Genomic DNA, 127706 nt, shown 5'->3' with positions numbered 1-127706 from the left:
GCTGGACATACACTTATAACTGTGCAAAGCTGCGTAAGCCGTTAGCTGTGTCTCTTAGCTTGTCCAGAAATGCCAGTGTACAGTGTTGTCTTTTAGGAGTCGTTTAAAGTGTGAATTTATTCCTGACCTCCTGACTGTTGAGGGAGCCAGAAATACAAATTCTTCCAGAATGCTTCTTGAAGTGAAAGTGTACTTTGACCTTTAACTGAGAAAGTGTTTCTTTTGTAACATTTTTGAAACCTAAGGAAGTCCTTAAAGATTCCTTTAGAAAACAAATTTGGATAGATTTCACTTCAGTATATAAAAGTAAACTGTAAATGTTTTAACTGATAAATACTGGCTGTTATGCAGTACAGTTTAGTGATTTTCCAGCACAAACACACCTGCTAAAAATGGTACCTGACGAGTTGAATCAGGTGTGCCTGAGCAAAGATGTTATCATGCCTGACCCAGTTTCTTATGCAACTAACTATATAGGTAATCATATATAATATGTGCAATTAATTTGTATTGCTAAACATAACAACTCCAGGTTTCTTGGATCTCAAGTCTCTCAGATGAGAGTCAAAATGAGTCTCAAAATTCTGGGGTCTGAATGCGAATGTTGGGTCTATGAAGTATGAGTCAAATCTCAAGTCTCAGCGATGTAAGTCTGAGTCGACTCTCTGGGGTGCGAGTGGGAGTGTATTGCACAAAAGTAAATAGCTTCTAAAACCTGTCAGGTTTAGTAAAGATTCACATAAACAACAAGTCCTACAGCTTGCAAACAACTTGCAATATTTGGTTAGTTATGGAGTTTGTATATAAATGACACTATAGGTAATATATGTAATAACAAACTTAACAGAATGTTGTCTGAATGTAAAAACTTGTGCTAGATAGCATTTTGCAGCACTTAATTTTTGTCCATGGTGCACTGCAGAATTAATGCTCGTGAGGTTGAAATTAAATTTTGTTTACTTTCTTATTGCTTTGAGTGACAGGGTTTTGCTAAAAATTAACTGCTGCACTTCAATTTAAAGATCATTGTGGATCAAACGTGCTGCTAAAAATCTTCCAAAACCAATATATTCACTCTTTTGTGTCTAATACGTGTAAAACCATACCTAAAAGTCGGAGTAGTGTGTCTTGTGCAATATTTGTAAAAGTAATTCATTTTTTCAAATATTTAAAACTTGGAATTTGTTTAACTTGACCCAGGTATCATGTGAAGCACTTGAAAATGCAAAGGAAACATAAGGCCTGCTTACTGCTGTGCAGGCTCTTTACCCACTGAGGTCTGCCAGAGTGCAGGGGCACTCTGCAGCTTGTGGTTAGCTGTGGGGAGCTGTGTAAGACTTTCCAGAGTTGTGAGTGCACTCTTTGGTCTAATGCCCTCATTTAAAGCTGAATACAAACTATGCTCTTTTTTCAAATGCAATGTTGAGCTTTTAGGGTTCAAAAGGTAACACAGGGACGATAAAATTAAATCAAATTTAAACTTCTGAATAAAAACAAACATTCACACGTACATAGGAAAAGATCTAATCTATTTGGCCAAAGTTATGTTATTTTATCGATAAGAGCTAATGGACTTATATATTCAGTTTTTACAGTATTTTGTACTGTGTCTTCATTAAAGTATATCCATTGCTGACATAGGCTTTTAATTGACACACCACGCTTGTCTAATCTTCATAAAAAAAACACATTCCCTATACAATTGGATGCTTAAAGCAGCTGCATGTTTGGAGACATGGTACTGCGTTCTCTGATTGATGGAGCCTCATCTAATACCTCTGGAATGAGCTGGAGTGGTGTTTGTGATGCACACTGAATCATCCTACATCAGCAGTGGACCTCAATAATGCTCTTGTGGCTAAATGCAATTGAATTCTCACAGGAATGTTCCATCCAATGTAAAGCCTTTACAAAAGCTCTTATTGCAGCAAAGGTGAGGACAAATTCCATTTAAATACAGTTGATTTTAAATGAAAAGATCTACAAACTTTTAGACATGTGCCACTAATTTTAATATATGGTTTATCAAGCCCTCATCAGTATGACCAAGCTGGATGAACAGCATGACCAGCATCCCCAGGTGGGTAAATCAGCATGATCAGCGAGATCACACTGGTTGACCTGCATAACAAGTATCACCGCACTGGTCGACCACAATGATCAAGCTTGTCGATCAGCATGACCAGCAACCACCTTCACCATCCGAAACCAGCTATCAGCGAAAGCTGGTCTTGAGCTGGATTTTTCAGCAGGGTTTACTCTAATAGCTTGCTAGTTAGCAGGCCTACAGCTAAACACTTTACAACCACAAAAAAAAAACAGGTGATTTACCTGAATTATAAAGCAAGGTTTACAGCAGGAAGCAGTTGTTAAAAAAATGTATGGATGTTTTATTTAAAGATTGAAAAATGTTTCAAATGTTTTGCATTAGGAGTTAGATGCGTGGTTAGATTTAGGGTTAACCTAGCGACAATGAGGGCATTGTGTTCCACACTGTCCCCTCTACCCCTTGTCTGTGGTGTTATGATTGCATGATAAACTAAAATAGTTTCTGAATTATTCATTCTACACTGTAGGATGTAGCAGGATCTTACCCTTATTTCATGTATGAGAATTATTTAAACATTAAACCGGTAACTGTTTAGGTACAGTGTTCAAGATATTTTAAAATCCATATGTTATCCACATTACAGTTCACTTTTATACTCACATCTGATGTGCAGATATACATTTAACGTAAGCTCCCTAATTGTTTTGCTCCAGTAGTTTCCATTCGAAATGTCTATCTTACATCTGCATGGAAGGACACTGGGCTAGCTGGCATGTGCTGAACAGTGTGGGAAAGGCCAAGCTAATCCTTTGGCCTCACTGGCATCCTCACACAGAGTTGCGTCCAAATCCCTCCCCTACAGTTGAGTTAATGTGCCCTCACAAGCCACAGCATGCAAGTCCCGCATGCTGGCATGTCACCGCCACAGTCTGCCTAAAAATAGCCGCAATGAGCCTCTTCAAGGCGCCCGTTTGTTTGTGGGGCCATCCAGTGGGTGCTGGGGTTTAGGTCTGTTTGGGAAAACATCAGAGTCTGGCCAATCAGTCTGATGAAGAGGGAATGATCTTGCACATCTGGCCGCTTGCTCACCCAGTGCTTACCTTTGTCACAATGTCCCCTCACCAAACGCTCCCTGCTCCAATCCAGATGGATAATGAGGAAATATTTATTCATTCATGGCAATTGCCTCCAGATTTCGCCTGGGTTACGTAACCGGTCCACAGTGAAGTAAAACTCAGTGGCGAGGCATACAACATTGGTCTAGCTGAAGATGTTTTATGCCATTTCTGATATTGTTTATGGGACTTTATTGAGTGTTGCATGTGTTGCATGTTTATCTGCTTATGTTGAGACCAAACATGAAGGTCAACTCATCTTTTTGGGCAGAAGATGGCTGGACAAACAAAAATAGCCCTTTCCTTTAGTGTTCCTGTCCAAAGCCTTTGCCCCCACTCCTAATGTTCTTAATGTTGGTCTTAATGTTGACTTACACTGTCATTACATTAGCAGACATGAACACAGCTAATTAGCTAGACAACATTAGCTAATATGGAAGCTAATGAACAGACATTGACACAGCTAATTACCTAGATAACATTGGCTAATACAGAAGCTACTGAGCGGACAACTTCAGCAAATATAAGCCATTGAAAAGACATTGTCACAGTCAACTAGGTAGCTAACGTTAGCAAAAAATGCAGGTCATTTAGCAGACATTGTCACAGTTAATTAGCTAGCTACATGAGCTCAAGATATTTTTAACTAGTACGACTGTTTTTGACTACAGATAACGCTAACATTGCCATTAGAAAGATCAGTTTGATTATTTGGAGAAAAAGTGACAGCCCCTAGCAAAGCTAAAGACCGTGAACTGCGGCACTGCTCAGATGTCCTGGTGTCATCTCATCAAAACAGAATAGACGAAACAGTCTTTCCTTTTCTTTCATAATGAGCTGTATATAGACTGCTATATCATTCTGAAAAAAAGCTGAAAGATCACTTCTGTGCTGCATCAGGCATGCTGTGTGTGAACGTCAATTCCACACTTTTGACAGTGTCCTTACTGGGGCGTCATACGCTCCAAACCACTCAGGACAGGAAGGTCATACAGAATATGATCAGAACTGCATGAAGAATTATAGCAATGGAGCTACAATCCATCAGCCAGCAACTCCACAGCTACTGCAATAAAACTGGCAATAATGCTAGCCTTAAGCCACACTGCTCACAAACCATTTGGCGCCCTTGAGCATGGGTATAGTTCATCAAAATACAATTCGATTCAGCTTAAAGATGACTTGGACCCATTACATGTATCATTCAATGCGCAACAGAGATTCTATGTTGTAACATGGCTTTCACATATATTCACAAAATGAAATATTACCACATTATAACATAATATGTATATTATTAGGAAACAACCTTTGTGTTGCATGCATGCCAGTCTGGTAATGGGCTCCTTGCACTTACAAAGTGCAAGTTATGTGTTAGTATGTAATAGCAGCTCAAGCTTAACTACAAACAGTCGAAGCTAATAAAAATAGATATTAACTAGACATTAACATTAACTCTATATGTATTCTGAATTTTACAGTGACTGCTTTAGTTTCCAAATATTATTGCAGATGTTTGTTAGTTATCTGCTGAGCCTTTTAACCTGTTAGCTACTGCATCTCCTGATACAGAGTGTACAGAATGCAGATTATGATTTTAACATATGAACTGCTGTGCACTGTAAACTGAAGCTGTGCTGAAATGTACATTGCGGTCAACATAGTGTTGTGGCGAACAAGTCCTTCTCTGTGGCAGGCTACATGCAGTTAAATGTATAATATGATTCAAATGTATGTTGTGTAGATAAGAGAGTCAGCCAATGTTCAAGTAAACACATCATAAGACTGATGCAAGTCACCTGTTGATTGCTTGGTTTAGTTGGTGTGTTTCAACATAGAAATCAGCAAGAAACACTGGATTTTGGCCCTCGGTTCCCCACCACTGATAATTGTTAATTCCACCCATGATAATGAATAAAAATAGTTAAAACCAGGTTAAGTCCATTTACATTTACATTTACATTTACGGCATTTAGCAGACGCTCTTATCCAGAGCGACTTACAAAGTGCTTTGCTATTTACCCAAGAAAACCTCAGCTAGTTAGAATAGACTAATAATACAAAAGATACCTCCAAGCTTAGACATTGCTAAACACAATACAATAAGGCGACCATAGAACTATTCGTCCAAGTACTCTCTGAAGAGGTGGGTCTTCAGTCTGCGTTTGAAGACAGCGAGCGACTCGGCCGTTCGGACACCCAGGGGAAGCTCGTTCCACCACTTTGGTGCCAGGACAGAAAAAAGCCTGGACGCTTGTCTTCCGCGGATTTTGAGGGATGGTGGGTCGAGCCGAGCCGTACTTGAAGCTCGAAGGGCTCTTGGTGCGGATCGGCTTTTGACCATTGCCATTAGATACGGAGGGGCTGGTCCGTTCTTGGCTTTGTAGGCCAGCGTCAGGGTTTTAAATCTGATGCGGGCAGCTACAGGAAGCCAGTGGAGAGAACGCAGCAGTGGAGTGACATGGCTAAATTTTGGGACATTGAAGACGACCCGTGCCGCTGCATTCTGGATGAGTTGCAAGGGCCTGATGGTGCGCAGAGGGAGACCAGCCAGAAGAGAGTTGCAGTAGTCAAGTCTGGAAGTGACGAGAGACTGAACAAGCACCTGGGTGGCCTCTCTAGAGAGGAAGGGTCGAATTCTCCGGATGTTGTACAGAAGAAATCTGCAGGACCGAGTTACGTTTGCAACATGACTTGAGAACGATAACTGATCATCCATCACTACACCAAGGCTGCGGGCTTCAGTAGAGGGAGTGACCAGTGAGTTCTCGAAGGTGATGGCAAGATCGTTTCTTGGTCCAGCAGTTCCCGGGATGTACAGCAGCTCCGTCTTGCTGGGGTTGAGTTTAAGGTGGTGAGCCGCCATCCAAGACGAGACGTCGGCGAGGCATGCTGAGATACGGGCAGAAACCTGTGTGTCAGATGGTGGGAAAGAGAGCATGAGTTGAGTGTCGTCGGCGTAACAGTGGTAAGAGAATCCATGGGAGGATATCACTTTACCAAGAGAGTGAGTGTACAGTGAGAAAAGAAGAGGACCAAGAACTGAGCCTTGTGGAACGCCAGTGGAGAGACTACAAGGAGCGGACGTGTCGCCCTGCCACGTTACCTGGTATGAGCGTCCCTGCAGGTATGATGCGAACCATTGCCATGCAGAGCCGGTAATTCCAAGACCGGCAAGGATAGACAGGAGGATCTTGTGGTCCACTGTGTCAAAAGCTGCGGAGAGGTCAAGAAGGATCAGAACCGAGGACAGTCTGGCAGCTTTAGCTGCATGGAGCTTCTCTGTAACTGCAATGAGAGCAGTTTCAGTAGAGTGTGCAGCTTTGAAGCCAGACTGGTGGGGGTCCTGAAGATTGTTCAGAGTGAGAAAGAGAGACAGTTGGTTGTAGACGGAAGTCCAGGTCAAGTCCAGGTCAAGACCAGTTTGGTAGCTGGTTTCGGATGGTCTAATCTGGTCTTTGAAAGTCAAGGTGGTTGAAAAGCTGGCCATCCAGGCAAAAACATATCATATAACTAGCTGGCTAATCAGCTCTTGGCCAGCGTAGTGTATGTTTTATGCTGCACACCCAGTGTGGTCTTGTGGGTCATGTTGATCGACCAGCTTGGTGATACTGCTCATGCTGATCAACCAGCTTGGTGATGCTGCTCATGCTGGTCGACCAGTGTGGTCTTGCTGGTCATTGTCAAGCTTGCTCATACTGGTGGTCTAGCTTGGTTGAATTGGTCATGCTTATAGACCAGCTAAGCCATCAAACTCAAACCAAAACATAACCTATGCTTATGAAGTGGCTATGCTGGGGTTTCTTTCAGCAGGGTGCTATTGTTAGTTATTTACTCTGTGACCTAGCTAGGCTAAAGTAAATGATGCTATATTAAGTCCATTTACTTGAATAATATGGGAATGAATCATCAAAAACACTTATGATGAAAACGTTAATTGGTAACCAAGGTACATTTTCATCTTGGTTCCAGGATTCATTCATAGGGAATCTTTTAATTCTTAAAATGCCTTTTTTATTCTCTTGCTTTCTTCGGGCCTTACTGTATAGCAGTTTCATAAATATTTGCTGCTGCATGTTTGTAAAAACCCTGATTATGCTTATTTGCATACAGTTACAGTTGTCCAGGTAACCACATCTGTATCTGTCATTTCAAGGATGCACATTTCCTGTTCTTATTCTTACAGGTTCATTTGTTGGTAATGTGGGAGGTGGAACGGTAATTATGCTGCAGACTTGAGGACCATGCATGGAATGTGGATCATTGCATTGCTTTATCTTAGTCTCATCAAGAGATGAGAAATTATCTTTCTCAGAAATCTGAAACTAGTATACCCTACATTAGGTCTACTATAACATTTTTTGGGGGAAATGCTAATTTTTACTGCTCCAAACTGGCCCATGACAATATCAATGCCTTGGGGGACATCTATGTGACAAGGGCTTAGGAACTTTTCAACACACTATAAATCAATACAGTTTACTTGGCACTTCTTTTTTTCATGTACTTGCAGATTAGCCACTCTGTGCTTATAAAGTCCCTCAGAACATAAATGTACCCATTCCCCACTGCGTAGGTTAATCCTCCCAAATCAGAAATCCAGTTCTGCCTCAGACACCTCCTCAGGTGTATTGCAGTCCACATTTTATAGCAAGGGACTAAATGGACTAATGGACTAAAGATGTTCATTTGGACATCCCAAAACATTCTCCTGAACAGATATGGAAAATGATAGCTTCCAAAATTCCCAATTATCCAATTATTTATTGAAAACGTTCACAGCAGACAACATTTTATTAGTAAAACACTGGAACCCTACGTATGCCATAAGCAGATACGTATGGGCCTAACCTTTACTGAATATTCTATTAATTGAGCTGTGTATAGCTTGCATACATGAGGCTATAGCTAGTGGAAAGATGGAAGTTGACCTTTGACAAAATAAAATCTTTGCTTAATGAATAGCTATATGCTGTTGAATGGCTTGCCCGCTATGTACCTCCAAGGTTTATTGTATATGTTTTCAATTAAATGTAGGCCTAATGTAATGTAGGCCCAGTGATGCTCCTACATCTTATTGCATATTGTATGTGGTCTTTAGTATTGCTGCTCACCAGAGAAAACAAAAGAATGCATTAGCCTTGGGCTTGTAATTTATATTATTAAAAAGCACAATAATTGTTTAAGTGCTGATATGCAAAAACTCTTTCTTTTGTTCCCTTTTTAGCGCTAAGTAAATGCAATTGCTTGTTTATCCAATTCCAATAATCATTTTACTGTGGTTTATTCAAAAATGTATACAATAGAAACGGGTACGCGTAATTATAGACTAACAGAAAACCACCGGCTAATTAACTCACGTACTTTACACACATACTTTTTTTTACCATTTTGAGGCATGCAGATAACTCATGGTGAGAGTGACTCCAGCTAAAGTACAGTATCCAGCAAGGTTAGTTGTAAAAGCAGTTTTATAGTTAAGTCCTTATCCTTCAGATGCATTCAGAAAAGTTAAGAGTTGGGAGTTTTTAATTTACAGACTCATTACAAATGTCCTATATAAAGAAAATATATAACAAATTGTAATAGTATTGTGCTGAATTGCTGTTCTACTTTGTGGTGAAAAATAAAAGTGCCATGGTTGACACAACCTATTTCTCCTAATCAGATTTATTTGAAAGCAGATTTTATAAATGCAGGCTATTGAGTGGCTCTGTAGCGTTCCTTGCTGTACTCCAAACCTGCTTTGTATGCATGCATACTCACATGCACACACACTCACACGTGCACCTGCAGCCTTCAAAGAGAGAACACTGACTGAGGTGTGTATCCATAGCTTGTCCATTCCACACTGATAGAAAGGTGTGAAAAGGCAGGACACGCTAAGGCAAAGTGTATAAACATAGCTCTTTTACTGATGGAGAGATGGTGACAAGCTGGTCTTACATCATTTAAATAAAAATTACAAACATCTACCATGTCAGCACCAAAGCTGGGCAAACAATCATGAGCAATATGAGCCTTCATGTTTGGGGTCTAAGGCTTGCACTGGAGCTCCCAGGCTAAAGTAAATAGCAGGTACTAGAAGCTTATTACCAATTAGCATTGTGCAAAGTGATAAATGCGGACAATAGTTTCCTTTTAAAATGCTGTGTAGTCCAGGATTAGGCCCACGCTGTCAGAACCTGCATCAGCAAGGCTATTTAAAACTACTTAACAACTTACATATGCATGCAGTTTGCACAGTGCCCTTTATTGGCTTCTCTGTTTCATACCTCATTCAAAAATCTGTCTGGGCTGATCCATCTTTGCCTGTACAGCAGAGAGATATATTGGTGGCAGCCTTCACAACAACCAAATTGGGTTGATAAAACACTGGAACCCTACATATGCCATGAGTTGAAGGCATGGTCCCTGTATTTACTGAATATTCTAGCGATGGAGCTCTTTACAGCTCACATACTTGAGGCTATAGTTAGAACAGTGGAAAAGCTCAGTTGTAGGTTAATTAGGCAGATATATGTCAATATGTTGGGTCACTAAAACACATCACACATTACTAAAACTAGGACTAGAAAATAGGTTTAATTTGTAGCATTTTCAAATGTCTACATGAGGGAATTCGGTTTTCCATTGGTATGAGCCTTTAAAACTGCAGTCTTATTATTCAGTTATTATTGCTTTTTTTAAACAATGATTTACTGTATTGTATTATAACACTAAGTGTTTAAATGGTACTATGAAACTAGTAAGTTATGTAGTGGGGAACTGCAGCTCATGCACATGCCCTTGCACTTTCTGAGATTAATGAGCAACATTTATATTGTTCAAGACATGCAAAGTTAATAAAAAGCCTGTTGATTTTAAAATGCAGAAGAAGCTGAAATCTGTTGTTTTGTGCCAGGGCTGTGGCCTCGGCCCGCACAGCTTGTTTTTCTGCAGGGAATGAGGAACACTTTGGGTCGTAAGCAGGTCATGTCAGTTACTTGGAAGGGAAAAGTTATAAAGAGCAGTTTATTTTGGCCAGATCTCAGTAGATTAGGTAGATATTTGGATGTCAGTAAGTCTATAAATCTAAGACCCCAAGTGTGAATACTTTTTTATTCTGTTATCGAGCAGAAGACGATGTAACCCCAGCTTGACATGTGTCTGGAGCTGTGGGTGCTGCTCTTTTAAAATGTAACATCAGTCAAGGCAGCAGTTTAAAAGCTCACTTTATCCAACCTTTGCTTAATACAAAGAATCTTGTCTATGAAAGACTACACATGAATATGTAAATCTAAACACAGCATGCGTTGGAGATATACTTCAGATCCTTGTCAAGATGGTGAACACGTTAAAAATAGAACATGTCTGAGTAAACATAAACGTTTGCATGTGAAATTCACGACTGCTGGAATTGACCAGGTGCTGGTAGTCCCCAGAAATGTGTTGCGGGAGACGACAATACCTAGAAACAGGTCTGTGTCCTTTTTTTGACTAGTCGCAGCATAAAGTAATAAAACAAATACAAGCCGTGTTAATTAGGAGGATGTGATGTGAAGCCCATAAGGCTTTAGAGATGGAAAAAAGAGAAAGGAAACATGGAGAGGCTCAGGGCATATGGACCAAGTTCAGAGTGGAAAAAACTCTACCAGGCGTTGTTGTTTTACAGCTCTCTGTCAGTCTTTGACTTTAAACGGTTCTCTACAGTCCCACAGGACATTGCGAGCTGGCAACCGGAGGCCTTTAATCTCATGGAAATTTGGAAAACTCTCCCTGGGCAATGGTGGCCCTTGTGTGCAAAGTTTGTGGAAAGTACGATAGGTGTCCTATCGAGGGTCGACGGGGGCAAAAAGTGCTTGCCAAGGCATAGCACTAGGATAAGGCTAAGAGCTAAACTTGTTAATATTCTGTGATTAATTAGGAGGGAATCACCGCTTCAGTATCACTAAAAAAAAATTATGCATCAAACTCACTTGAGTTAAATGTGTGGATTTTACCTCAGCACAGTTATAGGCAAAAGCAAACAAACTGAAACACAACTTTACTTACAAAAAATAAATTACTTTATGTAATTAAATACATAAATAAATTATGTATACGCCTAAAACAAGTCAAACCTGCATGACATAGGATAAATTAGGGTTTATTTTTGCTCTTTTTATCTGCAATTCTTAACTAAATAATCATAAAAGTATATGATTATACACACAGAGGCATTTTTGACTATAAATGATCTACATCCAAGCCATTATAATATGTCATAGTACGTTGTCCATTATTTCAGACATTTACCTGTGACATTACCTAAGGGTAATGACGCAGTATCACTGTCCAGCCACCAGGGGTCATTGCCTTAGAATTTGCTCTGCACTTTGCACTTTCAAACCAAGGTAAACCAGTGCAGTTCACCTAAACTATTAAAAGTTTAAGATTCTTGAAGGGACTTTTGGAGGCTCTTCAGTTTGAAACCGTGGAGGAACCTTCAAGAAACCTTTCCAAAAATTTTTTTCTGAGGGTTCCTCCATGTATTCAAACTGAAGAGACCTCAAAAAAGATTCTCAATGATCTTATACTTATAAAAGTGGTAATTAACAGTCCCTTTACATTTCTAAGAAATCAGTATTTAAATTGTGGTGTTTGAAGGATTGCAGGTCTAAGTGCAGGTTCTGGATTTTTTTTTTTTTTTGCATTGTGTGTAAAGTGTGTACAGTGTGCATTTAGGGCAGTGAAATTAGTGGTCAAATAAATGTCATGCCAAACCCGTATGACACTACATTCTCTAAAACCTGGAAAGGAAGCCACCTGGGGCAGAATGTGTGTCCTCCAAAAAGAAAGAAAAAAACTCCCAGGTGCATGGTAGATGACTGCATATGGTGCCTTAATCTGAAGAGAAATGCTGAGGCCTGTTCCATTAGATAACACTCACAGTTCATACGGTGTCAGTCAGAGGGTAAATATCGGCCTTACCAAAGTGGCGGCACCTTAAAGGCTAAGTGTACTCTGAGACTTGAGGCGTGTTTTCTCATTGTCCCTTTGTGAGCCTTTCTTTACAGAGCTGTAAAACAGTGTGTTTTACTGCTGGGCTGCAGCTGATGAAAGGAGAATGTTCAGCGAGGATTCACCGACCCGCCTTATCGCCAAGACAGAACTGACCTTTGTCAGGTGTAACACGCTGTTATGTAACTTCCTGGCAGTGAAGCGAGAAGAGAGGAGAAAGGCTGGGATTCCTGGGAATGACGCAGTGCTGAGTGTGAGGTTAATCAGAGGGATCTGTGGGCCTCACAATAGCGGCGGATTACCGCGAGTGAACAAAATAAAAAAAAAGAAAATAAAACGGGGTGTGGAGAAAAGGAGCGGCTTCCAGTGAGTAAGCGCTGTGCTGGCAAGCTGTCTGCTGTCAAGGCTGTATTGTGTTGTTTCTACTGGGAACACTGATACAGCCTAGGGCCATGCGTGTGTGCGTGCATGTTTGTTTTTGTACAGTTTCAGGACAGACGCATTCAATATGTTGTTAGAGCAGCAAAGCCAGCCCACAATGTCAAGAGTTAGTCTTAGAAACATATGTATGTCCTAACATGATCGTGTGATATGTGGGTAACTGCATAATGGTGTAATTATGTTTGAAAAGGGGTAAACCTTAAGTATAAGCTAGGCTGTCAGTTCAGGCCATATATGTCAAAACTTAAAAATTAAGATACTGCTCATTTGTGCAGACACTTTGTGGATTACATGAATATGTTCCTAAGCTAATGGCAATAATTTTGGTCCCAGTCATTGTAAATCAAACTCTCTAAGCATTAGTGGTGATTAAGGCCTTCTGGAAGTCTTAGACTAATGAACACCGATCCCATGCCTGTTTACTGAAAGAATCACCAGAAATCTGCAACATACAAGAAAATGTACATCAATATTTTTTATACAGTTTAGAATCTGTACTTTCGACATCTACTTGATTGACATTGTGTAAAATCAAGCTTTGGTATAAGTGCATATTCTAGTAATGTGACACATTTCTTTGGTAGTGTAGAAAGTATTGGGATATCCATTGTTTTTTTGTTTGTTTCTTTTTTTTAAGTCTGGGCTTGCCTTTGACAACTTACTGTGGAAAATCTTAAATTCCAGATAAACCTGCAACCTTCTGATGAATCCAGTCTGTAAGCAGAAAAAGGTGGCTTGTTACTACATGAACAGGTAGTACAGCTTATGCATTTGTCATATGATACAATTTTTGATCTAACTAGGTGCTTATCCTTTAAAAAAAGACAGATGCCATGTAAGCATTTTTCATTACAGGGTTCATGGTGTAATATGATATAAATTATTTCTTAGTCATAACACATTCATACTGGTAGAGAGATGTCGAAAGAACAGATCCAATAATGTACGTTATCTCAAATGTTGCAGGTTTATAGTGATTCTTTTTGTAAACAGGCATGGTATCGGTGTTCATTAGTCAGTAACATGTCTAAGACTTCCAGAAGGCCTAGAGTGCCAATATACCAGGACTGCCAAATCTCACACATTGGGCAGGAGACTAGGTTTAACCCCTTGAGCCCTTGGTTTCTTATTTTGTTATTAATGAATAAACTACTATGAAGTATTTGTTAATTATTTTGCATGTTTTTGGGTGTATTTTGAGTCCCACCGGGTTATATTTTAGGGTCTATATAACTGGTGTCAATTATGACAGAATTGTAGTTAATAAGGGTGAAAACCTAAAGTGTGGGACAATATGCAAGGTTTAAGAGTTAACTAGTTATAGTCAGTCACTGCCTGTCTGTGTGCATTAGATTAGTGTCCTTAGACAGCACCAATGGCTATATATGTATATACAAGCACCAAATGGCTGAGAACTAAAGGAGGAATAGAGTGAAAAGATTCTTATTCTAAATGAAGGTTGTTTTATTCAACTTCCGTTACTTACAAGCTGAACCGTAAGCAATGTGAGCTACACAGTGAGCTCAATGTGAAATCCATGCCTATCAAACTCAATCAAGTGAAGAATGTGAGTGCAATGTTGGCACAGTTGATGTTAACACAGTCCCTTTAACTTTATTTGATTCACTGTAACTGGACTAACTGTCTGTAACTGGCTTTCAGTCTGAGCTCCTTTAAACTTTAATGATGTTGCTTATGCTTCACCATGCCATTTAATGTGACAGTACATTATTTTTAATTAGTATGTTAATCAAACAGGGTTTCCAGATGTCCTGGAAAGCCTGGAAATTGTAAAGTTCGGCAACTACGCCACTGTGAATTGCATGCATTAATCATAGATTTAAGTACTGAAGTTGCTGACTCTAGAGCTGCAGTGTCATCTGGATTAGATGAATTAGATGAATGCTATATTGGAGCACTTTGTAGAATTATGGTACGTAAACACATGGCCACATGTACATTCAATTATGTGTATCATGTATTGTGCTAAAACATGGCTTAGCCAGTTTACGCGTTTTTGGGAGGTGGGAGGAATCTGGAACACAGAAACAAAGAGAACACACCAAATTCCTCACAGGCAGTGACTACTACCCAGAACCCCAGGCCCCTGGAGCTGTGTAGCGCTACCTGCAATGCTGCTGTGCCACTTTTTATATGAAAGACTTTTGAAAATGATCAGATAATCTACATTTCAATTTTTATTCCAAAAGTAGGCAAAGTAAATAAACTCTAAAACCCCACTGACACCTTCATGTGACTAGTATTTGGATTCTGTATCCTGATAAGATTTAAGCCACATGCATTTACACTTGGTAGTCAAATGCGTCCGACTTGTGCTACTGGGAGGGGTTTTGATTGTAGCATGTGTCTTGGGCTATATTCACATTACCAGGCTGAAGTGACTCAAATCTAATTTTGTGCCTTAATGTGGACATATCACATCAGGTGTTTTCAAAACAGATTTAAGTCACTTCTCAGATTGAATTTTATGCATCCTTTTGGTCACATTAAGGTTTAAATAAAGTCCTCAAGTCTTTTTAAGGCTGTTCAATTTTACCCATATGTGACCCATATCTGACATTCATCTGAACAGTTTACACTTCTAGACTGATGTGCATGTGCAAAATAGCAGTGCTTCACCAGCATCACAGGAGGTATCTTTGCATTTTAAGCTTTTTATGTTCCTTTGATGCTGCAGCCATGTCCTCCTGTGGCCACATTCAGCCATTTCTTTAGAAATGTCTTCAAACACAGAGCGGTTGTGATCTGTGCCGTCTAATTTAGTTTGAAAAGAGACATCATCCCAAATATTTATGAGGTCTGTTACTATCCCACCACAAAAAATGTCAGTTTTAATGTATTTTTGCACACACACATTTGTATCACATGACGAAAAAGACTGAATTTAGGCCACTTTTACTGCTGTGTGAACGTAGCCTAACATTGGCCTTAACGTGAATGTGACATCTATTCTGAATAGCCAAATCTGATCAGAATTGGAAAAAGAATTGGATTGGAAATGAAGGGATCGGATTTGTATCTGGTTTTTATGTGTCTTGGTTGCGTTTACACTTGCATTTCTACTTGGGGTGGCCTCATCCAGATATAATCTTGACACTCAAGGTGCATTTAGTGACCAGGCGTAAACAAGGGTTCAGATATTCATTTGTTTATTTTAAAGGAGTTAACATTATTTTCTTGACATTTTCTGAATAAAATATATGGAACATAAAACAAATTAGCAACGACACGACCCGTTACTTCACCCATATCTCCATCTTTTTCACTAACGCACATGGAGAAAGCTAGTCAGTGCCCATCATTGCTGTGCAGCCTAAAAGCAAGCGAAGGAGATGAAGTTGGGTGCAGAATGGGTGATTGTATAGGTATGTAAACGCTGCTAATGTATAATGCACTGAACTGTTTGAGTGACAGCCTTTAGAAAACATAATGAATCGAGTAGATCAATCTTTGTCACTTAGAGAGCCAAGTAAAGCTTTGGTTAATCCTCCTTCAGAGAGAGTTGTGTAGCTAATACTGTTCAGCTGCAGCTACTGATGCTAGCTAGCTAACTAATCTTGTGTTTAGTAATGTCTAACGCTTAAAGGTATCTTTGAACTATTAGTCTATTCTAACTAGCTAAGATATTCTTGGGTAAATAGCAAAGCACTTTGTAAGTCGCTCTGGATAAGAGCATCTGCTAAATGCCATAAATGTGAATGTAAATGTAACTAACTCGCTAGCTGACTCCAGGTAGTAATTAATACACCAATGGGAGCTCATTACAAAAAAACTATTGGACAGCGAATACATTTGATGATTTTCACAGCAGCTAATCATAATATGAATAGGTAGTAAATCTTCATGCAAGCTTTGATATACAATAAAAGTATAATATCAGTTCTTTTTTGCATGTGTGCGCAGGTCAATTTGTTGACAGTGTTGTGACTGATAACTGTATTTTGGATATGATCATGGTAATGCTATACTGAGACTATGTGGTAAGGTGGTTAAGTCAGGCTATGGTAGTAATCTACTGAGGCAGCATTAATGGATTAATAGCGAGGTCAAGTTTGAGTTGGCTTTCTTGTCTGTTTGTCTGTGACTGGACTAACTGAAAGCCAGAGAGTGATTTTGAAGAAACTATTAAAAATTAAAAATCCAATTGAAATAATTTGCACAATACTTAATTCAATTCTTAGTCTTGAGTAATACTAGCTGCAGTTGCAGTTGAAACCAGGTATGGTTTCACACCTCAGAAAACTTCCAATGGCAATCACTCATCAAATTGTAAACCATCAAAGCCACACAATGGGCAGTGTGATAGCAGCAATCGTCAGTGTCAGTGTTTTTCTCTGTTTCGCTGATGATTAATTGAGAACGTAGCTTGGCTCACAGGGAATTCCCTGAGGTGTCCTTGAGAAAATGCATGCCGCCACTTGTACCAGAACACCTCATCCAGCTCTCTGTGCCAGGGAAAGAAGATAACCGATGAGATGGATGCTGTTGAAACATGCCCTCTGGGTCAAGAGCAGAAATTTCCATGTTGTTCCGCTCTCAAGGGATGGCGCAGTGAGCTGTGAAATTGTCCCTGCACCCAACTCTTACACTAGTGTCGATTTATGTGGGTCCACTCTCTCACTGATTGTTCTAGCAAATGCATGCCTCTATTTCTTTGGGGATGCCCTTGCCAAAGTTTAGTGCAACATAGTGAGAGAGAGAGTGAAAGAGCGAGCAAGTGCAAGGGGGACTCCCAGGTCAGAGCTGAGTGTGTAAGCACGGTCACCTTATTGGGAACATTTGCAGACAGCTCAAGGCACACGCAAGCTTAAAAACCACACACACAGGCTTTCATTGAGAAGTTTGACTGGTAACTCTCTCCCATTCACTGCGTAAGCGCTCCCTAAAGCTGCTTTTTGAATAAGAACTTATTTAAAAGTTTATTCGAGTAAATCCCGCACAAGCAGCGGCACTCAGCGAGCAGTTACTAAAAACAGCACTTAATCCACTTTCATTTGTGCTGACGTTTTTTTGTAAGCAGCCTGTTGCAGTGTCCAGCGGACTGTGAAAAACAATAAAAAAAACTTGAGTAACCGCTTAAACTCCAAGGAACCATGAGCAGTTCTAAAAAGAGCCCTCTAGAAAAAGATGTGTTCAAAATTACAGCATTGCAACATATTTAGTGAGTGACCATACACAGTACACAGATTAGACACTGTTCATGCAAAGAAATGAAATGTTATAGGCTAATGGACTCTCAGAAATGAGTTAGGTAGGTTATGGATTGTGGTGTTGGATGTCTATAATTAAATGACTTTAATTATGCCAGTGATTCAGAGTGGATTGGTGTGAAATGCACCATTCTACAAAATTATAATTACTGGGTCAGGATTGTTCAAAGTTCTGGCTTTTGGATGCTATCAAACCATTGGTGAACTTCTGTGGCTGCCTTTGGCTCGTGCCCTGTTACAGAGTTTATCCTAGTTCATCTCTATTGGAGCTGTTTAGGCCTGTTAAATTGATGTCATGACTCAAAAAAAGCATATATTAGTGTGTACATACAAGGGAATTCAACACTTTCTCCATGATTTAGTCATCAGGATAAGTATGCAAAGTCATTCAGAGTGTTTTGATGTAAATGTACTGATAGTGTAATGGTCGCTGTAAGACAACAAGTATTTCTTTGACTGTTGAGCCTTATGATACCATGTACCACTCCAACCATCGTTTTATAAAACCTTCTTAATACTCAATACTCTACTGTCAAGCTGAGGAGGACAAAGCAGCATCACCTAAGGTGGACCTATGAATGGCTTCAGATCATGGTTGCTTCCCGTCTACACTGGAACACACAGCACAGACTACAGCCGACAGCTGACATGCTTGTACTCTCTGCTTCTGTGTAAAAGGACTCTCTGTAACAGTAGCTGCAGCGGTCTGTAAATCTGCAAAACTCCAACATGGTGTTGAAATACTAAGTTTCAGATGTCTGTGCTTAGAGGTGCTTACAATGTATTTATTGAGTATCTTAAGTTGTTCTTTGACGTATGAATAGTACGTAGCCATGCAACCCTGTGAAACGTGCTGATTTTCCTTTTTGCCTTTTGTAGCATCGCTGCCATATTCTCCTGGAGTAGCCATGCATAACCTCAAAAGGTTACCATCAACACTTTCCAATAGCTTGATGGCTTTTCTCGGTAAGTTTCATAACGATGCATTTTACACCAAACCCCTCTGAATGACTTTGTTTACATCTTAATTGATTTAAATTTTTTTTTATTGCTGGCATTCCCCATGAAGCGAAATTTCAGCAAACTCAAATATTTATAAGCATCAAATATACAACATTTGCAGAAAACTACATCAGTACAGTGTGTTACTGCCGTAACCGTTGCATTATCCCTCATCTAGTCTTGTCCAGTTATGATACTGCACTCCTGCTCATTATCTTCCTTCATACATAATGTAAGTTCCATCCTAATGTCAGTAATTTTTAAGGACTGTGCATTTCCACATCAGTAAATATTCCCTTGCCTTTTATCTTCACTGAAATGAGCCATAAAAATATGTGGGTAAATACTGTCACATCCTGCAGGAAAAAAAGTTTTTGCATAAATTCTTGAGGAGGCATTTAGTTTCGTTGTGCAAACCTCAGTCAAATCCAGAAGTCAACATTATAGCCTACAGCCTACATAAGTGCTATGAACATGTAGGTGCTAATGTTCAAACTAAACAATCTTTGGAACTGTGTGTAAATCTAATAGCCACTCCCCTCTTAGTCATTTATGCCGAGATTTCTTATAAAATTAACTTGTAAAATAAATATGTAAACGAATCCCATCCGAATAGAGCTTTCACTGCTAGCTGCCATTCATCAGTGCTAAACTGCATCATTATGGTGACATAGGATTCTGTGGAGTGACTCAGGCTCTCGTTTTGTCTCTCTCTGTTCTCATCTTTCCCCAAAATTCTTGATTTTTTGGCTTTAACATCTTTTTTCATCTCATGATGAAATCGTGGTAGATTGTACAAGGCCGATGTATTGGCATTTTTGGTTGTGTGTGGAAACACATTGTACATGTTAACATCCACGCTTTACTGCTTAATTAACACACAATTGCAGGCTGTATTAACTACCTCAGGAGGACTATACTGTGGTATAAACTGAACAGTGACTTTTGTGTACCCTAACACCCGTACTATATACATTTAACCATCATGTTGAGCATTACTGTTCATATTTCAACCAGTGAGCTGGTTCATTTGGTGCATCATTACGACCCTCTCCCACAGCCTGGACTGAATCCAAGATCCTGCACAGTAACAGACAGAACACTCAGTGCAGATATGAGACAGAAGTGAAAATACCAAACATTTAAAACGAGCAGGATTGTTAGGATTAGTGTTGGTGACAGAGGTGGTCTACACTGTGCGTTTGAGGACAGCGAGCTATGACTGCGACAGAGTTCATCATGGAGCTAAAGCGCGCTAGCGCACGTTAGAGAGCGCCATGCAATGACGCACAATCGCGGTCCCGCCCCACGTGACTTGGCTTGGCGTGAACTCGGGCCAGGGAGTTCCCTTCCACCGGGCCTCTGCTGTAGGTGACCGAAGGCCGAGTCGCCCCCCACACACACACCTCTCAAGCCTACCCTCCTCCTCCTTCTCCGCTCGATCACCCAGCGGGTTCAGCCTCACTCTGGCACGCGCTGGGGGATCCGATGACGTCACGGGCCAAACACACACTCTCATCCACTCGCCTTACGCCCCCCCCCTCTCCACTTTTCTATTCTGGGAAGCTGTGCTAGGAATAACCCCGTCTGTCCTCCCTCCCTCACATACACACACACACACACACACACGCGCACGCACACGCACGCACGCGCGCGCGCACACCTCCCTCCCCACCCACCCGCGCTCCTCTCGCGCTGCTCTATCGCGAGCTCCTTCTCTCTTGCTTCTGTGTCCTCCAGCAGGAACGAGCAGCAAACGATAACTGGACTATTTACTCTCAACAACTCTCTTACTCCCCGCATCCACCTCCACCACCCCACCCTGTCAGTGTTCCAGGAGAGAGGCGCAGAAGCTAACAGCGAGAGCTTTTTTTTTCGCTGGGTTGACTTTCGCCAACGCCTGCGTGAGATTTCACATCCTGTCACACGGGCTCGTCTCGACCAGAGTCGGGGGGGAAGCGTCAGCTGCGAGCGGAAGAGTGCTGACGCTTCTTCTCAGGATGTTATGGACCTGCTTGGATGTATAAAACGCGCCACGGTAAGACACGCACTCCTCGCGCACTCCTGACACGCTGCTGTTGTAGCAGCGGGGTTGCATGAAGGGGAGGGTGAGGGCGGGAGTGGGGGGTGTGGGGGTGTGTGTGGGGGGGGGCGCCCGGGCTTATTGGGATATGTGGGGAATACCCGGTCGCTTGCATGCAGATAGGGAATGTTGCGTAATATCCTGAGGAATTTGCACAAGCGACGCGGAGAGGGAGAGAGAGAGAGGGGGGGAGAGAGACGTTAAGACTTCGCTGAACTGTCTCTACGGCCGGTCGTGTTTTTAACGTTATAGGTTTGACTGTATGGTGTCGTGGTCTGTGGACGTCCATGTACACCGCGTCTGTCTGCTGTAGGTGTGTGTGTGTGTGTGTGTGTGTCTGTGGATGTGTGTGTGTGCGCGCCAGGGAGAAGGTGGGTGGGACATTGGCTCGTTCCGGGAATGTTCCATGACGTGTTAGCCGTCAGTGAGGGGGACCCACTGTAGGGAGGCTCTCGACTCGTGCGCGTCGTTGCGAGTGGACTTCTTGCGGATGTCATCTGAACCAGCAGAACTGGTTGTGTTTTGAAAATGAGAACATTGTTTTTTCCCTTTTCTGCTGCGAGGTAGAGAGTTTAAGCATGGGTGGTGTTTAAGCCCTTCACGCTTGGACTGTCGCTGTCTAATTATACTACTAATCGAGTAATCTGCCTATTATTTTCTAACAATACATGTGACCCTTTAAACCCTTAAGGTCTGAATGTGGGCCTATTCTTAAAATCCTTGCCCTTACACGGCATAAGTTATATTTTAGGTTAAGAGCAGTTGCTGAATACTTTATAGTAGGTATGAATAATTAATAGTAGTTTATGCATAATATGTAGTAATGACTGTATGTGATTGTTACTGAATTATTCATAGTATTTACTGAACATTTTGTAGTAGTTCCTGAATAATTCGTAATCAAGTCAAGTCAAGTCAAGTCAAATTTATTTGTATAGCGCTTTTTACAACTGTTGTCGTCACAAAGCAGCTTTACATAATTAGTACTTAATAAAGAACAGAGACAGAGAAGAAAGAAGGAATAACATGAAGCGTCAAAGACCCCCGTGAGCAAGCCAACGGCGACAGTGGCAAGGAAAAACTCCCTCAGAGCTGGAGGAAGAAACCTTGGGAGGAACCAAGGCTCACAAGGGGGACCTATCCTCCTCTGGCCAGACTGTTTTAAACATTAATGATAAAAATTACCAAAGCAGATACAACAGAAAGTTAAAAGTGGCAATATTAATAGTGTCAGACAGGCATGAGTCCATCTAGGTTTCAGCACGGCCACCAAACAGGCAGCAGCAGCTGGCGGGTGAGCCATGGGTGGTGGCGGGTTGAGGGGGGACCCGCTGGCCGGACTGGTAGGTGGCAACTGGTTAGATGCAGGTAGAGGGGACCTCAGCGGGCAATCTTCCTGCAGATCGGGCTGGGTGGCCATTTACTCGGGGAAGGTAAAGAGAGAGAAGTTAGTTCTAAGAGGAATTTTATGGAGTGCAGAGAATGTTGAGAATCAGCATCTGGGTATGTCTGACGACTACGGCAGGTCTGATTATCACAGCATAATTAAAAGGAGAGAGCCAGAAGGTAACACGGACACGGGCGTACCCTGAGAACACCAGCATCTATCTGCTCCACCGTCAACAAACCTGAGTGATCGCGTGTAAGCAGCGAGACGACAGCTCCAGCATCTCAGTGTACTACAATTCCCTGGGTCCGCGAACCCCTGGACCTGCAGCCCTTATCTAAGAAACATTAATTACCAAAAGCTAAACTAAACATATAAGTTTTCAGCTTAGATTTAAAGATTAAGACTGTGTCTGAGTCCCGAACATTATCTGGAAGGTTATTCCAGAGCTGGGGGGCTTTATAAGAGAAGGCTCTTCCCCCTGCTGAGGTTTTCTGAATTTTGGGAACGCGTAAGAGGCCAGCACCCTGAGATCTAAGTAGTCTTGATGGTTCGTTTTCAGTAATCACTGAAAAAAGATGCTGCTGGTCTTGAAATGAAAACTCAATAATAAGCAGAAGTTTCAGGAATTTAACTGCATAGTAATATTCATTATTGAAAAATGTTGAGGTCAGAACTTTGAAAAGGACATTTCAATGTTAGCCTGCTTTATCCATTCCACAGCTATATTTAAGCTGTTTTTGAGGACATTGTCCTGTTGAATAAAAAATGTAAAAGGATCCAACCATCTAGCTAATGCTTTAAGGTTATGTAGAAGAATTATTATTCATTATTCCATCCGCTTTTTGGAGCGTACCAGTTCCACTGGCAGCACAACAGCCCCAGAGCATGATGCTACCACCACTATGCTTAACAGTGTTCTTGTGTTCAATGTTTAGTGCCTTGCCTGTATCGCTGGATTTGTCTCATTTGGTTGGTGAGGGCTACAATATTAATGCCTGAGTTTGCTCTGACACTGACACATGCACATCATTTCATCATTTAGTTTTCATTCACCAAGAAACTACAAGAATGACATAAGGGCTTGGTTGATGCTTTTAAACTCTCTCATCAATCAAAGTCTCAAAGAGGCAACAAAGAAGTCAAAAACGTAACAATTGTAACAATGCGTCTAATCTGTGTGATATCACAGTGCAGAAACATCGGGATACTTCATGGAGAATAGTCCTTAATTGGGACTTCTAGTGCAGTTGCATTGCTTGAGCACCGGTGTTTGCAAACAACCAGCACCAACCAGCATCCCACTCCAGCACTCATGCGGCACATTCCTTCCCACTTCTAGCTGTAGTCTCATTAGCAGCCCTGGAGACAGTCTGGGTTGTTCAAACTGTGTTCAGAATAGCGTGAGCCCATTAATTGTAAGCACAGTATTGAGGATTGCATTGAATTGTGGTGCAAGTATGTCACCACAACCTTATACAGAAGGTAATGTGATTCCGGCATGGGTAGAATTCCATGCAGTTCACTCAAACAGAGCTAATCAGACATTAGTGAGAGATCTTGTTGCCTGAGCAAAACAAGACATTAAAATCACAACACATTTCATTCTTTGATTTTCTACAGAAGACGAAAGTTCCTGCGCTTGAAGCTGGTGAACTTTCATTAGCTGCACAGCGGGCCTGGCTCTGAGTCGTTCAGTAGCATGTTATCCCCTGGGGGGCTCGATGCACTGTTCTCTAGATTGTGGGGGATCCTCTCGATTCTTCTTTAGTAGAAAAGTGATAGGGCACGGCACAATGACAGGGCCTCCAGAGATCTTGTGAATTATTCAACCTCAATCAAGAGTGCACAGCCACTGCTGGGTAAAGTAAGTTTTAGTCTAGTAAAGCCCAATATGTTTGCGTTGCAGTGTGCATTTGCTTTGGCTGCACAGGTTTAGCTGTGTGCTGCACAAGGCTTTTCTCATGACTTTACCGGGTAATTTCTGCAACGCATCCTCTCCACAACAACCGTGTGGCAAAACACAACCAAGAGATGCACAGTGCTGCACCAGTTGTGGTTAACTTTGCTAAGTTGTGCAGCAAGGCTTGCCTTGACAAAGGGATATGGAGCACGGACGGTTTGTTAAGCAAGGCTGCTCAGTATGGGAGTCCCACCAAACAGATGCTTTTAGGTTTGGGCTTGGCTGTGTCTTCCCTCATGTTTTAGCTTAATTGCTTTTTGCTGTTTGGAAAGAAAAGTCAGGCATATATGAATTAAGGGCGGTGTGTTAGTTTAGAATCGAGAAGTACCACTTAGTTGGAGGAGGTGGAAGTCAAACAGAAGAGGCTCTTAAGGCTGAAACTGAAAGGTAATGCAGACTTTACCTTGTTGTTGATCATAAAACATATTTATTTATTTTGCGGCATGTCTTCAAAAACAGTGTATCTCATTAACCAGTATCTTCCTAAGAGTTTTCTTACGTTTGTTCTTATCTGTAATGCTCTTATAATGATAGAACCCACTGTCCTCGTAGATTGAACAAATCCCGAATAGGAAAACACCAGTGAATTTCAGAATCTTTGTAAAAGCTGTGTAAGTGGGTTTTAAGAATACATTTCTTCTTAAGAACATATGGATAACACCTAGTATCTAACGTATGTACACTATTAAAAGGGAGTTTTAATGGTTCTGTGGTAAAGTAAAGGGCTTGATTTCAGGACAGGTCATAGCACTAAGTTGTTTGAAGTGAGTTTTACATGCACGAGAGTGCTATGCGATGGTTAATTTACTGTTATAGATGCAAAAGTGCGTTCTGTTGCATTAAATGGGGTTCATAATCATAATTTAGTTGTAACACCATATTATGTTTTGGAAAAATAAAGCTTGTTTAAATGAGTAGGGCCCATAACCTTCCCTTTCTTGGGTTGTATTCTTCACTTTTTGATATTTGCTTGGTTTTGTGTAGCATGTTCTTTTATGTATATTCTGTTACTGTGTTTGTTCCTTATAACTTCACTGTGTATGGCTGGGGCTGAAGTGATGTAGGCTGAATAGTTGGAAGATTTGTGAAATTGTTGCTGTTTGTGAGATCAGAGAAAAGAATAATGTTTCCATATATGGTTGTGGAACGATGTTTACACACTACGTCAAACTCAGATCTGTTGTCTATGGTTTTATAAATGGCACCAAAAGTAGCACCAAAACTTCATATAACCTTATATAAGGTATGGTACTAAGAGTGTAGAGTCAGGATAAGCAGATGAGTAAAACCTCTGTGTGTGTGTGTGTGTGTGTGCGTATGTGCCGTTTTCCCTAGGCGGTCTCGAAAGCATGTCAAGTCGATCCGCTGTCTCTGCTGACACCTTGCCAGATTGTGAACGCTGCATGTGACGTCCTCACTCGCCTCAGCTGCACAACAGGAAACACTCGTGGCCTCCCCTCCTTCCTGCTTTGAAGAAGGAGGTAGACTCTCGCTCTCCATCTCCTCCCTCCCTCTCTCCCTCTCCTGTCTTTTCTTTCTTTCGCTTTCTGCTCTCTGCGGTGCTTGGGCCAGCTGAGACCTACTTTTGCGCCTGCTTTTTGCCGGCAGTCGCTGCCTGACTGCCTTTTTTTCCCCCCGCGATCAACATCTCTTTAGCGCCGCCCTCCTCCCTCGCCTGCTGGCCAATGAGTGTGACTGCTTATGCTGAGCTTTTTTCCGCCTCTATTCTCGCTCAGCTCCTTCCCCTGAGCAAGTGAGGTTAGCAGGTTAGCCGGGGAGAGAGGGAAAGAGAGGGAGAGGGAAGGGAGGGCTGCTGGCAGAGATCCTCTTGCACGGAGCGTGAGTGGATTGGGCTCGTACTACAGACTTTTTCGTGTGACTGACACAGCAAAGCAGAGATTAAGAAGCACCCCAAAGAGAACCCCCCTCCTCCGTAGACCCCCCTCGCCACTGGAGGGAGGTGGAGGATGCTATGTCAGGTGGGCAGCTGGTCTGGGGGAAGAGCTTGGCACAGAGAGAAAAGGAGGAGGCTGAATGACACTATAGTGAGTAGTCGGGCCGAGCCATTCTCTGCATGGATTTCTATGGAGCTTTGGGGGTTTGATGAAGTGATGGGGCAGGAGGAGAGACAAGACTGGACTGGACCAGGCTGTACCTTGAGTGAATCTTGACTGGACACTCTGTCCGGAGGTTGGAGGGTGCTGGTGGTTATGTTTAGCAACTTTGTGCTGTGTCTCTGCACCCCCATGTTGACAAAATGAAGAACCTAAACAGGAGCATTTTGCCCTTGGGTGCCACTTGCCTCTGAGATCATGTGGTGTCTATGCATTTGTGTGTGTGCGTGTGTGTGTGTGTGTGTGTGTGTGTGTGTGATCATTTGTTTAACATCCCCTTTCTCTTCTCTCTCACTCTCTCTCCCCCTCTCTGTCTCTCAAACAGGCTGTGTGAGAAGGGTGTGTTCGTGGATTTGCTTGCCTCCAGGACGTGCAGCAGAAGAAGCCACAGGTAATATCCGCTCTATAAGTCATATACTAAAAAAATGTTTTATTTCTTGCATTTCATCCTTCATTGTGATCCGTTTCTCTTGTGCTGTGTGTGCTCACCGTCCTATAGAGTTACCTCTGCTTCTAGAACTTATTCTTATGTATAGTGTTACAACTTTGGCACACCAGTGAAGTTGTAGGAACGATGGCATTGTTGCTGCTTTCCTAAGCACAAAAAGTATCACAGGCAATGACGGGGTCTTACATGGAAGGGGTGTAGATTTGCAGTGTTTTTTGCGGCTTACAGACAGTCACAAGATAACATCGGATGCGAGCAGCCGCCTGGGATGGTTTCGCAGTGAAATCCAATGTAAGCAAGTTGTCGTATAGTGCCTGAGATGCTGTTATTGAATTGTGGTTTCTAAGTGTTATTAAGGGATGTGAATAATTCATGACCAGGCTGAAGTAATTACTGGTAATGAGAATGATGAATACCATGGTAACAAGGGAGTCAAGGGAAGTACTTCCTGCTTTTAAACATGCAGCCATTTGAATGGACACGCTGGTAAACATCGCTGGTAATGATCTCTAAAGGAACGAGAGCAGGAACGAGAAAGAATGAATAGGAGAACCGAAATAAATACATTTCCACCCACAACTGTGCAGAGGGATGCTGCTGCCTTCATGGAGACTTTGTCAATCAGGTGCTGCACTGTTGCTTTTTAAAGGCTGAGGTAGTGTGGTGTAGGTGTATGTCCCTGGGCTACATGCTACTTTTATATGGCTTTGTGGTGTAGACCCCTCGCCCTCTCTTTCTTGTAGCGTCAGCACATGCGCTTGACTGACGGTTTCGGAACAGCACAGGAACAGGCGCTCTCGGCCTGCGTCACGGCTCTTTGAATAAGCCACGTACAGAAATAGACATGCAAAAAACACTGATAGCTATCAGGCCCTGAGGCTAAGAGTGGCCCTGTGCACACAGCCGCAAGCGAGTCGTCACTGCTTGGAGACTGGCTACAGAGGAAGTGTGTTTTACCATTCTGTGTGTGAGTGGGTGTGCGTAAGTGTGTTTGTTTTTGTACATTTTTAGGGCCAAATTGTTGTTACCAGGGAAAAGTGGGGAACTGTGCTGGAACTAACAAAATGTGTCTGTAAACTTTTGTTTGATTTTCTTAACAGTTTCTAATTTATTACTGCAGTTATGGTTAGGGTTATATTTAGGTTTATTTCTAATTCCATTGCATGTTACATAGCTGTTACATTGGTGATTTCACAATGGCCTTTTGTGTCCCAGTGAGGTAAAAGATTTTGTAAACATTAAAAGCAACCTACAGTGGCATGCAATGTTTTGGCACCCCTAGTTAAAATTTCTGCTACTGTCAATAGCTTATCAAGTATAAGAAGGCCTGATAGAAAAAAAAATTAATGGCGGAACATTTTCACTAGAATGACTTTCTTTTTTATTTCCATCTTTTACAGCTGCTTAACAGTTTGAAGGACGTTTTATAAAATCCTGCATCTTTTTTATTTCAAACATACAGGAAAAGTTATTTTTTTTCTGATGACTCTTCCTTGAAGCTCTTATTTGTAGAAGCATTGCTGCACAGTAAAACAGTGCACCACCACTCCAGTGTGTTAAATCTTCCCAAAGATTTAACACACAGATTTGCAGTTAAACGGATCTTGATTTGTCTTCCTAGCAATCCAATGAGCTGTTCTCTCAAAGTTTTCTTGGTTTTCCAGACCTCAGCCTAACCATTTATGGCAACTGCCATTTCTATATTACATTACAAACTGAGGAAATTACTTAAAGCCTTTCCTGAGGGCATCAATTATTTTAATATACAGTGTGCTGGGAGTGCTAGGAAACTGTTTAGAGGAGCCCATGGCAGTATATTTTTTTAGAGTCATAATAGTTGGTAATGTGGATCATCTGGCCTTTTCTAACGTTGTCTGTGAACAAGACATAGCCCAAACACAACAAAACTGAGTATGAATATGAATATGACTGTGTGTGTGTGTGTGTGTGTGTGTGTGTATGTGTGTGTGTGTGCGCGTGTGTGTATTATTGGTTATAGCTGCTATGTGACAGTGTCAGAGGAGCGTGGGTGGTTGGCATTGGCCCTGACCAGGAGAAACGGTGATATTATCCCTGGCTGCATAAAGGTGGAGGAACAAACAAACCATTTGAGCTTTTCCATTTTGCTCTTGGGTTTACTCAGTAAAGCTCCTTGCCATACCTTTCAATGTTGACAGTCGGTAAACATTTGCCTATCTATTGGAAGTGTAATTGAGAGAACAAGAATCTAAACATTGCTTTACAAATGATACAGAAAAGCTCACATTAAGGGGCCATTGCATGGCACATTTTTCACAGGTGCAAAAGTTCAACTCTTATTGGATTATGCTTGGATTATTTCACAGACTCAGGGTTTCTCAGATTCACTTCTAGACATCTGCTCAAGTATTCCCTCCCCCAACTCATCTGATCCAACTAACGAGGCTGAAGGCAGGTGAAGACACAAGGTGGATGCAATCAGTTACAAACAGTTATTTCAGTTCAGTGAACAAGCAGTGATTAAAAAAGCAATCCAGGACCAGGTGTTGAATTAAAGAACTGAATCTTGCCCTCCTGTGGGGAGATCACCAGTCAAAATCCTGACAATTCCACAGTCTTTAATTGGTCCTGCTGCTCTCTGAGTAGAAAGGGTAGCCTTGTTTCTCTCTTTGTCTATTGTTCAGTGCAATACTGGTCAGTTGCAGGTGTGTAGGCATGTGCAAGCTCAAACACACTAAATGGTTCCTAAGTGGTTTGTGGCTTGGATGCACGGGAAGAGAAGAGGACAATCTTTTGCGTATGACTGTATTTCTCTGTAAAGCTAATCTACCCAGATTTAGTCCCAGTTTGCCCATTTTATACATTTTTATGTATCGGCTTTGGCACTGGCAGATGTAATTTAACGGTTCTTCACTCTCCCACATCCCGTTTACAGAAATGGTTCTTTAAAGAGCAGTGTGTTGAAAGGTTCTTTAGAGATTCAGATGTGGGTCTGTGGGTTTTTGTCTGGAGAGGACAAAGTATAGTGTTTGTAGTGGTCCGAGTGCCAATAAGAATACAAATAAAGAAGGTAGGTACAGTGCTGTAAAAAAGTGTTTCTTTTCCCTTCCAAAATTTCTTCTATTTTTGGGTATTTGTCACCTCGCACATTTCAGACCATTCAACAAAATTTAATATAAAATAAAGACAACATAAACGCACCTTTTAAATGATCGTTCCATTTATAAAGATTTACTCAAATCCTATATCACCTATGTGAAAAAGCAGTTGCCTCTTAACTACACAACAACTCGTTCACCTAATTCAGTTGCCAATTGAGTTCAAATTCACTAGTCAGACCCAGGCAGAATTACTGCCAGACCTGTTGAATCTGAAAATCTCTTAAATAGAACCTGTCCGGCAGTGTGAAGCAGGCTAGTCTAGAAAGGGTTACAAAGCCACTATTAAAGCTCTGGAACTCAGTGAAAGCCATTATCCACAAATGGAGAAAACAACAGTGATAAACCTTTCCAGGAATAGCCGGCCTACCAAAGCTTCACCAGGAGCGCAGACAAACCCAGACAATCTTCTAAAGAAACATTAAAAAGTGAGTGTAACAGAAATAGTTACTTAGACCTCTGCTCCAAGCACTTTCAGCTGTCCAGTGACATAACGGAAAAAGCAGCCTTTGCGTATCTCATACATGCCTTTGCGAATACATACATGCTAGCCCACCTTCTCTCAGCTTGACAACATTGTGTGATAGTAGAAGGTGAGAATTAGCAGTGACTAGCCTTTCTCTGTGTCTCATACAGAGCTTTCTATGTTTAAGTGGCATATGTGTGTTCTTTATTGCATTGTTTGGAGGTGCAGTTGTTATCTGGGGTGATCGAAGATGACAGGACTGTAGTAAAGGGGCCCTGTGGATGTTGTGCTCTCTGCTAATTGGAGCGATGCACGCTGTCCGCTCTGTTACCAGAAAGGGCAGCCGTACAGCAGTCAACTGAGGTTGCCAGCAGACTCCTCTATCTGCGTGCTTGTGTGTGCGTCCTTGTCTGCGTCTGCCCCAGGGAACACCGAGTGTCAGACGTTGACACTCGGTCGGAGTGAAGCGGAGGTCGGAGGTCATACAGCAGATTTTTGGAGAGCAAAGTGTACACGGTCAAGTTGCCTCCCTCACAGGCATCTTTGCTGTGTAGGTCTAGCTATGGAAAATCACTTCTACAATGTGACTGGAAGGACAGGGGGTTATCCAGACAGATTTACGCAGAACACTGTGCCCTGCTGAACCAGATACCCTTCAGCACTCTGGGATGAATTGTGTGACAGTTATGAAATTGAGGAATTGGTTCACTGTGCCAGAGCATGTTTGAATATGTGTGTGTGTGTGTGTGTGTGTGTGTGTGTGTGTGTGTGTGTGTGTAACACAAAGGCAACGTCATTGTTTTAGCAGAGAAACCACTGGGAAAGGATACTTGCACTTTCAACGATTTGTTTATTGCCATAACTAATGGCAGGCTTGTCAGTTTAACAAATCCCGGACTGTAGAATCACATCTGTCCGTCTATCCATCCCTTTATCCATCCAGCTATGTCAGCATTTTGAGTGTATATTCAGCAGTGAAATGAATCTTACCTTTTCTGAGGCACCTCCACATAAAAGCTGAATCATGTTTTTAGCAATTGGTGGTCACAGTGGGATGTACAGCATCACCTGCATGTGTAGAAGAGTTGATTCTCTCATTGTTCATGCTGTTAGATCTGCTGCATAGCTGACTGGGAGTTACAAAGATTTGTTTTAAGGTTCACTTCTGGTTCCAAAAACAGGAAGAAAGATAAAGCGGTGTAAATGTTTGAAATGTGGAACATCTGCAGTGCCAATGATTTGACTCTTTTTTCCCCCAGTACCTTTTATTCTAGACATGTACCTTAAGTGATATGTCCTCTATGTAGAAAACACAGTCCCATGCAAGTATCACTCACTAGTAGTGTATTCTGTATAACTGGTCTACATGTGGTGTGTTCTATATAATATTCAGTATTCTGTCATATTTGTTGGCATGTATGACGGTGGTACCATCAATAGTCTTCTCAGAGCTTGTCTAGATTTATTGCTCTGCTGTTGCTGTGTTAAGTGTGAGCTGTACAGGATGTTTATGTGCACAGTGCAGGCATTGTGCTGCTGGTTGTCTTGTGGTGAATGAAACACTGCCTGGTGCTGTCGCCCACCCTTGGCAGCAGGGCAGGGTGGTGCTCTGGAGTTAAAGGACTGCGTTGATCAAAACGTCTAACAGTTTAAACAATACAGTACAGTGGAAGCCACCAGTTAGCATTTTGCTAATTGTACTACTAATTGTAAAATTAGAACCCAGCATGAGAGCACTCGGAAATACCGGTAATCGGGTTTTTGGAGCATGATGTTAATGTGGTATTATGTAAGTATGTATGTGTTCATGAGTGGACCCATTCTGCAAATTGTGTCATGGTGTATTGTATTGGACAAATGTATCGTGACTAGGGTTATCGTTAACTAGGGGCTAACAAAATTCTTGCCTGTTGATGATTGATCAAGTTACCATGAAAGTACTCCCCTAGTGATGGTAAAAACTCATTTTGTGGTGGTTTAAAAAAATTATTTGAGTTAATCATTAATTTGCTGATTTATGTAATTCCAGACAATAACACTCCCATACCTAGAACTTTTTAAAATTGAGATCCTACAGTATTAGCCCATGATGATTATTCTAGAAACACACCTGTTGAGCTGGTTGAGGTGCTGCGGACAGGCAGATATCATGCCTGTACATTTACATTTACATTTAAGTTTAGTCACTACTAAACACAAGTCAATAAGGTGACCACTCTGCTATTCGCCCAAGTATTCTCGGAAGACAGCGAGTGACTCTGCCGTTCGGACACCCAGGGGAAGTTTGTTCCACCACTTTGGTGCTAGGACAAAAGGCGATTATTATGGAATATGTTTTAGTGCATCTTTAGACTGCAGTGTCAGGTTTCAGGCAAATTCAGGCAGGAATTCTAGTTATGCTGGAGAGGATGTTCAGAGCATGGTCATGGTCATTGTGATGTCCTTCTTTGTGTGTGTGTGCACATGTGTGTGTTTTTGCGTGTGTGTGTGGGAGGTGTCATATTGTATTCTGGCTAATGCTTCTCACGCCAGCAGGACCCTGTCAGTCCCTACATCTTCCAGTCAGGGCTGAAAGGTCAGAACTGCCAGCAAGACAGCTGTAGCCCTTTTGAGGACGATGTGCTGACTCTGAGTTGCACCTGGAATACTGTAATGTGTGCGCATGGATTTTTGTGTGTGTGTGTGCCTTAGGGCTGCACGATATTAAAAAAGCTGACGTTGCAATATTTTTTTTCTTATCCAAGACTGGAGTAAAATAAAAGATATTGGATGGATATAATCTGCCTCTGGTAGATCTGTCACGGAAAATGAGAACAGTGCAAATGTTTCTTTTGTATCAGTCGGCCAAAATGTTGTAGAATTGAATCAAATTTGCATTATTTGACATTGCATCTGTGCATATTGTGGTGGTGGTGCTAAAACAATGTTTTGTTCAACCCTAGTGTTCCTTTCTTGTAATAGGAAACCAGCCTCAAATGTTGTTCCACTGGCTGTGGAAAATGTAAGTGTCTGTCAGGCCGTATAACGGTGATAAAAAAAAAACAGCAAGTATGAGGTGATAGCTTTGTTGGTGTGGTCGCGGTAAAGGATTTGGTGTGCCAACAGTACGTGCAAACCATGTAGAAACCACCTTCTGGTAGTGGCCAGATCTGGGTTAAGCCTTTCAGGCCTAGACTCATTGTGAGAGTTGCTACCAGTCTGATGCCAGTTGTTGGTATCATATCAAAGTCGATAAGATTTTCTGCTGAGAAAAAAAAATTATTCCTGCAGCATATCTATCCTGAAATAACACACTCAGACTATGTACTTCCTGTAGGATAGTACAGTGTCTAATTAGTGTAAGCATAATTGATGTGCTTCAGTTAAATAATAGCTCATTTTTAAGCTTAATAGTCAAAGAAGAAATATTCAAAAAGAAGAAGTAGTGCCTTGCCTAGTGTCTAATTAAACGATTACAGGATTAAAATATAGTTTGTAGAGATAGTGTATCGTTATGAATGGGTATTAGTATTGGGCCAGTATGAGCAGAAAGTGCTGGATTTAATGTTGTAGGGAGAAAAAGAAAGCAATCCGATTCTGTAACTAATGTAGCCTAAATTAGCTCACGATTTGCTTCGATCTACCCCTCAAGAAGGACAGGTTTACATGCATATCTGACAAGCTGAAAGATATAAAAGTCATCTGAGGTGAAAGAAGCATGTAGACAGTGGAGTAGTTTTACAGGATTTTGTGGGGACAGCCTTTCTGTATTATTGGTCAGCCCTTTTCTGCAGCTCCGCGGCGCAGACAATGCATGAAACCTGCCTAAAGTAGCAACACATATTCTGTTACTATGGGAACCCTCCCGGAACTGTGCTTTGTCCTTGACAGAATCAGATGGAGAGAGGAGCTGTGCTAGCGAAGCTGAGAGAGAGAGAGAGAGAGAGAGAGAGAGAGAGAGAAGTAAAGAAAGCCTGAGAGAAATAACTGTGTGGCTATGGGTGTATAAAAAACAGCATTACGGAAAATGGCAGGGAGTCGCGGTGTGACAGCATTTTCACTCTCATTTTCTCCTTATCTCATTTAGCGATTTATCCTTAGAGCATATTTCGAATTGTGTGAAATGCCCTTATTGCTTTACAGATAACTTCACATCTCTTTCTATCTGAACAGTAGCAGCATAGAAATGTCTGAACAGAAATGGACTGCACAGGAAAACCATGCTGTTCTAATCACTCAACATGTGTGTCATATATACTGCTAGTTAAATGTCTGTGGGTTAGACTTAAGAGGCACTGTCAAAATCAGTGAGCTGCTCGAGTTGGTAGAGGCATTAACAGGACCACCCATCCCCCTCATTATGCTCTCTTTTTAACCCTCTGTAGTCAAATGCCTTGTTTTTTAATGTTTCTGGTAATATTTTAGCAATAACATTACCACTACCACTACCACTACCAATAACAATTTCCTGAATCTGTAGAGCTCGCACTTTGGATTATATTGTAATACCAGATTTTACATGACTCACATCCAAAGTGAGTGCTTACATACATCCTCTCGCCGTGTCTAGCTTGTGGATTTGTGTGTCCGTCCTCGGCCTCTCATTGGTGGCTTTGTGTGTCCATCTATGTTTTGTGTAAAACTGGCCAATGGAAACGTGTCTTCTGCCTCTCGCTGTTTATATACAAATTTATTTATGTAATCCAGTACATTTGAAAAACCAAGACTCCAAAACAATTCATCCACATGAGAAAAGGTATGCTTTTATAGGTTATCTAAAGAAGTTCTATAATTTGACTTCTAGTTTCCATCTTTAGGGTCAGAGTATCTTTTCACACAGTGCTCCAGGTCACATGGATTCTCGTTATAAAGAGAGCTGAGATTGTTGTTAACATTTTGATATAAAATAGGTATTATCTTATATGCAAGTGCTTTTTTAAGGCAAATTTGAGAAGATATGTAAAAATCCAGAAAATGTCTTTGTAGACTCCAGGGGGTTAATAAAACTTGTAATCGGTCAGTGTTGTAGAAGTAGTTATGGACACAGACTTCTCCAGCATTTGTTACATGGCTTCAGAAACTGTGAAAAGTTTTGTCTGACAAACATTTTGGCGCATTGTTTACTAAGAAAGAAAATATCTTGTGTAGTAGACGACACAGGCCAGGGTATCAGCTCTGTTAGCTCATTACCTCATCCGAGGCAGCCACTGTTACTCATCCCACACATAAAAGATGCTAAGATTACATCTTATCATTATTGTCACCAGAAATCCTCATGTTAAATTTATGCGAAGTTTGTTTTAGTGGCTGATTCTTTTCTTCCTGTTTGTTAACCAATTCAAAAAGAAAAAGCAGTGATGTTGGCATACTGTTAAAAAGTGATGATATGCAAGTTACAAGATCACATTCACAGTCTATACGTAACTATAACTATTTGTACATATGTTAGGTGTTATACATATGAATAAATATGATAATAAATAATAAATGCTGTGTGTGTGCGTATGTGTGCTTTAGTCTTTGGTATGTGTGTGTGTGTGTGTGTGTGTGTGTGTGAAGTCCACTGTCCTTGAGGTCAGTTCTTTGGTTGGGCTAGGAGGGGTTTGATGGAGGCCACAGCCTTGGGAAAGGAGCTGTTCCTCAGTCCATTGGTGCAGGATTTTATTGTCATTAGCCGTTTGCCTGAGCAGTGATTGAAATAAGGATTGACTGGTGTGTGTGGTATCTTCAATGATGCTGCTAGGCTAAGCCCCGTTCCAACAATGTGAATGCCCTGTGCAGCCTTCCCCACACGCCGCAGATCCTTTCGCTCAGCCGCCTTGCAGGTGGTTGCGGTAGCACACTGTGGCTCAGTCGTTTAGAGTGCTTTCAATGATGCCTCTTCCCTTTCCTGATTCTGGAGACCCCCTGCCCCACATGTCTCTTACTCTTACACACCTAGTCCAACCTTTTAGCTAATTTACAAGCCCTTTCCCAATGGGTATGTTGGAGCAGGGAGTTCTCCAGGCCTTGGTCATGGGGCTAAGCTACAGACAGAAGTGGGTGCAGAATGCCTGAGGGGTTTAAATAGTCTAAGTGAAGGCAGGCATCTAAATGTGTGCGTACCACCATTATCAGTACAGTCACTAGAAAACGAAAGTGAACATTTTGGATTTAACCCTGTTGAGAAGTTGGGGTGCAACCTGAAGCAGGCTGTGCACGCAAGGCATTCTGGAAATGTTGATGAACTGAAACAAATTTGCAGGACGAAATGCCAAAATTTCCTCAACACTTAACATCGCAGCTACAGGAAGTGTTTGGTGGAGCTGATTGCTGCTAAAGTGGGATCTACAGGTTACTAAGTAATCAAATTTTCACTTATTTTTTCTAGCCTGCAAAAAAAAAAAGCATGGATAGTCCTGAACTTTTTGTGTGTTATTAGTTTAGTTTAATTAGATTGTGTTTGTCTATAATTGTCAACTCAGATAACAATCAGACCACAAGTAGTAATCGATGCGGAAATCCAGGTCATTCTAAAGGGTTCACTTACTTTTTCCTGCAACTTTAACCATCAAAACCTTGCTCTCTGTCTGTCTCTATCTCTGTCCACCTCTCTGAGTGTGCTGGCTTCCTGATAACAGCTGCATTTGAATTTGAATAGCGCCAGGTCAGGGAGCAGGCCCTGCGAGCTGGAGCTTCCTGTAGCACAGGGGCTGCGGCGAGCGGCGTGTGTTCGTAGTCAAAGCACATGGAAAGCAGTGAGGCGAAGCCGAGGCGGGCCAGGCCGACCAGGAACTGCCCTGCCTTTTTCTCCCACGGGTTGCAGCGCCTTTCATTTCCTCCTCTCTGAACCATGCAAATGACACTCCGGCAAAGGGCTGCCGACGCGCCCAGCTGTAGCCTAGTATGCTTCCTGTTGGGGGTTGTTTGAGGTGTGTGCGTGGGTGTGTGTGTTTTGTTTTGTTGTTGTTTTTTTTTTTGCATTGTGTGCAGAAGAGTTGATGCTTATTGAGGAAAGCATGGTGCATGGGGTAGGATGGATGTTTGCCTGCCCCATTTTACATGCGTACCCTCTCACATATATAAAACCTTCTACTATATAAATAAATAATTATTAGTGGTGTATTTTTTTTGAGTAAAAGGATTCTTCTCCAACCTGCAAGTGTATGGCTGCAGCTGCCTGCAGCACCAATTTCAGCGATGTGTAGTCCACTCCCTGCAGGCCTTTCTTCTCTTGTGCCTAAGCCACTCTGAGTACAATACAGGTTTAGTAGTGGACAAAGAGGCATTCATCTTGCCTCGCTTGAACCCATTGCCTTAATTAGTGTCAGAGATATTTAACCCCTTAAACTCTAGGTTAATGATTCATGTATTAATCCTAAAGAACAAACTATTGTGTATGGCTATTTAGCTTACTAGATTTATATGGAGTCCCACAAAGTTCTATATAAGGTCCTATACATTGTCCTGATGTAAGTTATGACAGCAATGAAGTGAGTGCTTACATACTAAGTTTAAAGAGTTTAAGGGGTAAATTTACTGCATCTAGCAATGCAGCCAGATGTGGTGCACTTCATAAGAAATCTTAATAGCTTTCATTGTTATTATTTCAAAATAATGCATTGCATTAAAAGGTTTGCAGGATCCGTGTATTAGAATTTTAAACTCACCTTGTTGTGAAATATATGTTGCACTGTACAGTGTTGCACGTTGACATTATTGTGATGTTTACTCTTATCCACCTGGTAGCACTTGGTTCAGCTCAAAAGCTGCTAAAGATGATGCATTGAGAAAGCAGAGGGGAAGAAATTGTCACTCTTCTCTCACTTTCTTCTCATTCAGCTCTCATTCTCTGCCTTTCGGTGGTAGGACAGGTGGTGAATTGAGGCTGGTGGCAGGTTGGTGGGGTCGTAGTGGAGTGGTGGCATGCTGTTGGTGGGAGAGCAGCTGCAGCAGGCGGGTGAAATGAAGCAGCCGTTCGTCCTCCTCCGCTCTGCCCACGCGCCACTTCTGGTTCTGTGAAGCTGCTCTCAGCCCTTAATTTCACCCCACTGAGTGTAAGCGAGGAGACAGGGGGAAAGGCATGACTAGAAAACAGCAGTTAGCATGTCTCTTTAAATAAGACATGACGTGACTATTTAAATGACACTTGAAAGTGGTCACTGTCAAAGCTAGAATATCTGAAATAGTATTATTACATGTATGGTAATGTTCAAAGAAGTAAATTTGGAAAGAATGAAAAATGCAGCAAAACTAATTAAATTCTACCAGACAGCAGTGCACGTGTAAGTATAGACCAAAAGTGATATCATGAGAAATTATGAATTAAAATAATTGTTCATGGAACATACCTGAAAAGTGATGCCAGCATCCAAGTACAGACACCTGCAATATTTGTCATTTGCCATATTTGCCATCTGCTAGCTCTTGTACACAGAATGGGGTCATCAGTGCACCCCACCAATTGTGGTCAGCTGCCCTATGGCAATGGCTGTCATTACTGCTCCTGGAGTACCACTGACTTGACTGCTTTTCTTGACTTGACTGTGTTTTTCCTTTGCTAACACATCCGGTTCACTTTAGGAAGGGCTTGCTAAATAGTTGATTAGTTGCTTTAGGTGTGTCAAGAGCAGAGGATAGCTCTAAAATGTGCAGGGTAGTGGTACTCCAAGAACAGGATTGTGAACTACTGCTCTGTGACACTGAATGAGGTGCATCTCTAAGGACACATAAGCTCCTCAAAGAGAACATTAGTCACATGCACAATTTCTTTTCTGATGATTGGTTTCTCGTCCCATTGCTTTAGTAACAGTGCCAATCCTGTAAAGTAAAGATTATACCCATCTCTTCCACTAACTCAGTTCTTTGTGTCCTATTAGAACACAACATTGATACTCCAATGTTACAGGACCACAGATGCAGGGTGTATAGATCTGAATCTGAATGACTGGTTCAACAGAGCTAATAGAATGCTGGACTTTTAACAGAATTTCTGATTGGTAGTATGTAGACCATTACATTATATATAGTAGCAGACTTTGATATGGCATGGCAGTGACATGGGCAGCTACCAAGGGCAGCACAGGACATCCACATTGCTATAGTCCTGTTATAATCATAGGATAAATTGTCATAAAGCAGTGATGTCAAACATACAGGGTTTTGAGGTAGAGGTTCTAATTCTGCCTACCAAATGGATTTAGAATCCATGTTCTCAAAGTAATTCCCTGCCAGTTTTTAATTGAATTCAGGCCATTTATTAAAGCAATCCACCGTTCCTACCCGTGCAGACACTGAAAGAACTGTGGCAAAATCAGCATTTCACTTAGGGGCAGGAGATTTCACAATACAGTATGTTTTGTGTGAATTTTGTTGCAGAGAGACTGCCGCAAGTCACTAATCTGGTAAATAATTTGCACTTTGTCACTGTTTGTATTCCACAGTGGCTGGAACGTATTAAATGTCAGTTACAGTATCTTTTACTGCTGTTTTGCTGTCTTCAAAAGAACCAAGTAAACCTTACAGGGACAAATAAAGATAAATAATGTTCATTAAAAAAACCAATAATGTATTGGTACTATGTAGTACTATGTAGTACTGAAGCTTAGTTTTAGTCAGTCAGTCAGTGGCCCAGTTGTCTTTTATCAAAGAAAGATGCTATTTCTCAGGCATTCAGAGAAAGAATCATACAAGTATAGATGGGGTGAAAGTAGAGACAGAATGGGGCCTTCTGAAGGTTCTGAAAATGACTTGGCAAACAAAGCAATGTATCTAATATAAACAAGAGGGCTTTTCATTGTGATCCTTTAATTCTGTGCGCATCCATTTGTAAACTAGCAGTCTAGAAATGCCCCAGCAGGAACAATGTCAGTAGGATAGAGTAGTCCTTACCTGACATGATTGACAAACATATATAGCTTTTTTATATTTGCTTTTATGTCCTATTTTAGTTGTTCAGTAATTATCTTTATTATCTATTATCTTGTGCCTTAAAATCACTTTACTTTGTAGATAAACCAGATACACTTATACCCCAACCCCCTGCCCAGCATGTGGGTAACAGTATGTATATGTAATAGTCCACCTATTCACCTACATATTTGCCACTGTCTTGCCATTAATAAAGTCTTCCACAGTCAGATTCAGGTTTAGCCAGTAGAGAAGCATACACAGGAGGTAAGCTACCCCATCGCCTTCCCACTGAGAGGCATGCTGTGAGCAGTGACTCCATGCTTCTAGCTAGCCCTTCTAGGCCATTAATCAGAACTCTCCATCATTAGCAGCTCCTGGGCCGTTTCTTGGGAGCTGTCCTTCACGCTGGTTAGCGGCGAATTAAGCTGTGAGCCCAACAACATAGGAGCTGAACGGCACGCCTCTGTTGACACAAATTATCAGCCGATGACACTCCAGCCTCCCTGCAATCAAGACGGGCCCTTACGGTTAATTAGAGCCTGGCCTCTGTGCCTGAAGAGCTGGCCATGAGGGGCCCTCAGATGTTTGCTGTCATTAGGTCAGTGTAGACCAAGTGAATGAGAGGACATATGGGATTTGTCTCTGACCAAAAAGACAACTATAAGTTTACTGGTTTGGCTTTGTGGATTACTCCAAAGATGAGAAAGTCATTGAGTGTAATGAAGAAACCTCAGTGGCTAAAGAAAGAGTTTGTTGTAGTTTATATCTACTTCCTGTGGAGTCCTTTTCCAAACTGGAAACCTTGAGCAGATGGATTCCTACAAAGCCACAATTGCCATTTAACATTTAGCAGTGTTTTCCAAGATAGTAGTGTTTTAGTTATCCTTGCCCATTGGTATTGGAGTTTGATCCTTATGAGAATTTTAAGAAGTAGCTAATTAACAGAAAGGAACACAAAGGCCATTATAACCTGGTGTTCCTCTCTGCTATGGAAGAACAGGAACATCGGCTTTGGAATACTCAATAGACTACTTGGGAATGTTTTTATTAAAAGTGCCATCCCCGCACAGAGTGTGGTGAAAAATGGCCTGCCTAATCTTTGCCCTGCTACAATTTACAGCTAGGATTAATGGTAGGTGAGGTTTAATTATGGCACACATATTAAAGCTCATTGTTCTCACTGAACATGAAGCGATGGAGGAAGGTGACTACAGGTGCTTGGAGGCCTCATGCATCAAAGCCTTGATATGAATCTTTTTTTTAAGGCGCCTAGACTTTACTTGAGCTTGGTCTGTGCTGTTTAATGCATACCTTTTAGTAGTGCGTGTTTCAGAAGGATGGACAAGCCATTATTATATGATCTCTTGATTACAATTATTTATGAGTTGTTAGCCTTAATGGTCAAATGTTTATGTTGCAACAGAAAGAATGTGAACTGGGTGATGTAGGTTCAGTTAGGTTAAAGCGATGAGTAATGTTTACTCGAGTACTCTGCCAACCGTACAAGGTGCAGGATTTGAGTGAGTATTTAAATACATATACGGGAAAAATGGAAAAAAATGACAGGAAAAATTACATATTTTATCATTTACTGTAACCTTTATTTACAGTGTAAAACACTGTATGATTGTCTACAAACTGAGAACCCTTAGAACATCCTCTAGAAGTCACCAAAGGTTCTGGCAGAACATATAAGGCACTGCAGGTCTCTAGCCTCAGATCAGCTTAGTGTTCATTCTTTTTTACCGTTAAACAAATTGTGTTGATCAGCAGGGGTACTAGCTCAAATGAAAAGGCAGAGCCCTCTCATGCGACACGAAAACCAACTGATACCAATATTCATTTGATAATGCTTGCAGATACTCTAACAACATTATTTGGGACGCACATGCCTATGCAATCTGAACAAAAACACACAACGCAGTTCTAGCCTGGTAAATAATTACCATTGTGAAAATCGTAGGACCAGTCTCATCTTTTATAGGCAACCTTGAATGACGCTACTCCTGGCAGCATCACGAAAGAACTAATACAGTGCGTATTACTTTTTTAAGCAAACTACCAGCTAATGTTTGCATTCATGCATTTGATGGGCACTGAAACATTGCTTAAGGGGTAGGGCAGACTCTCTTCCATCTTTGAGTTGGCATCCCTTGATCACCATGCTCACAGGCTTTTTCAGTCCCCCTGTTCCGCCGGTGCTCCGTGTCAGAGGCTCTGACAAGTGCAGCCGTTCGCGCTGTCTGTGCCTCTTGCCACTTCAAAGCTTGAGCTGTCTGCTTCTGCGCATTGATCCCCGCTCCTCCCCGGTTAGGCGGGAAAAAAGAGAGAGGCAATATTAGTAAAAGAGCCCGCTATCTTGACGCATGTCAAACTAAGATAGCGATTTTAAGGGCCCACCAGCTGGGGAAGGGTTCTTGAAAGAAGTACGAAGGCAAAGTAATGGCGCTTCACAATGTATTTGTTTGAACAGTGTCGGTTGTGATCGGCTGTTTTGTCGCTGCAGCGGCAGAAGAACAGGCCTGTCAAGGCCTCTGCGCGTCAGGAAGCTGCGTGAAAACTGAGATGTTAGTTTGGTGACAGGAAAAAAAAAAACACAACAACAATACCAGGGCTGATGCTAGTGCCTCTCAGCAGGGTGATGAAAGTGATCCGTGCTATCAGAGCATTTTTTGCCATTGTTTGAGTGTGTTTACTTGTCGTAATCCGCCTGGTCTACTGCACAATTTGACTCTATTAGTGCTCCTTTTTTGTTGCTACAGGGGGAGCTTCAGCACTGTTTTACACCAGAGTGCGTTCCTGCAGCCATCTTTGTTCTTTTAAAGCTTGAGTGTCCTTTAGATGTAACTCTCGTAATCATTTTTGTAATCATGGGTGTCTTGCACATCGATTTCAATGTAACTATATACAGCATTAATAGTAATTGTCAGCAATTGTCATTAATAGTAAAAGTCTGGATCCAAACACTCCTTTCATTTAAGCACGAACGAGCAGTTTGTGTGAGTAGATGATACACTGAATACAAATGAGCTGGTTTAATGACATCAGAGAACTGGTGAGAAAACCCTTACATTTTGAAACTTTAACAAAGTTTATGTTTCAACAGTGAGAAAAGAATTTTTCCATGATGTAGGTCTAATAGTAATAAATGTGGGGCAGAATCCTTGAACACACCTCAAGTGCTTATATGTCAGTGAGGTAGGAGTAAGAAATAATGGGTAGTCAATTACACTACACTTTTGTTAGCAGTGGCAAATTTCAGAGCTGTTTCAGAGACTAAAGGGCGTCGAGCCAACAGACTCATTTCAGACCTATTAAAGCAGCATTATGTGACAATTGTTATTTCTCTTTCTCTTTATAACAAATCATGAAGTGGAATTCATGCTTTAGGCCACCTCTAAAGAGCACACTTTTCAGAAGCAAGTTGAGGAATACAGAAGTGAATAAAGTATGTAGACTCATGTAGGAGAATAGAATCAGATTTGACTCAGGTTACGCAGCGTTATGCAGTTGTTGGCAGCTTCACCAAAGTTACATGGTGCAGTTAACAACCCAGAGTAGCCCAGAGAAGCAGCGACAGAGACAGTGTTCTCCCTGTTATAGTAAGTTAAGCATCACAATGATTGGGGGTTGTTATTTTAAGGTAAAAATGCTACATAATGCTGCTTTAACCAAGAGACCCTTTTGGAGGAGCATCTTCATTTTGGTGCAGTTTTTCTTCCCCTGATCTTGGTTTCCTTTTGCGGGAGGGTTGCCACCTGCCGTGGTGTGATGTCAGCGATGTCTCTTTTCCTTCGCTCAACATGTGGTGTGAAGTAGGGCGGCTGAGTGAGAGGAGGTGTTGCTGGTGCTTTTGCTTGCACAGCCGCATACGAAGGCTCACATACACACACACACACACACACTGTACTAGGAGTGCTGAGGAAGTTGTCAGCTGCCAGTGTCAGGTCTCTAGTGCTCCCAGCGGCCCACGCTGCATATACTCAGCTTCCTGCCCGAGACTGCAATCTGCTCTCCTCTGCTTATTCCTCTGTGTACAAGCGCGCAACTGCGCGTGAAACAGTCGTCCTCGAGAACGGCAGGTGCGGAAACCACAAGAGTGAGCTAGCAGCAAGCCTTTCAGCCTCCCAAAAGAAGTGTGCATTTACTCACTATGAAACGACTGGAGCAACAACAAGAGAAAGGATCTCAGAAATGGGACCAACTTCCCTACCTAGGCTTTTTTTTTCTTGCAGACCTTTCCCTTTTTTCAAGTCTTTCTGCACCAAAATATCTCCACCCCCTGCTCGCTTGCTCTCTTGTTTCACCCTCTAGCCAAAACAGATTGCACGGCAATGTGGAATTGTTTTAAGTGCGAAAGAAGCACTGATCCTGAAGGACTGGATCTTGGCAAGGCTGCGCCGGTAGCAAGGCAGGAGGGAGAGGAGGTGTTTCACTTCATCTCAATTCTGTCGCTTTCTTCAGCCCATCTGCGTGCTTGGCAACGGCCATTAAAACGACACTGCTAGTCCCCCAGCTCACCTTCTAATTTAGGCCCCTCTAACCAGCCCAAGGATCGCAGGCACATCCGCTCTTCTGGTTTCCATGGCGCTCAGGGCTAGGTTTGTTGCAGCTTGCTAGCATGCCCACATGCAATCTTCCAGCACTGCTCTTTCTTGAAGCAAATTACTTTACTGCCTTACAGCAGCTGTGTGCTCCAACTTGCAGCAGAAGCAGAAGGCCAGATGATTGATCAGGTGTAGCTAATGTTGGAAATCACACAGGTCAAAAATAATAGCTCAGATGTTGTTGTTTTAAATACATACTCATACAAAACAACAAAAACAAGTGAGTGTCCAATGGACTAATGCGCTGGGTCAAATCCTGGGTCAAATCCAGCTAATGCTGCCTGTGAGGGTAAATCAAGTGGGTAAATTTCTCTCAATAGACTCGCTCTCTTCCCAGATCACTTAATTGAGATGCTGGCTGGCAATGGTATCTGCTAGCCAATGCGTACCCAATGCTTTTCCTCAGAGTGCATTGGATGCCCGGTGATGTTTCATCGGCAGCAGTTTGAAAAGGGGCAGGGGCCGGATGCGCATGGGTCGGAGGAGGCATGTGTCGGAAGCATTACATGTGATGGGGAAGAGTACTAACGAGTAGGTTGGGTAATTGGGTTTATAAAATAAAGGAGGAAAACTGGGTAAAAAATATATATAAATATTTTAGTAAGAGTAATAAATGGTGCAAACTTCACTTAAATGAAGATTTTAATTGGTTCTGTCGCAGCACGTCTTTCTAGTATCACCATTGAAATCGTGGAATCTGAATTCATTTGAATTAGGACTTGTATGGAGCCTGTCCTAGCCTGCGGGCAATCTTTTTTTAAACCTCTGATCTTAATTAACTTAGTACATGTGCTTCACTGATGTCCGCTGTTGGACTTTTCTTCTCCACACATTTCCCCATGCTGTTTACAGCTGGTTGTTGTGCTGTTCATGTCATCACCTGAACTTCATGACTCCTCAGCCTACTACATTAATACTTGATGCGCAGTGTGGCATCGTACATTGTGTCCTTGGCATATACATTTTTCGGGGTCTAGTCTACAAAAAAAAGGAACTGAAATCCCTTCAAATACACCCAGTACAGCTGACAAGCATCAGCCTATGCCAGTGTATTATTTTCATTACCTCTGTTGTGTCTGTATTATGTATGGTATCCTAGAAAAGAAGTAGTGATGTTATTAAAGTAAGTATGAAATTAAGTGATCATAACTCATAATAAGGTCATTTGCAGTGGGATTCTTGATTGCTGTAATGTAACAAAAGAAATAATGTATAAATAAAGGACTGAATGATTTCTATTTAACTTTCAAATGGACAAACATCATGATGAGGTCTAAATAATCTCACCTTGGTCATAGCATTTTAGATAGCCATGTATGTTAATACCTTTAGGATTCTTTAGCTGTATTGATGAGTTATTATGATATGATCTAATAAGTAATGATATTTTCATTCTATGTTCATTGACTTTTAACATCTCAAGGTTCAAAGAATGTTTTGTGTTAGCGAGAAACAAAGCACTAATAGCACTGGGATTGAATAGTCTTTTATAGTAAGCAGACTGCACCAACATTTAGTGTGTCAAGGGATCTCCTCTGGGGCTGAGTTCAAGGGTGTAATTTTGACCTTTTTTCCATTCCAACTGCTTTGGCGAGTTTGTGGGATGTGTAAATATTGAAGCAGTGAATTCCTGTCAAATATTGCTGAAAATTTTTTTTTTTTCCAAATGTTTATTTAGGGACTGTCTGAAAGGTTGTGGTCAGTGGTTAAGCAATGCTGTGGGAGGATCAGTCTGCATTGGTGCAGAGATGGGCAAGGCAGCATGCAAAGGGGGACTGAAACTGGCATGTAACCAATGACACTTAATGACCTATGTATGCTCAAGCCACAGATGCATTCTTTCATAGCAACTATTACTAGGTAAGGCGGGCTTCACATAACATCGCCAAAAGATTTTGGGTTTAACCTAACTTCCTTTCCCGTGTTCTTCAATAGTCAGGACCCCAAAGGACTACCACAGAGAAGGTAGTATTTGGGTGGTGGGTCATTCATGCAGTGACATTGACATGGTGGAGGAATATCAATGTGTATTGTGATGGTACGAGTGGATCAGACACAGCAGTGTTGCTGAAGTGTTTAAACCATGTGTCACTGCAGTGCTGAGAATGACCCACCCCCTAAATACTACCCGCTCTATTATGCAGAGAAACAGATAGACTACTTTGGATTTGCAACAGTGACATAGTCTAGTTTAGTAGCATAGCCTTTTAAACTGGAAGGTTATGTAGTGATCTCAAACAAATTCTTTAGCCATCCAATCTGAATAATTAATGCTTTTTTGACAAAAGCTGAATTGAATGGTACAATTTCCCATTAGGTTTAATGAGATTTTTGCTCTTCTGAAAAAAAAAAAATCCAACCTCTCAAGCTTTTTTTTTTTTTTGGTACATCACGATGGGTCAATTGCAACCAGTTCAGTTGTATGCCTCAACTACCTTGACTTTTTAGAAGCAATTTGTATCCCTATTAGTAGCACCGGCTTCTCTGTGTCTGTTTATGTGTGAGATGAGATTTGTTTGGCTGAATTCTACTGTGCTCAAGAGAAAGATTAGGGAGTCATCGTACTGAGTTGAGTCTCCTGCTGCTTGTGGGAGAGCTATATCAGCTCAGGCCATCTACATAGTGAAAATGCAGGACCCTAAATGGCCCAAAGATCTGGGGTGAATTGATTCCCCCAGCCTGGACTGGCCCTTGCTCTTGTAGGCGAGAGCAGTCGGGGAGTCGAGCCTATAAGTGATTCTTTTCCTGCCGCTGAGCTGTATGAAAGCCACTTCACACCCCCTTCCTTTACTATTTATTACTCTTTCTCCTCCTCTTACTCCTCCACTCTGGCTCTATTGGTTGTTTATTTTTTTATTGTTTCCTCTAGACACTCAGACACTCGAGCTGTGTTTTTTTTTCTTTCTCTGACTGAATCTCATTACATACACTGTCATTTACAACATTTAAAGATTCTTCTTTTTATTCTTCTTTATGTTGTTCTTCTTCTTTGTCTCATTCATCTTCTTCTTCTTCTCATTCTTTTCCTGCTCATCCTTCTTCTTCTACTCATTCTTTTTCTTCTTCTTTCTTTTTTCTTCTTCTCCTTCTTCTTTTTCTTCTTCCTCATCTTCTTCTTTCTTTCTTTCGTCATTTTCGTCTTCTGTCTTTCTTCTTCTTTTTTATCTTCTTCTTCTTCTTTCTTTCTTTCTTCATTTTCGTCTTCTATCTTTCTTCTTTTTTATCTTCTTCTTCATCTTCTTTCTTTCTTTCTTTCTTCATTTTCATCTTCTATCTTTCTTCTTCTTTTTTATCTTCTTCTTTTTCGTCTTCTTCTTCTTCTTCTTCTTCTTCTTCTTCTATTGTTGTCTCCCAAGGGTCTTTCTCTCGAGGTCACACATGGATCTAGGTGGGAAAATGGAAGCTCGTTTCGGCAGGGTCCTGCTGTTCCCCCAGCGCCCCCGCTCTGTGGATGGGCTCGGGGAAAGGACCTAAATTTAGCAGCCCTCCTTTCTCTGTTGTTGCACGCTGTGCAATGCTTAATTAGCTGTTGCACGCATCAGGCAATGGGTGCATTATATAATGTGTTATATAATCTGATGCATATTTCATTTTGAATGCCACAGTAAGGAGTCCTTAAGTGTGGATGGGGAATGGGTGACAGAGTCAAATGGAAGGCACAAGGTTACACGCAGTCACTTAAATGTCTGTGTCGGTGCCTAGGGTGACACTAAATACAATGGCCCGTGGGGTAATTACAGCTTGTTTCAATGAGACTACAGCAGCAGTGAGCTACAGAGCAAAACACACAAAACAAAATGCTGTTTTGTGATGCAATATGTCAGAGGTGAGATTACTTTAACCTGCTCTTCAGTATTCAGTTATTTCTCTCAATTGTACAGTAATTGGTAGCGGCAATGTAATAATCAGTAACTGGTAGTGTACACTAATATATAAGAATTGACTGGCCTAAAGGTATAAAACGTTAAACCTAAGCATGTAAACTTTAAATCAATACTATGTTTGTGATTGTCATTGCAAGAGAATTATAATATTGAAGACTATTTTATTGTAGTTTGCACTCCTTCCCCTTTCACACAGAAGTTATATGACATGTCAGTCAGGACTGGATACTGGGTAAAACATCAGTGTGATCACCCTAAATTACCCCAGGTAGTCTGGATTGAAAAGTCATAACCTAGTGTTGAGACTGAAATTAACCAGGTTCAACAACATTTTTTAGCAAAATATATACAAGTAAAAACTCTTAAGTTCAATGGGTTAAGTGAGTTGTGAGGCTATAATTAATTGAGCTCTGCCGGAAAGAGAAAGCTCTTTGCCTAATGCTCACTGTGAGTCAGCCATGCTGGTTTCCCTGTGACATTTGTGGCATTGACTGAGCTTCTACTGGATCTTCTCTAATGGTGCCAGATTGACTTGCTAGGCCTACAGGAAGCCTAAGGTTGTGGAGCTGCAGGACTTGTTGTGGAATCTGGCAGGGCGCTCTGGGGGAGAACTTGTGACCAGGCCACTGCTGCGCGAGAGGATCACATTTCCACTGAGATCTACTGTAGCACAGCTCGCTGACAGTGCCTCGTTTATTCCCCCTGGCAAACTGTCTATGTTCATCAGCCTGTAGGCTTACAGAGCCATTAGACCTGGAATAAATCATCTGGTTCTGTACAATATTTCTTGTTATCATTTGTTTATTGCAAATGCCATTTTTTTGTTTGCATCTTCAGGAATTCTTTATGGTATGATGGTGGATTGTTGTCTCTGCGGATGCTGATGTCAGAATGACTAAAATCAGCAAAACACTTTGATTTACATTGGACTGCTTTTTCATGCCAGTGTTTGGTGACATTTGTTGACCTTCAGAAGATCATGTGTAGTTGATGCTGGGATACTGTGCAAAAATATCTGCATCCATTTTATTGAATTTAGAATCCTACCGAGCGAAGTGTTATATTTTTCTGTAATACCAGTCTGGATTTCTGCATTTTATATTTATGTATCTATATATATCGGTATCAGTGACTCCGACTCCTATATTAGTGCTTCCCTCAATCGCACAATAATGTGGTGCAGATTTATAGACTGCTGACAAGCTAAGCTGTTTATTCGGGGAACTTTCCGAAGCTGTGTGAGATGGTGGGGAAGTCCATGGGGCAGTCCACCATATTTTTAGAAGGGGTCAGACAGTGTCCTTCAGTACATGTCCAAGATCAAGGGCTCAAGGTTCAACCTCCCTCGCCAAATGCAAATTCATGGCTGCAAAGCCTTGCATATGTTCCCCTCTCCAAGGACACAGGCCATATTTGTTCTCCAAGGAGCAATTTGTAAGCGTGTTCACAGCAGTCCGTCTTTTCTAGAACATGCAAATCTTGCATCAACATTAAGCAACTGTTTGTTTCTTTTAGCATTAATTTTCTCCCAATGGTTTCTAATGCACACACACCCTACAAATAACTCTTAATGGGCAGACGTCAAAAGCTGAACAGAGTCTCAAGTTATGCTAATCTGCTGTTAAAATGTTGTAGCTGAACGTTTCCATTCTGAGCGTGTCGTAGTTGAGCTAATTATTTCCGCCCGTGTTCCATTTGCTGTAATTTTTCGGAAGTGGAAAAATATAATTTGTCAAATTACCCTCATCTAAGGTCATTTTATTTTTCCCGGGCCTCTGGCTGCTCTGTCGGTGCTTTGTGTCCGTCGCAGGGACTGAGAGGCAGCATTCCAGCTTGAGTGTGGTCAGTGTTGCACTCTAGCAGAGCGGCACTTGTTGTGCCTCCGAGCCACGACAGTGTAAGAGTCACCTGCGCAGCCACGTGCTTCAAGGCTAGAAGGCTTGCTAAGGCATTAACTCTAACAGGGGGTCTTCTGTTTGGGAAGCCCCTGGTGGAGCGCGTTCCCAGCATGGGCTAGTCAATCTGACTCAGAGCCAGGGCTAAAATTGGTCCTGCTTGTCTGGCCCATTGCTGTAAGACAACACTGTGTTGGAAGGGTGTGGGGCGCCGGAGGAGTGTGGACCACAGAATTTTTTGATAGGTGGGGCCAGGTATCAGGTACTAACCCCCCAGAACAGAATGCTTGTTTGAACTTTGACTTGCTTTGAATATCAAGATGTTACATTTGAAATGAATTGTTCCTAGAAACCTGTAATTGTGTGTCAGTTATGGATTACATATTTAAATGCAATTTCATTTTAGTGAATGCAAATTGAGTGACAGTCAGATTTGCATTGTAGACATCAAGTAAGAAATTATATATAAAATATATATAAATTCCTTTGTAATTCAGTTGTTGAGGGTTAAAAAAGTCATTCAGTTTTGATGTAAAATGGTGCATTTTAAAGTGCTAGATTATTTATTTACTTTATTTACTATCGAACACCACCATTGCACCTACATATGTCGTCTCTATAGTTTCTATAATGTTGATAAAAATAAAATAGTGGACAATTTGAATAAATACATTTTCCTTGAGGCCTATTTTGCCTGACAGTGCCCTGAATGTACCTTTTCGCTCTGAATACATAAGCCAGAAGCTTATTCAAAACCTAGAACAGTGCCTGAGACATCAATGTATTTAAAACCTTTCCATGTAACAACCTTGTGTGAGGTGGATTTTAGAGGTCTAAAAGTACCAACACAGTAAACTGTTGCTCTAGGACAGTGCATTTTACACCAGACCACTCTGACTTTGCATACATTTTAACCCATTCATGCAGAAAGGCTTATTACACACTAAGGTAATTTACTCAGTAACTACAGGGACTTCTGTACAAACGAACGGGACTACTCTTTGGTAATACTGCCGGCGGTTCATAGGCTTTTTATGGGATTAACAAAGGTGCTTTAGATTTGTTTGTTTGTTGATGCCATGAAAGAAAAAAAAATCCATAATAAACATTTTTTGTTAAATAGATAGCCTGTTATAGCCTGTAAAGATTTAAAGATGTTTTGAAGGTACTTTCTTATTATTCACACTCTCTTGTACAAAAAAGATTCTTTATAGAAAATAGAACTGATGTACAAGAGTATGCCCTTGCATGGTAGAATCTTGTTTTTTTGGAATTTATGTTATTGAAAATGTTCATTCTAAACTTTTGAATGGGGATTTCTGACTCTTGAATGGCTGTATGCCAGAATTCTATACAGTTATTGGTGATTTAAAGCCCACAAAAAAGCTCTAAAACTGTCCCCCCAAAACACACACACACACAGCTTCTGCTGCCTCTGAGGTAACAGGTGCAACAGGGCAACATGAGAGCCAATGGAATGATGAGAATTGGAGTAGGGGTGGGGGAGTGCTCTGCAAAGGGCGGGAGGGGTTACCCGAGAATGTATTCTTTTTTTTCCCTCCCCTTTTTTCCGCTCCTATGGATGAAATGAGAGACAGCTGCTGGGGAGGGGAGTGGTGCGGAGAGGAAAACACGGCTCCGGTGGTTGTGTAACAGGCAAAAGTGGGTCCCCTGATGGCACGGAGAGTGCGAGTCGCTGCCTTGCACTCCGATGAGCAATTGTGCACTGCTCGCATGAGAGCCTGTTTGTTTTGGAGTGGCTGCAGAGCGACTGTTTTCTCCAGCGCTTGCTTACGGCCGTCCGATGTCAACACCCCCCCGCAGCTTCCTCCGGGGCCTGCTGGGAGAATCGCCTATGGCGTTAGACTCGCTTAGGTCAAGAGGTCAATTCCATGACATGAAAACGCTGCTCGTCTGACAGGGGGCACAAACGAGTTGTCGCAAACACGTGACACCCTCTCTAGGGCACTTGCCGCTAATGTCCATAACACAACAAGTCTTGTTGTGTTTGAGCCATGTGTTTTTTTGTTTGTTGTTGTTTTGCTTGGAAGAAATTCTTAAAGAAGAAATTATATTTAATCCATAAATGAATGAATGAATGAATATTATTTATTAATTATATCCTATAATTCATATATGAGTTGTATGGATTAGATGATATAACATTATTTGATATTTTTATCTTTTAAGACAAATAATATACATCAGTGTCTATGAAATACTTTACACTTACAGCCTAACACTTCTGTGCATATAACAACACCAGCTACATCTACTGCTGCTGAAGCAGCTTTACAACCACATCTGACAGAGCGTGCTGGTTTGTTTAGGGTATGTTGTTGAGGTTGGCAGTCTTATGAGATCAGTTTAGTGTGCAAAAGTTTGGCTCACAAGTAGCAAAATCTGTTTTTCAACTTGCCAAGCCTCGTAAATAAGAGGATCCGATGACACTGGGAGGTAAAATGTATAGGTTTGGAGTAGTGGGAGAAAGCCCCTTTCTTTTCTGTATAACAAATATTGGGTATAGATTGAGGAGGCATTATGTGGGAGTGGTATATTATTAGAGATCTTTAAAAACAACATCTGTATCAAATTGTATCACATTGTATGTTATTCTATCATTGTATCGCAGTGATTATGTTAGCTTGGGACTAACATATTAGCTTGAATCTAGAGTGATAGATTGGACCTTTTCAGATCAAATTCTTTGTGAGTTTGTTACACTCTTACAGTAAATCAAATGGATATGTATTTGACTATTTATGTATTTGACTCTCTTCTCATGATTTATTTTATTTCCACAATTGATTTTGTGTGAGAAGACTGTAGTAGTGTGGCGCATCTGTTTGCGAGTGTTTTACATTTGCTACTGAATGATCAGTTCTGTGAGGATGAAGAGAACATGTATGTGGTAGGTTTAATTGTTTGTAGGAAGATATTTTGAGTTAATTGGATTCTGTTGTACATGCACCTGTGCACCTTTTTTTGGCTTACAGATGAATCTTTTGCGGGTTCCCCAACTCTAACCTGCGCACACTCTTGCCAAGTTTCCACATTCTCTCTGTGTATGCTTGTGTTACCTTGTGCATGTGTGGCAAGGTGTCATTTGCATGCCTTTATGGCCCCATTCTGCTCTCTCTCTCTCTCTCTCTCTCTCTCTCTCTCTCTGTCTGTGCGCTTAAGAGGAATATAGTGAAAGCCATTGTACAGCATTAAAAAGACATGGTAAAGGCACGGGCTGCCTTCCAATTTGATCTGCTCCACTTGTTTGCCTGTGCATATGTCCCTCATGGTGATCCCTCAACCACTGGGAGAAAGGGTCGAGTCTGGACTCCATGCTTCAGATTTTGCTGACTCTCAGTTTTCTCCATTCCCTTCACAATCACGACACTAGAGAATTGATGGCTCTCTTAGCCACTGCCTGGTTCTGACACCAGTGCATGGAATTGCTTTTAACTTTTAAGACTGTCAGTTAAAAAAGCAAAAAAAAAAAAAAAAAAAAAACATAGTTTTTGTAACTGCTCCACAAATAGGTTCAAAAGAATACATTTCCAGCAGTGGCATGATGCAAGTGCTTTGCTACCCAGAAATGTTTAATTATTCAGTATTAATATGAAACCACTTTGTTAAAGATATCAGAAGTTTTTTCCTCCTTCTTTCCTCATGCACCTCAGAGGGAATATAATACTTCCAGCAATGCTTAAGATTAAATATTGATGCAGTAAAGATGTACTGGAGGGGGATTAAAAGGCCCCAATTAACATCAAGTCTGTTTGCTACAAGAGCTGATAGGTCTATTACAGGGGTCCAACAACAAGCGACTGCGCCGAAGAACGCAGTATCACACTCGGATTAGCATTTGACCTTGCCTAAGTCACAGATGCACACTTTGTGCGCTTATTTCATGTGTAACCTCCACAAATGAAACACTGACCTGAGGTGAGAAAACGCCAGGGCCGAAAACACCCTGGAGAACACGAAGATTAAACTGCTCTGTTTTCAGCTTTAATCCTTTTTAAATAGGCCGTCCACTGAAAGGATCTATTTCATCCTTGACTTTATACATTAGAAGCAGAGGCTGCGAGCCCGAGACATTAATTGCCCAACTGCAGGTAGCAGTCATTGTCATGATAATGACATTACTTCTAATCATTGGTACCATGTAAAACAAGGACAACAGTTGGACTTAAATAGTAAAAGCGTTTGTGATCGGAATAATAACATGGCAGCAGTAATTGGAGGACTGATAAGAAGTCGTTGTAAAGGTGGCGGTGGCAGTGTTGATTTATCATGGGGGGGTGTATAGCGGCTGGAGGTTTGGTGAGGTAAGCAGAAGAGACACTAGAGACTGGGGGAAGGTGACGGAGGGTGGAATGAAGGATCCTTCATTTCCCCAGTGTTATTTGCACCGCTCCCTGCTGGCGAGAGGAGCACTCTGAGCTTGGCGTGAGCCCAAACTTGCACCTTGGTCATTAAAGCGATCAGTCAGTGCAGATGCCAGACCAAAAGCTTCTTCACGGCCCTTTTGTCACAAATGTCCAATGGCCACGTTTAGACTGGGTGCTGACGATGATACAAAGACGTGGATGTGTTCCCAACCACTAAATGCCTCTCTCTGCATAACAGCTCGCCGGGTGGCAGACACCAAGTTCAACTAAGTTCCGTCTGGTTGCTGAGACATTTGAGTTTGGAACTGAATATGGTGGGATCTGATGAATTCACAATGCACCCATCTTTTGTGTTTTTAGCACAAACTCCTGTCCGTGTAACAGGTGGTTTTAACTGGTTAGTTAGGTGTTTAGCAATCAGAATAACCTCTTCTATACAATAAATTGTGGGGTTTCTGTTACTGTGTCTTTAAAACACGTATATGTAATTGAGCTCTGTCCTGATTGGCTGCCCTATGTTGTGGCTGATTTAAAAAGCAGTCTGGGCTGAACTGCTCCTTATAACCTTAACACAAGTGGGCTAAAATGAAATGATGTTGTAGGCTGAATAGGTGTATAGGTGTTGATTACCCACAAAACTAAATGCCAGTTCTGCAAAGAACACATTCAGCACATTTGCCAGCCCATTTCCAAACTAGGCTTACTGCATTTTGTGTATAGAAAAAAACTTGATCTGGTTGTCATGAACACTAATGGTTCACAATAGAGGCAGGCTTGCTATATGAATTCCTTTGAATTCCTGCCTCATTTTTCCCCTACTGTGTGTGGCTGCGATTTTCTAGGAAACAAAGTAAAGGAATATTTCTTTAGAAAAGAACTTGCTGTATCCTGGCTATATTTGAGCCTAGACCCATACTATATACAATATTATGCCTCATGGTATTGACAGTTGACGTGTCAGTGGTTCACCTCTGTAGCTTTCCTGTTGCTTTCAGCTCTGTTGGCATATCTTGGTCTGAGTTGGGTCACTAATAGTGAACGACACAATTACGCCCACATGCAGGAGAAACACTTCGAAACCATAGAAACCATTTTTAGTCTGAGGGCAATCACATATCTGCATAGTAATGAAATATTAATCACGTGACCCCTGCTAAGCTTCAAAGTACTCTAAATTTGCTATTATGCATTGCTTCCTGGCTTTATCGGGGTGAGTTTGCATGTGTTTCCATGGGGCCATGGTCAGAAAATGAATAATTGATTCATGGAGTATGTTGAGGAGACAAAAGAGCAGGACACCACAGCAGAGAGCAGCTCTCAGAGCTACTACTCTCCATTTAAGGCAGATGGTCCTCTTACATTGTGCTCAATGAAGATATTTATACACTGAATGCAGTCTTTATGTAATGTTATATGTAGAAGATCTAGATGTATGAAGTGTTTCCTTTTTCCTAAGAATCACTGAAGTACAGAAGTAGTCAATTATGCAAAAAAAACCCCAAACAATTATGGCCATTGTTTAACAGTGACGATAAGGTCTTTAAACGTTTTCCACCATGCCATTCCGCTTAGTACCAGACACAAAATGCAGCTGTGCTGTCAGAGTTCACTCGCACGAAAAAGGGTCTTAATACTTTGCACAATGCCATAGGACAAGGTTTTTCAATTCTGATCCTGAAAAAAGCCTGAGTTCTGTTTGCTTATTTCCCTGCTTGGACACACCTGATTCAAATCGTCTGATAACTGCTTGGGGTTTTGTGGGTGTGTTTGAGCAGAGTAATCACCCAACTATGCTAGAAAGCGATCCTCCAAGATGGGAATTAAAGGAGAACCTCTGCCAGGGAACAACCACTTTTATGATGATGCGTTATTGCATTGTTGAAGCTTAAAGAAAAGTGATATTAGGTTTTATATAACATGACAAGATTCTTTAATCTTTAAAAAGTGTTTTTCACACTCCACAATATTACATGATTCATAACAGAACCAAAGGTTTTGCTCAGAAAAAAAAACATTTTAAGAGTGAACTTCTCTATGAGTATCTTTTTTGTTCCTGTGACAGAACCTACCTTAGAAAGCAGTAATGCTTTGTTAAATGGTTTCCTTTTTTCCAAGGGATCTTGTTTCTAAAGTATCTTTTCAGCAGCATATGCCATAATAGCATAAAGTTGCTCTGCAGGGATCAGGGATCACATGCTTATTTGTAGCACCCCCATCCCTAAGGGTGTTGTTTCCAGTAAGGCTCACCTAAACAGTGAATGTGAGCCCTATAGTGTCAGATCTCAGTCCTTTGTTTTTTTGTGTGTTTTTTTTTTTTATAAACCTTTGTGGGAGATTCCACTCAGGATGACTGCACCCCATGCTGGTTACAAAGACCCTCAACAAAGGTCAAGTATATTAGGTTAATGCAAATGAGATGGACAGCATACTGACAGCTCCAGGACAGATACGTACAAGGTTAATGGGGACACAGTATTGTCTGATTCCCCTTGGCTTGTCCCAGTAGTGTTGAAGGTGCCAAACTTGAGGCATCTTACTTATTTTACGATGTCTTTGAAGGGTGAAACTGTCTCCTACCTTTCCACCTTTTTCACATGATCCTCTTATGACTTTTAAGAGCTGCAGTGCTACACCATCTCTGTGTCACTAACCTCATTTATTTATTTACTTTTTTTTGGTGGGAGTAATCCCCTTACACAAACCTGCATACCTGTAATCTGCAAGTCAATCGTATCAGTGTCCAGTCAGCCAGGAATAGAAAGGAGAAGGCGCATCTGTGGAGGGATTTCGCAAGAATTAGCCTGGTGAGCTATATTTAGCTCTGCAGGAGGGTGGGTGGTGTGGGGGGATGCAGCGAGGGGAGGTGTTGCTGTGTTGTTATGCCCTGCTTGGCACTCCGTGGACAATCCCCGGGTCAAAGACGTTGAGGCCACACCGCCGTTAAAGCGTGGCCTGATAAGGCACCGCGTTGTTAAACACATGTATACTCGTGCACACAAAAGGCGGCCTCCGTCTGTGTTTCATTCCCTAAACACTACTTCTTTCGTGACCCTTCTATTTGCGGTCGTGTCTTGCTTTGGAAAATGTAAACTTTGTTTGTGAGAAAGCCCTGTGTGCAGCCAGCGAGAGAGGAGAGCCGAGCAGACAGCGGGCCGCTGAAAGTGCCTCTGAATGTAGTCTGTTGTATAATCCCTCTGGGGGCCCCCAGTGCTATTTTTGTTCCTGGATATGCGTCACGACTGGGTATTTTCTCTGGTGACTAGCTTACATCAGTAGGTCTCCTAGCATACGCTCTATCAGCGAGTGGCTTCTGATTGATGGCCGTTTGGGCGCTTGTGTTCCCGACCTCCTAGAAAATGGACGAGGGGAGTTTCAGCCTAAAGGAATGCAGCGGATGACCAAGGAGCTGGTAAAGCCAGGTCGGTACACAAATCTGCTTTATTTCCCCCCTTTCCCCCTCCTTATTCTGCTTCCCTCTCGGAGCGTCTGTGAGGCATTGCTCAGAGAGGTGCTGTCTCTGTCCATGTATTTGAAAAACTGACAGGAAGGGCAGACAGGAAAGCAGTGGCAACAGAGGACAGTCTTGCTATCAGGCACGGAGCCGTAGCAGGCAGTTTGCGGGCTAGGCTAGGCTGCAGTGGGCTGTCACAGACAGCAGTGTCTCAGCTCTCCTGTCTCCTGTGTCCCAAGCTCACGTCTGGCATTTGTTTCATTACGCTTCTGAGTGCAGTTTTGCCTCCTTCTCTCTGCCTCTTTTGCTCTTTTTTTTCCATTCCTGGGATCCTGCATCTCTTTGACTGAGTGGTTTGCTGGTGTTGATGGGGTTGTGGTGGAGCCCATAGACCCTCAGTTCAGTAGTAGCTTTGGCTGTTGTGTGTATCAGACAGGTAGTGCTGATTTACAGTAGGGTTTCTCAGCGTCAGTCCTGGGTATCCCATGAAAAAACTTGACACCTGCAATTTAATATTTTTCTCACCGCAACACAGCTAATCTTGCTCATAAAGGGTTTGATAATAACCAGATGAGTTTGATCAGGTGCAAGCCAGGGTGTTCCCAGTTCCCACGACAGTTGAGAACAGTTGGTTCTTGACCTTCTTAACCTTTTTCCTTGATCAAAACATCCCACAACTGCCACAACTGTCAGTCCAGAATAATGTGTCATATGAGGGGACAGTTCTGTAGTGGACAACACAGGGAAACACTATGTACCCTCCGATAATGCCTGTCAACAAAGGCTCCCTGTTTGGTCATCAGTGTGCATTATTTCTTCTTATCTTTTTATGTGCTTAGTGTACAATAAACCGCTCATACACGTAGACATCTCTCTCAGCCAGACTCAGTCTATCATGAGCATGGGGCAACCCTGGCATTGAGATTACAGTGACCTTGAGACAGGTCCACAGCAGATCAGTTGTTTCCTCGCTCTCTGCCTCCTCCTCCTCCTCCTATCTGCCAGCACTGAGGAGTCAGTACTCCCTATCTGATAACTGTGGAATGAAGCTTGCCTCCTCCGCTAGGCGCACTAAAGCCTTTTCCATTCACAAATTCTCAGACGTTTCATAATCTCTGTGTGTCGCTGCCGTCTGCTGCTGTAGCTTTGGCTTCCCTAAAAGCATCTCTGGGATCAAAGGTAAGGGAAGTGCAGATTAAACTTGCATCTATTGACACAAGAGTGTATGTCATACAGGCTAGGCAGGAAGTTCTTACGTGTGCCGTTTGCATCTAGCCCCCATCTTTTGGTGCTCTGTTTTGTCCTGATCGCAATACGTTCTTGATATGTATCAATTAGTGTGGAAATAAGGGAGAGAAGTGCCTGGCCAGGCGAGTGTGGAGCGCAGATCTCTTACAGCAGGGTGATGTGCGGACTTGCCAGCTGAGGAGTACACAATTACCCACCCAAGTAGGAGCTCACTGTGCCACTGAAGAGGAGATGTAATGAAAAGCAGAGAGGGAGCCCCAATAGCACAGCCACCACTATACTAGCAAGGTTACAGTGGACCCACTTCTACTTCAAGTCAATGCGTTTATGCTCCCTTTGTCAGTTGTTCTATGCTGGCAGTAAGACAAAAAGTAATTGTGAGCAGGTTTAGGGGTGCTGCTGCTTGTTGTTCTGGTTGCTATTATTTGATTAGGCCAAAGGCTCTTGCAGTGTGCATGCATTTGTATGTGTGTGTGTGTGTGTGTGTTTGTGCTAGCATTTCTTAGGCTAACTCCCAGGAACCCCTCTAATGGGTCTCTGACTTTGTTGCTCTACATTTCACTGGTGGGAAATTTGTGAGGGGAAAACAGAGGATGTGTTCCACTACTCTCCGTTTCTGATCACCAAAGCGCACTTCACTTAACATTTGGTTCCTTTGCAAGGTCATGGTTTCCAGCCAAGAACCCATTCTAGGTATTAGTCGACATCTGTCTCTTTCCAAGTGAATGTGGTTGTGATGACTCCTTCTCCTCCTCCTTGACACACACACACACACACACACACACACACACACACATATTCACGCACTTGCATTTGGCAGCTTGACCCAGTTTTTGTGCCATTTGTGTGCTGTTTTGTTGACTCAGTGTAGTCCTCTTGTGAGATTTGAAACCTTATCTTTTAACCATACAGTGAGGGAAGCACTGTGAATATAGGTGGTGCATGTGTCAAAATGTGCATAGTTATGTAATACTAGAGAGTGTTTTTTGGGTTGTCTGAGCTGAGCCTGCTTTATTGTTGAGGGCAACTTTGTTGTGGGTCAGTAGAGCACAGATGGCAGAAGAAAATGTGAGAATGAATGAACCTGCTTGACCTTAGGTAGGCACATTCATCTGATGGCTGTTTGAGAAATAATCAACACATTTATGCCCCCTGTGGGATGCTTAGAGGCTTTTTATGAAAAAACGCCCAGGTTGGTGAATAGTCTAGTAGTAGCAGGTCAAGGTGACTAGATAGTGACTGAAGGCATTTCACCTCCATTTGAACTGATTAATGCCCCCAGACTATACCCAGTTAAATCCTTTGACTTACCACTATCCAATAAATGAAAAAATGCGCAAATGGCCATGCACTCTCCAGGTGGGTAGATGGCACTCTCTCCCCTCATCACTATAAATTTTGCCCGACACAGGTGTCTACTGCCCGGCGATGTTAAAAACACACAGTGGCAATACTAGAATGAGTGTGTCAGTACCAAATTGAGAGAAACAAAAAAATTAAAACATGTTATATTACAGATTTCCTTGCCCGATTATATTTACTCAGACTTCAATTATAGGTGTTGTTATTGAGTCCAGTGACCCTGGGTTATGTGAACTGTATGTTATCTTGAGTTTGTTACAAGTAAAACACTTTGTATACAACCACTTTCATATTACACAATAGGAAATGTGATGTGCAATCTTCTCTGTTCTCTACAGTCCCACATTGACCATTTATCTTATGGAATAGTCCTGTGGTTTCAACTCCTATGCTCCGGCAACAATGTATCGGGCACATTCTGCTGTGTTCTGGGAAGCATGACAAGTACATGAATCACTTTGAGCCATTTAGTTTGCACTAGCTTTAGGCAGATGGTGCACAGAAAGTGCCTGTGTTATTTTGTGTTATTTTGGTCACAACTGACCAGCACATTTGTTGTTCTGAAGACACAAAAACACGTCTCTCTCTGTTTTAGCAAGGCTGTCATTGTGATACACAGATGACACTGAGCATAGTACTTTTGTTTTGCTATACTGATCAAGTGTTAAATGTCAGTTACATTTGCAGTTTGTGTTGCATGCGACAACATGTTTATACAGCAAAACTAAAAGCTTAAATAACAACAAATTCTAAACAATCTAGGCAAAAAGAACATTACAGGAAGCTCTGTGTTATGGGCACACAGGCGTTCATTGAGAATTATGCTTGTCGATGGCTGTGACGCAAATGCCACTGAGTGTAGTGCCAGAGGACTGTGGAGGTGTGTGGCTGCTTGGACAGACCCTGACAGTCCCCCTTCCCTCTCTCCCAGTCAGACAGTGTGTCCGATGCCCAGGCCCTTGCTGGGCTAAGCCCTCCATGCCTTCTGTCGAGTACCTGCCCATGCCAGCTCTGTAGCAGGAAGGAGGGCTAAAACAGCCGGCTGTGGTCCAATGGGCAAGGTCTGCATGCCTTATCCTCCTTCCCGGCAGGTAGCCGGGAGAGAAGGAGAGAGAAAGGATGGAGAGGGAGGAGAGATCATGCATGTTTCCTATGGAAGCGATGGCTGTTTATTGTTCAGAACTTTTTGTGAGATGTGGGTAAGTGTATGCAGATCCTGTTTGGGTGTAGTGCAATACTCAGGGAGTGGCAAGGGTTCCTGTGTAAACAGGAGGCAAACTGGACTGTGCAGGGCAATGGAGTTTTTGCCCGCTAATGCACTGTACAGTATGCACAGTGTGCTGGTGTGATTTTGTTTTCAGACATTTTCAAGACAAAGATGAAACCAGAGGAACACTGTGGCAGCATACAATGAACCAGCAAAACCTTTTTTTTTTTTTTTAGAACTACATTTAGTGTAATGCTTGGAAAACGCTCTGCACATGTACCGCCCCCTACCCAGTATTCACAATTTTTGTGTATTTGTCAGGTGTCATGTTTGTCAAGTCTCAGACCATCTCACTTTAATATCACATGGCAATGTGTATACTCACAATGCAGGTCCTAAATAATCATTCCATTTATTGACGTTAAAAATGTATTTATTAACTAAGATAATTAATAGTTATAATCTTAGTTAAGATATCTTGGAACAAACTTTGAACACCACATTCCACCATTATACATGGTGGTAGTGTAATAGTCTGGGCAGGTTTTTGTTTAGGCAGTGTCTGGCCAACTTCTCATGATTAATGAAACCATAGCTTTTGATCAGGAAATCCTGAAGGAGGATGCCAGCCAGTAAGTGTCTAAAGCTCAAGCGCAGTTGGGTTCTGCAGCAGGACAATGATCCCAAGCACACAAGCAAGTCTACATCTTAAAGGAGAAGGAGGCTAAGGAGAAACCAAAAGGTTTTGGAGTGGTCAAAGTACTGACTTGAATTCCACTGGGGTGCTGTGGCAAGAATTTGTGCTCAAAACCCTCCAATGTAGCCGAATTAAAACAATTCTGGAAAGAAGAGTGGCCCACAATTCTTCCACAGCGATGTAAAAGACTCTTCGATTAAAAAAACATTTGATTGCAGCTGTTGTAGCCAAGGTTATCACAACATTTTACCAGGTTATCAGGTTTTGATGGATAACTTATGTTGCCTGTATCTAGAGCTGGGCAATATGACAATATTTTATCGTATTGTGATGTTATGGTGCTACAAAATAAGCTTTTCTAAGCATATCGAAGTTGTTGTTAGTGCTTAATAAACACTGATCAACAGCAGGTTTCATCATCAACTGTGCAATTAGACTGGTTAAATTAGACAAAGTTGGATGTTCTGAAACATCTGAGGAGGCAAATGCCTTCTCATAGCACTGTAGATAGCTACATATGGCTTAAAAAATGGAACATAAGGAAGACACAAGTGTCCTGACACTGTACAAAAACAAATGTGTAAATGTGTGTGTGTGTGTGTACATATATGCACGTGTGCGTGCGTGCATGTGTGTTTATGGAGCAAGTACAGTGGCCAGACCCAGTGTGTGGGCTGAGCTCAGGAAGTGGGCAGGCAGGCATGTGGCCCTCTGCCACCGGAGCTCCAGGGCCCCTATCACAGATGGCCCACTGACACCAGCCCAAGCCTCGGGTCAGCTAAGACTTCAGCAAAAGAGAGATGGGCTGTTATCTTTCGGATGAAAAGAAAGAATGAAAAACAGCCTTTTGTCTGGATGAGGCCGAGTCATGGGGTGAGGCATCTTGGCTTTTGCTCAGGTGAGAGGCCAAGTGCTGGCAAATAAAAGAGATTTTTAGTTGAGGAGAGAGGGATTTGGAGGATATGGAGAGAGGCAAACTGGGTATGGGCTCCATGCAGAGGCGAGAGAGATAGAGCTGCCAGGAAAGTGGTGGATTTTTTGTTCCATGGCGTAACGGTTGAACTGCAGGTGAGACCACCTGTCTCCACTGGCTTGGACTACTTACGTTCCTGGCAGCCTCCAGAGAAAAAACATGAAAAACCTGTTCGCCACGGTGGAGAGTCGCAGTAAAACAATCACAGTCAAATCTATCTCATGTGCAGATAATCCTAGGGGTGAGTGATAAGGCAGGAATAGAATAGCACGATACTTCTAGCACGATACTTCAGGTCATCTTTTTACAATACATATTATGCTATACTTTTTCTGAGGTTTAGTTAAAAGCTGACACAGGCAAAATGCACCAGTAAAGCTACTGAAAACATCCAGTTAAATAGCACTAATTATACTCTTTTAATGAACCGTGGAATTGGTCTGAAATAAATCAACCTTATACTCAGGGAAGCATACTGTAATGTAATTTAGCACAGCAATTATCACACCTAGGGACCTGTTGACCTGGTGACACTCACCATGATACAGAATTGACCAAATTGAGTATTCTGTGGAAATGCTAAATCCAAAACAACCCCTCCCAGGCAGCTTAAATAAGTATTTGAACCTCAATAAAAAGTAAGGTTCTAACTCTGTATTTGAACACTGACACATTTAAAGTTCTTAATAAAGTGAAACATGCAGTTTGTCAGTGTTTTTTGAGTATCCATGATGTGCTCAAAAAAACAGCTTTATCAGAATTGCAAACTAACCCTTACTGTCTGTGTACAGGAAAAGCTGATATGAATTTGATTTCATACCCTTCCAGTGCTCTTTATGCCACAAACTGAGCTTTGATTTATTTATTTATTTTTAAATCAAGGTCAGTCACACCTTCCTGCTCTCTGGCATGGCAGAGTTTCCATCTGCTTCGCACCCATCTTTTGCTTAGTTCCAGGAAAGTCTGCTGCCCTGATCATTAAAGGCTGGAAAAACCGGCACCGGGCTTACTCACCCAGGCAGGTGGCCCGTGCCGTTAAATTATAAAGCTTGCTCCTGTGACTCACTCTCATCATATTTCTTTTTAACTAGCTGAACCTCAGGCTTATTAACCCTTAAGAGACACTGTCATTTTGCTATACTGTTCAAATACAATTACACAGGTACATGTTGATTATGTAATGAATTGTATTGTAATGGATAGTTATGTAATGAAATAGACTGGATTTACAATGGATTCTGTGTCACACCTTAAATCACACCTTTATCAGCTGTGAAAAGTACTGGACTTGTGGAATTGAACCGATTGTCAACATTTCACAGCAAACTACCTCTGAATGTCTTTATTTACATCTTAATCATTTGAAGTGAAATTCTCAATTTGGAATTTGTTTTCTGCTTTAAGACCGGTTGTACCGTAGCTGTCTAAGGACAGTAAATTGGCACGCCTTCCCCTTCATGGCCCTTTTATGATTGCTCACTATCCAGAAGGAGTCAGGGAAAAGGTTTGCACTAGATCTTTGTCGGCAGGGCTAACAGCATAGAGTGAAAAGCAGCAGATTGAAAAAAGAGGCCTAAACTCCGTTTGCCCAGTTGTGCCCCTCTGTGCTGCTGTAAACGCACAGACGAGAATGACTTTACTTCCTTTCAGCTGCTGAAGCAGGGTGAAGGCTGCGGCGGTATTTTTAGCTGCTGAATGGAAAGGAGCCGTCGGCTGAGTCAGGTGGAGGATGGAGTGAGAGAAGAAATAAAGGGAAGGAGGGAGTGAGCAGAAAAAAAACAAAAGGCAGGGCAGGAGCAGAGGTAGGAGCGATGGGTCGCCCAGGATGAGGCCGTGCTGCTCTATTTAAAATCCGCAGGGAACTGTGGGCGCTGCCATGGGGTATACTTGTGCGTGTATGTGTGTGTGTGTAGAGAGAGAGAGAGAGAGAGAGAGAGAGAGAGAGAGAGAGAGAGAGAGGTGAAGTGTGTAAGTGAACAGAGAGAAGGAAATAAGAAACCGCCGCTAGCATCGTACTTCTCATTACACTGCCATCCGGTCTGACCACATACTGCATCAAGCATGACAGCGAGGACAGCCGTCCGCCCTGACACTTCATCCTGAAGCTTTCTCTGTGTGACGAAGCTAACACACACACACACCTTGCAAAAGACTATCGTCTTATTCCCAAAGCTGCATATTTTAAAATAAAGATGCCAGAAGGGTTCTTTGGAGCGATGCCATAGAACAAGAGCTTTCAATCCTGGCCCTAAGAGATCTAGCATCCTGCAGAGTTTAGCAACAACTCTAATCTACCACACCTTCTCTAGGTAATGAAGGCCTTAAGGGCTTCTGAATATTAGAGGCAGGTGTGTTGGATCTGAACTCTCAGGGTGGTAGATGTCCAGGACCATTTTTGGGCATACCGCCCTTTTGGGTTTAAAAATAAATAATAATAAATAATGAAATGAAATGAACTGGACATCAGTTCATCTTGTATACCAGTTGAAGTTCTGTCATAACCTTTATATGGGTACACTACAAGCAACCGCAGATAAAGCAATGTTTGAGTCCTGCTACTTTATAGTGCACTCATTACTGACACAGGCATTTACTGCACAGAAAGAGGGGTAAAACTCCCCGCAGCATTGGTAGGCTGTGGAGAAGTGGAACTGACTTCTCTAGAGTTCCGGAACTCCAGCCACCAATTTCTGAGATTTTTGATCTATAACTAATCATTCATTATCAGTACTTGACCTCACTACATTCAGTCAGTTTCTTTTTACTGCACTCATTGGTCCATGTTTACCTTGATCTCAGACCAGGTCTTGTCACTCTACAACAAGACTGTAAGACTGACTCCAGAATAGCATTCTTACTCAGGTAATTAGAATAATTATGCACTTAATATATATGTATATATGTATATATATAATATGTCTTAATATGAATATTTTCAAAATAGATCATATCACTGATTTAATATATTTTAATAATGATATTCACATTTGAATCAGATCAATTCATTGCATGTTTTTTTTTCCTTCCATTGCTGGTCTCGCATAGAACACTGCGTATGCGAAAACATATTTCGAGACACGGGTCATAACAAAGGAGTGTTGAAAGAGAGGCATTAAGACTAGTCTGACGTCGGTAATCACTCCTATGTGCAAATTGCATGCTTTCAAATGACATGACTTGACAGTGCACAGCATGTGAAGCTATTAGAGCAATCATGGTTCTTGAAATTCCTGTTTCTGGACTACTTATTTGTCACACGGGCCACAGTGCAGCGTAGCGCTCACATTTGTGTACAGCGCATCACGCCTGGGCTTGCAAGGGGCTTTCATAGGAATAATACATAGATTTTTAATTAGTGGTTAGTTCGACAGACATCTACCATTCACCTTCTGCTAAGGAAAAACGCCTGAATTAGAGCTGCGCTTACTTTACCTCCACAGCGGAAAACCCTGAATTACAATTGTATTTAAAGCCGCAACAGCCGCGAGGCTCGAGCGGAGGTCTGAAAGAGTGGGCGAGAGATGGCTGCTCTCCACATGTAGCAGGGTCACTGTGAGTGCAGGGCACACAGTCTGCCTTTTCAGAGATAATAAACCGGAGACGATGAGAGAGAGACAGCGCACGAGAGAGAGAGAGTGAGTCGGTCGTCTGCAGCCACCCGAACAGCGCGCCAAACAAAGGCAACGCAGGAAGCCATTCAGCGGCTGCGAGAAACCAGATCTTTATTTGGTTTCTGTCGCCATTTATCACCCGTGGAAACGGCCGAGGCCAGCCAGGTTTGGGGAATGAGAAGAGTCACCTCAGGAGAGGAGGAGACTGTAACATCAGGCTGGAAAGAACTTGGATGTGAATGCTGGTTTTTTAGTTTATTAAACAAAGTCCGACATCCCAGGAGCACAAGCACAGGCTAAATAGTCTGAGTCAAGCAGGGCAAAAATCTTAACAGAAAAAAAGACTGTGAAAATTGAAAAGCACAAGGAAACGAGGAGAGGAAACAACCATGACGCAGAAAAGGCAACAGATAAACATGGCAGTACCTCACTACTTGAGAGATCAGTGCTATTCACAGCACACTCTTGAAAAAGAAGGCGTCACAAAGGGTTCTTTAAATGGTGCCATAGATCCCTAAAGAACCATGTTTGTAAAAGAGATATGTGAGTTAAAGTAAACGGTTTAAAGATAGTTCTTTAAGGAACCAAAAGTGTTTCTTCTATGGCAGTGATCAAAGAATCCTTTGTAGTGCCTTTATTTGTAAGCATGGAGACATGACACGTGAAGTGTAAAGGGAAGTGCTAGCCAAAATGTGACGGCGCAAACAGCAGACCTGTTTTAGCTGGTACTGTGTTTAAATCAGTTTTTTTTAGCCTTGTTGCTATAGAAGAAGACCAGGCATCATACCAGTACCTTCCAGATAGACTGCAGTACAAGATCAATTCACTGTAGTTGAATACGACTTTACATAGTGCAGCACAAGTCACTTGTTTACAAATGATCACTGTCTTATTATTATTTTATTTTTTTTGCATAAACAGTGCAGCAGGGTTGACCGTAGTTGTTGTTGTAATTGTCTTAAATTTGCGTGTTTGTGTATGTATTACTAGAGATATGGGTTTAATGTCCTTAAATGCTTTGAATTTACTTTCTTCAAACGTGGCCATCATTTCCACAGTAAACAAAATGAATTACAGCCACAACTAGTAAAATTGAAAGTCATGTCGAAACATTGGAATCAAGTGAATTCATTCTTGGTGTCCTGGTAGAGGAACTCTATTGGTGCATATGCTTGAAAAAGCAGCAGCAACGCGCTTGTGAAGGAACCTTGGGAGTATACAAGACATCTGAACGTGTTCAAAATCTCTAATGCACACACACACAAACACACAAACAAGCTTCCCTGAGCTGGAGCAGATGTAGGGCATGCGTGTCTGGCCCAGTAGAGAAGGAGGAATGTGGAAGCCTCGTAAGGCACCTCTGATTTTTCCATTCCTGCTGCGTACACATCCCATTATCAATTTTATATGAACGCTTGGAAACTCCTGCAACCGGGCTGGCCTGGGGGCTTTGTGCTGAAGGGCCGCTACATTCCGGACTGGAGGGCCTCTTCGTGGCCAGACGGCCTGGCGTGGCCCCTTTGTGGCCATGTTAATAGCAACATAAAAAAAGTGTGCTAAAATGCTCTTTTACCCACTATGCCTCTGGAAAAGGCCAGCGGTGTTGATTTTCAGCTGCCAGTGCAACACCATATAATGAATGTTGTTTTCTTTTGTGTGACGGGTGGGTGTGTGTGCATTAATCTTTAGAACCCAAATGCTTAAACTGGTGACCTATGAAGGTTGGGGTTGTGTTTAGGGTTGGGCACATAAGACATGTCTTATTACATTATAATAAAAGTTAGCATACCCTTGTATCCCTTGTACCCCTGTAATTAACCATGTGGACATTTGATCTTCATTTAAACAACACTGAGAAATGAAGGTAAAATAACTAAAACAATACAACTGAAGAAATGTCTTAATAAATTAAAATAATCATTTTGCAAAATGTAATGAATAGAAATGCAGTTCTCTTGTGAGGTAAAATGCCCTAATAGCTGGTATTTTTCTCCTTTGGCTGAAATAACTTCAGTTAGACATTTCCTATAATGATCTACCAGTCTCTGTTAACTGGGACTTAAGTGTTTCCCATTCCTGTAGAATTCCTTTAGCTGTGGCGTTTCCGATGGTCTCACATTTTCCTCAAGCATCCTCTAATTCAATAAAGAATTCCTAGTGGATTCTGTGTTGGAGAGCTCTTCAGGCCGTACTGCAGAAAAGCAGCTCCAAACCATGACCTCCATGCTTCACGGTTGATGCTGTGTCTGTTTTTTGCCAAACATTTCCACTGTTGCTGTGTCCAAATTATTCAGCTTTATATTCACCTGTTCAAAGCAAATCATTGGCAAACTTGACAGGAAGATTTTCTTTCTTGCGCACCTCCCATAACAATTATATTAGTGCTGTCTTTCTGGTGGTAGATGCTGTACTTTGACATTAACTGTGAGAGCCACCTGTTGGTCACCTGATGACATTTTAGGGTTGTTGGAGACTTGTTTATGCATTTTGTGGTTTGCTCTTGGGCTGAACATTCTAGGATGGCCTGATCTGGTCACATGTATGATTTAGCGGACAGTGGAACAGCTAATTTCTAATTGTTCTGAGATCTTCTAAAATCCCCTTCCAGACTGCATCTACAACATCTCTTTAAGGAAGACTAGAATGATTGTTAATTTTCATCCAAAACCTGGTTTGGCCAATCAATTCTTCGTTAAGTTAAATCAGGAGTTCTGCTGCTGGCAGAGTTTAACAATTTAATGTTATCTAACTAGCTGAAAAGATGTCGGCTACCTTCCTAAAACCTTCCTTAATGCTCGTTTGCATTTATTCTAACAAACATACCTAGATTACCCAGATAAATTTACTTTAGTTTACTGAGGTACCTAAAATTTAACACGCGTGGGGTGCATGTATGGCCCACATTGTATAAATGTGTGTGTGTGTCTGTGGGTGGGGATGTGATGTAACCTCATAAGCTTGGTGGTTAAGGCAATCTCTCATTGTTCTTTTGTTCCAAAAGTAATTAAAGGGTGGTTAAGGAATATGTGTTTATCCAGTGGTGGACTGTGAAAGGAGCTGTTGATAGATTTCTGATGTGTCATAGAAGAAGGTGACGTGTTTAACTTTGCAGCGAGAACACGCTGTTCCCAAGCTGGGGAAAGATTTGTGGCAGGCCCGTTTGGGCCTTGTGTTCACCACTGTTTTAAGCATTGTCATAGACCTGCAGAAGGGATGCACCTTCTTGTCTCAGCACGGCTGTGACTTGCCTTTTAGAGGTCATACTCTAACACTCGAAACATACATAGCCACGTTCAGCACACATTGCACAGTGCACACATTAAAACTTGGAATCTGTCTTATTACGATAACAATAATCCTCATTAGCCAGCTCAGAATGTGTGTCGTCTATGTCACGCATTCCTGGGCAGATTCTGAAGTGTGACGTGGTTGTTTTTCACGACCTGCACTAGATTAAAAACTCCACAGTAGACTGCTAATCTAGGTTAAAATAGGCTCAGGTTGTGTTGTATCAAAGAGGCAATACGATTCATTTTCTTTTTTGGAATTACTTTGCTGATCCCTTCTATTTATAACACAAAAATCTCCATGATTACAGCAGAGTATTTGCATCAGCTGCAGGTCCATCAGGAGGTCGTGATTCGGCCTTCGCTCATAAGACATATCTTAAGTCCGACCTTAACCTGTGTTACAGGAGTGCTGATAAGGCTCAGGTTCACCGTTTTGTTATACTAAAGCAAACTGCCATTAAATACTTACACACTATTTATTTATACAGGTGTGAGACGGCATGTCAGTGAGAAATATTTCCTATGGAGTAACTTGCTTTTGTGACTGCTAGTGAGATCTGCGATTCCATCACAATGTGAGAGCTCAAGTGCATTTTACACTCTATTCTTATAGATTTTTTAAATGAAACTTCATCACTTATGAACAGATCTCGTTTTGTATCCGCTAACTCCACAAATGCTCTGATTTCCAGCTTTGCAAGTTAAAAAGAATGAGCTGTGGTAGCTGTGGTCCTTTGCCCGACTGCCTTTGTCCGTGTAAATTTCATGCTCATGTCATGTACTATGTGTATTTATGAGTTTCATTTACACAGTTTAACACAGTTATAGATTTAACATAGTTACAGCAGATTGCTGCATTCAGAGACTGAATAGTTAGAATCTAATGCTGGTGTTCACCTTCCTAAAAACAGCAGCCCTCACTCACTAGTATCTTCCTCAGAATTTTCCTCAGAAATCGTTCTTTTAAAAAACTTGTTTGTTGTTGATTCAAATTCAGATACATCAGATTGTGTTTTTTCAACTGCGGAACTGTTCTCAGCTATGCTCTTATAATGATGGAACCCACTGTCCTCAAAAACTGCACTAATCCCAAATAAAAAAAACACTTAGAAATAAAAAAAAATATCTTTGTGTAAACTGCGTAAATGGGTTTAAGAATACATTTCTTCTTAAGAATGGCTGGTGAATAAGACCCAATGATTTTTAAGTATTAGGTGCGATGGGGCCTCAAAGGTAAAAAAAAATGCTACGAGATAGAACGTCAATTGATCTTTATGACCTGTGACCTGATGGTTGTTATGGGCTGGAGAAAGTGGTGAAGTATGTCCAAATTGAGTCCCCCCCCCTCAATTCTGTGTTACTACAGACTCCCCAATCAATAACACTGCCAGTCTCTGCAGCCAGACAGCAGGCAAAGCCTGTGGAAAAATATTTGCCTGCCTTCACCTCCTCAGAAAGGCCGACTGGCAGACCTGATTATGCGGTTTGTTTATTTGTTGATTTATTTAGCCCCCTCTCCTCTATTCCTCTCCAGGGACGGGGTTTCGGCGAGTACAAATAGCCCGACGTGTGTTTACGAACATGGGCTCGTACAGGCGCAAATAGGAACAGGCATGCATGCGGCTGCTCAAAATCTCTTTCTCTCTCACACACACACACACACACACACACACACACACACACACACACACACACACACACACACACTAACATTCATGACCACTCATGTTGGCACGCATGCTCAGGGCTCAGATGATGAGGGCCTGTTTGCAATGGAGGCCAGAAGTGACCTCAGCCTCACAGAGAACCCAGTGTACCTCTCCACCCTATTGCACATACACATAAGTTTTGTTTTTGTATATTGTTGGGACGAGGTTCATATTTACAGTGCTATGTCTTCAGCAGCATCTGAGAAAATTATATGGTGATGTATTTATCCAGGCAGTTTATTTATGAGAGTACCACAAAACCCTAATATTAGATAAAATAGAAATAAACATATGAACACTACAGTGTGGTTGTTCTCTGTGTGTGTGTGTGTGTGTATCTGCATTACAGTAATAACAGTAGTTATGAATTATGAATTGTCTACATTTTAATATAATTTATTCATTAATGTCCACCAGAATTCATCGTTTTGATCCTGACACTCTTTTTAACTCAGAACACATTTGTCCAGCAAATATTGAAAAACAAACACACACACACACACGGACTCCCAGTGGACTGCGTGCACCCCTCCGCCCCAGTGAGACGGTGCAGCAGCTGCTGCAGTTACGTAAGAGCTGTCAAAAAGCTTACACACATCCGTGGACACACACATACACACACACACACATGCTGTCACCCACAAAAGAGCTCAGCAGTGCAACCCAGTGACACCTAGCCACTCCCTCCAAAAGGAGGTCCCCGTTGTAGAAAAACAAAAACTAGTAAGAGGGAATCCAGCAGGTTATGTAACAGCCTTTCCCATCCCATGGATTTGCAGGATCATCCCAGTGTGCTGCCTGATTGGTGCACTGTGCTACTGTAGTGTTGTAGTGAGAGATGGCTCAGGTTCAGAATGTCCTGAGTATGAGGCAGGAACATGAAGGTCAAGCAAACATGTGACTCCATATACAGTCCTGATTGGCCAGCATGCATCCCTGAAAGGTACTAACTGGATATGGAATATCACCAGATGGAATATCAGAGGGTGAAAAAAGAGATGATTTGAACTCACACAAATGCTTGTAGCACAACATGTCATAAAGTGGTGTAAGTATTACTTTTGGTGATAGAGTTTTTGTTGTTTAGGCTGTGTGAGTGTGTATTCAGGATGTTTGAACATAATGCTTTCAGAAGTGCTTTAGTTTAACAAGGACACTAGGGGTATTCTGATCCAGTTTGTTTTTGGCCCCAATCCAATCTGATTAAATAATTATTAGGGACTGGGTATCGGCCAATACAGATCCAATCCTGTCTTAGTGTTACTGTAAATAATAATACAACATAAAATTTTAGGTACAATGTGCTGCTAATACTGAATTGTCATTTTTTAGTAAACAGTTTACATAATATGACATTCTAGAGTAATTTCATTTTCATTTTCATTATAATGACCATTTTATAATGTGTTTATTATCTTATTACAGTCTGACTGACCTCCCTGATCATTCAGCTCCCAGTTACTTTAAAACCCTATTATATATGTCCGAATATGTCTGGATCGGACATGGCCCATATAAACCAGATCAGATAAAGACATCACAATGTCACTGAGCACCACTTGCACTACTTGTGCACTCCAAAGCACTTGCTTATGGAGAAGCTTCATCAAGTGTTTTATTTACAAGACTTTGTATATTACCAAATATCACCCTAATATTTCCTTACAAATCAGCATTATCAGCATAAAGCTTTAGCTGAGGGTTCTGCTAAATCATCTCAAAATTTTCATTATTAAAGTAGACAGTTGACACTGGAAATGATGCTCGGTCCGTTGTCTTTATGTCCGTAGTGATTGGAGAAGAAGATAGACAGATGATGGTTTTAGATTGCAGAGGAAAGCGCTGAGCGATGCTCTTTGCATTTCTTTTGTTTGAAGCAAAACTGACAGCCTAGTTGTGTCTGTACATGGTTGGAGAGTCTCACTCAAATAAGGTGTAGCACTGACACTGGCATTTTCACATGACAATATTTGCCTTGAAACAAGCTTCAAAGGCCAAAGCACAACAACTGCACAACATTATTCAAAAACTTCTTACCTGTTTGTGACTTCTGGGTTTCTAGAAGGTTCTCCTCTAATTACCCAGGTTCTTTTGTCTTTTAGATTTGGAACAGGGTGAAACTAAGACTCACTGATTGTGGTGGAATGCAAGGCCAGTGTGCCATTGCCTTGATATATAAAATGATTCCATGCTCATTTGTACTAAAGGCAATTAAGGACAATCTTCCACTCTATGTAGTTTATCCAAATCTCACTCTAGTGGCCATGTTAATGCTTGAGTACCTTCACAGTTTATGTTGTATTTATTTATACACATACATTGTTAAGTTTAAAAGTCCAAGAACAAATCATTTGCATATATCTGCCTTTTCAGCCTAAAGCAGTTCAGCCCCAACATGGTGTTCATGTTCACATTGCTGTAAGGGGTATTTTACTCACGGCGGGCAGAGACAGGAATGCAACCACAGTGGAGAACAAGCTATGGAAACAAACACAACAGGAAGCACTGTGAGGCTGCACTGAAATCCCGGCAGAGCTGGAAAAACAATTATCCCTGAGGTTCTTATTAAGAGCGGTGATGGGGAGGGTTTGGGGGTGGTGGCGCTGCTCCTTAAAGACCTGGGCAAATTGTGAATGGACGGTGCCTCTGTGCCGTCTCGACAATGCGGCAGCATCTCTAACTAATGGAAATTCACGATTGGGTTGAGGCAGTGTCTCTGGAAACAAACCCCTGGAGCCCATAGAACAGATTCAACATGTTATGACAAACATGGAAAAAGCAGTGCCATGTTTTTTTTCCCCTTTCCTTTGGCGGTGGCTAGAAACTCAGAAAAAAAGAATTGCCTTTTTCAAAGGGTGGTTAGAAGCGAAAGTGGAAAAAAGAGTGCTGTGACATGGTCAGACAGCAGAGGGTAAAAAAAAATGGTTGGCGTGTGATTTTTCCATGGGTAATACTGGCTTGTATGGAAAGATGGGGCGAGTTCCTCTGCTGGGGAGCGTGTTGTGGTGACAGACAGAACAGAATTTGGAAGCTGAGTAACTTTCCTCCTGTGGAACCCACTTTCCAAACCTGTGAGTGCCAGCTAAAGTGTTTGCTGCAGCCCAGGCTGAGAGGTGTGTGTGCGAGTGTCTGCTCTGAGCCAAGAAGCCAGAGGCTGACCCCTTTCGAGGTATTAGAGCACATTGAGTTAATACAGAAGCACCTAAAAACAACATTCTCCTTTATCTTTTTGCTAAACGGAACTACAGAAAGTATGCCTAGCTTGTGGTTGAGAGACCGAGAGAGAGACACACAGAGAAAGTCATCTCCACCATTGTGGTGCAGTTGCTGGAGTCTTTAGGGAGTTCAGTTTACACCTCTTTGTGACCACTTCCTCCGGCGTCATTGACACAGTTCCGGCCTCGCACAGCGCTTGCAAAATCGCTTCGCTCGCTGTTCCTTTTAGACTCTCTGGAATGCCTCTCGGCGTGCAGTAAAAACACAACATGCATTCATTCATGCCTGAGATTGTAATGAATTGAGGCACAGAGCGCAGACGCCTCCTCAGATTCCATATTACAGAACTTTCAAGAACAAGAACTAGAAGTGGAAGACTTAAAATGCCCTAAATCAGCCAAGATATATTTGCATGATAGAGCTCAAATTAAATTATTAAAGGAGAAAGACAGGTTCATTGGCAAAAATACACTCTTAAAACTTTTAAGGAAAGAGTGTTCAGTTTTTATATTATTTGGTGTACATCATAAATTTTAGCTGCGTTAGCTGTTGTATCTCCAGTCTAAATCTCCAGTTAGTAAGGAAGTAGGTAAAAAAACAAGCATGTCTTGGCTGGTTAAATACATTTGGGGTAAAGCTTTTCTCTATGGCTTTCTGCCACACATTTGCCTAACAGACTCTTTCTTCTCCCCTCTTTATGCAGGCGGTCACTCTGAAAACAGCCTTTGCCACTTGTGCTTGAAGAAATGAACAGATTTAGATGAGAGGACAGAATTATTGTATTGTTGCTCTCTGCTTCCGCACCCCCTCTTCATGCACACGCACTCAACCCCCAACATAAGATCCCCATTAGGGAAGCATCTCAAATATTGTTACAGCTGCTCTGTTGAAAGATGTTATTACAATTATTTCAGTCAGCACCTTAACCCCTTGAATGGCCTTAGCAGGGTTTTCTGTGGAAATGACAGCAAGACCTCAGTCAAGCTGTTAATTCAATTGCAGTTATAGGTGTGCAATTTCAGAGCCTTTTTTCGGACGGGGAGCATAGACATATTTATGCTGCTAGTTAGACCAGACGGCATGGAGTCACTGTGGTCAGCTTTTTTTTTTGGAAGTAAAGCAATGAATTTAACACATTCTACCAAGTCTGTACATTAAAGCGGTGTCAATGTAGAAGAGAACTGAGCATTAATACTTATTAAACAACCAATTACTTGACTATTGTCCACATTGTCCTGTGCAATTCATCAGTGTGTAGAATAGGTGTGTAGCCTTCTGTGTGCCCCTGTTGTGTGTTCTGTCACTTTATAGATCCACAGCTCTTTATTATTGGGTGTACTCTGATTCTGTTTTGGTTTTGTCATGAAGACAAAATGAACTTGTGCCAGATTTTAAAACTAAAAAAACACCCTAACATGCAGTAGGTCTTCCTTAGGCACTAACGCACAATGTTGCTTACCTCTGTGTCTAATCACAATAACAATAAAACGTGACTGATGTATGACCTATATTGCTATTCTAGAGTTTCCTGTTCAAAAATATAGTTTGTAAGACATACTAAATAAAGATACAGTAACAAAATGTTATTTCGTAGTGTTACACCACATTCCTTATAAATACATTGTCTATGACCAGATAGAACATAATTACTGGAGTTAAAGCAAAGGCATTGAAGTGTTTCTAGACAATAAGTTTCCCATCACTAGAGAGTCTGATTTCAGTTTAGTAGCTCAACCCTGCCAAGTGCTGGGGTTTCCAGCTACTCGAATCAGGATTCTGATTTGACTCTGATATACACCTATTATGCAACTTGTTTTTTTTTTTTCGCAGTACAGTAGACAAACACACACACCTCCTACCTTTTAAAACTATGCTTTCATAAAATTGTGCTCAGGTGAGGGTGGTGTAATTCTAAGGAGACAGCTTGTGACATTGGAAGTGGAGAGGAATACCCAAATGTATGTGTACAAGCTCTGAAACAGTGAGTATATTGTAATATGTTCTGTAGGCCTAAATCAAAGAGTAGTAAGTCCAAAAAGTGATTTCTAACAATCTAACAAACAACTTCATAAGAAGAGTTGCTGATCACTGAATTGTTCAAAAATGCCCATTAGTAGCTGTCAGTGTTGGTTCCTGGGAAAGTTGGCACTTGTACAGTGTGCTGAGGTGTGACTCTGGGCTTGCGTTTTCGGGGACAGAAATGCCTTTTACGAGCTCCTCCCACAGCCGCGTCCTAAAGACAGGCCCTTGTTCCTTATTCACATCTGCATCCTCGGCACTCAAGTTGGCCGAAACCCCTGATGCAGCATTGTGATTTTGTTGGCATTGTGTTGGAAAGTGACCTCAGGGATACCAAGGACAGCACAACATAAAAAATGTGTAAGTGATTATGGGAATTACTGAAAGCTTCCTTTCTTTCTCGCTCTCTTGCGCTCTCTCTCCCTCTTTCTTTCCCTCTGTCTCACTCTCGCCCTTTCTGCAACTGGATTAGGACCTGGCAGACATGCTCGTCTGAAGTGGGCCACTTTGCCCCTGTGCTTAGCTGCACTTTAATATTAATGCATTGGGAGGCTTATGGAGGCACTGTTATTATCTCCAGAGCGTGCTCATCTCCTGCTGAGTGACAGTTAAAGGAACAGGCGCCACGGCGCAAACAGAGCCTGCGTGCTCTGTGGTGTGAGCTGGTGAGAGAGGCCCGCAGGCCCAGAGAAACACGGAGGGGGCACTGATTGATGTTCTTGGCCCTGGAGTTTCGCCCTCCTCTGCCCTTATTTGTTCTTTATTAGGAGCAGTGAGAGGGCGGGCCGCGGACTGTCCAAGATCAACATTATTCCACTGAATCCCGAGAGACAGCCACAAAATGTCAGACTCTTTCAGCTACATTAATACCCTAGTGATGTTCTCTGATCATTAGCATTCCATTGTTGGTAGGCGAAAGATCAAAATCTAGCTATGTTCAGTATGGTAGCATCTGTGTCTTATGTACAGCCTCACCCTTTTAGATTTCAAGAAACCTTATTTCTGTTTCAGATATGATTATATACTTACAGACGTTCCTTACATAAGATTACATTTAGTTTTACATCCGGTGTCGACATGATGTATTGACTTCTACTTATAAACACAAATGTGGTATCGATTGAAAGCTTAGAATCAGCATTTTCAATGAGCAATGAGTGAGAACTTGTTCTTATAGGATTGCAATATGCTTTAATTATAATTGCTGCCAAAATATCACAGTTGACATGTTCAACTTTTTGAATTTTATTAGCTACATAAAAAGTACATATTACATTAAGTTTTGCCCTGCTCTCTCATACATTCATCTCCCCTTATGTTATAAACTGTTAGCCAATAAGACATTTTGAAATAAGCAGTACCTAAATCATGTCTTCCTTGGCCAAAGGAGCTGCGGATGCAGCGGTATCTGTCCCAAAGGCTGCCATGGGCAGGAAAACGTAGCCCCAGCTTCTGCAATGTCAAGTCAGCGTTTAACCAATCACAAGTATTCTCCTTAACTATGGCCCTTTTTGTTAGGAGGTAGGAGAAAATGGTCTACAGAAGTTCGCATTTGTTGTTAAAATCAGAGAATTGAGTTGTGGTTACAGTCATACTGACCAATATTTTGTTTAGTGCTTAGGGTCCCGGTGACCTTTGACCTAGAATAAGACAGAAGAAGTTTTGTGACAGACAAATGAGAAGTTCATTGCTGGGAAGCAGTGATTGAGTTTATGGCCTCATCATGAACCATAAACTTCCCCTTTCTTAAGCTTCCAGACAGGCATCTTGCAGCTTTTCTGGTCACATTTTGCAAAGCCTGACACCAGATTCCTCAGATGTTTCTTTGGAATCCCCCCTCACCTCCCACAGATGTTTTATCCCAGAGACTTGTTGAACATTATTCTAAAGTCTAGACAGAATATCAGACTTCAGGTCTGTTCATGTGAACTGCAAATGATACCTCTGTTGTCAATGGTAGCTGGGAGCCGTCCAGTTTGTCCTTTTTATTCGCTGTGAAAAGCAGTTCTTTTCATGGACTGTCCCAGTAGTTTCAGTGATGTGTTCACTTGTAATCTCACTTGAAGAATTTTTCAGTTGGGGTGTCAATTATCATTAAAGCTGTGAAAGAATAATGGCATACTTTATTATTTTGCAACACTCCTATGTCTGATCCCTTTTAACTTTGGCTTAGGAATTTGAGTGATTTTCTATTTACTGATAAAAACCACTGTGAATCTATAACAGTAAAATAGGGGTAAATACTTTAAAAAGATTTTTGGGAGACTAGTTTGCTTTAGATGTCTGGGCCTGTCTGTGTGTAAATTTCTCAAGAATGGATCATTTCACATCAGAGAGTGCTGCATGACTTGTTTATTAGATTACTGATTAAATTAATTCGGCATATCATCATGAGATTATAGAAGTATCACATTGAACCTGCTTTTTTAACAGGCCATTTAACATGGACATTACAGTGCCACTGGGTCAGCTGGTTCAAGAATTGATTTCTTAACATGCTGTCATGCTTTCTGAATAACACTGCATAACAATCACAGAGGATTCTCTTGTACATTGCTTGGTTTGGGGTTGGATATATTACGTTTAGGAAATTTCATCAGAAGTTAGGCTTGCTAGAATGGACGGCATGCCCCTGTAATGTATTATTGAATTAGAGGAAGTGCTGTTGTTTAGTCACTGAGGATGAAGTTAAAGATTATTGCTCACTCCTGTAGAAACCAGCTGCACTCTTTAACCATCCACAAAGTTCTCGCATTACCTCACAACCTCAGGGTAATTTAGTGGGAAGCCTGTATGTGATCTCAAAAGTTTTATTTCTACAGAAAAACTGCAAGAACTCTCAAACATAATCAGTTAAAGCCTCCAACTAAATATCTAGTTTTGAGGTCCAAAGTTTTGAAGGGCTGCAGAAGTCCTGAAATATCGTAATTTGAGTGTCTGTCTGGCTTGGTGCCACCGTTGATTGGGTGTTAATAGATGCCAGTGCATAAAATTTCCCAAACTTCTCAGCCTCACTGTCATTTAGCATGTTTCTGGAGGGACCCTATAAAAAGTAGCATGCGCCTCATGCAGGATATGGTACTGTGCTGCTACTGGGCTGCCTGAGCCCATCAATTACATTGCCATAAAGCTCTCATTTCGACCAGCAGAATTCTGCCACAGCTCTGTCAAAAAATCCCACCGAAGCGCCTGGCTGCTCTTAAAGCTGATCTTTAAGAAAAAAATGGCTGGTGTGTGTGTGTGTGTGTGGGGGGGGGGGGGGTGTATGATAGGGAGAAAACGAGTGGAAACTGGACAGACGGGCCTGGATGTCTTTTGCAGACTGACTCAGAAAGCTGCGCAGCGCCAGGTCCTTTGCCTTGTATAACAGCCCTGAGATTGGCACGGATGGCGTACTCTTGACTCACGGTGCTATCATGCAAAGTCTGGTCTTGTTTTTCTGCAGAAGAGGTACAAGAGTAGGCCAGAAGGAGGAGTGGGTGTTCTCACCCCGCACAGCTAAAGCCAATGAACCCAGTGACCTCAGCTTGGTCTTCAAGGAAAAAGAGTCATCTTTCTGTTTGATCTGCGGATCGCCACAAGGAGTCACTACTTTAAAGCTACATAATTGGAACAAGCCTCATTGCTGGACTGCCATTTTTGCTCAGTTTGGTCTTTCTGGCCAGAAGGTTCTGCAGTGTACAGTTTAAAGATAATATACACACAAATTCAGACAAATTTTTTCTCAGTATAGTCGTATGACAATTATTGGAAAAGTAACTAAAAAACATAAAGAAGACAACTTTAGCCGCGAGAGAGGTCTTTGTTGAGCAGCTATGTTTAGCCTTTAAAAAGATTTCTGTGCGTTCTTTTTTTCTCAAAATGATCATTAAGGATAGAGTTATCATTATTGTCATCATCAATGATTTTACGGCATTGCCATGATATAGAGTGGGGCAGATTCACAAGATATCCTTCGATTAACTAAATAGCATGGCTGTAATACATCTACTCATTCAGAAACTACCACCTTTTTCTCTTATTTGCATGTGCTGTTCATGATTTATGACACCACACTGTCATGCAAAAAAATCCATGTGAAAGAGTCTAAGCACAGGCATGCTTATGACAGGCTTAATAACATGTCAGTTTGGCTTGGCCATTACTGAGATCACATATAAAAATAGTGCTGTGGTAAAGAAAAAGGGGCCATTATTAACTTTAAATATTTATCACTTAAATACCATGTTGCATGTTTTGTGTGGCGCAGCGCCATTACTGACAAGCTTTCTACACGTGACACAGTATCCCAGTATTCCTTTCTGAGCTTATTATGGACATCATCTATACTTTCAGAACACTACTGAAGGTTTTTAATGCTGATGCCGGCACGGTAGTCGCTCTCGACTGGTCGTACGTTGGTCTGAGGAAGAAAAGCACCAATTAGAAAGGGGTAGCGGGAGCCCAGAACTGGCGCCCTGACGCAAATGACACTTCCCCCTTTCAATCTGGTGCGTGGAGCCCAAGTTACAGTGGTGGTGATTGTGGTTTTGTTGGGGGGAGGGGGGGATGGAGGGCAGGGGGGGCTGGTGGAGGCGCTAGAAGATGACACTGATTAGCCCGCTCTGGAGGCGGCTGACGTGGCTTACGCAGAACGGTCGCTTCTCTCTATGATTAATGCCCATTAAACACCATGTGGCTCCAATTTGTTGCAGCCCAAATCCTGTCCCCCAACGCGCTGATTACAGAGTGGGTGCCCGGCTCTTCTCCTACACCTGCTGGACTGAAGAGACGCTCATTGTGTGCTACGCTTGGTCATGTGGCACCGCTGTCTGTTTCAAGGCACACACAAAAGGGCAGGCTTCTACTCCCTTTGGAATGGAACATGATCCACAATATAGAGATTGTGAATAGAGAATAGAGAATATTAGATTAGATTAGAGAATATTTCCCTTTAAAATATAGCAAATGTTTATACCATGTAAATGTACCACGTACCATGTGTGAATGCATGTGTATGCGTGTTTGAATAATATTAGGGTTAGTGTTAGGATTATCATAGACATGAATGACATAGACATGGTGTAGCATCTGTTCTTTATCTGTTCTTTTTTTCACACTTGGTGGTAAGTGACTGTACGACACAGTTGCGGCAGATAGAGAACCGAAAGCACTGAAAAACGCCGGAGTATTCCTTTAGACCAACCCTTTCACAGGTCTGTTTTGAAGATCACTCATGTTCAAAGTTCAACCCGAAGTGCCGTAGACCTTTCTTTTCTCCCTTCTTTATTTCTGTTACCGACACTGGAACCAAATCAGGACTAATTTTGCCAAAAGACAGCCAGTGCCGTCAGGAAATCCACTTAGGCCGATTTCCCAGCTCTTGCGATGGGTAACACGACACTGAGCGGCGGTTGTCAGAGGAGCACTCGCCCGGGCCGACAATAAAAACGCGAGCCTCTGATGTCATGACCACAGCTATGCTGCGAATTCCACCCTGATGCACTCATCTGTCAGCCGTGCTCTTTCCATTAGGCCGCACTGTCAGGGGGATACATGGAAAACGGAGGGGAGGAGGGAAAAAAGAGGAGAGGGAACGAGGGATGGCGGGGGTGTTAAGTGCAGCTGGGGCTGGAGGAGAACAACAGAGCCTGCTGATCAGTTTGTTTGCGCTGAAGAACATGCGACGGTTTAGCGATGGAGTTTGCCATCCACTTACATCTACCTGAGCTGATAGAGCTGAGCTGTCACCCAGGTCGGCTGCACCATTCTTCAAAACGTGCTTTTCGGTTTCCTTCCATAAATTTTTAAGTCAGCCCATTAAATGTAAGGTAATTGCGTCGTCTCTATAGAACGCCTGGGGCCACGAGACTTATTAAAGAGCCGCAAAAGTCAGTGAGTTTTAGAGTATTTATTAAGAAGACTTGTATTAATTATAAAAGAGGGTGTGAAATGAAGGAATATTAAGAGAATAATGCCCCACCATCGGTGAGATGGAAGGCCCTAGGTGTGCCACGAGCACAAAAGCAGCTGGAGCAGGCCAAAACCATTTAGATCCTGGTTAATGTTGTAATGTCCTGACTTCTGAAATCTACTACTGTACTATTTTACTGATACTGGAGTGAAACTATCCAAAAGCATTGACTGGGACGTAAAAAAGGAAATTGTATTGTTTAGGGAGCAGAACATCAAACAAGGGAAGTGCAGAGATTTTTAATTGCGGACAGAGATAGGGAGAGAGAGAAAGAAGGAGAACAATGTCCTTGTGAGGATTGTTGGAGGTGTCAGGCTGGAGCAGGTGCACCTGACAGGGCACTCATTGGTTCCCATGGTTGCAGGACCGGCGCAGTGGAAGGGGCAGACAGGGCGATGACAGGGTGGTTAGCCCCAGGGTTCTTCCTGTGCTGTGATACATTTAGCTTCCTAATGCCACCTCAAATGATCTCCCTAACTTTTCCTGTATTACTTCACATGAAATTTTCATCAGTTTGAATAATGTTGTGGAAGTAAAGCAACAGGAAGGCTTTAGCACCTTGACAAATTTCCTCTTCATGTGCTTTCTGACCACATTCGGCATCCCAGCTGTGGTTAGCTTTATATTAATAGAAGCATTTTCCTGCAGTTGCATGCAAAGGGTGGACATGCCCAGTTTAAAAGAGTTTTAAAGTTTAAAGATATAATATCACGTGGTGTGATCCAGAACTAACCATCTAACATCAGTACACGACCTCACTCAGGTTACTTCATAAAATGAAACTAGACTGTTGATGTAGTGATTTCAAGAAAAAAGACATTGGATGCGCAGGTGTCTGCAAACTTTGGGCCATGTTTATGTATATGTACAAGTGAGTAAGTCTGTGTGTTCTTCCCAGATTTCTTGTCTATGCCATCAAATCAAGTCTTGACAAGTAAACAGACAAATCTTTAAGGTTTATTTATTTATTTTTGATTGCATAAGATGTACCGGGTTATCTTTCCATCCGATTAACTGCAGCTTCCTTGCAGTTTTTAAAGGCTGCACGGATTTCCTCTGAATAGGAATTAGCTTTTTTTTCTTCTAAGAAAAGGAGGGGATTAGGGTAGCAAAAAAAAGAGTTCGTAATATTGTGTATGTTGTGTTTCCAATGTCAGTCCTGTAATCCTATTCATCATGAGAAAAAGAGGCAGAAAAGAGCGTTAGGATGTGCAATTAAAACAGGGACTCGACAGATGCACTCGGCGCACTGTATTCATTTTGGATTGCGGTACATAGAGTGTGGGAGTTATATACGTTGCCGAGAAATGTTTTTTCAGAAACAAGCCAGATCGTCGAAACGGGGGGGAGAGTGAAAAAAAATACTGCATTCATCCGTCATCTCTTAACATTTCAATTTCCCAGACCCATCCTGCTGTGCGTTGCGCAAGAGAGCTTTTAACAAAACGCGCCTCAAGTATGTCCTCAAGTATTTTGAAAGTGCGAGGAGCGGGCGGTCATAATTACATGCAGTTATTTATACCATCCATATCTCCCCATCGCTTGGCAAATGGTCCAGGCACTGCGCCTGCCTTTAGGACCTGCTGAGCGAGGTGTGCCAGAGGATGGATTTGCCATCCACAAGCCTCTTCTCGTTAAGGGATCCGGCACAATAAGAATAGCTGCAAATGAAACTCCTGATGCCGAATGGAGCTCGTCCACAAGATGCCATTCATCTGAGTCACTAGCTTCAAACCCCTTTTGCAGAGGAACTCCTACACCTACAGAGCTCACTAGGAATGAATAGGTTTCTTGCATAGGAAGGTCTCCCATGAATAAATGTCAGTGGTCAGCACCACATTTATATGGTTTCTGGTTTTAAAATGTAATTAGCTTGACTATGACTATATAGTCAAAAGGGTTCAAAACACTACCAAAAATGGCTCTTTGACATTGATGTATACCTTTTTGGTATTATATAAACCCTCTTTAAACCCTCTCTGTGTTTGGAACCATGTATGTATTCAAGTGATTCTTTGAGTTGTTCTGGGTCCATACAGAACCATTGGCTTTTTTATTCTCAAGAGTGAATATTCTGGCCCAAAGTGTGGCCCATAGGACAAAGCTGGCCCATGAGCACATTTGATGTGGCCTGTGAGATTATTACCCTAGGTAACATCCCAAGTTCCGAGGTTACTTAGATTGATATTGTTTAGTCTAATACGAAAGTTGATCATCTTCACAAACACAAATGTTCAGCAGTAAAGAAAGAAATCATTGATCTCCGAATTCTTCCGTTTTAAGTGTGAGGTGAGGCAAGAGATTTTTAGGTCTTGATAAACCCTGCTTCCTGTGTTTACTCTGGGCGAGCGCCGCCACAGATTGTGATGCAACCCCAATGAAATGCCTTGTTTTTCTGGGTTAGCTGAGATGGCCTTGGCGCGGAAGCATAGGAGCATAATGGTGTTTGTAATATCTCCAGCCTCGGGGCTCACAGAAGGCAGCGAGAGTGCGGAAGGGTACCTCGCTGAGTCCGCCCCAGAGCAGGGAGAAGGGTAGGAAGAGAAGGCATGTGTGAACTCTGTCTTGGTTGGCCTTATGCAAAGCAGGTCTCTGGAGCTCTTTGCAGAAGCAACGGGTTAGACTCTCTCTCTTGCCTCCTGCCATCCTTTCACACAGGCATTATGGATCTGGCCTAGTGAAGACTTATATGCACTATTGTCTATGGGCTTACCGAACACCCACACTTTTATACATTCATGTAATGGTAATAAACTGGAAAGGGGTTAAGTGTAAAGGGGAGAGTCAGAGTTTTAGTTGGACTGGAGAGACCTGGCAAAATAGAAAGCACAATGTTAATAAATACATAAACACACTATTAACATATTCTCACCTCAGTCTTCACAGGCACAGAATGACTAAGTTGACCTCTTCAGGAAATAGAAACTAATGTTTGAGAGATTATTTAGCTGGCTATCAGGGGTTCGCTAAAATATACCTGATAAGCACATTTTATTTTAGTTTTTTACTTTGTTTTTCACTCTGAGGTAAAATACATTCCAATCTAGTGGTGTGTGTGATGGGAAGGGATGCAGATTTTCTGTATAGCAGTTGTGTACCTCAGTAATGTCCTGAGTTCTGAGTATAAAAAAAGCTTCATGTAGAAGTGCTATTTCTATGCCAAGGCCATTCACACAGAGAAAAGCAGTTTATCTTTTAGCTAACAACCATCACCTGTGTGTGCTGTCATTGTTCAGTTCACTATCCTGGTTCAATCTGTCAGGATCCTTTTACTTTACTGTATGAGTGAGGGGACGTACAATGTGGATGGCTAAATAAAATGCAGAAAATGACAGGCACTCTTAGCTTTGGACATGGATGTTCTCTTCTGGTATCTAATCAGGAAGAGGTCTCTCACACACCAAAACCACAGTGAGGCTCTTCTTCCATCTCCTGATCTGTTGGCCAGGGGCTTTTTTCTACCCAAGCAGGGACACATGGGCTTTGTGGTCTTTGTTTGGGCTCTGCCCTGTTTCAATGGCCCAAAGGCTTGTGGCTACAATTTTTAAAAATTAAATTTAATATCCATGATTTGTCGACAGGGCCTGCGGTTCGGGACGTAGTTTTTCATCTAACGTTCTGCAAATGAGAAGGGAAATCTTATTCAGTTAGATTAACAGCCATCCTAATTAGGCCCTGTGCTCTATTGTGGGCAGTGGGATTTGCGTAATTTTTCAGGTACTGTCAGCTTCAGGGGAACGAATGAGGGATAGCTTGAATTTCAAGCAGAGAATAAAGGAAAATGATAAAGAGGGAAGATTAGAGCGCATGTCCAAGTATACTTTTACTCCAGTGGCAAATAGGGTGTCTCAGTATACAGTCTATGATTGTTCAGTATTTACAAAGGGTTTACATTTATTCCTATTAGATGGCCACTTAACTTTTTGGCAATAGGGCCTTTCTGTGCAGGCTTGAATTTGAGTGGGTCATCTCTCATCACAGTCGTCTCATATTTTCAAAAATGTTCCCCTTTGTGGTTATGGGTTATGCCTAAACGCATTTGAACATTCAGAGTAATAAAGCATGGATACTCCTCCAAGGGAGCAAGCTTATTGTTTCAGCAGATGCTCAGTTCTAGTTCATTTAGCTGGTGTGAAGAGCCCTAGTAAGGCTAAGCTTCATGCATTCAGACCAGAATTATTAACTATTCTCTCTCTTTCTCTCTGTCTCTCTCCAGTGGTCTGCACAGTCTCCGCACCCTGGCTAAGGGATCCCTCTGAACACCTTGCTATCCACTGTCCTTCTGCCTGACCTGGCCGCAGCGTTCACCCAAGACCCTGTTACAACACTTGTTGGGTAAGTCCTCACAATGGTTTCACATGGACTAGTAAACCATTATTTCTGTTTTCTGTAAATACTTAAAGGGGAAATCCAGTAATTTTCTATTTTTCTGCATAATTTTATCAATAAACAGATTTATTCTGGGATTTGCTATGAAATACGCCACCCTTTAAAAACGTACTGTTAGAATTGTTCACAGTTGTAGTGATTAAACATTTTAAGAGTTTAATGCCTCTAAACTCCTTTAAAGAAAGTTGTTCCATGAAATGGTCACAAATATGCTGCCTGAGGCCTGAAACATTGTTTTTAATGATAATTTTTAAAATACGATTTTTGGCTTTTTTTATACACTAGCCTGGTGTAGAGGTACATAAAGAGTTGCAAGGCAACATAGTACACAAGGATAATTTTTGTGTGTGTAGTGTGTAGACCAAAAAAGCACACTACAGAGAAAAAGAGGGAGACACATTCCATCAGCTGCACATCTGGCATGGCTGGGAGCTGAGGCCACACGCCTTGCAGATGCAGACGCAAGATAAAAGGGCATCGCTGATGGTATCTGAATTACTGCTACTGATAAAACTCTTGATTAGCTTGCTAAGAATCCTTCAAGCTCAGTGTTGTAGGAATTGCTTGGGTGTTGGGTGTGTCCTTGGGTTAACATTGTCATACATGTTGAATTCATGATAATTACTGAAAGTACCATCTATAAATTGTGAAACATTTGATGCCTCAAGATTCCCCTCTTTTACTTGCTTCAACACCTCTTCGGACCACATCTTTCTGTCTTTTATTAATTACTGATTGTGTAAAGCTGCTTTGTGACAACTACAGTTGTAAAAAGCGCAATACAAATCAATTTGATTTGACATATTAACATGTTCCCATGAACAGCTACCAAATGCATTATCAAAAATGCTAATCAGTCAACTGTCTAATGAAGTATGGGCTTGTGAAGTTGGAGGGAACGTGAGATGAAGTGTTAATAATTACTAAATAGTGCTTGGACTTGGACGTACGGTTCTGGGGGATTTTTTTTTACTGGTGTAGAACCTGTGAAAGGTTCTTCACACTCACAAAACTATGTGGTTCTAGATTGCATTGGTATGTCAGCCTGCTTCAAAGACTGGGTCTCGCCTCCTTATGAGCCCACACCATGCATCCAATGTGTCCTGCACTCCTCTGAAGTGTGTGCTTGACAGTGTGTGCACCACAGCTTCAAAGCCTGAGCCTGAGAGCAGTGACAAGCTCTTATTTAGCCTGATGCTCTGTGCAGCAGCAGCGACTGCCAGACGGCCCTGCTCGCATCTGTTTGACCAGCAGATCTGAAGTTGTTAACCTTGGACAGTGACTAGAGCCATTTATTTGGTCTGCTTGTGGAGGCCGGGCCACTCCGGTGGCAGATGTTTCGGCTTTTCCAACAAGGATCATGGCCCCAACATGGCCTCTCTCATGTTTTGCACCTTCACAGTTAAAATTCAGATTTTGCTTATTTGGGAAGATTGTAATAGTTTGTACATGCGGGTCTATAGTTATGCATGTGGGGGTGTGGGTTGACGCTGGGATCAACATGTGTTAGCCCACAGGCAATTCAATTGTGTTAAAAAGTCTTTTGGAGGCCACAGCTAAGACATCCTTCAGAGGCAGGTTTTAAAAGTTTACAACAGGCCACTGGTTTTAACACGCTATATAGTACCACATGAAGAGAAGGGAGAGACCAAAACAAAAAACACAAGAATATAACTGTATATAAATGTAATGTTGTAGGTCCAGAGGAGAGATCCAAGGAGAAAGACAATTAATCACTGCCTCTACAGCTGCTTCCTGACATTTCTGCAAAATGTTGTGGAAAATTTAATGAAGGCTAGCTTCGGTAATGGTTTCAAGCTTACCCGGTGGAAAATATGACAGTCTTTCCGTAGACAATTAAGACCAACATGAAGCCCCCTCCCTTTCCCCCAGTTTTTTTTTTTCATTCCTTCTGTGTCTTTCCTTTGGTAGGGCAATGCTCTGAGCTTCAGCCAGGGCTAAATGGAAACATGTACATTAAACAGCTACAGCTGCATACCACAAAAAACAACCAGTATTGTTTGTTGTTTATGCAGCATGATCCTTAAGTAGTGGCACCTACAACAGGATGATTCAGCATCAGTTCACATGATGTAGCCAACAGCTCACTAAGCAGAGAATTCATCAGCTTTGGGAAGGTCTAAAAGCCATCTTATGGTCTATACTTGGTTTTACAGAGGCCCTCATCAGGCTTTCCAGAATTAATTCACTCCACAAACACATTTTAGGAGAGGTTTATTTTATACACCAGATTTTAGAGACTTAGATGACTGATGAGTCAACTGGAAGCCAGTTGGCCACTGTACTTCTTCTATATATATATATATTCTATATATTCATTCATTTTTACATTTGTACCATTTTTCAGCCTCTTTTTATCCCTTAACGTTAAACTGCCTGTTTTTGTTATTGTTCCTTTAAAGCTCTATGCAGATGGGATCAAATTTACACAGTATTTTCTCTTTCACAGGAGCTTGTATGTTATTTTTTTATGTCTGGATTGGCCATGTCTGTGTTTTCCCCCTTCCTCCTCTGAGAAAATGACAAATGAAGAATTACCTGAATTACAGAATTACACTGTTTTTCACAGAGCTCAGCAGTGGTCCAATGCCCCCTCACACTGGGGAAAAAGGGGGATTTGGTCACTGATAGATATTTAACACACACAAAAAAAAAACTAATTGCAAAATTGTTAAAAGTAAATACATTTAAATTGTGAAATCAAAACTGATTGACACACATGGCAGTGTGTTTTCAACCATTTGGACAAAAATGAATGAACATTTGGGTACTGCCCTTTTTTTACCTGTGGTGATTTTATTGTTTTCTGGATGTAAGAGTTTTATTGCTAAACTTAATCCAATCCGGGTAGTAATACTGCTCTTATTGACTGCCCTATATTGTACCTTACTCTAAAAGCAGCCCAGATTGAAACACTCCTTTTACCTTCAATGTGAATGCGCAGACCTTAGCTGCAATAGACATAAGTAAATAAGTAACTTTTTTTTTATAGGTTAAATTAAAAAAAAATAATAGGAGTTGTTTCTAAAATTTGCTTTTTTTATTTCCTGTTAAGGATTAGTTTATTTTGTAATTTGAAAAGGGGTATACAAACTTTTTGCATACGGCTAGTCTGATCTACGCTATCTGTTGCATTATTTAATTGACTAACAGACATTTTAAGTATGTTACATCATTGACTAGACTATTAGTTTCAGTGCTGTTTTTGTGAAGCTGGGCATACACTTACTTTAGGGAAGTATACACTGCTGGGGCAGTGGCCTCAACATTGGTCCCACTGATGGCTATGCAGTAAAAGTTCCTTAGGTTTTAGTTACTACTTTGCTCCATGGCTCAATGTGAGGATACCAGAGTGTCCCTGAGAACTAAGAGTGGCACTGTATTTTGTAGCTGCCAATATCTGTTTCTCCAAAATAGCAACTTTACAGGATAGGGGAAAAACTTACATTTCAGTGTAATATATCTATCATTTTGGATCATTCTTATTGGTCTTTCCATCATGAAATGTTGACATAATATAAAGAACAACTGCCAGACTATGACTATGTCAAAAACTGAAAAAGTGAAAATACAGACACAGGGTTTTTGTGTGACAGTAATGATTTGGTCTGAGCTAAGAAAGCATTACATTAAGCCTGACCTAATACTTAGAGGAGCAAATCCTTTACTAAATCACTGAAATCAGTTGTTGGCAGACTCAGCAATTTCTTAGGCAGTCTGAGTACAGGACTTCCCTAGGCTGGGCATCTCAGTAATGGAGACAAGAGACAGGAAAGAAAGAGTGGAGGGGTGACAAGTGGCTAGTGGCAGAGTATCACTAGCTTAAGTGTGCAAATGGGAAAGTTCCATGGTCAGTGATACTATAAATACTGTATATGTAAACAGTGTATAATTGCTGGACCTTCTCTGAGCTGCATGTACGCTTAGGCTGTTTAATGTTGCATTTCAGCTTCCAAGAGGAGGCTACAAACTAAAAGCTAGTGTTACTCATAATAGTCCCAATTGCTGTGTCTTTAATGAGAGGTTATGCTTTAGCAGTCACATGTATTACCAGAACTAATGTTTTTATTAGTGTCTTGCTGAATGTAACATGCTGTTCATATAGTAAGTGCCTGAATGTGGCCAAAACACTTACTGCATACATTTAAAAGGAATACCGGAATACATTGAAATGTGCTTTTTGACATGTTCTGTCAAATGTATTTGCATTCCACCATTTAGCCTAATGTTTTTGTATTCCAACATCCAACATCTTAGTAGCCACCACAGCAACAACCTAGTAACCATAACAATAACTTAGCAACTAAAGGTAAAGGTGCACGTATTTGTCACTGTACAGCGAAATGTGTCCTCCACATTTAACCCATCTGGTAGTGAACACACACTCACGCACACACATGTGTTAGGGGCAGTGAGTACACACACACACACCCAGAGCGGTGGGCAGCCAACTCCAGCGCCCGGGGAGCAGAGAGGGTAAAGGGCCTTGCTCAAGGGCCCAACAGTGGCAGCTTGCCGAGCCCGGGAATCGAACCCACAACCCTGTTATCAATATCCCGGTGCTCTAACCGCTGAGCCACCACTGCCCCCCCTATATATAGCAACCCCCTAGGGTATCATTGCAGCGACTTAGCAACATCATAGCAATACTATATCAACCAATTCAGATACCATAGCAGCCAATAAGCAGCACCATAGCAACCACTTAGCAAATGCGTAACAGCCACTTACCAACACCATGCATGCATTTTAATCAAAAGCTTGTGGACACTCTATTAGCCAAATGTATTTGCAATCCATAATTTAGCCGAATGTTTTTGGACTCATGCCAAACACCCACAAAACATATGACCAAATTTCATAAGATTTTCATCAGGTGCAATTGCAATCAGGTGCACACTTGCATTTTCTGCAGGAACTGCACTCTCTAGTTAAGTAATATAAGTGTAATTGTATACATATACACAATCATGTGATTGTGTAATTGGGTTTATACAGTACTGCAGAGCAACAGTAATAACTCTTCACTCTTTAGAGCGTATGGGTTAAGTGTCCTTTGCACTGTCATATCATCCCACAAGCAAATCCTTCTTTAGTTTTCAGGCTGAGGCAAAATTGAGTAAATGGAAGCCTGCCGACTGCCTGCTTTTTCCGGTGTATTCACTCGCTCCCTCCTGCCTCCTTCAAGTGGCTGGCATCGCAGCTGCTGGATAATTGCGTGTTCGACCAAATGTCTTGAAGGGCCGCGCGGTGCCGCGGATCCGGCTGCCGTTGCTGCCGGCCCACTCTGGCCGAGCGCCGGCAGGCCCGCGTTGTGTAACCGCGTCTACCCCCCACCCTTCCCTTTCATAACGCGATTCATAAGCACCATAACCCTGCATGGTATTCATGCCTTCTCCTCCCACACAGGAACTGTCACCCACGCTCCTCACCCCGTCTCGAGATGGCTGTGGATGCTTCCCACGCACGCTTTCTCTCTCCATCACTTGTACACACTTGTGTAGACGTGCACACACAAACACACTCGCTCACATTCAAGCTCTCCTGTCCGCGGCGTTAAAAATACATCTCCTCTTATTTAATTGCTTCCTCTCTGCTCCAGATATCTCTGTGAGTTTTTCTCTATTTTTTTTCCCTTAGTCCTCTTTGTGTGGAAGGAAATAGAACCGCGAGTACAAGTTGCTTTTCATTGACTCCTACAGTAAAGGCCCTGAGCAACCAGATTGTACTACATACAGTCAGGCCCATATGTATTTGATCATTAGTTTGTAATATTAGAATTTTTGAAAATCTGAAATGATTATAGTGTAGGGGTTTAACAAAAAATTTATTAACTCTTACATATGACAGCTATATTTCACAAAGCCACTCAAATTTCATTGGCTCAAAAGTAATCGGACAGTTGTGTGGCCGGGTCTGCATTTTATTCCAAAATGAAACTGAGATTAAATTGTGTATGGAGAAGTAAAGGAAGAGTTTATGAAGTATACATCAAACATGGAGCACTGTTATGGCATGGACATGTATGGCTACCAATTGAACTAGGTCACTGGTGTTTATTGTTAATATTACTGTTGATAGAAGCATGCATGCCAGGATTAATTCTGAAGTGTATAGAGATATACTCTCTAATTAGATTGCACCAAATGCTGCAAAACCGGTGGATAATGAAACCTAAAACATAACAAAGCAACCCAAGAGCTTTTTAAGGCACACATACATACCTAACCCTAGCCCAACGGACCATGCTTTTCATTCACTAAAGACAAAACTGAAGACAGGAAGTCAAATATGCAGCAACTAAATGTGGTTTCACCAATTCCCCAATACAAGGGCTGCCCCATATAAGTCAACGAGTCGAATCATGAGTTGACAGATTCTTTGCGTTGAGAAGTGTTTTTTTTGTTTTGTTTTGTTTTGTTTTTAATTTTTTTGGGGGGGGGTTTGTAGACAAAGACAAAGCTTACAAAAATGCTAAAAGATTAGAAGAAGAATTATAAATAATGGCAATCATAAATATTTGTATATGGTAAGTTGGTCTAACAGTGTTTCAGAAAAGGTCTGAAGTATGGAGGTATTATTGAAGGAGAATCCCAACAAACTTCAGTATGAGCTCTGTCTGCAAGAATTCACTTACTATTTACAGGCTAATTAAAAATATACCTTCTGTATATCTCTGCTTGGCCCATCATAACATGGGAAATTATGACCATGCATCTGCCCTGTGATTACTGTGGGCCAGGCCAGTCTTTTGTTTTAGACCTGTTAGCTGTTAGCTTTCGCTTTTTATTATTTTTATTATTTTTATTATTTTAAATGATAAAATAATAATTTTAACAATAAAAATAATTCTTACCTGACCGGATTAATGCTGTCATTATTTCAAAAGAACGTCTCAGTATTAGAGAAGGTAATTTTTTAGTCTGGGGATCCTACATTACATCAACACAGTGCTGTTTGGTCTACTTCCTTTAATTGTGTTGATGCAATATATTGTAATCATATGAAATTGTACATATTTTGAATCACATCAGCTCAATGCATCATGTTTTTTTTAGCACGCTGACCATCTGGACTCGATTTGAGCCGACTCGCTTCTCCATGTTGGCCTCTCAGCTGTGATGCTTGCCGAGCTTAGTCGAAGGGTTGGCCTGCACTTCATCTTAGGGGTCCTAATGAGGAGTCAGCAGGACACGAGGGGGCTGACTTGCACACATTTTGGGGTGATACATCCCCCAGACCTGCTAACGCAGGCCAAAAAAAAAACTCACTGCAGAAAGTTGCTGGGTGAGCAAAAGGCAAATCTTTCACGAGGAGGCAAGACAGACTGCAAAGAAAGAAAGTTCTGAGCAAAAGCAAAGGGAGGTGATATGAGGATACCGTCAGTGGGTCATTATTCAGGGGTTTTTGTCTTTTGGAAATTTCCGGAGCACTGCTGCTTTTCTCTCTGCACTGCTCAAGACAAAATGACATTGAGCATGTGCCATTTTTGCAGAATTGACTTCAATAATTGGTGAGAAAAGAATTGTGCCAGCTGCATAAGAAAACACAATACTTTATTGTAGGATCCTTACCTCAATCTATTTTCGGACCTGCTTACTTGTCTACTCCTTGCCAGTTGATAAAGCCAGTTGGAGTTGTAAAAGTTGCCTCCATCACTAATGAGCTGGAATATTTGGAACATGAATCTAGGAAAAATCAACCTAGCTTCTTCTCCAATCTCTGTTTTAAAAAACTCTGCTTAGGGCAGCAGTCCTCCACTTTAGGCTAAGAAGAGACATACAAATAAAAGCTTACCCAATAACTGACCACAGCAAAAATGAACTTTAAAGCAGGTCTTTTGTTGCTGGGTTACTATCAACTCTGTAATTACTGAATGGAAACTATTAGTGAATTTAAAGTGAAGAAACAAACTTTTACCTCTGCTCAAAGTGTACCTCCTCTATCTTATGTGATGAGATTTACATACAGCTCAGTATGTAGAACTCATAGTCTGGTGCAATCAGATGCTTATCATGGGTGTAGCTAAACCACTGTAGGCTAAATAGGTAGATGCAATGGAAATGCAGGCTATGAAAGTAGTTCTTCCCTGGCATCACTCTGAAGAATCTATTTTGTAAATGTGTGACACATGGTTTGGCTGCATGTGGACATCTGTGCACTTCTTATTTCATCCCCCATGAACAATTTACAGGACATAACACCACCAGGCAGTGGTACGTGCATATTGACACCATGAACCTTTGATTTGCAAATACCAAACTCTTTGAAGGTGAAGGGAACTGGAAACAGACAGGCTTGATTTTTAGTACCCCTTTGTTTCTAACTTTGGCGCAGTGTTAAAGAACGTGGCATAGGAGTGTTAAAGACAAAACTTTGGCAAAACATTTCTGCAAACGATTTTTCAGTAAGAAAATATCGGAATATTAAAGGTAGGTTATGCTGTAATGCCTTTTTGACTGGTAGACCAGTGCACATTCATTGACAAACAAAAGCAGAACACCTACACTTAATCCCCTCATTGGGATCATACAGCAAACCTGTGAAATGCCTAATCGATAAATAGGGTTAGGAGGTATACTTTTGTTCTCGAAGGGACAACAATGTACTTTTGTTTTGCCTCAATTACAGTGGAACTGTTCGTCATTGTGGAGGACTGTTTGGCATTCCAGGGTAACAGCCTCCTACATTTGGGGCAGCGTGGCTATAGACGGCAGCTCATAGATCTCCCCCATGCAGCAATTTGGGCTCCAATAAGTTTCGTAACCCTCCTGCTAGCAAAGCATAAGAGTGGGCTGATGTGCATTGAGCTGAGCTGCGTGTGAGGTATCTGTGATATTCTAAGACGAAAGGAGCCCACACACCAACAGGAACAGGCATCAGTGAAATAAAAATGCAACACAAATAGTAGTAGTTAACTGAGAATGACACAAAAAAGCTTGTGTGCACATACTATCTTCTGTGCTTGTGCATGTTTAAGAGTGGTATTGAGACCACATGTCATATTGGACTTTTTTAAACTTGTTGGGTTTATGTAATTTCACTTAGTCATCCTATTCAGGGATACAGTAAGTGTGCTATGAATGGAGGCAGTGCTCTGTGTGGGATGTCTGCCCTTTATGCTCTTGACGGTGTGTATATTCTACTCATGCACACTCATTTTGAGAACATTTCCTCTCAGCTGAAAATAGGGGAAAAAGTCAGTATTTTTGCCTTTAAAAAATACAAAGAAAATAACAGCCATGCACATATTTGCCTGTTTCTACAGAAAAGCTTATGCAATCCATTCAGTAGATATCTCTCGACTTAAAAACCTCTTATCTTATGCAACACATGCAGGAGGATGGGGGGGGTGTAAAAAAAAAAAACTCATGAAAGGTTTAAAGACTTTTTTTTCTTTTGCTAGCTGCCTCAGTGTCATAAGCCATGTTGAAGAGGTGGAACATTGGTGTCCTACTCTGGTGGCATCACTCATTCCAGCAGTGATGGGGAAAGGCCTTGCGTTTATCAGAGAAGGGGCTGCTTGTCCGTGCCCTGCTCAAGTGGGCAGCCAAGCTAGACAGATTAATTAACAGAAGGTGGCGTTTTCGTATGCGGATAATGTGCAGCCGCAGCAGGTCCAGCTTGTCATTAAGTTTGATATATGAAACTGACTTCGGCTTTTGTACATCACTCTTCTCTAGGCCATGTTGTCTGCGAGCTGGTGCCATTATTCTTGAAAACATCACTTGACCTTTGTTTCTCTGGAAAAATCAGCAGAGGTCACAAGCCTTCAAAATTTAGACATCGCAACTCAAATGCTGTGTACATTAAGGTAGCGAAGATTGAATGTTGGGAACGCATTTCTTCATATTCTTAGCATTTTGGCAGCAGCTGTGTAATGTCTGGTTTTGGGATACGGTGTAGTATATTTACAGTACAGTATATTCCAAAAGAGTGTGGTTTAGCCAAACATAACAACATATCATCTTTCCTGGAAAATCTCATGTAAAAAGCACTTTCTTTATTTGGTAGAATGTCTAGACTAGCTACAACCTATGCATTATATAGTCCCTGCAGCATTTATGTTTACACCTGGTGCATACCAGTTTTACATTAACCCTGAAACACACTATCCAAACAACATTTTAAAAAGGTGTAAAATAGCCAAGATATTAGTCTTGAAGAGAAAACATCTGCATTTAAAACATGATGAAATAATATATGTGGATAGTTTCCTCTAGTCACATTCTTTTGTCAGGACTTTCTGTTGGTTTCATCATTTTGTGTATGCTGTAGAGTGCTGTATACAAGTCTACGTTGGATATTTAACTTTCAAAATTGTTTATGCCCTAAGGTTACATCAACCTACACAGTGAACCTGGGTACTGGTACATAAAAAAAGGGACAGAGCCTTTGTGCACTAAAAATATTCACCCTTGTGAGCCTCTGTTCAAACTCATGACTTGTCTTGGTTTATGAGTGCATATTTTCCTATGTCAGGCATGGAAGAAAATGAAAACAAAACGAACCAAAAGTTTCAGGTGCTATAAATACCAGTGGCTTTTCTGCCCTGCTATTTTTAGCAATCACACTGGCTTCCAGACATCAACGTCACAGTTTCCTCACTCATACTCAGTCTCTCAGGCAGCTCTGTCTGTTGCAATCAAGTCTAAGATCAGGAAATACATTACACATTCAGCATCCTGTCATCATAAATATTGAATCTACTTTGTCTTTTTGGTAGGTTTTGTAATTTGAAGTGCTTGTAGTAGATTGTGGTTCGATTATAATCATATAGAGTTGTCTCCTTTTTATAGTGTGATGAATTTAACAGCAGAATGCAAAACAAAAACAGCAACAAAGGCAGAAAAAATGCTGCAGCTTGCCCTTTAGACGCCCACACACATATGACGTTGAACATCACTTGCGTTCCACAGCCTATTTTTACACATTGGTGTCTTTTTAGGAACTGAGTGGGCATGGTTGTTAATGATGACTCATGGCTCAAGGGAGGGCGGTAGCTCCTCTGTTTTAGTTCATTGAAGATTCTCAACATTCTCATTAGACCACCAATCATTACTTCTCTGTGCAGCGTATGGACCTTTTTGAAGCCACATATTTTTATGTTTCAAGAAGCTGTTGAACATTTGGTATTTTATACTTCATTTGAAATGAGATAAATTATATTTTTCTCTTTTTATGTCTCTTACAGATAATTTCGTATATTGACGAGAAGAGGAAGCAGCAAAGATTGGGACAAAACAAGATTCTTATAAATATAACCATGCCAAAAGAGTGATTGATGGAAGGAACGTGGGCTGATGATTGTAAAAACACATTTTGGAATTTCAAATGTGGAGCAAATCTCACAAAAATGGAAATGGAGGACTTTTTCTGTAGATGTCATTGTTAGTAAATTATCTGGCATGACTATATACTTGAATGCAATTTAACAAACGTCGGCACCTTGAAAAACTACATACAGCAGAAAATGGAGCCACGAGGAACAGATGCCAGCCACAAATGCAGCAAGGAACCACGTGAGAAGAATCCTTTACAAAGAAAATGGGTCTCTGAGCCTTCTACTGGTACAAAAAGAAGCACTTACGCAGAATCAGAGAGCAAAAGACATTTGGACCATGAAGGTCTCCAGACTGGTGCCAGTGGGACAGGTATTGCAGGCGCTGGAAAGCTGCATTTAAATGCAGTGTCTCAGTCATCTCAAGAAAGTCGATTCTTTCCCCGGTCATACTCCTACCAGTTACCACATTCATACCCACAGCAGCCCATGCAGAAACCTTTTCTGACTGGTACAAAGCCACAGTCTGGTTTGGAGGCTCATGCTTGGCCATTCCCAGGCCAGTTGCAGTCTCTGCCACCAGATGATATGTTTCCAGTACACTCCCGCACTCATGGAGTCTTTCCACGTCAGAAGTCTCCAAGTTTACCTAGTGCTTTCGGCCAGTATTCCCAGTCAGGCTCGGAGCAACAAGAAGAAGGACATAAGAAGGAGCAGAAACCCAAGAAGCCAGGGAAGTACATTTGCCAATACTGTGGAAGGGCATGTGCTAAGCCCAGTGTACTTAAAAAACACATCCGGTCGCACACAGGGGAGCGTCCCTATCCGTGCGGCCCCTGTGGTTTTTCATTCAAAACCAAGAGCAATTTGTATAAACATAGAAAGTCTCATGCCCATGCTATTAAAGCGGGGCTTGTTCCATTCTCTGAGCTGGCTACTCGCACAGACATTGATCAGGCATCTTCACTTGGTGAAACAGAGGTACATTCTGATGGAGAGCAAAGTACTGACACTGATGAAGAAACCGCAGACGGAGCGATGTACCTAGAAAAAAGTAGCCCTGTACCCCAGATATCTTTTGAGTCTGACAAAAGCACAATAGAAAAGGGTGGAGAACCGGCATATGCAGATCCAGCAGAAGAGCTGGCCATGGCGTCTATGAAAGTGCCTATTTTAATTGTCCCAAAACAGGGGCTTCCATCAACAGCCATAGAGTGTACCCCATTCACAGAAATCAAGGGATCTCATATTGGAGGACAAATGATCAGAGGAGATGAGTCGCATACTATCAGACAAAGGCTTGCTTTGAGACTTACCGAGAAAAAGGGCCAGGACTCGGAGCAGTCTCTGAATCTGTTGAGTCCACACAGCAAAGGCAGTACAGATTCTGGCTATTTTTCTCGCTCAGAGAGTGCTGAACAACAGATTAGCCCACCTAACACCAATGCAAAGTCATATGAAGAAATAATGTTTGGTAGAACCTGGTATTACAGACCTAATTCCAGATCTAGACAGCCCATTACAGTTGGAATGGTTTCTGCTGCCAATCAAGACCCTCACAACAAGTCCTGTGCCATGATGGAGCTGGACATGGGAAAGATATCAGAGGATCACATCTTTTTCAGAGGAGGTTCTGCAGAATCACAGCTTGTTGCAGGGTGTGACCCTAAGCAGTATCCACTAGGCCCAAATTGCCAAAGCAATGCTGGTCTTCTAGAAGCTCCTTCTGAATCAGGGCCACTCATTAGAAGCAACTCAATGCCCACACCTTCTCCAACTAACCTCAATGTTCCACCAGGTTTGCGAGGAAGTCATTCATTTGATGAGATGATGTCTCCGGATGACGTATTTTACCCAGGAGCAGCTGGCCTAAGGAGGCTGAGGAGACAGGCTGCTTTTGAACACGGAGAATCTGAGAATTATGGAAAGATATCAGGCCCTGTCTCAGCAATGAAAGTGGTTGAAAGAGGTGTGTTGATGTCTGAGCTTAAAGGTTCAGGATCAGAGCTTGCTTGTCCAGAAATACGTACAACATACAGCTCCTATGGTACGAAGGTTGGAATGGCTGAGATGACCACACGAAAACGTCGCAAGGAAAAAAGTGTTGGTGATGAGGAGGATTGTGCTGGTCAGTATGATGACACACAGAGTGGCTCTATCGAAACAGCTGGAGAATATGATCTAAAACAAGGAAGTCAAGAGTCTTCAAGGGCTACTCCAGCAGATAAAAGATCTATGTTTGGTGGTTACAGTCCATCAGAAAGTTTTGATAAAGGTACTGGTATGTGTCCAGAGGATCTGGTGCTAGTTCAAGATCCAGACAGAAAGGCTGCTGGCAATGTTATATCTGTTATTCAGCATACTAACTCACTTAGCAGGCCAAACTCATTTGAAAAATCAGAGTCAGTTGAATATCAGACTTACCATCCGGAAAAAACGATTGGACAACTCTCTGAACAATCTGATACAGAAAACATAGAGGATGTGCAGAGTCCTGAATCAGTTATGAGATCTGAGAACATGGAACATCAGCAGCAGTGTGACAGTGAATTGATATCTGTTGCACAAAACCAGCAATATCATATGCCTCACAAACTAGTACGGCAACCTAACATTCAAGTGCCTGAAATCAGGGTAACAGAAGAGCCTGATAAACCAGAAAAAGAACCAGAGGTACCAGCTAAGGAACCAGAGAAACATGTGGAGGAATTCCAGTGGCCACAGAGGAGTGAGACCCTGTCCCAACTCCCAGCAGAAAAATTGCCCCCAAAGAAAAAACGTCTGCGTCTTGCAGACATGGAGCACTCATCTGGAGAATCGAGCTTTGAGTCTACTTGCACCAGTCTTTCAAGAAGCCCTAGTCAAGAGAGCAACCTGTCCCATAGCTCAAGTTTCTCCATTTCATTTGATAAAGAAGAAAGCATGAAATCAGTGTCACCAACCAAGCAAGACGAGTTCAGTAAACAGTCAGAGTTTTTAACTGTTCCAGGGAGTGGTCATTCTCTGTCAATACCAGGCCATCATCACAAGGAGATGCGGCGTTCTTCTTCAGAACAAGCCCCTTGCGCTTTACCTACTGAGGTACCAGAAATTCGTAGCAAGTCATTTGATTACGGAAGTCTTTCAACTTCTTCAAGACAAGGGGAGGTATATTCCAGTGCATCAGCCATGAAGGAACGCAGACGTGGATACCTAGTTAGGCAGGCGTCCCTGAGTGTTTATCCTGAAGCTGTACTTCAAGAACAAGGTTCTGAGATGAACATTAAGCAAGAGCATTCTGACCAACATGGGCCACCATCACCGTGGCAAGGCCCCTCATCCCTAACTAGTGCATCTCATTCGGTATCTGGCAGTGAACTGGTAAGATCTAAAAGAAGCGCACAGCCAGTTCTTGGATCCCATCAGTTGTTGCAACAGAGCATCAGTGAAGACAGCCAATCAGAAGACCTTCTGCAGAAATCACCTCGCTTGCCAGGGCAATTGTCATCAGACAGTGAGGCTTCAGTACATGAGCACATGAGCCAAGATGTAATGCAGCAGTCCTCACTTCAAAGTAGCTTGGCTTCATCTGCCTTTTTGCCGTTTCAGACAGTGTACTGGCATCCTGAATCAACACAACGGCCCAAACATCACCTGCCTTATCAACCACAACAGTTACAGAAGCTACATATCAGACAGCCAAATCTACAGCCCATGCTACAGAAAACTCACCAACCTATACATCAGATCCAGGGGCAGAGTGCTTCAAAGACTGATAGCACTAGTCACAGTTATCCATATCTCTTAAGAACCTCTCCACAGAATATTGGAGCTTTCTCATCAAAGGTGCTCACAACAAGCTCACTTTTCTTACAACAAGTTCAACCAACCTTTGCCACACAGAATGTAGGTTCACAGCCACCACTCCCTGGAATGATGGTCCCTGTTAGGGTCCAAACAAATGTGCCATCATACGGTAGTGTTATGTACACAAGTGTTTCACAAATCCTTGCTACACATGCTCAGAGCACTACATCTATCAGGATAATATGCTCAGACAATGCATCTACTAGCTCATTGGGCGTGCCCTCCAATCACCCAGTAGGGTTTAATTTATCTAAGATATTAGGCAATTCAGAAGGATCTCTGCAGTTTCCACTTTGGAAAGTTCCAGAACCATTACCTGGGAGACTGAACACAGGCATACCTTTGTCTTTAACATCCGGAACCATCTCAACTACAGATGCCTCCTCCAGCATTGGAGGGAGTAAGAGAATGCTATCCCCAGCAAGTAGCCTTGAACTTTTTATCGAAACCAAACAACAAAAACGTGTGAAGGAAGAAAAGATGTATGGCCAAATAGTAAAAGAGCTAAGTGCTGTCGAGCTGAGTAACTCGAGTGCACCAAAAGAAAGTGATGCATGCCCTCAGCCTGATCTTTTAAAGAGAGAAGACTCAGTAGATGATCAGGAGAGAATGTCCTCATCTCCACCAGCCGGTTTTTCACCATCTAAGTTCCCAGTTCGCCCCTCTGTTTCTCATTTACCTGACGTGCCACCCACAGACAGCTTCACCCCACCCCTCCAAATTGTTACCAACACTTCTAAAAGAGCAGAGTCCCCAGAGGAGCTTGATGTAGATGAATCCACTCCAGAGGCGAGCTCAAGTCCACAGTCAATGATCTCCTCAAGTGATACTCAAGAAGACCTGAAGCAGACCATGGGTAGTAAGATCCCTGTAAACATGTTGGTACAACTTGCTGCTAGTCAGAGTGGTGGTGGTGCTGGGAGCACCTTGCTGCTCACTGATCTGGCGGATGTTCAGCAGTTCTTTCAGTTTCCAAGCCTCCGCACAACAACAAGTGTCAGCTGGTGCTTCCTAAATTACACCAAGCCAAACTTTGCTCAGACAACTCCATTAACCTCTGTTTATGGCTCTTGGTGTGTCAGCTCTTATAACCCTAACCCACTCAGTCTCAGCACCAAGGCAACTCTAGCATTACTCCGCTCCAAACAGAGGAGGAACACAGAAACTTATACAATGGCTGCTATGTATCAACCAGGGACTGGGAAACTTGTTTCATCCTTATTGTGGAAGCAAAAGTTTGAACAGGTAAAGAAAACAATTTGTAATAACCAATTAACAGAAACTATACACACATTGAATCAGATCCCATCTACTGATAATAAATAATACTAACTAATGATAACTAATGTTAAGTGCACAGTTTGCCTTTTTTGTGAGCTCTTGTCTTGCTTTCTGATGTTTATCATTTCAGACCTTACCACATATTTTACATTTTTGTTTACATTTTTAGTTGAAGCCAGAGCTCATGCAGCTGGATGTTGGCAAGTTTGGGAAGAAAATGAAGGGAGTGAACTCAAGGGACAGAGGGAAAGAGGACCATGGAGAGAAGGAGACTTCCTCAAAGCAACATGAGCCCACTCGCATTAAAATATTTGAAGGAGGGTATGTGAAGATGTGTGTCACTATCCAAAGCAAAGCAACTGCACGCTCTTGGCTTGAGTTTGACTCCCTTTTTTGAAGAATAACTAAATATTAATGTTTTTGTGATGCTCAAATTGCAGCTTTGGAATGGTGCTTTTGAATGCACATTTAATAATACATTTAAGGAAATGGCACCTCAAGCAGGTGTTAAAGACCCTAAAAGTGTAAGATCTCACTTAAAAAAGATAATATTAAATAAACCTGTTTATTAGATGTGTTCTACAACGTGTCTTGCTGTACTTTGTAGAAATGTGTCTGTGCAAAACATTAAACATAAATGACCTGATGTGTAAACTTTCCATTTGCATTTAGTGTGTATGCTGTCACATGTATTAAGGCAAAGTTTAAAACATTTGGGTTTAGATGAGTCATGATGTTTTTCTGTTAAAACCATACTCTATATAAAAGAGTATTTGAGATCTTAGGTCATATAAACATTGACTTATATACACAAAGCCTTCCTATAATGTTAATAAGTTCATCCATGTTTTCATTTCAGGTACAAATCCAATGAGGACTATGTTTACGTGAGAGGCCGTGGTCGAGGGAAGTACATCTGTGAGGAGTGTGGGATCCGATGTAAGAAGCCAAGTATGCTGAAGAAACATATTCGCACACACACCGATGTCAGGCCATATGTCTGCAAGTTCTGCAACTTTGCTTTTAAAACAAAAGGTAGGTTTCCTCTTCTATTTTCAGAAGCCATGTGTTTGAAAATGTCTATCTGTTGGCATAAAAAACAACTTGATAGTTACCAAGAAGACATGAATCACTGCAGCAGTGTTTATGTTGAGGTAGAAAATACGGGCATTTGTACAGCAAGGTGTACTTTTCTTCCTTTTAAGTGTTGATAAATTGAAGGGCCAGACATCTCCTTGCCCATTCCAAAGCAAGCCGCCTTTAAAGCTATTTAACTGTGGTTTCAGGAAACCTGACAAAACACATGAAGTCCAAAGCCCACATGAAGAAGTGCTTGGAGCTGGGGGTGTCAGTGACATCTGTGGATGACGCGGACGCAGAGGAAACTGGTATGAATCAGTTGCTGAGCACATTATGTTGAGAGCAGCCAGAAATGTGATAACCACTGGTACAGGAGTATTCATTTCATGAAAAAAGGAGCCCAGCCACTGCCAGTGTTATAAAAAAATGCCCAAATGAAAGTTTACAATAAAGAGGTTCTCATTTGATTCACATTAATGCAAGGAGTGTGGGAAATAAACCCAGTGACCACTTTAATCCAGTTAAAATGTTTATGAGTTTGTGAGCAAAACTTTCCACATTTCAGTTTGACCCAACAAGAACGTTTAGTAACTTTTAGTACAGTGTTAAAGACTTATATTCACATGTTTGTGTTCCAGACCCCACTGAGGAGGTCCAGAGGGATGCTGGGAAGATTGGCATGTTAGAAATCATGGCAAAGCACCAGTTCTCTGATGCTGACGATTCTGATGGGCCTGAAGAAGACGGAGATGAGGTGGATGAAGATGAAGAAGATGATGATGATTATGATGGTGATTCCACACCAAAGACACGCTCTCGAAGCACAAGTCCACAGCCCTATGTCATCCCCTCACACTCTGTCACTGCAGTTGCTGCGTCCCAAGAGGCTGCACCTGAGCTTTTAGGCTCCGCCCCCAAGCAGCCTCTCTTTGGCTACTTCGCTAGCCTGCCCAGTATTCAAATCACCCAACTCATGGTGCCTAGTGAAAGGGCTGGAGAGGCCCAAATGGCAGAATACCAGAAACTCCTGCAAGGTGCTCTGGGAGAGGACTACAAAAACAGACTGGAAGTGCCTAGCTCCATGGACGAAGAATTTGGTTTATCTCCAGAACACAGCTCATCATCCTTTGACTTTTCACCTTCTCGTCTGTCATCACCAGGCTGTGACTCTTCACCTCTTCGAGAGCCCTCTCCCAGTAGGAGATACTTGTCTCCTAGACGGGACCTTTCCCCACGTGGTCGCTTGTCACCAAGACGGGAGGCATCCCCCCTCAGGCCCCTCTCCCCTAGAAGAGATGTCTATCGAAGAGATCTGTCTCCTAGGAGGGACCTGTCCCCCAGAAGTCACCTTTCACCGATCTCTCATGCAGGAAGGCCAACGTCTCCCGGAAGGGACCTCTCGGGCAGACGTGAGCTGTCACCCCGGAGCCGCCACAAGGGCATAATCAGACCATTGTCTCCCAGAAGGGGTCTACACCACCATAGTGGTCCTTGGACCCTAAACCAGCATCCACTTGGAGAGATGATTACAGCTACTCAAAAGAGCAGAAGCCAGTCAGAATTAGAAATGGTAAGTGATTATGATTATTATTAAGTGATAGTGATTATTATGGCTTCAGTTTTGGATGATGTAATGAGAAAGGCTTAAAGTCTGGAAAACTATGACTTTGTGTATGTAACATCTTGTAACACTTACATTTATAGACCTGAGTGCACTCTAAATACAGTTGGCATGAATTTTTGTTTCCTAGTCTCTTAGTTTTCCTGTTGAGTAATAAAAGGGACATTTGCTCAGTAAATGAACTGTGCAACAAAGAACCTCACTTATGCTATAAGGATTCAGTTTCGATTTGTCCTTCATTTCATTGAAACTAGATAATGTCCACTGAACGATGAAAAATGAAACAATGTGTATGAACTTCTCTTTTTTCACTGATCTTTTTGTGTTTTCATGCTATGAATTTCAGTGTAGAAAAAGGATAAAATATTTTAGAGCCCTATAAAGTACTTTATTAAATACTAGTCTCACTTCATTAGTTGGTGACTTCTCAATCAGTTGGTTATTTCTGTGATATAACCAACTGGAATTTTCTAAAAACATTGTTAGTTGTAACGCAATCCACTATCTGTCAATCCTTTAGGATCAACGGAAGAGCTGTCATCACCAAGGAGATGTTCATAGCACCGAGGCTCCCTGTTCACACCAGGGTCTCTTCAGCCATCTCCCCCTTCACTCGCAGCAACAGCTCCGCACGCCATTACCCATGATTCCAATTGGTGGTATCCAAATGGTGCACTCAGTCACAGGTCTGACCCACCCTACTCGGCTTCCTCTTCAGAAGAGCACTTCGGAAGAGTCCAGCACCAGTGAGGTGTCTTTTCACATCTCAGAGGGTCGTGGGGCCAACAGCAGCAGCCAGGTTGCAGAGAATACAAGTAAGCCTCAGGAAAAGGTGGCATCTCCCAAGTCTGTATCCTCAGTCTCATCACCCTCTTCACAGACATCCAGGGAAGACAGCAAAGAGCAGGGTGACACAGAAAGCAAGCAAGAAGAGAGCATTCAGACATGCACTAAGGCCATTGCTTCTTTGTGCATTGCTTCAGAGGAGCCTTCAGAGAAGACAGCTGGTCCTGTTGAGCAGTTCCACCAATCTCATTCTCCCATTCTGCAACAAGAGAGTGCGCCAAGCAGGCCTCAGCACTTCAGTAGCTCTGAGATTAGGCATCCCTTACACTCCGGCACTGAAAGTGGTATGTCGGCCACATCAAAGATGCCCGCAGCAGGCCATTCCCCTCTCTATAGTGCAGAGGCGGCAGAAAAATCGCCCAGCCAACTGGGCCATGGTGAAAAGCCAGCCAGCACAAAGAAAGACAAAGAGTCAACAAAAGACTACACTGACAACAGGTGAACAATGTCAAAAGAGAGGGGCAGGAAATTTTACTCATACAGTACGTTTACACACACACACACATAAACAGACACACATCAGCCACACTCACATATTCAAGCAGTCTTTAAACAAACAAACTGATTCGACATTCAATAGTTTAACGTACCTGTACAGTGTAGCATGCCTTTTATAACCTGGTTTGCTATTTCGACTATGATTACTTTCTTATTTAAAATTTCAGAGAATATATGTTAACTTATACCTGTATATGAGCCTGACCAAAATTGCTTATGGACTCTGTCCGGTACTTTTAAATGTACAGATGTGTGTGCCTTTTTCTTTACTTTTTGCTTATATTCTTATAAGCATATAAAACAGGAAGACATGTAAATATATCAGGTTTTGTGTATCTGCTTTGTATTAAATGCAATTTGCCGTCTTTTTTGGACACCCGAGTCTGAATGATGTGAAGTATCAATATGTAATGTTGCACTAAAACATATTTTTATATGAGTGAAATTAAATGGCTTTTGTGTACAGCAGCAATTCTATAATACTATTTATTGTATCATGTTTCATAAATTGTAAATTTTTCTTAATGTTGTGGATGCCTTTTCTATGTAAAGCATGGGTTTTTGCTATTGCATAATTAGAGTGTATATATATATATATATATATATATATATATATATATATATATATGTGTGTGTATATATATATATATATATATATATATATATATATATATATATATATATATATATACACATACACACTGTAAAATGTCTTTATATATTAGAAATGTTATTCATATACTTCTAGGTCAATGTGTTTTACTTGTGTGTGTGCATATATATATATATATATATATATATATATATATATATATATATATATATATAAAATTTAAGTAAACATTTAAGCATCTAGTATACATAGAGACTATATATCTGCACTTACATTTTAGATTGACACCCACATACAGTACGGTAGTTATCTCTAAGTGCTTGTGCCCTCCCCTTTCCTGTCTGCTAAATAGGCTACACTAGTTGTGATTTCATTGCTCTTTTATGTAGAACTGTCAAGCATTAAGTGAATCAAACTTGTCCACTTGTGCATTTCCTCCAAAGCATACTGAAGTAGTTGTGAAATATTAAAGGTATTTTGATCTTCTGTGAATCATGTTGCTTAAACTACTTGATTTCTTGATTACTATGGGGAACATTCCAGCAGATGTAAATAGTGAATGCCCAAAATTCTACGTTCATAATCATACATTCATACATGGAACGGACTTTGTCATAGGCCATAACGTCAGTCCAAAACCATTTTCTAAAGGCTTGGAACTTGGAACATCCAATATTATGAACTCCAATATTAAAATGCACCTTATATTTCTTAAACCTTTCAGAAAGAAAATAAATCCCATGCTATATCAGTTTTAGAAGTGGGATTTTTAAATACAGATGCTTTTAAAACAAATCAGTCTGTATCTCATAACTGAACTGGAGTACAGAGGCAGAGCACTCTTGTGTGTATATCTGTAATTTGTATTACGTGTATATGATATATGTAATTTACTCCTTGGACATTTTTGTCAGTAGTCCCTGGTATTCACTCTTAACTGTATTAACATGTTTAAACCTAAGGTATCAAAGCACAAATCATTGTAATGAAAAGACATTTAAAAATGGGTAACTTTGTGATGTCCAGTGCAAAATATCATATACAGTTTTGACAATGAACCACAATACAGGAAAAACAAAGAAAAAAAAACCTTGAGGATTGTTGTTTTCAAATAAATACAACTATGAGAACTTTGCATGTCTTGATGCTTTAATTGTCTCCAGAATGAGTGGTCTGATGTAAGCTTTTTAATTAAATTGTTATAGTACAAATAACCAGATATCTAAAACATGTATCTTAAAATTCCATATCAACACTATCATAATGCATGTGCAAGAAGAGAACTTAAGATCTAATTCAAATCTGTACAGTTGTGTGATGACTAATTTCTGCCTATCACTGGTTTTGATTAGCAGTTAGCATCTCTGAGATGAACAGAATATTAATAGGTTAATCATCAATAGGTTGATTTGTTTTTTTGGATTTACAACTTTGTTTCACTTGTGTTTTTCTAATCCGACCATTTAAATGCTTCAAATTCAATACAGTCTGCCAGTAAACTTTGACTGTGACCTGTGTAACCCAAATCATTTTTTGTGTACAACCCCATAATATTGCATCATTGCAATGATCCACACTGTAGGGAGAGCCCAGGAGCAAGAAAGACCAATTCTCGCATAATGCTTTAAATTGTAAATTGTGTGTGACTTTGGTTGTAGTAGAAAAATGATGTGGTTTTACAAACTAATTAACAATGCAATTAGTTTTCCTCATTTTACTTTTTACTGGGCTTGGAGGAAAAAAATAACTTTTATTGGCTTCTTGTGCTTTTTTTGACTGCTTACCTAACCTGCATGTTACAGCATTTTTAAGACTGTAACAAAAACACTTATTGGATAGTGTTGCTAATCTCTTGTTGTGTCCTCTCAGTGTGATGTGCTGTTAGCAAGATGCAAGAGATTGTAACTGGTTAGCTTTTAGCCTTGCATCCACTCATTTTCATAGCCTTTTACCACTTTGCCAGGTTTTCTCTTGTAGGCTAAGTAATTGGAAAGAATCTGTTACATAACAGTTTTTTGGGGGGGTAGAATTGGCCCATTTTCCAGGCCTGTTTGGTCAAGAGAAATTTTCTTTTGAGGGGTTCATGGTGTGTCAGTTTCATGTACCAAACACTCATTATTCAGCTATGCCAAGGACAATATAGTTTGACATTCTGGGACCTCTTTAAGTAGCAGATTTAAATTATTCCCATATGACAATCTGATTAGAATGTGATCTATTGCTTTTCATTCTAGGCCTGTAATTTGTATTCATTAATCAAACTTAAATATTAAGATATATTTAAAGAATACTCCAAACCTTTCAGTCTAATCTCTAGTGTTTCCCTTTGTAGCATCTGCAGTGCAAATACTGCCTTGTATTTGGAAAAGGAGAGAAAATACACTTCTTCAGAACACATGTAATAGAAGGAGCAGGTGCTTCTCTGGGGTTTCTGTACTTTTACTAAGTATTAGGAGACACTGTGAGATTGTAGTAATTTGTAGCAGATGCTTGGACAAAAGCAGCTGGCTCAAAACACTGCTGGCAATACAGATATTTCTTAAATCTTTCAGAAAACCCCTTGCTATATGAGTTTTACATCTCGTTTTTCAGTTAGAGAGCTCTTTAGTTTATGTTTCATGTTTAAGTTATCAACAGCATCACAATATTTTGACACAGAGAAATACACCAGATTTAAAAACACATTGTGCAAATTTTTACATGTATTTAATACAACAGCATTCACCACAATAACAATGAATTATGAGTTTCAAATCCCATTTACCAGTTAGAGATTCTTGAAAAGTTTTAAAGTAACAGAATGACAGAAGGTCAGTCTGCCAGACCCTGCTGACCTTGACTTCAGCTTTTCACCTTTCACCTCTTGTCTGATTAGCTGCCTTGGATCAGAAACATATGAAGTTTCACTCCAAAATGCATTTGCTTGCGCTGTGAACGTAATGCGGCCTTTCGCGGCAGTATGATTTTTACTGTTTCAGTGACTAGCTCAGAATATAGAACCAATGGTTCAGCCTCTTTTTCCATGTCTCCTGAGGTGGAAAATACCTAATTGTACTTAAAGACACATTTCCACACTTTTCACACCCCTGATTATTTGACATTGCACTCTCCCACGTTAGAATTATGTCACAAGGCGCATGTATTGCAATTCAGCATGTTCAACATGACAGCGTAATTGATATGTACGAGTTACCAGAAATGTTAAAATAACTCTGGATTCCTTCCTACTCAGCATTCTACAGTGTACATCTACTACTCCTCCCATCATTCTGTGATTGTGAAATGTGAAATTGTGCAATGGCAAGAACAACTGCATGTCATTTTATAAGGCAAGCAAGAACTTGCATTTATTATTTCATACGCATAAAATCCACAGACATGAAACATGCAGCTGCACTTAACAATTGTATCCACCAGGTCTTGTGTGTTAGAAGACACATTAACAATAGCAATTTTACTTAATGTGACACAATTTATGCAAAGTGTAAGATGATGTTAGAACCATCCGTGACGCCCTCTGAAAATAAAGGGACCTTGAATGTCCAATTAGGGAGAAAAGTTGGTATAGAGCTTTTACATCATGTGAAGGTTCATAACCTTTAAAAAGTTTCTTCACACTCTTCTTTACAAAAAAACAACAACACATTGTCAGGTTCTTTAGGGAACCAAATGTTTTCTCCTTCATTCTCTTTTAATTAGTTTTTCAGGAAAGCATGTTGTCCCACAAATACAGTTTTAACTGTTTGAAACAGTTCATGAAAAAAGTGTGTACTGCCTGCACAATTGAGTGTGGAAGACCAACAGAAAGGGTTGCTCCTTTCAAGGAAGCATATGTTTGGAACGGCCTGCATTCCCCCTTTACTTTGCTTTTTTTCTGAGGCAAGTTCTTGCCAGGAAAAGAAAATAAAACCACAGCCCACATTTTCCATGTGCTGTCTGTGCTCCTACATTGCTGTATTCAGTGTGGTGGGAAGGCCTGTTCTGCTGGTGACCGGATGTTCTGCCATCAGTGAAGGAGTCCGAGAATAAAGTTATGCTCATTGGGAAACAGACAGGAGCTCACAGTTTATGGTTGCGTAGCCTTCCAGATACCTACATATCTGCAGGGTTGTACTTAAGTGAAATTATGGGTAGTATATCATAATCTCACTCAATAAAAAGTGCACAAGAATAGAGCCTCAAGATGAGGTTAAAATGCATTTAAATGTATATAAATACATATAAAAGTTCATAAAAATGTGTTGTGTGACTAACTAGTCCAATATAATGCAACTAACCCGTGGTATTTTAGACCAATATAAGTTTGGTTGAGTAACATCAGTTACAATGCTCAGCACCTGGACTGACTGCAACTGAAAAATCTCCTGGTCTTTGAGATTTGTACATGTACATTGTTACTGTGAGTATGACCACTGCCATTCACAATGCAGCATGAGCTTTGGCTTAAGTTTTGTTACAGAACTAATGAACTGATGTACTGTAGGTGCTAGTATGACTGTAAGTATAAAGCAATACTATTTAGGGGGACGAGTGAGGGTGCTTCCTTTTGCAGTAGGTGCTTGAGTCTCTCTTTTTTCATAAATAAATGCTGCCATCTGCTGGTAACATTTTGCTGTTTCTTTTTTTAGTCTACTTGAGAACTTCAAATGTTCAAATGTCCAGTCTTTATTTTCTTCCCAGTGAAAATGGTTGTTAATGAGTCTACCCTTTACCTTTATAACAGATATAATAATATATTATAACTTCTATTGTTTTCTAGAGGCTTGCTTTCGATGCAGTCAATGTTCTTAAGTACAGACAATACTCACAATTTACTCAGATAAGCACATTATTTAATACAACAGCATTTAGCACAACAACAATAAATCATGGTCAGATTGCCCACCTCTATCCGATCTCCTCAGAAATATGACCTGAAAAAAATAATAACTTGTACCTACTCACAGTTTTGGAATGTTTTTCAGAGTTGGACTAATGACTTTGTTCACTGCCATCTTTCTCCAATGTTCTCTGAGGCACTTGACTTAAGGAGTTTTAATTTCAGTAAAACTACCCTTAGCCTGTCAACAATGTGAGTGGTGATTTAAAGAATGGTCTGCAATGATCTGAAATGTGACCAGGAGGTTTATCTGTTCTCCTGAGCCCCTTGTTAAACTGCTGATGCTTTTATTTCACTTAAAAGTTTAAATCAACAAACCAAAGCCTGATGTAGCTGTAATATATTGGTGTGTTGAAATTGCACTCCACCATAACAGAGGGACCCACCCGTTCATTCCTTCCTTCTCCAGTATGAAAGGTGCCGCTCGCTCAAATTATCTTCAGAGTTTTTTTCAGCTTCACAGACTGATATGACCCATGTGCACTGTCTCAGTGTCATAAGTCACTCTTTTGACTGAGCTCAGAAAGATCTGAGATGCAGCAGAAGGAAGAGTCAGGCAGCTTTAAATCGTGATCACGGCTGCCACCCTCAAGATTTATTTGGAAACATTACAGGAAAGAAGAACATCAATTTTGTTGTGACGGGCTGGGGAAAACACTTACAGCACTTTCCATCTGCAGAGCAGGGCAAGGGCAAGGAAGGTTTATTTCTATAGCACCTTTCATACACAGTCAAAAATCAAAGTGCTTTACATAAGCACAGACAAATACAAAGACAAAAATACAAATAAAAGCATTAGTACATTCCTGACATCTAACACCTCTGTGAAATGCTGTTGCAAGAGAGCTTACGGTTTACAAATTACAAATACAAATGCAATAAGTGAGCAAGAGCACTGAAGTCACTGCTTTCACCTTATTTGATAGCAGTAGAGGCTTGAAGGATAGAGCTGATGTCAGGTCAATATCACATAAGAACCTTTTCTATTAATGCAGGTGTTTGAATCACCCTACCAACACATTTAATGCTATCCATTACCACACCATGGCTCTTATACACCAAGTCAATGCTGAAGATGTAGCACAAACCAAAGCATACTCATGACCACCCTTCTACACAGTCACCTCATGTCTTCTGCAAAAGGGTGTTACATCTGATACACAAAAGTACAGCTCATGGTCTACAACAGGCTGCATTCCTCCCACTGCAATCTAAGGCAGGGTATTTTGACAATTTTAGTATTCTCACTGGCTCATGTATCCAAATAATAACACAGCAATATAACATTGGTGTCAAATTGCCTAATCTTGCAGCGGAGCGTAGTGGGAGGGATGCAGCTTCTAGGCCCTTATTAAAAGTGACAGTGAGGACTATGTTAATACATTCGTACACTGTATACGGTTACATTGAAAAAGAATTTGTAGGCATGGTGGTTCAGTGTGTGCAATTATTTCAGCCCATCACCTGATGTTGAACAACATGGGAATCCATTAGATGCGGTAAAATAATTGGCAGTATGTGTTCTCAATTATATTTGTTGAGCTGTCTAATGACAGTACTTTAATGGAATTTGGCAGAAATGTGTTGGTTTGGTACCAATATGTGAGTGAGACTTAGCTATGAGGTGGACATGGATATGATTAACTTTTTGACCCTATTTTTAAAGGAATTTTAAATTTAGTTTGCTTGCTGGTTCAACACTGAACTAACAAAGACTAACTAATAAAATGACACGCACTTCACTAGTGTTCACTAGTGCCTTGGTTTGTCAAGGCTTGAAGTGCTGCAATATCTTTTAATAACCTTCCTCCATTTTGTAAACATCAGCTAGCTTCACTTCTAGATCCTCAGCCAGCTGCTTAGAGGAACGCATGGCTCTCAAGTGGTGGAGAAAAATAATTATACTCTGAAACAAACCATTCCTGATCACAAAGTCAACTGAGGCCTAATTAAGACCTGATATTGTTCAACTGGCAGGATGTCCAAATTATTGCATGTCTCACAATTACAATTTAGTTAATAAAACAGAAAATAACTGCAGTAACATTTTCAGGAAAATGTGTTTTCAGTAGTTTGCTGAATAGAGACATCTGCAATATGTACTGGAAGAGATAGTTGTTTGGCTGGCAGGCAGGTTGTCCAGGCAGCAAGCAGACAGTAGACAAGGCAATAGAATAAATGGAAACCCAGCAAGACCCAATAAACATATGGTGAAAAATCTGTTCCTCATCCCTTTAGAGGACTCCCAAGCTGGCTATGGTTGAGGTATGCCCAGCAAGCCATTGCAAGCCATGTGTGCACTTCTTAGTGTGCTGACGCAGTTTGTATATTATATTTAGAAAGTGTTGCCATCATCAGATCCACACTGATGATCTTCCAAATATTAAGGCATAGAATATTCTAAGCCTATAAGGTTTGCATTATACAGGTTTTGCATCCGCAAAATGATAAAGAGGCAACCCTCATCTTGTAGTAATTAAACAAGTATTTCACTAATATTTCAAGATTTTGTTATAGTTAACAAACCACTTAAACGTACATCAGTCATCCAGAGTGGTTTGGTATGAAATTTCTCTAAAATGAGACAAACATGAAAAATATTTGAATATTGTTGTTATTGAATATTATTTGTTATTGACAAATATTAAGAAATCACATTTTACCAGCATTCCCAAAAATTACTTGGGGACCAACAAAGTAATCTAAAAATGTTTTGTATTACTAATTGATTGCAAGATATTCCCTTCATATAGCCATTTGTTCACAACAGGGTTGACATGTGAACATAAAAGAACTTAAATAATGGAATGTGTCTCATTCAATGTAGTAGCAGGATGTATATTTTAAAAGACAAAGTGATCCTTTGAACACTCAGATCCCGTTACACATCGTTTTGAGGTAGAACATGCCCCTGGAAAACGATTGGTCACTAATCACAGAATCAGTTCCAATCATTCTCACCTGTGAAAGAAACACAGCAGGTCCAGAGAATTATTTCATTTCCCTCCCAGGAAGGGTGGAGCTAACTGCCTTTGCTTCCTTCAAAAGCTATTGTCAAGCATTTCTTTACCTTCTCTCTGGATTTGGAATCATGGGTTTAAGCCGAGTACTAAGTGGAGTGGTGTTCGGCTTTGTGGTTGGTTTGTGTAAAGCGGAGCCTTCTGAATGGAAGCAGTTGACACATTTTCAGGACCCAGTCAGAGCTCAGGAGTTGCCACAGCCAGTGTGGGAAGCTGTACAGGACTCTCTGTTGGTAGATACCTGGCAGCCTGTTCAAGAGAAGCTTAATCTTCAGTCCAAGCAAATAATGCAGGGACTAGTTCAGAAGTTGACTTGGCATTTTCCCCAAATTCCAGAGAAACCTAGACATAAAATGGATGAGAATTTTCAGTTGCAGCAGCCTGTACGTGCTAGTAGTGTGGCGGCTGACTGTGGAGAGAGTGTAGTGCATGTGGAAGTTAAAAAGGATTTGTTTGGCATTGGAGAGCTAGTTAACCCTTTGTCTATCAGTCTTGGTGGTTGTATAGCTACAGGAGAGGACTCTGATACTCAGGTTCTCATTTTTGAATCTGATCTGCAGAGCTGCAATAGTGCATTAACAGTGAGTCTTTAACTCTAGCAGACCTATAAACCATTTTGGTGCACATTTGTCTTGGGCATGCAGTGCTACTCAGTATTCATGTCTTCCTGCAGATGACGGAGGATGAACTTGTCTACACATTTACCCTTCTCTATGCCCCAGAGCCTCTTGCTGGAACACCAATTGTAAGGACAGGTGGTGTTGCAGTTGATATTGACTGTCGTTACTCAAGGTATGTCCCAAATTGATATCTGGTAAAACACTGCCAGTTTGAAGTAGAATTGGACTGTGTGAACTGTCGTTTACAGGAAGCACAATGTAAGCAGCAGAGACATCCTGCCCACTTGGATACCATTTGACTCCACAATGGCAGCAGAGGAACTTCTTGTTTTCTCCCTTCAGCTCATGACTGGTTTGTAATATTACCACAGTGTTGTGGAAGGTCTAATTATTTCCAACATGGCAAACATGTTTTCCCTCCCATAGATGACTGGCAGTTTGAGAGGCCAACCAACCAGTATTTCCTGGGAGATCTGATTAACATTGAAGCCTCTGTGGTTCAGTTCAACCATATACCTCTACGGGTTTTTATGGACAGTTGTCTGGCTACTACAGACCCTGATGTGAATACAACCCCCAATTACTCTTTTATTGAGAACTATGGGTAAGCAAGCCTTGTTTATTAAAATGTTCAATTCAGTCACTATATATTAACTCTGATGTTCCAACTAGGTGCTTGATTGACGCAAAGATTACAGGTTCAAGGTCTCGGTTTATGCCACGTGTTCAGGAGGACAAGCTGCAGCTTCAGCTGGAAGCATTTAGATTTTTCAATCAGAGTGATGACTTGGTATGTAATTTGGTGGGTTGGGTTTCTAAAGTCATTACTATGACTAGTTTTATGTTGTACTATGCCTAGGGTCTTTCTACTGTACAGGTTCCCAAACTCTATTCTGGGGAACTCTGTCCAGCGCATTTGTTTGGGGGGGCAGAATCCTGATTAGGTAGATTAGCAGAGAAAATGCAATGTGTAGGGTACTCATTGGCAGTGGTACTCCAGGCCCAGGGTTTGGGGGGGCTCTTAAAGGTAATTTAATTTGATGTGCATATGAATGTATGGAAGCTAGTGACTTTTTGACCCCATGACTGGACTTGTAATACAGGGTAGTCAAATGTAATACTTAATTTGCCAGATCAAATGGTGCTTATGTTGATCACATGGGTAGGCTGTCTGGAATAATGTTTTGTTAACTGTTTTGGGAAGGTCTACATCACATGCTTATTAAAGGCTACCACTGCTTCCAGCCAAACTGATGTGGAACACAAGGCTTGTTCATTCACGTCTAATGGGTGAGTGTCCTAAAAATGAACAGCTAGTTGTGTTTGACAAACTAACAGCTGGGTTTCTCAGGTGGACTGCAGCAGATGAAGGCCAGGTTGTGAGTGATGACCAGGTCTGTGGTTGCTGTGACTGGAGCTGTGACTTCAGAAATCGGAGGAAAGCCTCTCCCAATGCAGGTAGGTGTATAAATGGTGATTCTGACTATGGTGACTGTTAAAATGGCCTGCTTCATTGTGCCAGTGTACAGATTGAACAGTTTAATGTTTGGTTCTCGTCGTCCATTCTAGGTTTGTGGCGGGAGGGGAGCATCTCTCTTGGCCCTATCTTGATAAAAGAACAAAATCTGATTGTCAGTGAAGAGGTTTCGAAGGATGACCACTAAAATAAAATGGTTAACCAAAATCTTTGTCTGCACACTTGCTTGTTCTGGAGCAGAGGCAGGGAACTCTGATTTATTGGAAAGGTTGTGGTGTTATTCTGGAATTGATATTAAACACTGAGTTGGGGGGACTTGAGTCTGTATGGCCTTGGCTGGTCAATGTGGACAGGTGACATTTCATGCTGAGGACACTATTACAAATCAGACTTTCACCTAAACTTAAATTGGGGTGGAAAAACGGGGTACCCAGGGACAATCCACATAGATGCAGAACAAACGAGACCGTGACTTAAAAGCCTGGGCCTGTAAAACTGACATGTTTTTACCCTGCAAGATAAATGTACTTTTCTGCTCTGCTTTAGCCAATAGTATCTAACTGCAGTACCACACTTGTCAGAACCCCATCAGCTCCATCGTCATGTGCCTCTAGTGGTTCATTTCAGAATTGCAATTACTTTCTTGCTGCTTTCATGTGTGGGGTGACTGCAGAGAGACCAACATTCGCAACATACACAGGCTCCCTCAGGACCTTAGTCACAGTGTAGTATGATTTATAGGCGACTTGTTCTGTGGAGGAGCCAGAGACAAAGTCAAGAGCTTACAGCCCCAGCAATACAGAAGTAGCTCACCTTCCACACAGCTTTGTGACTCCTTGACCATGGCCCAGTCTTAGCTCCACCCTGAGGGGACCAGAGGCCACTACAGGTAGAGGAGGATCATTGGAAGAAATTGCAACCGCCAGTGGATCAACACTTGTAGATGGATACCTGCACTGGAAGTAAAGCCTGACAGGAAAACAAGTGATCAGTAAGCCCCTGAAAAAATAAAAGCCTCAGGCAGCAACCATTGCTATTGTGCCATAAGCAGTTACAGGAAACTACTTAAATAGCGATGTTCACATTATAATCGGCAACACTGCAGGGGACATCACTTCCACTCAAATGGCTGATTGAATCCAGGCTCTAGGGAGTGTTTCCCTGACCACTACCAACACAAACTGACCATTGTGCACTGCACGGTTACTCAAACAAGTGAAGGCTTCATAGTTTATCTTTAACTACAAATAAACAGTCAGTTAAATAATTTATTTGTATAGAACTTTTTACATCTGCTCACAAAGCAGGTTTGTACAATCCGTAATTAGTAATGAGACAAAGAACAAATCAACAAAAGAAAACCTAAGACTCCCAATGAGCTGCCAAAGGTGACCCTTAGAGTTGGAGGAAGAAACTTTGGGACTCACAAGTGGGACCCATCCTCCTCTGATCAGAACTATTTCTAAATTATTGATAATTAAAAACCCAATTTTTGTTTGGTTAAGAGGGTATAGTGAACTGCAAATACGTTAAACTAAACTGCTCTATACTTTCCGTTTCTTTTCATTTTCTTCATTTGGTAGGTGCAGTGCAGCAGCAGATGTCTGCGCCAGATGTGGGCTGCTGCATCCCGATCATAAGGTTTCCAGATTGCTAATGCCAACAAATAATCTTGATCCATTTGCTGAATTTGCAGCGCTTGATACCCCAACACACAGCAGCACAGAACGGAGCACTGGTAGTGTCAGACTGGTGGAATTCCCATACCAAACGACCACAGCATCCACATTGCATGTCTAATAATTTTTTGTATGCATATTATTTCTCACAGCTCTATATTCATTATCATTGCTTTCCCACATTCCAAGACACTATAGTAATGCAGATTAAATTCTTTTTTAATAAATAAAACCACTTACACAACTGTACTTCGAATCTAGTTCATTCAAATGTTGGTTACATGAGTTTCAGTTTATGTCTTTTGTCAAGAATTAATTTATTTGGAAATTATATACTGATGTTCATTTACATTTAGTATGAATTCAATTTGACAATGACAGTTTTAATCAATTGGGTAAAAAGAATATTCAACTGTCCAGGACTGTTAATAGATGCACTTGCCGGTCATATTGACACTGCTTCTTAAGACAGTATTGGTTTAATAAAGATGTCTGTGTCCCGCTAAAAAATATTTTCCTACTTTTTTTGTGTATTTAACCAGATACACAGGAGCAAAAAGAGGGATTTTCACAAAGGATTAGTTTTTCTTTTAAAGTAGTTGAACGCAATATGTACTACTTTCCAGTATGTAGTTCTATTAAATGTATTGTGTAAGTCGCTGGAAGACACAATGTAACATAATGTAAAAGTAAATGTTTTTTGTTGGAATTGGCATGCTGATGCTTTTTAGAGTTGATCTGAAGACCATTGTCATTTGGATGTCATTTTACTCAAGAATCGTGTTGACACAAGATTGCATTCTTGTAGAAAATATGTACACATTTAAATCACCTAAATAGTGCTGCAAAGTATAAATGTGATTCTAAATAATAATTTAATCATGTTTTGGAGTTTGTGCTAAAGCTAGAAAAACCTAATCCTTAAAGTAAATATAGGCTACTGTATAGGTTCTAAAGTATTATTTGGGGCATCGCACCAGTATTAAAGAATGAGAGACAAACTAATCAATCAGGTGTAATCAGATATGTTTTGGCTTCACCCTATTGCATCTAAGATTAGACACCTCTCGCAGAATACTTTGTCTGGTTAATAAGGAGAAACATTCAACCTCACCACACACCTTGCTTCTCCCTCCCAAAAGATGAAGTAGAAGTAGATCAATGGGGTAGTTCTACCAACAGAATTTGAACACTGCACGAGTCTCTGACTGCACAGGGCTGCACCATTATTGATGGCTAATTGAGAAGCAGGAGGGGCTGCTCAGAACGAGCAAGAAAGACACAATAAAAAGGCAACATGATGGCAAATGGATATTTATTGGTCTGAAGAGTTTGGAAACCATGAGTATGTTGCTCAGTGTTGCCTTTATGGCACTTTGTGTGGGGAATGTAGCTCCATCATCATGGAGTCCAAGAGCAGCAAAGCTACCTCAAATCCCTCAGCTTCCTGGCCCTTTTTCTCCTCTGCTTTCTGGCCCTTCAAGGTATGATCCTCAAGCACAGGTGGTCAGTGCTGAGAAATGTAAACTGGATGACCATGACAAGATTCCTTGTGGAGAACCTGGCCTAGATGCTGTTCGCTGTAATGCTATAAACTGCTGCTTTGATGGGCAGCAGTGCTACTATGGGAAAACTGGTAAGTCATTTGGTTCTTTAACAACTTTATTATTGTAGCTCAAAATAAAACCTTACACCCTTTTTGTGTTTCCAGTGACTATCCAGTGCACAATAGATGGTCAGTTTGTGTTGGTAGTGGCCAGGGATACAACACTGCCCAGATTGAGCCTGGATTCAATCAGCTTTCTGGGAGGAAGTGATGGACTCTGTGGTGCTGTTGACTACAATGTGGACTTTGCTATATATCAGTTTCCTGTGACTGGCTGTGGCACAAGAGCAATGGTTGGTGCTTGAGGCTTTTATTTTCAGGTACATGGGAAGTGTTTACTTTTGTTCAAACTGTTGTGCTTTTCTCCAACCAGGTGTTTGGTGACTACATATTCTATGAGAACAAAATGTCTTCCTCCTATGAAGTCGGTGTGGGACCACTTGGTGCAATCACAAGGGACAGCCACTATGAGTGAGTAGGATGGACCCTCATGGAAGATGCTCCCCTGGTTGTTGTGCTTTTTACATCTGGTTTTCCTCTGTCAGGCTTTACTTCCAGTGCAGGTATCTGTCTACAAGCGTTGAGCCACTGGCTGTTGCGATTTCTTCCAATGATCCTCCTCTACCTGTAGTGGCCTCTGGTCCCCTCAGGGTGGAGCTAAGACTGGGCAATGGTCAGTGCGTCACAAAGGGCTGTGTGGAAGGTGAGCTATTTCTGTATTGCTGGTGCTGTAAGCTCTTGACTTTTTTTGTCTCTAGCTTCTACAAACATTTCCTCTGGCTCCTCCACAGAACAAGTTGCCTATACATCATACTACACTGAGGCGGACTACCCTGTGACTAAGGTCCTGAGGGAGCCTGTGTATGTCGAGGTGCGCATGTTGGAGAGGACCGATCCCAACATTGTCTTGGTCTTGGGACGCTGCTGGGCAACCTCTACCCCTGACCCTTATAGCATTCCTCAGTGGGACCTCCTGGTAAATGGGTAAGCTGGATGTACTACTTGTCTACCACTAATGGGCTAGTGCTTTAGTACAGGCTAGTTTTCAATGGGATGTACTCCACAGGTGTCCATACCGGGATGATCGCTACCTGACCACTCCCGTTGCAGTTGATGGTTCATCAGGACTGCCATACCCTAGCCATTACAAACGCTTTGTCTTCAAGATGTTCACATTTGTTGATCCTGCTTCCATGGCTCCTTTGAAAGAGAGGGTAACTTCTTGCGTTCCCCTTGTATTTATACAAGCAAGGGGCCTGTACCTAATTGTTCCACTTTTTTCACCCAGGTCTACATCCACTGCAGTACAGCTGTATGCTCACCAACTGCAGGTGCCACTTGTGAACCAAGGTGCAACAGGAGAAGTGAGTAGATTTCAGTTTTCCTAGCTTGGAGGTTCTTGAGGGTTTTCCTATTTGTGGGGCTGGGCTTTGACGTCTACATACTTGATCTGTGTGCTTATTTGTCCTACTAGGGAGAGATGCTGCTAAATGGAGTCATCATGATGTATCGGTTGTTGTGTCTAGTGGAGAAGTGGTCTACACAAACTATACCACCTCAGTTTGAGACGTCTGGTGTAATAAAGACAATGTGCAGTCAACTTTGTGGCTTACTTACTTACTTTTCCTCTTTCATAACTCTTGATGTAACTACAGCAAGCTGGTAATTCCAGCTGCCTGTAGCAATGTTTCCTGTGCATATTAATTGTGGAATGGTATTCGTTTCTTTGCAAGGGTTTGGTGTGTGCACTCTATTGCGACTTTCTTGGTGATCTCTCAGGGCAAGAAATCTGGCTGGTAATTCAAACATGTGACTTGCTATTTCCTTTGCTTGTAACACTGTGCTGCTTGAGACTGGCTTTTGGCTTCTTGCCTTTTGAGGGCCTGAAACTAGTATGGAACCCTTCAAGAAATGGCAATGTTGTGTCAATTTAATTTCTCTTGGGGATGCAGGTTCTTGCATTAGTTGGTTATTGACGAATCTCTTTGCCTAGAGAGCAAGTAGGGCTTAGGGACTTTGTTCAAGTGTGCCTCATCTTTGACCGACTGAGAATGCACTGTTCTGTCTCCACTTGCTTCCTAGTCGTGTGTGTGTGTGTGTGTGTGTGTGTGTGTGTGTGTGACTTTTACAATAATCTCATGACTCAAACTCTCCAAACAAGTTCCCTAACTCAGCCCTACTTTAAATCCTTTTATACAGCATTTTAGAATTGTCAAATTTACTGGTAAAGTTTAGTAGCTTATTGGTGGCAATTTCACTGCAACCCTTTCAGGCGTTTAAGCTTTCTCAAACCACACTGTATTTGCAAGTGCCTACAGTGTTTAGACAGGCACATATCCCAGAATATCTATTGACTGCTTTGTTCATGAAACCTGGCAGAGCCTTCTGAATGACCTTAAAGGTGTACTGCAGTTACTTGGGGTGGTCAATGTTTAGTGCCAATAGCAGACCAACAAGCATAGCATGGTGGGGATGTAATCAGTGTCACTGGAAGTGAAAAGTAAAGTTATCTCCTTTTCAGAAGCATGGCAACATCTACTCCTTGACACATGGTTCCTCTGTCAAGTCTGATTAGGCACATGTGGAAAAGGAATAACCAAATTACTGTTTTAAATCAAATGTGTAAAAAAAAAAACTCAACTACAAACTTGTTGCTTTATTGACTGTAATACTTTGCTATAATCTGTGCTCAACATTAAAAGTACTTTGTCAAAAAAAGGGGGGTGGGAATGTCCTTTTTTTGTGGCACATCCAGGCTCACTAGGGCAGGCTGTTTCTTACAAAAAAATACAAAAGTACTGTAACATTTTGCAGGTTGATTAAAGTAATTTACAGAGACTCATTTTGAAGTTCATATTGTCACAGCTCAGGCCTTGTGTGCGTCTTAAAACTGCAGTCACTGTAAATGCAAAGAAGGGAATTTTAACGTTAACGTAATTGTAACTTACATTTCCACCTTATACATTATAAGGTGCTGCCATGACCTCCATTTACAACCTAAAAGATAAAATCAGTACAATGGTGACAAACATTTCCCAATCATGAAACAGCCCAAACCAATCTAAAATGCTTTAGGTAGCTAGGACACCCACCCAGATTAAAACGGTGGTCTACTTTAAATTGGCAGATAGTGATTCCTCTTTGGCAATAACCTAAATGAGTCAGTATAAGCAATACAGTAAGGGGGCGTAAAAAAAACCTGACTTGTATCTGAAAACACAAATGCATTGGTGACATGCTAGTTCTTTTGTCTCTAGTTAGTTTGTTTCAGCTTTACGCTCAATTTAAAAGCCTTTGAACCTTTAGCTTACTGACCTAGGACTTACTTGCAGGTGCATAGCATTAACCACCAGCTTACAAAATAGCGAACACCTTGCCTTACAGTGTTCCACTACCCGAGCATACGCGGCCTGGCTGGGGCTCGCCTGTCTGCCTGAACGTAAAATAATAATAATAAAAACACCACAAAGATAGTTGATTCCAAGCACCTTTAATTGGACTAACTAAATAGTCTGACTGTTGGTTAAACACATCTGAAGCCTTGTTTAAGTTAACATAACCCGACAAAACCAACGCGAAAATAAGGTAGTCAGCGGGACCTCAGCGCTACTATCCTGCGCTGTAGAAGCTCTCGGACTTGCCGGAATAAGCAGCAATGCTCCGCTCTCGCGCCCTGCCAAGTCCCACTCGACATCGTTCCTCGACTTGAATCATAAACCTGTGGAGTGTTAGTCCGTCTTTACTGGATAAACAGTGAATAAACATTTTACTGAACTGACCGTCTGATCGATTATCTTGTTTCTCTTCACGAGGGTGAAATAGACTTACATTCTCCAGCCATTTTAGAGTTATGTTCTACCTTAACTGACGCGCCGGACACGCTATTTAAGGTGGAATGGCTTCACCCTCTTTTCCATAACGCAGGAAAACAATATTGTTCATTTACTGGTTTTGCTTCATTTCAAAGGCTTAAGAGGTAAAAAAAAAAAAAAAAAAACTTGACTGGACTTTATTTAGCTGATTTAGGACGTGAATCTAGTTGGCACGTACATCGTTTTAACTGTTCTCTTGATTTTAAATGACTTGATGATCTTAGTTAAAAGCTGAGTTTAAAAAAATTACATTGCGTCCCTCTAACTAAATCTAGGTGTGACATGTTCTTGCTCAGTCACGGCCGGATTCAGGAATCGAGGCTCATGTGCGTGCACGTGATCTTTAGGAAACCCAGATAGCCGAGGGCTGATAAAGCGATATGTCGGCTACAAAAAAAGTTACAAGTATTACACTCCAGTTCAAGGTAAGAATTCATATTACGTTTTGTTGTTGTTGTTGTTGTTTTGTGTTTTTTTTTGCATATAACAAATCAAAACACCTATAAGTATTTTAAATAATATTTGGGGGTATTTTATTTAAATTATTTAATAATTTAATAATAATTTTTATATTCAGTTTATACTATACAGATATACTTTAATACTTTAAATAAAAAAAATTGAATAATTTTTAAAATACTTATAGGTGTTTTGAACTAATAAAACTAGAAATAAAACTATGCACTATTCTAGAGTGAATCATGTCTCTTATAGCTCTGCTGTCCTGAACTGCACACAGCTACTGTGGTCACATGCTCCTTGTGGGTGAAGTGTTTAAAGACTGATTCAGTGCTTCAGCACAAGTTCTGAACAAGATGTAAGCAAAAAACCAAAAAAACAAAACGGAGTAGCCCAGAAAATGCACATACAACTAAGCATTACATTTACATTCCTAATGGGCAATAGTAATCAATATTAGTGTGCAGGTAATGGTGTTTGACAGTATTTATTTATCATGGACGATACAGCAACATTGGACCAGATGCACTGTATTTTGAGTTTATAGCCAAATGCTAATGTTTGGATGATTATTTAAACTTCTGGCCAATTATGTAAAAAAACAAAACAAACAAAAAAACAACTATGCATGTGATTTATTCTTTTTAAAGGTATTATATATTGTTGCGCTTTACACATTATTATTAGATTATTGCTCACATAGTGCATAGCGCTTATCAGCAGCTTTCCCACGTACGGAATTCCTTGCTGCACCATTATCTGTTTATGGAAAAATATAGTGTAAATATAGTGTAAAACAGAACAGGGGGTGTTCCACAA

The 127706-nt window shown here is 41.4% G+C and overlaps 3 protein-coding genes and 1 long non-coding RNA gene across 7 annotated transcripts in view; all 4 read left to right on the top strand.

Annotated features, from left to right (window-relative positions):
* The first annotated feature begins 12490 nt into the window (after positions 1 to 12490).
* On the top strand, positions 12491 to 18719 carry LOC140537901 (uncharacterized). The gene is made up of 3 exons (XR_011977690.1): positions 12491 to 12513; positions 13273 to 13341; positions 18699 to 18719. It is a non-coding gene; the product is annotated as an uncharacterized lncRNA (long non-coding RNA).
* A 1807-nt stretch (positions 18720 to 20526) lies between these two features.
* Positions 20527 to 108669, top strand: hivep2a (HIVEP zinc finger 2a). 4 transcript variants are annotated; one of them, XM_072680381.1, is made up of 10 exons: positions 20527 to 20859; positions 25590 to 25735; positions 26694 to 26759; positions 88016 to 88134; positions 99404 to 104581; positions 104787 to 104938; positions 105477 to 105652; positions 105904 to 106005; positions 106336 to 107267; positions 107839 to 108669. In XM_072680381.1, exons 5-10 carry the CDS (start codon positions 99683 to 99685, stop codon positions 108604 to 108606), a joined length of 7029 nt encoding a protein of 2342 aa, XP_072536482.1. In that variant the 5' UTR covers positions 20527 to 20859; positions 25590 to 25735; positions 26694 to 26759; positions 88016 to 88134; positions 99404 to 99682; the 3' UTR covers positions 108607 to 108669. The 4 variants fall into 4 exon arrangements, with proteins under 4 accessions (XP_072536482.1, XP_072536490.1, XP_072536500.1 ...); XM_072680389.1 differs by lacking the exon at positions 25590 to 25735; XM_072680399.1 differs by lacking the exons at positions 20527 to 20859; positions 25590 to 25735 and adding an exon at positions 25907 to 26299.
* Positions 108670 to 117245: 8576 nt separating this feature from the next.
* LOC140544474 (zona pellucida sperm-binding protein 3-like) lies at positions 117246 to 119458 on the top strand. The gene is made up of 8 exons (XM_072668238.1): positions 117246 to 117755; positions 117848 to 117966; positions 118043 to 118146; positions 118221 to 118398; positions 118467 to 118584; positions 118999 to 119084; positions 119146 to 119252; positions 119364 to 119458. The coding sequence occupies exons 1-8, from the start codon at positions 117246 to 117248 to the stop codon at positions 119456 to 119458; spliced, it is 1317 nt and encodes a 438-aa protein (XP_072524339.1).
* A 2833-nt stretch (positions 119459 to 122291) lies between these two features.
* The window catches only part of LOC140543684 (zona pellucida sperm-binding protein 1-like), an 11931-nt gene continuing 6516 nt past the window's right edge, over positions 122292 to 127706 (top strand). The window contains 8 exon segments of the mRNA XM_072667234.1: positions 122292 to 122586; positions 122662 to 122849; positions 122930 to 123027; positions 123102 to 123259; positions 123348 to 123540; positions 123623 to 123770; positions 123845 to 123920; positions 124031 to 124116. Of these exon segments, the coding sequence (XP_072523335.1) occupies positions 122292 to 122586; positions 122662 to 122849; positions 122930 to 123027; positions 123102 to 123259; positions 123348 to 123540; positions 123623 to 123770; positions 123845 to 123920; positions 124031 to 124116 (1242 nt within the window).

The sequence above is a fragment of the Salminus brasiliensis genome, chromosome 1, assembly GCF_030463535.1.
Source record: "Salminus brasiliensis chromosome 1, fSalBra1.hap2, whole genome shotgun sequence".
NCBI classification, from domain to species: domain Eukaryota; kingdom Metazoa; phylum Chordata; class Actinopteri; order Characiformes; family Bryconidae; genus Salminus; species Salminus brasiliensis.
Note: the sequence above shows the minus strand (reverse complement) of the source record. Positions and strands in the feature narration are given on the sequence as shown.

Bases quoted from the DNA above. Each gene is read 5' to 3' on its own strand.
- hivep2a (XM_072680389.1), top strand. From the start codon at position 99,683: ATGGAGCCACGAGGAACAGATGCCAGCCACAAATGCAGCAAGGAACCA. The intron at 104,939-105,476 runs GTATGTGAAGAT...TTTTCATTTCAG, and splicing joins ATTAAAATATTTGAAGGAGG to GTACAAATCCAATGAGGACT. The intron at 105,653-105,903 runs GTAGGTTTCCTC...CTGTGGTTTCAG, and splicing joins CTTTGCTTTTAAAACAAAAG to GAAACCTGACAAAACACATG.
- LOC140544474 (XM_072668238.1), top strand. From the start codon at position 117,246: ATGGGTTTAAGCCGAGTACTAAGTGGAGTGGTGTTCGGCTTTGTGGTT. The intron at 118,147-118,220 runs GTTTGTAATATT...TCCCTCCCATAG, and splicing joins CTCCCTTCAGCTCATGACTG to ATGACTGGCAGTTTGAGAGG. The intron at 118,585-118,998 runs GTATGTAATTTG...TGTTTTGGGAAG, and splicing joins TCAATCAGAGTGATGACTTG to GTCTACATCACATGCTTATT.